General features: G+C 43.0%; 1 protein-coding gene across 2 annotated transcripts; it reads right to left on the reverse strand.

The window, feature by feature from the left end:
- Window positions 1–70,788: 70,788 nt before the first annotated feature.
- sel1l (SEL1L adaptor subunit of SYVN1 ubiquitin ligase) lies at window positions 70,789–106,446 on the reverse strand. 2 transcript variants are annotated; one of them, XM_078562171.1, is made up of 21 exons: window positions 106,215–106,446; window positions 100,298–100,335; window positions 99,070–99,226; window positions 97,163–97,330; window positions 95,811–95,916; window positions 94,946–95,108; window positions 93,415–93,468; window positions 92,935–92,994; window positions 92,582–92,663; window positions 89,926–90,080; window positions 89,575–89,631; window positions 88,742–88,810; window positions 88,581–88,658; window positions 87,622–87,684; window positions 84,731–84,818; window positions 79,802–79,950; window positions 78,566–78,731; window positions 77,843–77,917; window positions 75,090–75,262; window positions 73,669–73,797; window positions 70,789–72,711 (listed from the first exon to the last, which is right to left on the reverse strand). In XM_078562171.1, the coding sequence occupies exons 1-21, from the start codon at window positions 106,297–106,299 to the stop codon at window positions 72,529–72,531; spliced, it is 2,298 nt and encodes a 765-aa protein (XP_078418297.1). In that variant the 5' UTR covers window positions 106,300–106,446; the 3' UTR covers window positions 70,789–72,528. The 2 variants fall into 2 exon arrangements, with proteins under 2 accessions (XP_078418297.1, XP_078418298.1); XM_078562172.1 differs by lacking the exon at window positions 106,215–106,446 and adding an exon at window positions 102,170–102,259.
- Window positions 106,447–144,179: the final 37,733 nt, after the last annotated feature.

Raw genomic sequence — 144,179 nt, forward strand, 5'->3', positions numbered from 1 at the left:
TATCAACATCCCAGGGGTTACCATTGACCAGAAACTGAACTGCACCAGCCATATAAATAATGTGTCTATAAGAGTAAGCCAGAGGCTAAGAATTCTCCAGAGTAGCTCCCCTCCTGACTCCCTGAAACGTGTCCAGCATCTACAAGGCACAAGTCAGGAGCATGATGGAATGCTCTTCACTTGCCTGGATGAGTGCAGCTCCAAGAACATTCAAGAAGCTCAACATCAACCAGGACAAAACAGGCCACTTGATTGGCATCCCATACAACACCTTCAACATTCAGTCCCTCCACCACCTACGCACAGTGGCAGCAGCATATACTATCTACAAGATGCACTCCAGTAAATCACCAAGGCTCCTTCGACAGTACCTTCCAAACTCGCAACCTCTACCACCTAGAAGGGCAAGGGCAGCAGATGCATGACAACACCACCACCTGCAAGCTCCCCTCCAAGCCACAAAACGTCCTGATGTGGAACTTAATCACTGTTGCTGTGTCAAATCCTGGAACTCCCTTCCTAACAGCACTGTGGGTGCTGTTCAAGAAGGCAGCTCACCACCACCTTCTCAAGGGCAATTAGGGATGGGCAATAAATGCTGGCCTGGCCAGTGACACCCACATCCCGTGAAAGAATAAAAAAAACTTATCAGGAAAGGCTGAAGAGGCTGGTGCTGATCTAAATGGCACCAATACACATTGAACAACTTCTCTTTTAACTCCACTTGCTTTCTCCAAATAAAAACTGTTGTTATGGGAAACTGCATGAGTCTTAGTTTTGCATGCCTCTTCTTGGGACATGTGGAACATTCTTTGTTCCAGGTCTACTCAGGCCCCGTCCCTCATCACTGTTCTAGTATAAAGATGACTGCATTGGCACTGTTTCCTGCTCTCAATCTAAACTGGAAAGTTTAATCAACTTTGCTTCCAATTTCCGACCTTCTCTTAATTTCACATGGTCCATCTCTGACTCTTCCCTCTTCTTCCTTGACTTCTCTGTCTCCATTTCTGGGGATAGGCTATCAACTAATAACCACTATAAGTCCTATAAGCCCACTGACTCCCACATCTATGCTGACTACACTTCCTCACACCCTGCTTTCGGAAAGAGCTCTATTCCATTCTCTCAGTTTCTCTGATGATGCAACCTTCCATATCGGCAAAAGAGGAAAATACAATGTTAACTTGTGTTTTGTTAAAACAGAAAATAGTTTCTGTGACTAATTGTGTAATAATGTAAACAATAGGTTTTCAAAAGTCTACTGAAAACTGTTGAACGGAATGATTCATTGTGTAATTACTAACAAGCAAGCATGCAATAAACTGAGACTGAATTCACTATAAATCAACTATAGCTGTATCTGATTAAAATCTAGACTGATTTATGATTAACAATGATCACAAGGTAAAGTGGACGAGTGCCTTCTCGATGGTTAGGCACATGATCTTTGAGATTAAGGGAAACAAGTGCCTTGGATCCTGGAAACCACTTGGAAAATGGGTGTCTCAGACGCATGACCCCTTAACTGATCAACAAAGTGGTTATCTTGAAGATATAGATTTGCGTCCTCCTCCTATCCACCTGGGGAATAGATAACAAACCCCACTGATAGGAATAAAAGTCAGGTGGGTAAGAATAATTGACTGTACAAGAATTCATGACTAACCTTAGAGATCCATAGAGAAACACAAGGTAGTTAGGCCTACTCCTTGTTCTCTGGGCAGGATTTTCCCTTCGTCGGGCGGGCATGGCAGGCGGGCCCAGGAACAGCCATGAAACAGACCGCTGTCCGCGATCGGTCTCTGACCGCGATTTCACGCTGGCTGGCCAATTAACGGCCAGCCAGCTTGAAACACGTGCTGAGAGCCTCAGCGCTGCTGGGGTGGGGGTGGGAGGAGCGCGAGTGCTTAAGTCGGCGTATGTGCAAGGGGAGTGCGTACTGAAAGCTCCCTGAAGGCACAGAGCTGCCTCAAGGAGCGGAAGGATTTTAAAATGAAAAATAAAGACTTTAAAAATAAGGGAAACATGTGACTCAGTCACATGAACAGGGACATATTAAAAATTATGTTTCAAAATGTTTATTTTTTAAAATTACTTTTGGAAACCTCATCCCGCTCATGGGTGAGGTCCCCTCAAAATGCAAAGGCCGCCTGACCTATTCGCTCACTCGCTAACAATAAGGATGGACGAGCAGCAAAAAAAAAAGGATTTAATTAATTAATTAATGGCGTTAATAGGCCTCTTAATTGTCAGCTGGCATGATGCCGACTCTCCCGTGCACCCCCCCGGCCAAAATATCGCGCACGATTTTATTCCCAATCTGGTCGGGCGTGCACCCGCCTGCGGGATGTAAAATTCTGCCCTATGTGTTTTTCTTTTTTTTTTGTTTTGCTGGGTTGGTCTTGTCTTGCTTCTTTCATTATTCCTTCATGTTGCATTTAGATGATTTTTAAGTAGCCATTAACGCCTCATTTGGACACAACCTCTGTTTCTTTCCTATTGCCGTTACCGCTCTTTTTGGCTGTTGCATCATGAAATCCTTTCTCCCCTGCCCTCCACCCTATCACGGAGCTTCCCTTTTTGTTCTTCCTGCCCCCTTCCCGCTTCCACTGGCTTAAGAACTCTTACATTTCTATTTTTCTTCAGTTCTGATGAAAGGTCACTCAACGTGAAACATTAACTCTGTTTGTCTCCACAGAAGCTGCCTGACTTGCTGAGTGTTTTCCAGCATTTTTTGGTTTTATACAAGGTAGGATTTGCTTTGGTAGCTTATAGGCTTGCATGCACAGAATGATGCACAGCTAAACATGATAATACTAGCATGTATGAAAGAGACAGGCTTCAATCCAAACTAGATTTTACCTTTCTAACGTGGACTGATTTGGATTTGAAATCCTAATTATAGTTCAATCTCAGATAATTGAGCTCATGTAATCCTGAGTTCAATAACGTTTTACTAATCATCAGCATGGAGAGGTGATAGTTTCCCCTTTTGTCAGCTTCTCCACCATTTATTAGATTTGTAGCCCACTGCTGTCCGAATAGAATTAGAGAACATTTGGATCAACCAATTAGATCATTTGGAAGATGGGACGAATCAAATTGGTTGGACCTAAAGCTGTCAGTACCACTCATGCATTAGCTTCTCCTACTGTTGGTTGTATATGAAATAAAAGAAAGTCTTAACGTGAGGCATTGTTGCCTAACAGTCACAATTACTAATGTGCTTATTTAGTACTGATCCTCTGAGAAATTAATATTCAACATATAGAGAGAGGACAGGGCAGTGTGATTCATTTTAGATTGCATCAGCAGAGTTGGCATCAACCCCTGGGGTTGCATTGCCTCCTTTGTTGTAAACTTCTAAATAAACTGTTAAAGTGCAGCTTTTAAAAACAAACTCTTTCTTTTCCTTAAAGCCTTTATTGGCTCATGCCCAGTTATTGTCTTATGTGAAGGTTTATTTTCTTCAAGAATACTCACAGCTGCATTCTTTGAGATAAGGATGATATCCTTTGGTGTGACTGTATTCACTCTTTATTGAAGAGTTCTTTAGACAGCATTATTGGAATTAGCAAGGTTTGGAAATAAGATTGAGAATTGATTTGTAGTGGTGATGAGACTCCAAATTTTATGCTTATAAATACAAATTCTTATATGCTCCAAAATGTGGAAAATGCACCAAATAAGGTGTTAGTAAGTGACATTTTCCAGGGAGGGTATTGTGCCCCCACTCCCTTAGAGAATAAATATGCCTTCAGCACTCATATCTGCCTTTCGATCACTTTAAACATCATCACAATATGTTCCATTGTGTTTCTTTGCAATATGGGTTTCTGGCCAACAAATTCAGTTGGAAAAGTATCACTACTTTAATAGAGTGCGTCTTACCTCATCAGCAAGTATGTCCAAGGCTACAGTGACATTGTATACAAAGCTGTAAGGTGAAAAGAGATCCTGTGTAAAAAATGGTATTACAGTATTAGTAAAATCATAAGGTGGATACCAGAAGCACTCAGTGGAATATGTTTCTATAAACTATATTCACAAATGGTAAATTTAATTTTACAGACTCAAATTCAAAATTAAAACTTAGTACATATGAGGAAGGTGAGAGAATGGGGACCTTCCATCACATCAAGGCATGCCAAAATGGTTCACAGGCAAGTGTTTTACTTTTTGAAGTGTAATTATTGTTATTTTGTAAGCAGGTTCAGCAGCAGTCACTTTGGACTAGACAGGCTCAACAAATAGAAATGAAAGAAATGATCAACTTATTGGTTTTAGCAGTGTTGATTACAAGATAAATGTTGAAGAATAGACTGGGAAGATTCTCTGCCTTTTTTTGAAAAGTGCCGTGGGGTATTTCACATCTAACTGAACTGGGGTAGGGCCTCAGATTGATGTCGCATCTGAAAGAGAGCAGCACTTGACAATGTAACACCTCTTCAACGTTATATTGGTTTCCATCGGGGTTCTCCCAATCCCTCACCATAATATTGGCGGAAAATCGGTGGAATGCCCGGAGAAACAACATAAATAGCCTAAGTTATGGTAGGGCATGGGTAAACTCTGCAGATATTCTCCCGTGAATTATTAGTCTAGATACAAACGTACATACAGACATACGAATTAGCAACAGGTGTAGGCCATTCAGCCCCTCAAGCCTGCTCCATCATTTGATAAGATCGTAGCTGATCTGATTGTGGCCTCAACCCTACTTTCCGGTCTAACCCCATAACCTTTGACTCCCTTGTCAATCAACAATCTATGGAACTCAGCCTTAGAAATATTCATTGACCCTGCCTCCACTGGTCTGTGGGAAGACAATTCCACAAACTAACGACCCTCTGAGAGAAAAGAAATTCTCATCTCTGTCTTAAATGGGAGACCCATTATTTTTAAACTGTATCCCCTAGTTCCCATAAGGGAAAACATTCTCTCAGTATCCACGCTGTCAAATGCCCTCAGGATCTTATATGTTTCAATAAGATCACTTCTCATTCTATTAGATTCCAAAGGATACAGACCCAACCTGTCCAACCAGGTAAGATAACCCCTTCATCCCAGTAATCAGTAAGTAAATATTCACTGCACTGCTTCTAATGCAATTATATCCTTTCTTAATTAGGAGACCAAACTGTACACAGTACTCCAGATGTGGTCTTACCAGAGCCCTGTACAACTGTAGCAAAACATCCCTACTTTTATATTCCATTCCCCTTGCAATAAACAACAACATTCCATTTGCCTTCCTAATCACTTTCTGTACCTACATGCTAACTTTTTGTAATTCATGTGCCAGGACACCCAGATCCCTCTGTACCACAGAGTTCTGCAATCTCTCTCCATTTAAACAATACACTGCTTTTCTATTCTTCATGCCAAAGCAGGCAAGCTCACATTTTTCCACATTATACTCCATCTGCCAAATTTTTTTGCTCAGTCACTTAACCTATCTCTATCCCCTTACAGACTGCTCATGTTCTCTTTCCAACCTACTCTCCTACCTATCTTTGTGTCATCAGCAAATTTAGCAACCATACATTCAGTCCCTTCATCCAAGTCATTCATATGGTTTGTAGACAGCTGAGGAAGCCCCAGCACTTATCCTACGGCACTCCACTAGTTGCCAACCTGAAAATTACTCACTTATCCATATTCTCTGCTTCCCGTTAGCTAACCAATCCTCCATCCATGCAATATGTTACCCCCTGCACCATGAGCTCTTATTTTGTGTAGTAACCTTTGATGTGACACTTCATCAAATGCCTTTGGGAAATCCAAGTACACCACATTTACAGGTCGCCCTTTATCCACGTTGCTTGTTACTTCATCAAAGATTATTTGCTCCAGTCCTGGAGTGGGACTTAAAACAACTACAATTCAAAAGCTAGAGTGTTACCGCCAAACCATGTAACATTGAAATTCTAACCAATTGGATCATTTTCAGAGTACTGGAAGTGACATTTTAAATACTTTATTACTAATGTGTATAGCATTATAATAGTGACTACACTTCAAAAGTATTTAATCAGTTGTTAAGCTTTTTGAGAGATCCTGTGGTTCTGAAAGGCACTATATAAGTGCAAGTTCTTTCTTACAGTTTGACCACTGAAGGAAGAGGCCAGAATCTTTTCATGCAGACCATAGGCTGAATTGCTCAAGTTGGGTTCAAGCTAGTAATCAGGTTTTCCTTTAGCTGATCGATATTGCCTTCAGCAACTATTGTCTGTCAGCCAGTGATAAGAATGTGGTTCATGACTTTCGATCAACAGTGCTTGTGCAAACTTGGGTCTGCTTCTCCGGTGCTATGGAATCCCATCCTCAGTATAAAAAAGACAGATTCCACAGCAACAGTGACCTAAGGCTTCACTGTGGAACCACTTCTTGAACTGGCTGTCACAATTGTAACTGCAGAGCACATTTTGAAATGGTGCAATAACATGATCAATGGCAATTATGATGTTATAGCATGAACGGGAAGCGGAGATCATCATTGCTATCTTAACACTCTCATGCTATTCACTCAAAGTTGCCCTTTGTCTAAATGAAGTAAAAAATGTAATATGCTCTTTGTTTCAGACTCAATATTAAAGAAAAACAATTCGATATCATAGCTCATTTCATACAGTATATATGAATACCACCATTAACAGAATTTCACCTATATATGGTTAAATTCTGATTTTAGCATTTTGCCTCTAGTCTCTTTAATATTTACTTACAAAGCTTGTCTTTTTACTAAGAAACTTCTGTGTATACACTACATAAACAATTCTTACCTTATCTTTGCAGTAGTCACATAAATCGTTAACTCCAATGAAGACAGTGACTAATTTCCAGTCCTGGGTGAAGTTTATGCCCTAAGGTTTAGCAAAATAAGGCTTAATATTCTTTACAGTGTTTTTCAACAGTGATCAATTACAATTGAACTCTTTAGACAATAATGCCCTTCACTTTTACCGCAGTGGATACCAATAGGGTGAGGTAATGCCATCCTGGCATATTTCCAAAGCTACCAACATTCATGAATGTCCCTAGGTTGACCTCTTTGGAAGCCACGATCAAAATCACTTTACCCTTCACCTGCACTTTATCTGTCATGTGTATACTGCTAGTGCATTGCAATATTAAAGCATTTTAATTTAAATTGCTACACACTTTGCTCTTGTAAAATTCAGTCTCTATTTGTAATTATGTAAAAACTCAGCTACCTGCTCATTCTTTCTAGAGAGGAGTGCAACTAAAACTCAGTGGATTAATTTCAGGCTTGAATGTCCAGAACTCAGCTCCATAAAAGCTGAATGCAAAGAGTAAATAGTAAACCAATCACTTCAAGAACAAGGAATAGCTTTTCTTAAGCTGCTCCTCATCGCATACATCTAGAAGGTTGTAGAAGGATTTTATTAGTACTCTGGAGCATGAGAGAATTGCCATCAGTTGGACTTCCAGGGCGCATGGGACTGTGGTTTCCTCCATTAAGGAATTTGAATAATGTAAAGATACAGATTTGATTTAAAATTGACCAAATCTTACCAGCAGGCTTTTCAATGCTAGGAAACCTTTCAAAGTAAAGGCTGCTTTTTCACAGATAAACAAGAACTGCTGGATTGTCTTGGGGAAAAAAAACACTTTTGAGGCCATTGAATGTCTAACTGTGAGGCCCACTGTCATAAAAAGAGAGCTAAACGGAACAGCCAACCACTTTTCAAAGCTGTGTTAAGCCTTTCTGTTAAACCATGCCTAATCAAGCAATGCTTGCTGAAATGCAAAAGTTAATTAGTGTGTGGGCCTTAGTGCAACATTTATGTTCCAATAATTTTATAAAAATTGAAAATGCTTGTGCTATGAACAGTGTTGAACATAAATAACTGATAATGTGACAATATGAACAACAAAACCCCTGAATGCTGGTTTGCAAGCCAGGGATGGGATGTTATTAGACAGTCATAAAACCTGATCATGAGAGACAGTTCAGGATGAGATAAGAGAAACCTAATTGATCATGGTTCCAGAAATTTGTGAAATGTGAATAATGACAGGGCGGGCTTTCACCCCATGGTTTAAACAAAGAACCCAACACTCTATTGCATATGTATTAAAGAGAACTCCGATAGGACAATATGGTCCTGTCAATGTGAGAACTCAGATCCATCCCAAAAAGAGGTATAAAGATGTTGCAAAAAAAGCATGCTTTGCTGCAGTTAGAAGGAGATGACTTGGCCAGTCATCTCACTCATGAGGACTATTAATCAATAAGGATTGATCATCCTTTGGCTATTGTATGTATGGTTATCTCTTGTAACACTATTGGTATACCGCTCACATTGTAGCATTTATATAACCAACTTTAGATTGTGTGGTGTTGGTTTTGAGTCTTTCTTGAAGATGCAATAAAACTCTGTGTCTCATGTGTAATTTCTCATGAATCTCAAATTCAAACCATAAACCTATAGATCTAGACCTGAGGTCTTACAATGAGGAATGGACAGACCCACTATGAGGCTGTATATCCTCCTGATCTACTAGACTACCAGGAAGCTGACAAATGCATAACTATTGCAAGCTTGTTTGCTCCTCTACCTGATAAAGAACCACAGATGAATGCAATGCAAAACCACCACAAGGTTGTGTATTCCCTCCCTCAAGACTATCAGAAATTTGGCATATGTGTGTTCCCTGAAGTCCAAAACTCCACTGATCGCAAACAATAAAATGGCATTTCAAACAAAATATTTTATTAAAACGCAAATTATCATGGCTTCAATTAGGAGCTATTAATTGGGAGCTGCCATTCTAGTGGCAAAACTCAATTTTGCTGATTAGGGTTGTGATGCTCTTGGAGAAAATTTGAGATTTTTGAAGGGAATTGTACAGTCAAACAAAAAAGAATTTCATTATGACTCAGAATTCAGTTCAGTATTCATTCTTATGAGCTTCTCAGAAGTTACAATTGACAGAAAAGACAAAAAGTCTCCAGCAACATGGGCTGGAACACGACACCAACAAGCACTGTGTTTTCCTACCCAAATACATGAAACTGACCATGGAAAAGTCATCCTCTAACTAAACTCCAAACTTCTTCTCTTATCACTGCATATCTGCCACATAGGTACAAGCTGTTTTATTATTTTTCATACAGAGCTGGATTTCACATCCAGCAGTAAAGCAAAGATAAAGCTGACCACGAAGAAATCTGCCATCAAAGTTCTAGCCATCTATTTGGCATGGATTTCTCCTTTCTCGATGCCAGTTTGAAGTTGGAGCCAAGGCAAGGGGATCTCCAGGGGTTGGGTTTCCCTGGTCCCAATAGAGACCACAGCAAGGAAGGGCAGGAAAAAAACATTGGCTGATGAGTGGCGTGCGCCTGGAAGTCCTGCCTCCGTTTCTGTCCTTGGCCACTTTCACAAGGGCCTGGGAGAGAGCAGGAACCAGAGCAGGCCCGCTCCTATTAAGGAGGCAATTAGCAACATTGTGGAATAGAACAAAGAACAAAGAAAAGTACAGCACAGGAACAGGCCCTTCGGCCCTCCAAGCCTGCGCCGATCATATTGCCCGTCAATTAAAACATTTTGCACTTCCAGGGTCCGTATGCCTCTATTCCCATCCTATTCATGTATTGGTCAAGCTGCCTCTTAAACACCACTATCGTACCTGCTTCCACCACCTCCTCTGGCAGCAAATTCCAGACACTCACTACCCTCTGCGTAAAAAACTTGCCCTGCACATCTCCTCTATAGTTTTCTCCTCTCACCTTAAATCTATGTCCCCTAGTAATTGACTCTTCCACCCTGGCAAAAAGCTTCTGACTATCTACTCTGTCCATGCCACTCATAGTTTTGTAAACTTCTATCAAGTCACCCCTCAATCTCCATCGCTCTAGTGAGAACAATCTGAGTTTCTCCAACCTCTCCTCATAGCTAATAACCTCCAGACCAGGCAGCATCCCGGTAAACCTCCTCTGCACCCTCTCCAACGCCTCCATATCCTTCTGGTAATGTGGCGACCAGAATTGCACGCAATATTCCAAGTGTGGCCTAAGCAAGGTTCTATACAGCTGCAGCATGACTTCCCAGCTTTTATACTCAATACCCCTGCCAATGAAGGCAAGCATGCCATACGCCTTCCTGACTACCTTATCCACCTGCGTTGCCACTGTCAGTGACCTGTGGACCTGTACACCCAGATCCCTCTGCCCGTCAATGCACTTAAGGGTTCTGCCATTTACTGTATAATTCCTGCCTGTATTAGACCTTCCAAAATGCATTACCTCGCATTTGTCCGGATTAAACGCCATCTGCCATTTCTCCGCCCAAGTCTCCAACCGATCTATATCCCATTGTATCCTTTGACAATCCTCTACACTATCTGCAACTCCTCCAACTTTAGTGTCGTCTGCAAACTTACTAATTAGCCCAGATACATTTTCCTCCAAATCATTTATGTATACTACAAACAGCAAAGGTCCCAGCACTAATCCCTGTGGAACTCCACTAGTCACAGCGAATAAAAACAGAAAATGCTGGAAAAACTCAGCAGGCCAGGCAGCATGTGTGGAGACAGAAGCGGAGTTAACTTTTCGAGTCCAATTTGACTTTACTTCAGAACATTGTGGGTTCATTGGGAGCCCATCTCCAGTAAGTTTTTTTTTTAATTTTCAAGGAGGTGGCCAGATTTTAGCAGCTGTTAGGTCCATCACTAGCTGCAAGGAGGTGTGAACAATGGATTGGAGATGGGAAGAGTTAAAAGGTATGTGAAATGGTTTTGCCTCCTTTCCTGTTCATCAAGAAATGCTGTAGCATGAGTTATACTTCTGTTCATGAAAATCAGTCATGACAGTTTAAGGGTCGATGTCTTTGTCAGATTGTTACTTATACCAACTGCCTATCTGTCAAATAAAACACCAGCATTGTAACTGTGGATAAGTCTTCAGATTAATTAATAAAGTTCATGAAATGGATAAAATGGCAGAATACCTTTTACATTTTTGAAAGTGTAGCCTAGATTGATAAAAATGTCGAATTGTTTAAGTCTTTTCCATTGATATTATGTATTCAGCCTAGACATTTGTTGAGATAGCATTTTTGAAGTCCGTTTATTTATATGGGGAGAGTTATGGACTCTTGGCTGCAATCCAACTGTGTGATTATTTACAAACGTTTGACTCTGTATACACAGCTATTCGAAGAGTCAGTTTGTTTACTGGGGAAAAGCAATGGGCTACTCAATGACTTACAACTGTTAAAATAGGGCCTGAGAGTTCTGTTTATATAGTTGATAATGGGTGGGGGGGGAGGGGTGGGGGGGGGGGGGGGTGGCAGGGAGGGGGGCGGGGGGTTAGGGGCTGAGGGGGTGAGGATGAGTTTTGGTTCAAATTAGTCAGAAGGTTCAAATATATTTAGATAACCTACTGATTGCATTAGAAAAACCAGGCCTCGTAATCTGCCCACTCTGGACTCGGCCCATCTCGATTTTGTCCTCGGGCCTGCCCCTCCAGATGGCTTAGCGCTGGACCCCTGGAAAATCCCACCTCCTCATCACAAGGTGGGGGCAAGAACGGGACGCAGGGTTAGGCCAGTTTCCAGATTCTCACCTTTGACATGAAAATCCAGCCCCAGTTGTCTAGCGGCAGGGTAAGCAGCCAGTCACATTAAAGTATTCTCAGAGACAACAAACCCAGAAATAAAAATGACTTTTAACTTTGAACCATCTTTTGCTTTAAATGTAATTGTTACAGATAGCAAAATAAACTATTTGCACATATCCATGCGATTAAGTTAGAAGCTAAAATATTATTAACAATCCTTTTTAAAGATATATTATTTTAAAAATGAGGATTTTTAAAATCATAATTTGAGAAATTTTATATTCAACAAATATAAAATTATTCTTTCTGGGCCAGTGAGGCTGTTTATCAGTAATTATGAACTTAGTATACCATTAAAAACTCAGTTACACCTCATTCATCAAGGCATAAATTTTTCAAGCAAATGAACATTTATTTTCAGCAAGACTAATAGTGTGCTGAAGTTCACTTCAGTGATCTCTAATTGTTTGTTTTATGGGGGACTTCAACAGTGCACCTTCAGGAGAATTACTGACAGAGACTTCTGGATTTCTTGATTTAACTGAGAATGCATAGATTTCAGAAATTGCTGTCAGTTTTCAGAGGAATGATGAAGGCTAACACTAACATTGTTCTTATTACTAGCTCAAAGTCTGAGCCATTGAACATTTTGCAGTGTTCAGAGACTTGAGCGCACAAATAGAGGCTGACACTTCCAGTGCTGTACTGATTCAACTGTTCTCTCAGATGGAAGTAAAAGATTCCACTGAACTATTTTGAAGAAGAACAGGAGAGTTAGCCCCTATATCCTGACCAATATTTACCCAGCAATCACATCACAAAACAGATTACCTGGTTGTTTTATCATTGCTGGGAGCTTGCTATGCACAAATTGGATACTGTGTTTCCTACATTTTTTCAGTGGCTGCACTTAAAAAATAGTTCATTGACTGCAAAACACTTTGGCACACCCTGAGTTCATCAAAGGCGCTGTATAAATGCAAGTCATTAGTTCATTTTTTTCCCCATTTAAACCTGAGTTGATTGATACACTGTAACTTCTCCAGTCCAGAAATCTATTGTTCAGAAACATCATTTGCCTGGATTTCTTTTCAGCAGACCCAAGCAACTTAGTGACTGTTCCACATTGGAAGTGGAACCATGGAAGTTACAGTATATGGGTAAGTAAAACAATTTTTATTACTGCTTTATAATGTTGTATCACTGTTTTATATTTTAGGTAAATATTTATATAAAAAGTGTTTTCTATATCACACACTTGTGGTTGGGCGTTCTAATGCCATTTTATAATCCAGAAAATTCCACTATCCACAAGTAACTTGGTCCCAAGCATCCTGGGCTGGGGAGCTTACAGTGTAATGGGATTGAAAATTACTCTTGTTTAGAAAAACATTCATTCAGGAACTCACCAAAGTTCCTTAGGCAGCACCTTTCAAACCCATGACCGCTACCATCTAGAAGGACAAGGGCAGCAGACACATGGGAACACCACCATCTGGAAGATCTCCTCCAAGCCACTCACCATCCTGACTTGGAAATATATCGCCATTCCTTCACTGTTGCTGGGTCAAAATCCTAGAACCCCCTCGCTAACAGCACTGTGGCTGTACCTACACCACATGGACTGCAGCGGTTCAAGAAAGCAGCTCACCACTACCTTCTCAAGGGCAATTAGAGATGAGCAATAAATGCTGGCCCAGCCAGTGACACCCACATCCCATGAATGAATAAAAAAAATTCATACTTAAATTTGGCAAACCTGTTCATATTATTCAATATTACCATTCAATCCCATTTTTATGCGGTTAGATCTATTTTTGCAGTTGAACTACATTCTATTAACAAAATAATGGATTATTTAAATACATTTTGCATCGTCTGCAGCTGAAACATGCGAGATATTCTGATTCAAGCTAAAATATGACACAGCACTGTGGGCTCAGGCCAAGGAGTCAATGAAGAACAGGGTTTGTGTTCCAGAGCTTTAAAAGTAAAATAGCTGTTCTACCATTGCTTGTTGAAAGAAAGCGAGACCGCTGACACCCTTTGCACCCAATGATACTTCAGAAGATGAAAGGATTCCTGACAAAGCATAATAATGGGGGTAGTTTAAACCTAACTCATTGGAGTGGAACCCCACAGAATCAGGTGGGATGCTGGTTTTGCACCACAACAAATATTGCTCTCCATTGACAATATGTGAGAATAAAGAGCATCCACAGATAATCCACAGGTTGAGATTTTAAGCAGTAGTTTGTTGAGTATGTGTGCATCAACAAGAAAACCCAATGGAGGAAGAGAAAGCTGCTACAAGGCCTTCACCTTCCATGGAGGCACCTCAGGGTGATTACCACTGCTTCCTGGGGCACAGCACCACTTTCCACTTGGCAACCTCAGGGACACGGGTGGAAAGAAGGAAAATCTGCCAAGAGCTACACCTCAAACCTCAGGCGCAATGGTGGAGAGAATTCCTCCCTCTCCTTTGAAGTCCAGGGCAAATCCTTGAATGCAAAAACAAAATACTGCTGGAAACCTGAAAATACTCAGCAGGTTAGGCAACATCTGTGGAGAGAGAAACAGAGTTAATATGCCAGGCTGATGACCTTTCATCAGAATGACCAGCATTTTCAGCTCATGGGGTGTGGATGTCACTGGCTAGGGCAGCATTTACTGCCCATCCCCATTTTTAAGCGTCTACCACATTATAAATTTCCTTCCCTTAGTGAACCAGATGGCTTGTTACAACAATCATTTCATGGCTACCATCATCATCATCCAGCTTTTTATTAAATTCAAATTTTAACCATTTGCCATGGTGGGATTTGAACCCTGGCCCCAAGAGCATTCCCCCAGGGTCTCAGGAATACCAGTCCAGTGACAATATTACTACACCACTGCCTCCCCTTGAATCTTTTGCTTCTAATTTCAAAGGTAGTTTAATTTTTTTATGACAAATAGCTGCTTCATTGAGGTTCAGTTAAAATGAATTATTTCCCATTAACACAACTTACATCTTGCCAAAGATATGAAAATCTGACAAAAATGGCCATTTTTATTTTGTGATCATTTTAGTGTCAGAGAAATTCAACTTGTTTACATTAGTACTTACAGGAAATGTTCTCATTGTATCCACCAGGCGTCTTGCTTGTTTAGGTAACTGGCTAGAGAAAAAACAATTTTAAAAATGAGATGATGTATAAAACAAAAACAATTTAAACTTATACAAGTGGCTGTTTGACTGAAGTGGTAAGTGGAGAGGGATGGAGGAGCAAATCTGCAGGGAAGTTACAAAGATGTACAAGAACTATAGAGTGGTGATAATGGGGGACATTAAAATGTCAATTAGGATGATGCTAGAGCAAAGGGAAAGGAAGGGGAAGAATACCTGAAGAGAACGTCCTTGACCACTATTTTCTTGGGGGCATTGCTGGATCTGGTGCTAGGGATTGAGCTGGACCAATTGTCTGTGGGAGAACACTTGGTTTAGACTGATCATTGGATCATAACATAATGGAAAAGAACAGGGAACCGCCTAAAATGGAACTTCCAATTTGGAAGAAAGCTAACTCCAATGGGATGAGAAGGGATCTAGCCAGGATAAGAAGGGCCACGGTTTGACATGAAAAACTGTAATGGAACAATGGATGATCTTTAAGGAAGAGATGTTTCAGTACAGGCTAAGTACATTCCAACAAGGGGGAAATGCAGGAGAATCAAACCCAGGGCTCCTTGGATGACGAGGGCGATAGAGAATATGATGAAACAAAAAAGAGGATGTATGGTGCACGTCAGGTGAATTTTTCAAGGCAGAACCAGTAGAGAGGGCAAGTGGAAGGGAACACAAAAATATTCCACTGACATGTAAATAATAATCAGTTAATAAGAAATGGGATGGGGCCTTTTGGGACAAAGGAGATAAACACTTAGAGGTGCAGGGTAAGGCTAGAGTACTTAATGAGTACTTTGTATGGTTTACAAAGGGAGAAAATGCTGACAAAATATCGGTGGGAGTAGGGATGATAGAGTGATGAATGGGATGAAAATTGATAGGCATTAATACACTGGAAGGGCCGGTTACATTTAGAGTGCCTAAGTGCCTGGCTTGTATCCCAGCTTACTAAGGGAAATGGGGGTGGCGCTAACAGAAAGGCCATAATCTTTCAATCTTCCTTAGATATGGGGGAGCGACCAGAGGATTTTGGAACCCTTGTTCAAGAACTACTAACTACAGGGTGGCCAGTTTAAGATCAGTGATGGGTACGATATGAGAAACAATAACCAAAGAAAATATATTAAACAGGCACTTGGAGAGGTTTGAGTCAATTAAAGAGAGCCAGCATGGCTTGTAAAATGCAAATCGTGTCTGACTAATCTAATTGAACATTTTGATGAAGTAACAGAGAAGGTTGATGAAAGGAATGCGGTGGATGGTGTCTCTATAGATTTTAAGAAAGCATTTGACAATGTGCCACATAAAAGGCTTACGGAATAGGAATGTCAGTGTCAAATTGGATAAAAGATTGGCTTAAGAACATAAAACAGCGAGTTGTGGTAAATGCTTGTTTTCTAAGCTGGAAGATGGTAGGTTCCGAAGAGTCAGTATTGGACTGCTGATTTGATATACCAATTGACTACAACAGGACAAAGATAGGCTCGCAGAATGGGCAGGCAAGAGAGAAGTTTGAGGTGATGTATTTTGGCAGAAGGGATAGGGAAAAGCAGTACAGATTAAATGGCACAGTTCTAAAGACTGTGCAGGGACAGAGGGATTCATGGTATAGATCTTTGGGGTTGCAGGACATGTTGAGGAAGTTAATAGCAAAGCATATGGGATCTTGGGCTTCATAAATATTGGAACTGACTATAAAATCAGTGGAGTTATGCTGAACTTTTATAAAGCTCTGGTTAGGCCACAGCTACAGTATTATGTCCAGTTCTAGACACCACACTTTAGGAAGGATGTAAGAGTCCTTGAGAGGGTGCAGAGGAGATTTACCAGAATGATTCGAAGCATGAGGGAACTTGGTTACACAGTTAGGTTGGGAAGGCTGGGTTTATTCTCCTTGAGCAAAGGAGGTTGAGGAGAGATTTGATAGAGGTGCACACAATTATGTCAGGTTTCAATAAGGTAGACAAAGAAAAGTTGTTACCATTAACTGAATGTCCTAGGGAATACAGATTTAAGGTTTTGGGCAAGAGATACAGGAGAGAAGAACTTTTTATGCAGTGAGTAGTAATGACTTGGAACTCACTGCCTACAAGGATGGTGGAGATGGCGATGATCATTAATTTCAAAAGGCAATTGGATAGGCACTTGAGGGAAATAAAGGTACAGGGATAGAATGGGGAATAGGACTGACTGGATTTCTCTACAGAGAGATAACATGGACTCAATGGGCTGAATGTCATTTTTCTGTGCCATAATGCCTCCAAGACTCTATGACTTTTGAGTCAGAAAGTTTTGGGATCAAAACCCACTCTAGGGGGTAGATCTTGACTTTTTGTAGAGGGTGATTGTGAGTTGACAGCTAGTTTTATATCACGTCCAATTTATATTTCTAATGAAGTCAATAAAAATACAAATCAGAACAGTTGTAAAAGGGGCCACTGATTCACTGTCACCTGTTTTATACTAATGCACAAGGTCAAGATCTAACCCCAAAACTTCAGTTAAAATCTAGCTGCCCAGGCCTATCGAAAACAATTTCACCAGTCACTTGACACACTACGGACTTTGCTGTGGGTGAATTGGCCATTGGGTTTAATGAAAGAACAACATGGCCACACTACATTAGTGATTGAAAACACTTTGGAATGTGCAAGGATGTGAAAGGTGCGAAAAAGGAGAGATTAGGAAGGGTGGACAAAAGCTTTGTAAAGAAATGGCTCTTTTAAGATGACTCCTTAAGACCACTTGACTAAACATTTGGCCACCCCAATAATTCCTTCTCTGTCATAAAGTTCATTCTTTCCCTTATGCCTCTGTAAAATTCTTTGAAACATTTTTCTATATTAGAAGTGGTATAGAAATGTAAGTTGGAAAAATCAAATTTTTGAATAGTTACAGTAGTTGCTCTTTAGTAAAACAAATAACATTCTTCTCTTCATAAACATTAATTCTCGCATCCCATCACACGTCAAGTCCTGCTCACCCATTAGCCCTAAAAATTAAATTGCAAAATTCTCATTTTTATTTGACGGTCCCTCCAATCTACATCTCCAAATGCCCCGGCTCACATTTACCATTCTCCTGGACAGCTGCTCTCATCCACTATTGGCAACAGAACCTTCAGCTGTCACAGCTTCACTCTTTGGAATTCTCTCCTTAAACCCTGCCACCTTTTTTTCCCATCTTCAAAAGCATCCTCAAAACTTTATCTCATCAACACATTTTTAGTCACCTCCCTTCTCCCTTCCCCTGAGTGTCAGATCAATTCTTCTGCGAAGTGCCTTGAGATGTTTTTCTATGCTACAGAAGCTAACAAAACGCCTTGACTCTACACACCACCTTTCACATCCTCAGTATATCCTAAAGAATTAGACATTACTATTGATACATAGCCACGCTGTTACTTAGGCAAACACAAAGGCTTGGATGGCAGTTTCAACAGTAGGTGGCTGAGGCAAGTACACCCAGATGGAACTATTCACAGATGAGCTATTCACTTCGCTCTTGGATGGTTATGGCGACACTACTCATTATTTCTCCAAGATACCATGTTACTTACTGTGTGTTAGCTCCAGTCACCGCAAAGTTAAATCCTGTCTGCTCTAATGTTGGTGGTATTTGGTGGAAGGTTTTCTTTTTAGAATAACCAGTGATGTTGGGATTGAAAAGTTTTAAGATATCTGTAAATGTGAAAAATTCTATGCTTACTTTCTGTCAAATGAAGATACAAAATCTCTGTACATTGTCGGCAGAATCAAGTCTATTCGCAGCAATGCATTATAAGAATATAAGGACAATAAATATTATACATATTTTAAAAAGTACACAGTTTGCTATTGACAAATGTATTAATTAGTTCTTTCAGTCCCAAGCTTGTTCCAATTCCTTGTTCTCATTCTCGCTACAAAAGACCCCTTTCATAGGCAAACCCATGTTTCCTATAATCAGAAGCTTATCAAATACAGTACATGTAGTATATGGAATATAGCTTACTGCAGGATAAGCAAACTTCCCTTTCCTTGTGGCCTTGTTACTGAATTGTTTTCAAGATTCCACTATATACGACACAGTTCCAGAATATGTATAATATTAATAATGTATAGACTCTTTCTATTACAGGCTAATCTATTAAATAGCTTTAGTTATGAGTTATGTACAGAATCGAGCAGTATGCAAGATGTTAAACAGCTCAATACTGTAGGAGAAGCCTTTGTATAGCTTTCAGTGACTTATCAAAGCTAATCAGCAAGGCACGCTTCTTTGTATTCTGCCTTCAGAACTTGATATGAACTGCTTCTCAGAAGGAAATGACAATTTTGTTCCTCAGATACCTAAAACCTTACAGATCCCAGTTAATAACTATGTGCGACTCCAAGACTAACCAAATTCCAACATGCAAAATGTGCTATTTGTGACACCTGCTAATCCAGGGAAAGATAAGCACTTTCTTTGAAGGTCTGTTAGATAAAAATAATCAGCTGAGCAATTTTGATGACTCCCTCCAGACACAGAGGCACAAAGGCTTTGGGTGATAATGAGGAGCATTTCAAGATTTGGTAGTTCAGCACAATTCTAACCCACAATGGACATTAGAAAATTACATTCTCTCTGGTTCAAGGCACTTTAATATAATTTAGTAATTTTCTGTGGCCAGAAACAAGCAGCCTTCCCCCTGAAGTGCAATTAGAACATCAACAGACCAAAACACTTTGTCCTTTTCAAACAGCTATTGCGCCAGTGCTGGAGGCACCATGGGCTAAATTTTCAACTGCAGGAGGGAATGAGCAGGATATGGGAGCACGATGAAAATTGCATTCCTGGAGGGCGCCACTGGATCCCTCTGGCAATTGAGGTATGGTTCAGCTAGCAATCCAGACATTATTAGTTTTGATGTTCTGCTATTTAATTTGGACCCTAACTCCTCAAACTCTCTTAGCAGGACATCATTCGTAGTTCTACCTGTTCCTGTGTAGACCATGACTACTGGATCCTCCCCCTCCAATTTATTCTCTAGCGATGAGGAGATATCTTTAACTCTGGCATCGGGCAGGCAATATAATCTTTGGAGCTCCTGATTGCAACTGCAGGAAACAGTATCTATCTCTCGGACTATACTGTGCCTTATCATTACGACATTCCTTTTCACATCAGTAATTGAATGGGCTCCTGCACCATGGTGCCATGGTCAGTTTGTCCATCCATCATGCAGTCCTTGTTCTTGTCTACACCGATAGCAAATATCTTGTATTTATTGGTCAAAGTCGAAGATCGAGGCTCCTCCATCACCATACCCTGGAAACCCATTCCTGCCTGACTCGCACTCACATCCTTGTGTCCCTGACCATTGCCCAACTCTAAAGTTTTACTTAACCTAATGAGTGCCTCCTGAAACAAAGGCCTGGATTTTCACCGAGTCAGGATGACTCAGGAGCCCATTAAAACCGATAGGCGAGTCCCGATTCTGGGATTCCCAAGACTCCATAGGCAGCACTTTCCAAACCCACAACCATTACCATCTAGAAGGGCAAGGGCAGCAGGCACTTGGGAGCACCACCACCTTCCAAGCCACTTACCACTCTGAATTAGAAATATATTGCCGTTCTTTTACTGCCGCTGTGTCAAAATTCTGGAACTCACTCCCTAACAGCACTGTGGGTGTACCTATACCACATGGGCTGCAGCGGTTCAAGAAGGCAGCTGACCACCACCCTCTCAAGGGGAAATTAGGAATGGGCAATAAATGCTGGCCTGGCCAGCGACACCCACATCCCGTAAATGAATAAAAAAACAATTCCCGGGCTTTGTGATTTTTGGGAGTGCCTTTAAAGGGTGTGGGCTGGTTCCTGTCAAAAGCCCACATCTGACACTCCTGAACTAGCTGGGTCCATGGCGGAGATAGGCATCTCCTACTCCTCTGTAATTTTCATGGAGTCGGGCCAGGTTTTTAAAGAGTTGTGGTTCATGGTCTCTCAGTGGAGTTGTGAACCATAGTCTGCATGAGGGGACCTTTTAAAAGGTAAGTTCAAACGGTCCTCCTCATGCATCATATGATAAATTATGCCTCTCCCTCTACCCTCTGTGTCCTCTCATGCTGCCCTATGCCAAGCTCTGCCCTTCCACCCGCCCCCTCAGACCCATCCTAGGCTGTGAGATTTTGAGGAGTGCCTTTAAAAGGTGCAAGCTGGTTCATGTCAAAAAGACTGTGTGGCTTGGCTGAGAGCCCCAGTTTGATTGACAGTTCAAGCTCTCTGACGTCTGCAGTCAATTTCACAATGTTTGTTTACACAAGTTCAGTGGTTTCAAGAGCTTATGGTTTGTGGTTTTTCAAATTTCAAAGGGCCTGAATCATTGACACTTTTATTGTTTTGTAGTGCAGACTCTTCTTTCAAGCATAGGAGAAAGCTATCAATGATTTTTTTTTTCAAAGCTTTTTTTTCACATGCCAGTATATACTATGGGGTTCATGGTACTAGAAAGCGTACGATGGGTCAATGGCATGGAAGTGCCATAGCTTAGCATAGGTGGCATGAAGGGGTATTGTGGGTGGATAGAGGGGCATAGGGGACATGAAGGGCCTGAAGGGGTAGGTGGAAGGGCAGAGTTTGGCATAGGCAGTATGAGGGACCTGTGGAGGTGGGTGGAAGGGCAGAACTTGGCATAGAGGACATGAGAGGATAGAGGGGATGGATAGGGGGCATGTGGTGGCATCGATGGGGCATGGGGAATGTTTGAAGGGTGAAGGGGGTGTGATGGGTGAGAGCTAGAGGGCCTTTGTTTTTTTTAACACTGGTAGACAAAGTCCCACGACACTAGGCGAGCCTTTTAAACAGCTCGCCTCCAAACCCAGCATCCTGTGGCTGCCTCCACACTTGTACCTGGGTCAGCCAGCCCAACTCCAGCCTGCACCTGGCCCCCAGCAATAAAAACCCCGGCTTTTCAGGCACCATCTCCTGAGGCAGACAAGCTGAGCAGTGAATTTTCCCAATTCTCCTTACACCCGCCTCAAGGATGAAAATCCAGGCCAAAGTGTCCAGGTAACTCTCCCCCTCCCTGTTGTGTTGTAATGTCTGAAACTCGGACCCCGGCTCAACAAATCTGTGACAAAGTTCCTTGAGCTGCCGACACTGACTATACATATGGTTGTCTGGGTTCTCAAACCTCAAAATAATTTAGTGAAGTTAATAGCAAGTTAAAGTTTCCTTACTTAAAGGCAAAAGAAAAAAAACTCCCACCAGCGACAGGAAATAAAATAAAAAAGAATTAAAAGAAGCTTTACAACTGCACTGAGTTTGCACTTATACAAAATTCTTAACTTTAGCACTCTGTTTACCATGCACTCTGTTTTGGAGCCATTCGTTGCTTCGCACTCTGTGTGGCAGCAAATGCAGAGAAATCCCACTTGCACCAAATTCCTGATTTTAGCACCCTGCTTATCATTAAATGACCATTCTGTGTTTAGTGATTATTTTCCCGTCGGCAAGCGGGGGCGGGGCCCGCTCGCCAACGCGTAAAATGACGCGGGATGACATCGGGTGGAACTCCCAACGTCACCCTGTGTCATTTCCATTTTCAGATTGGCGGGGGTGCAGCCAAGTCAGCTGCAAGCCCGCCGACCTGTCAACGGCCAATTGAGGCCATTGAGAAACTAATTAAAATCATTAATGGGCCTACCCACAGACAGGGTGAGGTTTCATGAGGGTATTTAAATTTTTAATAAAGGTTTCAAAAGAAGTTATGGACCTGTCCAAACTCATGAGGGGACATGTTAGGCAAATTTTTCTATCATTCATATTACATTTTTAAATTTGGAGCTGATCTCCCTGAGGCAACACAGCCTAGGGAGATCAGTGCACTCTTTTGTGCGTATGTGCGAAAGAGCGCACTCCCGGCTGAGGGGATACCCCCCGCTCGCGCAGGGAGCAGCGCTTCCTGGCGGACGTCACGCTGGGTGGGCCTTAATTGGTCTAGCCACATAAAATTGCTGCGTGCCCCCAATTTGGGGCGCCGATCAGAGGCGCACCCACCCACTCCCGCATTTCCCCCCCAACAGGGGGAAAGTTTTTCCCATGATCTCTGCGAGAGTAAGTGTGCCCATGTGTCCCTGTTAAGGCAGCTTCAAGTCCACAAATGCAGTTTAACATCCACTCTAAAAGCTATTCTAGGAGAATTCTAACAACTATCACTCCTAGTCTTCCCACTTGTTTTCTTCCTCTATCTTTTTCATTCTGCCTCTCTGAATCGCTCGTTCTTCACCTACACTCCTCTTTCTGCTGCTTTATTTTATTCTATCCTCTCTTTATGCTTCTCTTTCTTTGTCACTTCATTTCTTTTTTTCCCCGTTCATTCTTTTGCCTAATTGAGTTTGATAAGATAGATAATTCATGCCTGAACATGAACTTGGGTCAACATTAGCAGAGGCACACTAGAGCTGCAAATCTTTGCATTCATACTTACTTGGAAGAGTAATAACTGCACTCAACGTTCCATAGCCACCAATACTATAAAAAATTGAAAGGTTTAACCATTATTGTCACATTCTCAATAGATGGCGAAGAAAATTCTCATTTGAGTTGCTTATCACTATTTCATATTGTTTTGTTGACCTCAGTTTAACTTACCTCCAAGAAACATGCCTATATTCAATTGGTAACTGCAACACATTTGTAGCATTTGCACCAACTGCAGTCTGAAAAAAAGAAATACCCTTTTATTCATCCCATGTATTATTTTTTTATATATATGACATGATAAATATGAGAGATTCCACTTGTAGCACTGTGCCTTCACAAAAGAGGCAAAGACTTGAAATCAGACTTCCAAACTAAGAACATTTCTAATAACAGCAAAAGGTGGCTCTGAAGTAGAATACATCGCTTTAAGTTAACTAATAGCTCTTTATGCTATATTTACATTTCTAACATTCAATATAGATTTTTGATACTGGAAATTAATTTTAATAAGCTTTTTGTAGCCCACACTAGTTGAAGATGAATAATCAGGTACAGTTTTTATTTCCACTTCCCTAAAAAACACACAAACGATGTTGACTGGAGATTCTACAACCAGGACCTCCGTATTATATCTTTTGTTTATTTTTTCATGGGATGCGGACATCACTGACAAGGCCAGCATTTTTTGCCCATCCCTAATTGCCCTTGAACTGAGCGGCTTGCTAGGCCATTTCAGAGGGCAGTTAAGAGTCAACCACATTGCTATGGGTCTAGAGTTGCATGTAAGCCAGACCAGGTAAGGATGGCAAATTTTCTTCTCTAAAGGACATTAGTGAACCAGATGGATTTTTAAGAATGAAAAATGATGGCTTCATGGTCACCATTACTGAGACTAGTTTTCAATTCCAGATTTTTTTAAAATTTATGAATTCAAACTCCACCACCTGCCATGGTGGGATTTGAACCCTTGTCCCCAAAGAATTATGCCTAGGCCTCTAGGATTACTAGTCCAGTGACATAACCACGATACTACCTCCTCCCCCAGCATGACACTGGGGTAAGTCAAATTGCATTTAGGTTCCAGGAATTTTAAATAATCACTTTAGAAATTGAATATTAAATTTTGTCGCATCCTATGTCAAAATGCAAACATAGTTGGCCTTGGCCTGAATTTTCCCGTCGGCGATTTGGGGGCGGGTCCCGCTCACCGACGGGAAAATGACGCGGGGTGATGTCGGGAGGAACCCGCGATGTCATCCCGGTCCATTTAAAATTTTAGGAAGGCGGGCGGACTGCAAAATCAGCTGTCCGCCCGCCGACCTGTCAATGGCCAATTGAGGCAATTGACAGGCTAATTAAGATAATTAAAGGCCTGCCCATCCAACCTTAAGGTTGGGGGGCAGGCCAAGAGCCCCAGCGGGCTCCTGATAATACATGAAACCTCATCCACTGGCCGGATGAGGATTCATGTTCGTTTTTTAAAAATCTAATAAAGTTTATGTCCTTTTTATTAACATGTCCCATCTCGTGTGACATTGTCACATGAGGGGGACATGTTAATAATTTTTTAATTTTTCTATTCTTTGACTTTTCTTACCTGTCACTAATCTCCGAGACAGGACTTTGCCTCAGGGAGAAGTGCGCTCATGCGCGAAAGAGCGCTCTTTGACAGTTGAGAATCCCTCCCCCCCCCTGCACAGGAAGCGCATAGCTTCCTGTTGGGCAGGCTGCTGGGCGGGCCTTACTTCTGCCCAGTTGTCTCTTTTATTTCCAACTAGGGATGAGGATGTTGCTGGCAAGACTGGTATTTATTTTCCATCCCTATTTGCTCTGAGAAGATGGTGGTGGGCTGTCCTTCTGAACCAATTATCCTTTGCAACTGTTTGATATAACTGAATGGCTTGCAAGGTCAGTTGAGAGGCAGTTAAGAGTCAACCATGTTGGTGTTGGGCCTATAATTGACATATAGCTAAGGAAAGAGGGGTTTCCTTCATAAAGTAAACCAGTTCCATTTGTTGCAAAAATCTGGTGTCTTCATTATTATTTTTTTCAAATCACCAGCTTTTTATTTCCAGAAATCAAATAGTTAAACTGCCATGACAGAATTTGGACTCATATCCTCTGGATTATTAGTCGAGGCAACTGGTTTACTCATCCAGTAACATCACCACTATTCCAATTTACCCTAAATTTTTAAAATTAAAAAAACACTCCCAGTATAGATAGTCTTAAATGATTCAAAATGTTGACTTTCCTCATATGCTAATTTTGTTTTGATTGGCATTGATTCAGATTTAGTACTAAAAATGCACCTTTGTTGCTTATCCATAGTCACTGCATAATAAAACCTAATGCATACTTTAATTTAAAGCCCTTTGAATGCCTTTATAATGCTGCTTTCCAGATAGAGTATATACTTTTTCCTTTAATGAGTGTCACTGGTTTATGGTAACCGAATAAGACAAATGATATTTTTGTTAAAAGGGATTCGTGATTTTTACAAAGGTTTTTGGGAGCCCATTTTGCGCTTGTTTTTGTCTGTTCTTCCAAGAAGAAGCAAATCCAGTGGCCATGGCTATAGTAATGTCATTCACAATGGAGTGTTATCACGAGATCCATGGAATTTAGAATGGGAAAATTATATTTCAGTTTAAAAGTGGAATTATGAAGAAATCAGGAACCTTTTTTTTTAAATTATGCATTAGGATTCAGAATAAAGCAATGGTTATGGATGAGTAGCCTAAATGAAGTCCAAGTACCAAACTTGAATCAAGCAAATCAGAAAAAAAATTGCATGTATAGAAAAATGTTTGAATCATTTAAGCCTATAAGATAGAAATTGATAGACTTGTGCCGATTTCTCAAGCACAAAATGTGGGCAAAACAAACCAATTTAGCAGTCAAATGGCCTGCATACAGTCTGCACAGGTGTTTGTCCCACTACTAACTTGATGGGGCTTTGTGTCCCTCATTCTGTCTCTTTCTCACTCTCTGTCTGTCTCACTCTGTTTAGGTATCCTGGGCGTCCATCTAATATAGGCACTTGGTGCCTTGAATATGTTAATTAGAGGCCTGTATGTTTGTGCCAGGAATCCCATATAAAATGTGTTTGCCAACTAGAAATAGGTTTCAATTTATTTTATTTTAAGAAGTGCCTTTCAGTGGAGCTAGGAGGACCAGTAATGCTCATTCTGACTTCAACTTCTGGCAATAGCCCTGCCCTGTTTTTCCCTCCAAATCCCTCCTGAAACATACCCAAGGGCCTCTGCCAGCAGCCTGAAATAGTTTCCTCTAACAGGCTAGTGGCCTGTGGAAATATAACCAGTACAGTCAGCTCACCCCTCCAATCATTCAGGTGAGGCCCAAAAACCAGTTCCTGTTGCTCCTCGAGCCTGTGTGTTCAGATGCTCACTGCCTCCACAGCATATTTCTATTAAAAATGCTTATTCTCATTTAAAATTGAGCAGTCTGCTTGCTAAAGAGGCCTAACAGCTTGAGTATCAATCTGCAAATCCTTCCAACATATGCCAATAGCAGGCGGTAAAAGCAGGAGTGATTCCTGTTTAGCCATGTGATGGAAAGGAAATTGGAGCCTTTGCCATCACTATCCATAGCTCTCGACTACAACACGCATGTAAAAGTGCATGTTGCCACAGCAACCCGGACTCCTTGGGTTGGCTCAGTTGGGTGGATGGCCAACGTGGATCCGATTGGTGCCAACTGCACAGGATTTGATCCCTGTTCTGGCTGGGGTGGATTCCTGCTTCCATGCCTCACCTGTACCGTCGGACGGAAAACTGAAGAAGATGCATGAATGCCATGGTCCATGTCTACTGTGTTAATATGCACTTGGTCATCACTTTTTTAAAAAATTATTCAGAGGATGTCAGAGTTGCTGGCAAGACCTTCTTGAATGAGTGGTTTCCTAGGCTGTTTCAGAGGGCAGTTGGCAGTCAATCACATTACTATGGATCTGGATCACATATGGACCAGACCAGGTAAGGCCAACAGATTTGCTTCCCTAGGGGTATATTAGTGAACCAAATGGGTTTTTATGGCAATCCAGTAGTTTCATGGTCACCATTTTTAACTCCAACTTTATTTCATTGAATTTTAATTCCCCTAGCTGTTATGTTGGGATTTGAATGAACTCATGTCTCTAGATCATTTGTTAGGTTTTTGGGTTACTAAGCCCAGGAATTTATCCACTATGCTACCACATCCCCTACCAATGCAATGTGATTAGGGCGCAATGCTATGCAGATAGCACAGTTTAAAGCCTATAAGGTAGCATTTAATGCAGCTGTTTTATCGCAGACTTCCAGTGGCCAATGTGGTACTTCAGCAGAGCTTTTTTAGAACAAACTTTGCAAGCATTATTTCACCTTGAAAACTCCTCTATATGGTTATATATCCAGCCTTCCAAACCTGCGACCTCTACCTCCTAGAAGGACCAGGGCAGCGGACATATGGAAACACAGCCTCCTCCAAGTTACTTCCAAACTATACACCACCCTAACTTGTAACTATATTGCCATTCCTTCACTGTCATGGGATAAAAACCCCGGAACTCCCTTCCCAGCAGCACTGTGGGTATACCTGCACCAGATGGACTGCAGCAGTTCAAGAAGCTGACTCACCACCACCTTCTCAAGGGCAATTAATGATGGGCAATAAATGCTGGCTTTGTCAGTGATGCCCACATTCCATGAATGAATAAACAAAAAAGTCCCTTCAAAGCGACATATCGTCAAGGTCCTCAAAGTTAATTTGTGATGATTATATTCCTCCCACACACAATTATATATTCGCAACAGTGCAACTTCCAAGGTTTGTGACTTACTGTTAGGGAGTCTCCCAGAGCAGCAACTATATTAATATCGGCTGGCTTCAAAGTGTGAACTAAAATCACAAAGAGAAAAACATAAAAAAAGCTTCATTTGAAATAACGAATATAAAACAGCAATCCATTCCAATCACAACTTTCCTCTCTCGGCTTCTGTTTAGAGCTTCACTCTCCATCAGATGTGCTATACCTGACCTGGAAGTGCTCAGTGCTGACATTGGTGCCAATATTCAAAATGTTCTCATGTCCAATATTGACATGTTTCCCCTTAAGTGAAAAAAAATACAATTGGATAATAACTCCCCAGTGAGTCAAACATGCAACCAATTGTAGAAAATACACATTAGACATTAGTGTGAGAAACTTTATTCCACGCTCCAATGCAGATGGAGATCTTACTTCAAATGGAAAAATTCTACAACCCTGCTCCACATGTAATTTGCATTGTAGAAACCAAAAAATAACCTTAAATAAAAGCAAAATACTGCAGATGCTGGAAATTTGAAATAAAAACAGTAAGTGCTAGAAATACTCAGCAGTTCTGGCAGCATCTGTGGTGAGAGAAACAGTTAACCTTTCGAGAAAAATATGACTCTTCTCCAGTCGATAACCATTACCACTCCCTTTTCTTTTTTGATCAATTACATCTTCATCATTTAATCTCTCTCAACCACTACCTGTCTTGTTTTTTTTAATTCAGGCCAGCATTTATTGTTCATCCCTAATTGCCTTTGTTCAACCACATTGCTGTGGGTCTGGAGTCACATGTAGGCCAAACCAAGATAAGGGTGGCAGACTTCCTTCCCTAAAGGACATGAGTGAACTCAATGACAACAGCAATGGTTTTGTGGTCATCATCACACTTTTAATTCCATATTTTTATTGGATTCAAATTTCACCATCTGCTATAGTGGGATTTGAACCTAGCTCCCCAAAGTATTACCCTGGATCGCTGGAATACTAGTCCAGTGACAATGCCACTATACCACCACCTCTTGTTTCATTTTTTAATGATGCACACAGGCTGTTGACATTGTAGCTGAGCTAACTTTATTGATAACACATTTTCCTAACATGAACACATATCTGCAGTATCTGAACTCTATCAAGACAGGCTCCAACATGTGCTCTCTGACCTTCAACACCCAGGCTAGATGACCCCTATATAGTACAAAGTACTGTACAGTATCTAATACTGGAGTCCACAACCACAGTCAGCCATTAACATGACACTACCTTATCCCAGAAATTCCCTCTTGTTCTTCCTTCCCCTCCCCTCTTTTGATGGCATTTCTACCTTCTTTCAGTTCTGAAAAAGAGTCACATTTGACTCAAAACATTAACTCTGTTTCTCTCTCCACAGATGCTGCCAGACCTGCTGAGTATTTCTAGTACTTTATGTTTTTATACCAAAAAAAAAACAAATTTAAAGGGTGAGCGTTGCTCTTCGTACTTCCAAATTAAACTGTTACAATATTAAACTTGATGGTGACTTGTGCTCATCAAAGGGATAGTGTCAGTAAATCAATACCAAGGCAGAGATTCATATTAGCAGATGTCCATTATTATCACACACCTGGAGTATGAAGCACTTAATAGTTAAGCATTTTGCTTCTGCCCAAAGTATTCTGCAGTCCTTGTCCTCTCCAATGCCCCTATGTTTAAATGAGCACTTCTCCCTCCTGCACTCATAACCTGTCAGAATTAGGCAACACCACAGGGAAGTGACATTATTTCAAATTCTTTCATATTCTGAAACCAATCCATTCTCACAATAGTGGAGGCCTGGCATACAGTGAGGTAATCCTTGCCAATGATCTAGTCAAAGCCGATGTATAGCGATGGGAGAATTGTCATGCCACTCTATGACAAAGCACATGGGTCCCACAAGCCCTGCCACATTATCACTCTCTAGCTTAGCATGTTAGTACACAAGCAGCTGTATTCTACAAATCTGTGGTACACATGTTGATATACAAACATCCAGGTTTTCTCACTTTGACGTAACACACTGGCACTCAAACTGTGCTGCATTGTCAACCCAAAGAACAGTGTGCTGGTGCATAAACATTATGCGCTACCAAGCCGATCTGCAACTCTTAGAACAAAAATTGCTTCTGCCTGACTTTTCAGTGTTCTGATTTTAACTCGCATCATGACAAACTGTGTTTTTATCTGAACATGTTAGATAAAAGCTATACTTCAGTTTACCTGAGACAGGCACCATTTCTGAAGGCTCCATATCAGGACAAATAAATGGAGGTTCTTGTGGATCCTTAATTTGCATGATATTCCCATGAAAGCCCTTAGAAATACACAAAGTAACATTATTTACTTCTGGTTCTCTATAATAACTGTCAGGATCAGTACAAAGCAGTACTACTGTGGATAAACTGAATTGAAATACCTCCTTAAGCTGAATTTCACGTGTTCAATTAAGGGCATTGTGTTGCAGCGGCCTTTTTCAACCAGGAAGTTGTAAATTGCATTTGACTTTTTTGAACAGTTAGGATAATTGTGTATATATCTATCTGTTGCACCTGGGTTTATTTATGCCTCACTTGAGATTTATTTTTGTAAGATCTCGAGTCTTTGCATTTGTAGTTATATTAATATTCATCGAGGAAAGTCAACAAAACATTTCAAACTACGGACAATACATATGAATGAACTGAAAGTAATGGGGCTCCTCTCCGTGGAATTGTGTCCAGCCTATCTGCATACGACAATGCCACTGTTGACTAACGGCTGATGGCGTTTGATTGTCACATGAGTCTTGCCTTTGTGGCTACCTAACCTTCCATTGTAGAAAGAGCTACTCAGGGTAAAAACATCCCAATATCTGTAAATACAGATTCCATTCTAAGTGCCTGTAAAATTAACATGCTGATGAATAAAAGTAAGAGAAATCATCTTGTTGGAACAAATGTGAGGCGAAGCTGGCTATAAATGCATGTTTTTAAGTCTTGAGCTATTTTGCACCATGGGAAGCACATTTTCAGTGAGTCAATGCCATTACTTACTGGGATGCATGGTGCGATATTCAGGTTAAGCGTTTTTAGAACATTGTGTGTGGGCCAGCTGGAGGCGTGTTTCCCTCAGTCCAACAAGCTAACCTATAAACCCTGCAACATGGGGAAGTCCGCCATCCTGGCAAATCCACATGCCCGTTACTCCTGTTTTGCTCTGCTTGGAGAGAAGGTAATGACTGCATGTACTTAACCTCAATTGATACAATTAGCATCTGGCAGGCTAGCCAATGCCCTAAACATTTCCTTGGGCTTGTCCTTCAACCTTTTCCCATATGCTGCCCTGTCAAAGTCCTCATCTGACTTCTCTGCAGAACTTATCTGCCACTTCGCCCTCTGGTAAGCTGGCACAACCATCACTTTTCCCCTTGGCTTGGCTGCACCCATTCGTGCCCGGTGACTCACCATGTGCACATCTCACCTTTACATTACTCTCTAAGGCACCCATCAGTGGCTGCGAGTGTCAGACCAAGTCACTTTACTTCTTCCCGAGGCCTACTCTTCCTCTGGGCTTTCAGCCTTAGCCACCACTGGCTGGCGCTGTGACTGTTCCTGGGTATCCAAAAGCACAAATGTACAAAGGTTGGGTTGGAATGATGTAGCGAGAGGTGGAGGGGGGAATATGCAAGGGGCATATGATTACACTATCTGCAGCTTGTACATCATACCAGATTGTGGGTTGTAGTGGAAGTAGAGTTTGAAAAGGTGCTTAAGGCAGGAACATACTGTCATCCTAGATGGCTTCAGTAGCACTGGTTGCTACGACATCAGTGGTGGCCAAGCAAATAGTGTCAACTACTGTTCCCTCCAAGGGGGTGAGGGCATGCCTGTCATCTGCCAGGACATTGCTGCTGCCTTATGTGCCACCTTGCCTGAAAGAGAGAGGGAAATGTGCCAATGAATGTGTTGCAACATGTCTATCATATCTCAATAGCTGGAAGTATGTGGAATCTGCAATATGTGGGTGTAAGGTTTGCAGCAGCCTTAAGTGTATGAATGTGATGTGGAGTGTTTGAATGTTATGCAAGAGTCTTGATTGTTAAAGATTACTGATGGATGAGTGATGGGGATGTGGTGTATTGAACAGTGGATGAGGTTGGCGGTGTAGTTAATATTTTATAGAATTTGAAGATGCATGCACTGACCTTGACCACTTGTGTGAGCGAGGTCATTCAACTTCTTCTAGCACTGTATCTAGATCCTTGGGGCCAGCCTTCTAGCATTAACCTCTGCAGCTATCTGCTCACACTGCTTTCACAGTGCCTGTCTAGAGGACCTCTTGGCCCCTGTGGGATGCTGGCCTCTCTCCTCCTTTTGACCTCCAGCACTAAGGCCTCCAGTTCTGCATTTGAGAATCTAGGAGCTGTCTCTCTGGTTTGCTGCTCCATTACTCTGTTTGCTTCCAACCAGTTGAAGAAGTTGCTGCAGCCAGAGTGCATCTCACCTTTAAGAGGTGAAGGCTAACTTTTACTTGATGCTAGCCTTGCACAAACTTGGGCCCGCTGCTAAGCGAGCAGCCATTTAGCAGTGTATTTAGCCCTGGTCAGCACATCACAGTCTTGGGGATGAGCAGGCAACAGAAAATTTGCAACATTTCCATCAGGCATAGGGTAATCATGACGCTTGAACTCGTTAGTAGGCTTTATTGAATTTTTAGGTCAATCGTTCTCTTTCAGATACAACTTTCTGGTTGGAAAACAAATGCAAACTCAAAAATCTCAAATTTTTTCTAATTCACCATAACTCCAACACTAGGATTGGTGGCAATTTTAATGTTGAAATTCTCTGTTCTTCTCTCTATTGACGTTCCTCCATAGTGTTCCACTTCCTTTGCCCTGCCTTCCTCTTCCTCCCTTTGACTCCTCCCCTTTAGCCTCACTGTTTTCTGCTTATTGACCCCTCTGTTCTCTATTGCAAAGTCTGCAGTTCAGAACTGACTACATCAAATTGAAATTCAAGATCCCAGACTTTTGACAAGCAGAGCCATACGTGGTTAGCTAATCATTTATAGACTCTGTAGATTACTTACAAATTCTAAACACTTCTATAATTCCTCTTTTGGTGATTTTATCTGCCATTTCTCTCCTCTCCTAGAAGATACTAACTCCTGCATTTCCTTGGTTTGCACATATCCTGCAGTACCTGGCCCAATGATTTATTCTTCAGTGTGAAACTAGACAGCACGTATTCAACCATGAAGATGTGTTTTAAGTATCTTCCATGATTGCACAAATTGCTGTCTAAATTCTGTCCTTACTTAACATCAGAATCAGGAAGGAGCACGCAAGGACACAGGCGACTTTGCTGGAGTGACACGGAGACTGAGTGAGTAGCGAATTAGGTTCACGTGGGAATTCAGTGCATGGGGGAAAGAGGTGTGGTGTGCATAGGAATTATTCTAAGTTAATTAAGTGAGTAAGTAAATTAAGTTAACTAAATAACATAAGTAACAATGGCAGGACAGGTGTTATGTTGTAGTTGTGGAATTTGGGAGCTCTTGGACTCCAAGGTGATCCAGGACAAACACATCTGCAGAAAGTGTAAGCAGCTAGAAGAATTCTGGCTCAGGATTATTGATCTGGAAGCCGAACTGCAGACACTGCACAATATAAGAAATACCTGGACAGTTTGTTACAGAAGACAGTCACGCCTCTTAGAATAGGGTTGTCTGTTTCGGTCAGCAGTGAGTGACAGGAGGATATGACCATATGTGAGGCAGGTACTGGGACCAAGCAGACAGTAGTGGAGGAGCCTCAGACTTTGCAATTGTCAAACAGGTTTGAGGTGCTCACAACCTGTGTGGACAAAAGCGAGGTCTGTAAAGTGGATGAGCAGGCTGGCCATGGCGCTATGGTACAGGAAGCCGTTCAAGCGGGAAAAGCAAACAAGAATGTAGTGATACAAAAACAAAAATTGCTGGAAAAACTCAGCAGGTCTGACAGCATCTGTAGAAAGGAAGACAGAGTTAACATTTCATTAGAACTAAAGAGGAATAAGGAATGTGGTGAAATATAAGCTGTTTAAGGGGGGTGCAACAGGTGGAGCTGGATAGAGGGCCAGTGATAGGTGGAGGCAAAGGAGAAATTTCCAAAGATGTCATAAACAAAAGGACAAAGGGGTGTTGATGGTGGTGATATTAGCTAAAGGATGTGCTATCACAGGGATATCAGGAATGTAATGATAGTAGGGGACAGTATAGAGAGGAGGAATGACACTGTTCTCTGCAGCAAAGAGTGAGAGTCCAAAAGGCTGTGTTGCCTGTCCGGTGCCAGGGTTCGGGACAACCGCCCAGGCTGGAGAGGAACTTGCAGTGGGAGGGGGAGGATCCAGTTGTTGTGGTCCATGTAGATACCAATGACATAGGCAGGACATGGAAGGAGGTTCTGCATAGTTAGTATGAGAAGCTAGGCACCAAATTAAGAAGCAGAACCTTAAAAGTAATAATCTCTGGGTTATTACCTGAGCCACGAGCAAATTGGCATAGGGCAAATAAGACTAGAAAGATAAATGCATGGCTCAAAGATTGGCGTTGGAGAAATAGGTTCTGGTTTGTGGGGCACAGGGACCAGTATTGACGAAAGTGGGGGCTGTACTGTTGGGGCGGTCCACACCTGAACCGTACTGGGATGAGTGTTCTTGCAAATCGCATAATTAGGGAAGTAGCGAGGGCTTTAATCTAAACAAGGGAGGTAAGGGATCAAGCTTAGGTAGATGTGGGAAATCAAGGGGTAGATTCAAGGCAGGAGATCACAATAGTAATATGGGAAATGAGGGTCATAGAATAGTACGAAGTGGCAGAGAAATAAAACCTAAGAATATACCAATAGTCAAGACTAGATGTTACAAAGATAGCAAAAAGACAAGCCTAAAGGCTCTGTATCCGAATGCGTGCAGCATTCATAACAAAGTAAATGAATTGACAGCGCACACTGAAGTAATAAATATGATCTGGAAAGCCATTACGGAGACAAGGATTGGGTCCTGAATATTTAAGGGTATATGACATTCAAGAGGAATAGAAAGCTGGCTAAAGGTGAGGGGTAGCACTGTTGATCAAGGATGGCATTTGTGCAACAGTTAGAGATGACCTTAGTTCAGGAGATCCGGATGTAGCATCGGTTTGGGTGGAAATGAGGAATAATAGAGGAAAGAAGTCACTAGTGGGAGTGGTCTATAGGCCCCTAACAGTAACTACAACGTAGGACAAAGTATACAAGAAGAAACATTGGGTGCTTGTGATAAAGGGACGGTGATAATCATGGGTGATTTTAATCTACATATAAATTGGAAAAATCAGATTGGCAGCAGTTGCCTTTATTAAGAGTTCATAGAATGTTTTTAAGATAGTTTCTTACAGCAGCACATTCTGGAACCAACCAGAGAGCAGGTTTTATTAAATTTGGTATTATGTAATATGACAGAATTAGCTAATGGCCTCAGAGTGAAGGCACCTCTACGTAGCAGCAACCACAACATGATGGAATTTTACGTCTTGGTTGAAAGGGAGAAGCGAGGGTCCAAGGCTAATATTTTAAACTTTAATAAAGGCAACTAAATGGGCTTGAAAGCTGAGCTAGCTGAAGTGAACTGCGTTACTAGACTTGGGGATAGATCAATAGAGAAAGCAGTGGCGAATATTTAAGGGGATATTCAGAATACTCAAAATAAGTATATTCCTACGATAAAGAAAAATTCTAAAGTGAGGAACCACCGTCCATGGTTAACTAAAGAAGTTAGGGAAAGCATCAAGCTTAAGGAGATAGCATATAATTGCGCAAAGATGAGTGGCAGGACAGATGATTGGACAGAATATAAAGAATGGTAGAGAATGACTAAAAGGTTAATCAGGAGAAATAAATTAGAGTATGAGAGGAAGCTAGTTAGAAAGGTAAAAATGGATAGCAAGAGTTTCTCCAGGTATTTAAAAAGGAAAAGAGTAAGTAAAGTGAGTGTTGGGCCTCGAGAGAGTGAGAATGCAGAGTTAATAGTAGACAAGAAGGAAATGGCGGATGAAACAAACAAATATTTCATTTCTGCCTTCACGACAATGGGTACAAAAAACATTCCAGTAATAGCTGTAAATTGGGCAGTGGAGGGGAGAGGGGCACTTGGTGAAATTACAATCTCTAGGAAGGCGGTACTGAGCAAACATTTTTATTATTCATTTAGGGGATGTGGGCATTGCTGGCTGGGCCAGCATTCATTGCCCATCCCTAGTTGCCCTTGAGAAGGTAGTGGTGTGCTGCCTTCTTGAACTGCTGCAGTCCCTATGGTATAGGTGCAACCACAGTGCTGTTAGGGAGTGAGTTCCAGGATTTTGACCCAGAGACAATGAAGGAGCAGCGATATATTTTCAAGTCAGGGTGGTAAGTGGCTTGGAGGGGAACTTCCAGGTGGTGTTCCCATGTATCTTCTTATCCCTTTAAATGGTAGTGATCATAGGTTTGGAAGGTGCTGTATAAGGTGCCTTGATGAGTTTCCGCACTGCATCTTGTAGATGGTACACACTGCTGCCACTGTTCTTCAGTGGTGGAGGGAGTGAATGTTTGTGGATGGGGTGCCAATCAAGTGGGCTGCTTTGTCCTGAATGGTGTCAATCTTCTTGAGTGTTGTTGGAGCTGCACTCATCCAGGCAAGTGGAGAGTATTCCATCACACTCCTGACTTGTGCCTTGTAGATGGTGGACTGGCTTTGGGGAGTCAAGAGGTGAGTTACTCACCACATGATTCCTAGCCTCTGACCTGCTCTTGTAGCCACGATATTTATATGGCTAGTCCAGTTCAGTTTCTGGTCAATGGTAGCCCCCAAGATGTTGATAGTGGGGGATTCAGCATTGGTAATGCCATTGAATGTCAAGGGGCAATGGTTAGATTCTCTCTTGTTGGAGATGGTCATTGCCTGGCATTTTTGTAGCACAAGTGCTACTTGCCAGTTGTGAGCCCAAGCCTGGATATTGTCCAGATCTTGCTGCATTTGAACTGTTGCAACTGAGGGCTGACAAGTTTTCAGGTCCTCCTGGGCTTTGTTGTAGGGTCTTAAAAGAGGTGGCTAATAAGGTAGCAGATTCATTGGTGTTAATTTTCCGAAATTCCCTTGATTCTGGAAAGATTCCATCAGACTGGAAAGTAGCAAATATAACTCCTCTATTTAAGAAGGGAAGGAGGCAGAAAACAGGAAACTCTAGGCCAGTTAGCTTGACATTTGTCTTGGGGAAGGTGTTAGAATTGATCATTAAGGGGGTTATAACTGGGCACTTAGAGAAACTCAAGGTTTGGGAAGAGTCAACATGAAAGGGAAATCATGTTCAATCATTTTCTTGGAGTTCTTCGAAGGAGTAACATATACTTTGGATAAAGGGGAGCCTGTAGATGTGCTGTACTTGAATTTCCAGAAGGCATTTGATCAGATGCCACTTCAAAGGTTATTGAGGAAAATAAAAGCTCATGGTAAAGGGGGTAAAGTATTAGCATGGATAGAAGATTGGCTGGCTGTTAGAAAACAGAGAGTATGCATAAATGGGTCTTTTTCTGATTGGCAGGATGTGATGAGTGGAGTCCTGCAGGGATCTGTGCTGGGGCCTTGACTTTTTACAACTTAATTCAATGACTTAGATGAGGGGAGTGAAGTAATGATAGCTGAATTTGCAGATGACACAAAGAAACGTGGGAAAGAATGTTTTGAAGGGGACATAAGAAGGTTGCAGATGGATTTAGATAGGTTGAATGAGTGGGCAAAAATATGGCAGATGGAGTATAATGTGCGAAAATGTGAAGTTGTTCACTTTGGCAGGAAGAATAAAAAAGCAGAGCATTACTTAAATGGAGAATGGCTGCAGAATTCCGAGCTGCAGAGGGGTCTAGGTATTCTAGTATATAAGTCACAAAAGGTTAGTATGCAGGTACAGCATGTAATCAAGAAGGCTAATGGAATGCTATCCTTTATTACGAGTGGAATTAAACACAAAAGTAAGGATGCTATGCTTCAGTTATACAGGGCATTGGTGAAGCCATATCTCTAATATTGTGTGCAGTTTTGGTCTCCTTATTTAAGGCAGGGTATATTGGAGGCAGTTCAGAGGAGGTTTAGTAGATTGATACCTTGAGCCTTATGAGGAAAGGTTAGACAGTCTGGGCTTGTTTCCACTGGAGTTTAGAAGAGTGAGGGGTGACTTGATTGAAGTATGTAAGACCCTGAACAGTATTGACAAGGTGGACGTGGAAAGAATGTTTCCTCTTGTGGGTGGATTCAGAACTAGGGATCACTGTTTTAAAATTAGGGGTTGCCCTTTTAGGACAGAGATGAGGAGAATTTTTCTCTCAGAGAGTTGTGCAACTTTGGAACTCTCTGCCTCACTGAATATTTTTAAGGCCGAAGTAGATTCTTGTTAGGCAAGGGGATCAAAAGTTATCGGGGATAGATGGAAATGTGGAATTCAGCACATAAATAGATCAGCTATGATCTTAATGAATAGCGGAGCAGGCTCAAGGTGCCGAATGGTCAACTTCTACTTCTATTTTGTATGTTCGTATATAACATCTACACATTTGTGCTTTATGTTAAGTGTCAGTAGATAGTGACAGAATCCTGTCTAATTCTTCCTCAGTAGCACTTATAACATATTGCAAGGGCTATGCATTTTGTTATACTGCTCTCTCTGTCGGGGAGGTATAAATAAAGTTAGTTCAATAATGGCATTTTACTGAGAATCCACATGGTGAGTCATCTCTCAGTGCAATACACAACAGAGGAATGATATCAAAGCTAGCATGGAATTCCCTTTTACATTTCATTTTAGAAATTAAGGACCAAAGAATACTTTTGGAACTACTAAAGTTGATTTTGAGGAAGTTTGAGTGATTTGAAAGATTGCTCCATATGATGCACATCATCTTCAGGTACAGGTCCGTGAGTCAGCACGGTACATAATTTTTAAAAAAACGGTACTGAAAGCATATTTGGGGATAATGGGAAAATTCAGTCCTAATAATTGACTGGTGTAATTAGGAATGAAGATTACACATTTGGCTGAAAGCGAATAAGGTAAATGTTTTCCTCTCCATGATAGGGCCAGATGCTTTTGATATATTAACCAGTGTTGCCAGCAAGACCCAGGTACAATGGAATAAGCTGAAGTTATTGAAATTATGGACTCATATTATGGCACAACCAAGAATGAAATTGCACTGAGAGTTGCATTTCATGCAATCAAGCAGTTGTCTAGTGAGACTATTGTAGGTTACATTCTTGAGTTAAAGAAACTCTCTCGTCACTGAGGGTCTGGTACAAATTTTAAAATCACCCTTAATCACACATTCCTAGGAGGCATAAAGAACAACAAAATCCAGGCCAAGCATTTGAGTAGAGGCAATGACCTCATGTGAAAGGAGGCCTGTAATGAGGTCACGGCCATAAAAATGGCAGAAACAGATAGGTGCAAATTGCAAGGGAGTTCCTTTCCAGAGCCAGCAGAGGAGTTTCACCAGATTTCAGTGGGATCCAGGGCGCAACAGCCAAGTTCACAGTCTCAGTCAGAAGTTGGAATGCTATTGTTGACATGGTGGCTACCAATTATATAAATGCCCCCATTTCCAGTCAAAGTGCTATGATTTTGGGGAAGTTGGTCATATCCAGGTGGCGTACGGAAGTAAAGGTAACAGTAATGCTTCATGTCACAGGGGAGCACCAGGTTGCAGCAGTGGTAGCTGTAAAGCTAGTTCAGGAGCCTGGAAATCCTTGAATGTGCATATGATAGAAATGGGAACAGAAGTTGATGTTATTGAGCAGAATCACAGAATTTTAACAGCACAGAAGGAGGCCATTCAGCCCATTGTGTCTGCACCAGCTCTCCAAATGAGCATTATGACCTAGTGCCATTGCCCAGCCTTTTCCCCTTACGCCTGCACATTGTTTCTATTAGAATAATCATCTAATGCCCTCTTGAATGCTTCAATTGAACCTGCCTCCACCACACTTCCAAGTAGTGCATTCCTGACCCGAACCAATCGTTGTGTGAAAAGGTTTTTGCTCACGTCACATTTGCTTCTTTTTCAAATCACTTTAAATCTGTGCCCTCTCGTTCTTGATCCTTTTATGAGTGGGAACAGCTTCTCACTATTTACTCTGTTCAGCCCCCTCATGATTTTGACCATCTCTATCAAATCTCCTCTTAGCCTTCTTCTCTCCAAGGAGAACAGTCCCAACCTCACCAATTTATCTTCGTAACTGAAGTTTCTCATCCCTGGAACTATTCTTGTAAACCTCTTCTGCACTATCTCCAATGTGTTCACAGCCTTCCTATAATGTGGCACCCAGAACTGTACCCAATACTCCAGCTGAGGTCTCACGAGTGTCTTATATAAATTCAGCATAACCTCTTTGCTCTTGTACTCTATGCCCCTATTAATAAAGCCTAGGGTACATTATGTTTTATTAACTGCTCTCTCCACCTGTCCTGCCACCTTCAATGACCTATGCACATATGCACCCAAGTCTTTCTGCTCCTGCACCCCCTTCAAAATCTCACCCCTTACGTTATATTGTTTGTCCATGTTCTTCCTACCAAAATGCATCATCACACACTTCTCCACATTGAACTTCATCTGCCACCTGTCTGCCCACTCCACTAACTCATCTATGTCTTTTGAAGTTCTACACCATCCTCCTCACAGTTTACTCCATTGCCAAGCTTCGTATAATCCACAAACTTTGAAATTGTCCCCTGCACACCAAGATCGAGATCATTACTATGTATCAGTAAAAGCAAGGGTCCAAATTCCAACCCCTGGGGAACTCTACTACAAACCTTCCTCCAGCCCGAAAAATATCCATTGACCATTACTCTCTGCTTCCTATTTTTCAGCCAATTTTGTATCCACGTTGCTACTGTCCCTTTTATTCCATGAGCAATAATTTTTCTCACAAGTCTGATGCGTAGCATTGTATCAAATGCCTTTTGAACTAGCAGGAAGATCAAGATTTGTACTCAATCAGAGAGCAAGAAAAACAGCATATGGAAGATGAGAGTGATACGGCTGAAGTTACAATTCCAACACCCGCAGTGGAATGAAAGTCAGAGATTCACAACTTACTTTTTTCATTGATACAACTGCAGCAGTGCCTGTTATCTCAGAAGGAAAGTACAAGAAAACCATAAGTCACATTCTCGTACGCAAAACTGGTGTAAAACTGACTAGTTATCCCAGTCAAGTTAATGTTTTGGTGAAATATGATGATACATCCTATTACTTGACACTGGTAGTAATAAAAGGGAACAAAGTCTCCCTGATGGGAAGCAATTGGCTTAAGAAGATATGGCTAAACGGGTACGAGTTATTTATAGTAGGGCTCAGTAAGAGTACGTCTGACATTGAGGAAGTGCTAAGAGAGCACAAAGTGGTTTTTGAGCAAGGAGTACCAAAAGGTAAATTCGGCATCGCAAGGCCGAAATCAAGATAAAGGAAAATGTACAGTTGACATTTTGCAAGGATAGGCCAGTGTCTTGTGCGCAGTTAGAAGCAATAAGTAAATAGTTGGTAAAAAGTGACGAAGTGCACCTCAGAATGGGAAATGATCCAACCAAGGTTCCTTTCATTCTATGGTCAAACATAAGAAAACTATGAGAATGAGTACATGTCAGTTTCTTTGAACTGGAAGGGAAAGAGTATCTTGTTTTGGTCAATAACTATAGCAAGTGGATAAATGTTGAGTCTATGCCCAATACTGCAAGTGGCAAAACTATTAAGGTTTAGAGAAGTTGGTTTGGAATGTATTGGTTGCCAGAGGTGTTGGTGTCAGATAATGGTCTGTAGTTTTCATTAGAAGAGTTTGAAGTATTTCTCAGTAAGAATGGAGTCAAAAGACTCTAATACCACCACATCACCCAGCATCAAACGGTGCTGCAGAAAGAAGTATGCTGATTGCGAAGAGGTCTTTGCAGATATATTTAATGAGTGACAGGTTAGGCAGTAATTTTCACATTTCTCTTCGACACAGGCTAGACAATTTTCTGTTCTCTTACAGAGCAACACCACAGGCCACAACATGTTGCTCACCTTACAAGTTAGTGTTTGAACACGCTTCTAGGACAGGGTTTAGTTTGCTTAAGTCTGATACCAATAGCGAAGTAAGAGAAAAGCAAGACAAAGTGATGATGAGTCATGATATATCAGGCATGAAACTTAGAGGGCAGAATTTTATGGATGATGTGCGGGTGTCACGCATCAGTGGTTAAAATGTCGCGCGCTGATGTCAGGCGAGCTTCGCGCACGCCATCGTGATATTTAAGTGGGCGGGCGCGCTATGAAGCACGACGCACACCTGCTATTAATTAAAGGCCTTGTTAAGGCCCTTAACTCGGCAATCGATGCCGATTTTGAGGAGCCCGTGCGATCTTCGCCTCGGCGCACGGGCGCAACGGGCAGGCGGGTAACTGATTTTTTAACAAACCTCATCCATGGGCGGGATATGTGGGCTCAGAGGAGTTGTTAATGTTTTATCTGAAGTATTTGTTGCAGAAAGTGTTCTAAACTTGCCTGCGTGATTGTTAGCGTCAAAGGTTAAGGCTACCTGCTGGGTCAAATGGCCAAGGCCGACATGGTACTCACCCTTCCAGAGCTCAAAAAATCATTGAAGCGTTTGCGGCACTGGGTTCCTGTGCGCTGCAGAGCATCTTGAGAACTAACAGCCTCCGCCACCTCCTGCCATGCTTGCCTGGTCACGAGTGGGGCCCTCCTCCTCCCATCCTCGAAAACAACACCGCCCGACGATTTGACACCTCTTCAAGGAGGGCAGTAAGGCAAGCATCGGAGAACCGACGGGCACATTGGCCGCCCGCTGGCCCACCCTGCAGCCTGCCCCCGCCTGCCTCCTCTGCCCTGACCTCCTCTGGAGCCTGGTCGCTGGCCATGGTGAACAGCCTAAAGGAGGCTGCCTGGCCTTTCTTTATACAGACTGCCGGTTCCCCATTGGAACCGGCGGGTCTGTACCCACCCGCCACACATTTGAATTTCCCGCTGTACACGGGATTCTTAACCACGCTGGGTGGGCATTATTTGGCCCGCCCGTGCAAAATGGCAGCGCGGCCTGTTTCCTCAGCGGCGATCGGCTCCACACCCGCCATCGATTGGGTCGGGCCCGCCCGCCCGAAAAACATAAAATTCTGCCCAGAGAGTTTAGTGCTGGTCAAAGGTTATGCTGAAAAAGCACCGAGCTGATAAAGAGAAGTATGTGTTTGGAGTTGTTGTAAAGAGGCTAGGTGCATTCGCATATCTAGTGAAAATTAGAGAGAGAGATTCTGTCATATAGATCATTTGCTTGAAAGAGGAAATCCAATGCAAGGGGAACATGATAACCCTCATATAGTCCAAATTCTTCCTACAGTCTAAAGTGAAAGTGTGAAAGAAAGTGGAATTCACAAAGTAACTGAACGTTTCCCGGTATCACAGAATCCATCTGTGAGTCAGGGTCTTCGATTAAGACAAATCAATCAATGTCACATTCCTAACCATTAAGTGGAGTTGGTAGCCAAAGCCTAAGTTCAGGGTTGACACAGTCAAAAATGTTGAGAAAGTCAGGCTAATAGAAATGGAATTGGAACAAGATATTCAGACAGGAAAAGAAAAAAGCCAGATCAGTTAATTGAAATTTAAGAGGAAGGAAGAAGAAAAAATGTAATCATTTCTTGTCAAATGATCATATTTCTGTTAAATACATATTGGTGTTCAGGAAACACTTTTTTATTTGCATGTAAATTATATATATAATATATATGTGTGTGTTTTAGCTATGATTACAGTAAAATAAAATATGTAACCCAACCTGTTAAATTCCGGGTACTGTTGATGTTGGCTTAGTCATACTGCATTTTGGGAAATTATGTTCATGTACCATATTACATTTTAATGTGTAAGTTGTTTTTTTTTAAATGGGCAGGGAATGTTGTATATTGCAAGAGCTGAGCATTTTGTTTTACTGCCCTCTTTGCTGCTCTCTCTGTTGAGGAGGTGTAAATAAAGCTAGTTCAATAATGGCTGCTTGCTGTGAGTCCCAAATGGCGAGTCTTCCTCTCAGTGCAATACCCAACAGCACTAAGTCCAATTGTCTCACCCTGTGGCTTTTCTGGTTGAGATCAGCCAAGCCAACATACATCCATCATAGGATCTTTGGTTCTTTATGTCTTAAGACTACATTGGACATCTGAACAAGTACTGATTAGTTTAAAACTCAGGTAAAAAAAAAGTTATTTTTACTAATTCTGTATAAATCAGCCAATTTATAGCCAATATGCCATACATTCATGCACAAATTCCCCATCATAACTGCTTCATTAAGATATTTTGATATGTACAGCTGGGCTATTTTATTCATTGTATTCACAAAAAATACTGACCTTTGGGAGAGTTAAAAGATTAGTTTTGACACCTACAGTAAATTTCAAATGAAAGTGGGCTTGACAATTCTACAAAGGTCAAAGACATGACCTGACAGTCCATTCCAATCTCTGTTTCTGATCAATTCAAAAGAGACAGCTTGGTCTGTGACTCTGAATGTATTTATAAGTAACCACTGAACTAAACACATTTTGGTGAACAAATACAATCCCTTTACAACATCCCAATTTTTGCAAAAAGTACACGTCAAAAGGACCAGTTATCAAAAAAAGCTGATTTATAACTCATCAAATGTAATTAAATAATCTGCTGAGACCAACGATGTCAGGAAAGTTGGCAATTTGAATCTTCTCAGCTGTTGCAACAGCATAAATCAGCTCTAAACACATTTACACTGGCACCGCAATGTTGTTCAGATTTGATAGTTTGTTTCTAACTGAGTAACACTCCACTGAATGTTAGATTAGATTTTTGTGCTATTACCAGTCTGCATTAGGCAGAGTGAAAGACAGAGCAGACATTGTAAAAATGAGAGCTTCACAATTGAAAACACAATGCTGAGCATTATACAACTCACCACACAACATACACAAAGTTCTTAATGGGATAATTCAACATAAAAATTAATCGCTGCGTCAGTTATGTTTAAGCTAAAGCTATGACCTTCAAAGTCTGAATACCGGACAGCAAAACATACTCACCATGGGTCCAAACTGTGAAAGATAATCTCTGATCCCATTCTCATAATTGTCCCACCACCGGGAACCTGTAATAAAAACTGACATTGAGTAAATTGGTAATGTGTACGCACTTGGCACAATCCCGGATGCTGAAGGAAGCAGCGGGTGATGAATACCTTGTACATACGAGCTGAGCAACGTACAGATGGAGAGAAGCAGCCATCTCTTTTCCATAGTTCACATAGCAGTGAAAGGCAGCAGCAGTCAGCAATTGTCTAAAGCTTATGGAAGAGAGAAACGATAGGACTGATTACTCACTCCTCTTTCATGCAAGTTCTCAGCACAAGCCTGGTGGTAAAGGAGAATGCCATTGATCGTGAACTAGATTAACATCAGGATCAGATGGGACCATGCACTGCTCTAGCATTTTTAAAAGGGAATAAAGATAACAATCTGCTGACTGTTAAGTAGAGATGCAACAGTTTGAATAAATGCGTATCGTTTAACTCTTGGAGTACCAAGTTTCCTCTGCAGTTAACAAATATGAAATAAGCCCCACACTTGTACACAAATTGAACTCATCTTTTAATTCTGAAATTAAGAATCTGAAGGGTAGAATTACTCTTAACAAGTTTTCTCCACCACAAGGTGCCTCTTAAACCCCTCTTCTCTGTTCCCTTCAACACTGCCTTTCGCAAAAAATGTGAGGAGCTCTTAGTTGTCAAGATAGAGAACGTATGCTCAGCTTCCTTACTTTGGGATGCTGGCATCAGCTTCCTTGGATGTCAGAGTGTTCATTCAATCAGGGAGGCCCCAGTTCCCTCTTGGATCATATATTTCCTGGATAGATCCAGCCTCCTCCACATCAATAAATATAGAAACGTAAAAACTAGGAGCAGGAGTAGGCCATTCGGCCCTTTGAGCCTACTCCGCTATTCAATATGGTCATGGCTAATCCTCTATTTCAATGCCATATTCCCGCTTTCTCTCCATACCCTTGCTACCCCTAATATCCAAAAATGTATCAATTTATTTCTTGAATATACTCACCGACCTGGCCTGCACAGCCTTCTGTGGTAGAGAATTCCACAGGTTGACCAAACTCTGAGTGAAGAGATTATTCCTCATCTCAGTCCTAAATGGCCTGCCCTGTATTCAGATTATGGCCCCTGGTTCTAGACTCCCCAACCAGGGAAACATCCTCCCTGCACCTAGTTTGTCTAACCCTGTTAGCATTTTATATGTTTCAATCAGATCCCCCCTCATTCTACTAAACTCTAGTGAATACGGGCCCAGTCAGACCAATCTCTCCTCATATGACAGTCCTGCCATCCCCGGCATCAACCTCGTGAACCTTTGCTGCACTCCCTCTATGGCAAGTATATCCTTTCTTAGGCAGGGAGACCAAAACCGCACACAATACTTCAGGTGTGGTGTCACCAAGGCCTTGTACAACTGCAGTAAGACATCCCTACATCTGAACTCAATTCCTCTTGCAATGAAGGCCAACATATCATTTGACTTCCTAATTGCTTGCTGCATCTGCCTGTTTACTTTCATTGACTGGTGTACAAGGACACCCAGATCCATTTGCACATCCACATTTCCCAATATATCACCATTTAAATAATACTCTGCCTTTCTATTTTTCACAGCAAAGCATATAACTTCACATTTATCCATGTTATACTGCATCTGCCATGTGTTTGCCCACACACACAACTTGACAACTTGTCTAAATTGCTCTGAAGCCTCCTTGCATCCTCTTCACAACTCACAACCCTGCCCAGTTTTGTGTCTTCAGCAAACTTGGAAATATTGCATTTGGTTTTCTCATCCAAGTCATTTATATATATCGTGAATAGTTGGGTCCCAAACAGTGATCCTTGCGGTGCATCACTAGTCACCGCTTGCCACCCGGAAAAAGACCCATTTATTCCCGCTTTCTGTTTCCAGTCTGTCAACCAATTCTTAATCCATGCCAGTATATTACCCCTAATCCCATGTGCTTCTCGGCCTTTTGGCTAAGATCAAGTGTTGCAGGGGCGACACCATGGTCCTGCCAAGGCAAGGTCGGGATGGAAGGGCGATAACCAATCGCAATCTGAATCCATACCGTGGGTTACCTATCACTGTCCGAGTCACGGTGAACCACAGCGATGAAGGAGGATCACCTATGGATCGGGGCTTCTTCACCAGGAGGATCCTGTTGAAGGCGTGCGGCTTCCAAGCTACGGAGATCTTCACCCTGCACGACTCCCGCAAAGGTGGTTATTTTGACGTGACGTTCAAGCAAGTGGCAGACTGCGTCCGGCTCCTGAGGGTGTTCGAGGAGAAGAGAGACCTGCCGGAGATGAAGATCCTGACGGCGGAGCCGCACTTTTCTCTGCCGTTGCAACGGGAACGTGAGGTGATGGTGCATGTGTACAACCCCTTCGTCCCTGTCGCCGACGTGGTCACCTTCCTCACCAGGTACTTCGATAAGGTGGGGAGCGGCACTGAGATTCGAGACGACTTGGGGATCTGGACAGGCAAACGCCTGTTTAAGGTCACGCTAAAGACCGATGGTAAGGGAGCCATTTTCCACCCTCCTTCCAGTTTCGCTATCGGGGGAAACCGTGGCTACCTGGTCTACGCTGGGCAACCCAAGCATTGTCGCTCATGCGGCAAGGCTGGTCATGTGGCGGCCAACTGCAGCGCCTCCCTCTGCAAGATCTGCAAACAGGAAGGGCACCAGACAAAAGACTGCAAACAGGCCAAGTGCTGCAACCTGTGTGGCGAGGCAAGTCACCTCTACAGGACCTGCCCCAAACGCTGCCGTACTTACGCACAGGCAGCCAAAGCCGACCACGGGGAAGCAGAAGAAATGTTCCGTGTCACTCCAACCACCAAGGCCCCCAGGGAGCTCAACGGGACAAAGGAGGACACAGAGAGAGACAAGGTGGAGAAAGAGATTGAGGCAACAGAGAGCCAATCAACAGCACTACCCCCTGAACCTTCCAGTCCTCAGGACAGCGAATCAATGGAGGAGGAGGCAGCAGTGGAAAAGCAGCAGGGGGAGTGGCGGACGGTGAAGAACAAGAAAAGTAAGAGGGAGCGAAGAAGAAGCAAAGGCGTTTCCCAGAGAAGCGGCAAGAGGCGTCTCCCATCCGACACGGATGACAAGGGCAGCAGCTCTTCGGATGAGGAAGTGCCAGAGCGGCACCGACAGAAGAGGCGGCAAAGCTCCAGGGCGTTGGAGGACGAGACACCCGAGCTCCAGAAAATTGGAGACAACAAGGAGACCAACGCACCCCAACTTTGCCTGCAACCTGAGGAGGCCAGTGCACCACAGCCCCTGGAATCTGGGAGCAGTGAGGCAATCATCGCACCCCAGCTCCAGGAAGCCGGGAACAGCAACCCCCCAGAGGGGGTGAGTTTTGGAGAAGCTTCTCCAGCAAAGGTCATCTCAAAATCCGCTCACTACGTGAACCTCCAGATGCCACTGGAGCAGAACACGGCCAAGGAGATCTACCTCAGCCCATCCAAAGTGAAGGAATTTGAGCTCACTACGGGTATGAAGGAGCAGACTAAAGGTCTGGGACTCTCAGAGACAGTGGGTTTGGTAGGAGAATAAATGCTTTAATATGGGTTTAAAGATTGTATCCATAAATGTGCGTAGCATTAAATCTACTACGCGATGTGTTGCGACCTTGGACTACCTAGCCAAGGTCAAAGCTGACCTGTTGTTTCTGCAGGAGTGTGCGATACCGCACCTCAGCTCCTACAGGCAATGGTCACGATGGTGGTCCCACGGGCCATCGATCTGGTCGGGCGGAAACGACTCTCGTTCCTCCGGCCTGGGTATTCTGCTGCGGGGAGGCAACTTCACCGTCTCCGAGGTCAAGGAGGTGGTGGGCGGGCGACTCCTGGTAGCAGACGTAATGTACAAGAACGCTCCACTCCGGTTAATTAACGTGTACGGCCCGGCACAAGGGGCTGAGCGGCTGGAGGTTTTTCAGCAGCTCCCACTGCTGCTGGCGACCTCCAGGCCGGTCATTCTGGGCGGGGACTTCAACTGCATCATCGATGCGGCTGGACGATCCGGCAGGGCCGGAAGCAGATTGGACGCTACGTCCAGATCCCTGATGGAAACAGTTAAGGATGCCAAGCTGCACGACGTCTTCAGCAACCCTGCAGACGGAGCGCAGCGTAGATACACCTGGTCGCGGCCAGACGGGTCCATTCGTTCCAGGATAGACTTCCTGTTTGTGTCCCGTGCATTCACAGTCAGATCCACCGACGTCAAGCCGGTGTTCTTCTCTGACCACTGCCTCCTACTGGCGGACTGCCACTTGGAGGAAGACCTGAGGGTGGGCAGGGGGGCATGGAAGCTAAATGTGCAACTGCTGACCCCAGAGAACATTGAGGAGCTCAAGAGGGATTACAAAGGTTGGAGAACCGTGAAACCCCTCTTTGAGTCCCTGACACACTGGTGGGAAGTGATCAAGGGAAGCATCAAGAGGTTTTTCATCCTCAAAGGCACCCAGAAAGCTAGAAAGGAACAGAGGGAAATGTCCCGACTCCAGGAAAAGATGCAGAATCTGCTCCGGCTGCAGTCGATGGGGGTCGATGTCAAGGAGGAGCTCCAAGAGGTGAAGGGCCAGCAAGCCTCGCACTTTGCCTCGGAGGCCTCCAAGATCATCTTCCGTTCCAGAGTCCGCTCCGTGGAGCAGGATGAGACGTGCTCACGTTTCTTCTTCCAAAAGGTACACAGAGAGCGCTCTGTGATCAGCAGCCTGAAGGAAGAAGACGGCTCAGTAAAGTCATCACGGTCCGACATTCTGAGGATCAGCAAATCCTTTTATGCCGGACTGTATGACGTGAAGCCCACGGACAGCACGGCCTCCCAGTCCTTCCTGTCCTCTATCACGGAGGTCCTAGACCACAGTACGCGGGAGAGCCTAGACAAACCGCTAACTCCTGACGAACTGACTAAGGCCCTCGAGTCCTTCGAGAAGAGTAAAACCCCCGGAAGCGACGGCCTGCCGGCGGAGTTGTATTCGGCTCTGTGGGACTTGATCGGCCCAGACCTGCTAGAAGTGTACGAGAGTATGCTCCTGGCCGGCAGCATGTCAGAATCCATGAGGAAAGGCATCATCACCCTCATCTACAAGCACAAGGGGGAAAGGGAGGAAATTAGAAATTGGCGACCCATTTCACTGTTGAATATGGACTATAAGATTCTGTCCAAGGTCATCGCCAACCGGGTCAAATCCGCTCTGGAATTGGTGATTCACCCTGACCAGACCTGCTCTGTGCCAGGCAGGAAGATCTCTGACAGCCTGGCGCTGCTCAGGGATACGATTGCCTATGTACAGGACAGGGGTGTGGATACCTGCCTCATCAGCTTGGATCAGGAGAAGGCCTTTGACAGAATATCGCACACCTACATGGGGGATGTGCTCTCCAAAATGGGCTTTGGGGAGGGAATTCGAAATTGGATCCAACTGCTCTACACTAACATCAGTAGCGCAGTCTCAATCAATGGGTGGGAAACAGATAGCTTTCCGATTAAATCTGGAGTCAGGCAGGGCTGCCCTCTCTCGCCTGTCCTTTTTGTGTGCTGCATAGAACCCTTTGCCGAGTCCATCAGGAAGGATCCGGGCATAAGAGGAGTGACGATCCCAGGCAGTGGAGGCACTCAGGTAAAAGCCTCCCTGTACATGGACGACGTCGCCGTCTTCTGCTCGGATCCGCTGTCGGTGCGCAGACTGATGCACGTCTGCGACCAGTTCGAACTGGCCTCGGGAGCCAAGGTAAATCGTGGGAAGAGCGAGGCCATGTTCTTTGGGAACTGGGCTGACCGATCCTTTGTCCCCTTCACTGTCAGGGCTGACGGCCTGAAGGTGCTGGGGATATGGTTCGGAGGGACCGGGGCATGTGTTAGAAACTGGAAGGAGCGAGTGGCTATGGTGAAAAGGAAACTGGGCATGTGGGAGCGACGCTCCCTCTCCATTGCGGGTAAGAACCTGGTCATCAGGTGTGAGGTACTCTCGCTGTTGCTGTACGTGGCGCAGGTCTGGCCCATTCCACACTCCTGCGCGATGGCGATCACTCGAGCCATCTTCCGCTTTATCTGGAGGTCGAAAATGGATCGTGTCTGCAGGGACGCGATGTACAAGCCTCTAGATAAAGGGGGAAAAAACGTGCCCAACATCGCCCTCATACTGATGGCCACCTTTGTGTGCGGCTGCATCAAGCGGTGCGTAGACCCTCAGTACGCAAACACCAAGTGTCACTACGTGCTGAGGTTCTACCTGTCCCCGGTGTTGCGAAGGATGGGTCTGGCCACGCTGCCGCGGAACGCTCCAAGTAGTTGGACCGTGCCGTACCACCTGTCCCTGGTGGAAAAATTTATGCAGAAAAACACCTTTGACCACAAGTCCATCAGGCAGTGGTCAGCACGTAACGTCCTAGAGGCCCTGAGGGATAAGGAGAGGGTGGACCCTGTGGGATGGTTCCCCGAGCAGACTGTCAAAGTCATTTGGCAGAATGCCTCATCGCCAGAACTTTCCAACAAGCACCAAGACGTAGCTTGGCTGGTGGTGAGAAAGGCCCTCCCCGTCAGATCCTTCCTACACGCCAGGAGTCTCACCCCCTCTGCACGATGCCCTCGAGGTGGCTGTGGTGGGGAAGAGACCGTTGTTCACCTCCTTGTGGATTGTGCCTTTGCAAAGAAAGTCTGGAGAGAGATGCAGTGGTTGCTGTCGAGGTTCATCCCGAGCAGTTCTGTGACACAGGACTCTGTGCTCTACGGGCTGTTCCCAGGGACACACACCGAGACAAACATCAACTGCAGCTGGAGGATCATCAACTCGGTGAAAGACGCGCTTTGGTCTGCCCGAAACTTGTTGGTCTTCCAGCACAAAGATTTGTCCCCGACCGATTGTTGCGGACTGGCACAATCCAAAGTCCAGGACTACGTGCTGAGGGACGCACTAAAGCTTGGGGCAGCTGCCGCAAAGGCGCAATGGGGAAGGGTCGCTGTCTAAGACCTTTCTACCACAGCGCACCGAGAGACTGGGAACTGTTTAGAGCCCCTCGGGCTGTACAGATCAAAATGAAAGGCTGTAAATGACTGTAATATTGTTTGTACTGATGCACCTGGTGATACATTTTGTAAAAGTTTAACCTGGATTGTACCCTTGTAATGTTGTTTTTGAAATGGTTTTGAATGTGATTGAAGATTTTTATGAATAAAGTATATTTTTACAAAAAAAAAAAGTGTACATCGGAGGGGCGGTGTCAGCTGTGGCTCAGTTCATAGCACCCTTGCCTTTGAATCAGAGGGTTGTGGGTTCATGTCCCACTCCTGGAAACCAAGAACTGTGATTGTACTCGAAAGAGTTGCAAAAAAGGTGTACATCGGAGGGGAGGTGTCAGCTGTGGCTCAGTCCATAGCACCCTCGCCTTTGAATCAGAAGGTTGTGGGTTCATGTCCCACTCCTAGAAACCAAGAACTGTGTTTGTACTCAAAAGAGTTGCAATCTGTGACTGTTGATAACTGGTGTACATCGGAGGGACCGGGGCATGCGTTAGAAACTGGAAGGAGCGAGTGGCTATGGTGAAGAGGAAACTGGGCATGTGGGTGTACATCGGAGGGGAGGTGTCAGCTGTGGCTCAGTCCATAGCACCCTCGCCTTTGAATCAGAAGGTTGTGGGTTGATGTCCCACTCCTAGAAACCAAGAACTGTGTTTGTACTCAAAAGAGTTGCAATCTGTGACTGTTGATAACTGTTGTACATCGGAGGGACCGGGGCATGCGTTAGAAACTGGAAGGAGCGAGTGGCTATGGTGAAGAGGAAACTGGGCATGTGGGATCGACGCTCCCTCTCCATTGCGGGTAAGAACCTGGTCATCAGGTGTGAGGTACTCTCGCTGTTGCTGTACGTGGCGCAGGTCTGGCCCATTCCAGACTCCTGCGCGATGGCGATCACTCGAGCCATCTTCCGCTTTATCTGGAGGTCGAAAATGGATCGGGTCCGCAGGGACGCGATGTACAAGCCTCTAGATAAAGGGGGAAAAAACGTGCCCAACATCGCCCTCATACTGATGGCCACCTTTGTGTGCGGCTGCATCAAGCGGTGCGTAGACCCTCAGTACGCAAACACCAAGTGTCACTACGTGCTGAGGTTCTACCTGTCCCCGGTGTTGCGAAGGATGGGTCTGGCCACGCTGCCGCGGAACGCTCCAAGTAGTTGGACCGTGCCGTACCACCTGTCCCTGGTGGAAAAATTTATGCAGAAAAACACCTTTGACCACAAGTCCATCAGGCAGTGGTCAGCACGTAACGTCCTAGAGGCCCTGAGGGATAAGGAGAGGGTGGACCCTGTGGGATGGTTCCCCGAGCAGACTGTCAAAGTCATTTGGCAGAATGCCTCATCGCCAGAACTTTCCAACAAGCACCAAGACGTAGCTTGGCTGGTGGTGAGAAAGGCCCTCCCCGTCAGATCCTTCCTACACGCCAGGAGTCTCACCCCCTCTGCACGATGCCCTCGAGGTGGCTGTGGTGGGGAAGAGACCGTTGTTCACCTCCTTGTGGATTGTGCCTTTGCAAAGAAAGTCTGGAGAGAGATGCAGTGGTTGCTGTCGAGGTTCATCCCGAGCAGTTCTGTGACACAGGACTCTGTGCTCTACGGGCTGTTCCCAGGGACACACACCGAGACAAACATCGACTGCAGCTGGAGGATCATCAACTCGGTGAAAGACGCGCTTTGGTCTGCCCGAAACTTGTTGGTCTTCCAGCACAAAGAGTTGTCCCCGACCGATTGTTGTGGACTGGCACAATCCAAAGTCCAGGACTACGTGCTGAGGGACGCACTAAAGCTTGGGGCAGCTGCCGCAAAGGCGCAATGGGGAAGGGTCGCTGTCTAAGACCTTTCTACCACAGCGCACCGAGAGACTGGGAACTGTTTAGAGCCCCTCGGGCTGTACAGATCAAAATGAAAGGCTGTAAATGATTGTAATATTGTTTGTACTGATGCACCTGGTGATACATTTTGTAAAAGTTTAACCTGGATTGTACCCTTGTAATGTTGTTTTTGAAATGGTTTTGAATGTGATTGAAGATTTTTTATGAATAAAGTATATTTTTACAATAAAAAAAAAAGGTGTACAAAGACTTGTGGGAGGTGTCAGCTGTGGCTCAGTTCATAGCACCCTCGCCTTTGAATCAGAAGGTTGTGGGTTCATGTCCCACTCCTGGAAACCAAGAACTGTGAATGTACTTGAAAGAGTTACAATCTGTGACTGTTGATAACTTGAAAGAGTTTCAATCTGTAGGGAGATTACAGATTTACTTTGAAAGGTGTACAAAGACTTGTAAATGTTGATGTTCAGAGTGACTTGGGTACTTGTACAAGGAACACAGGGAGTTACCATACAGGTACAGCAAGCGCTTAGGAAGGCAAATGGCATATTGGCCTTTATTGCAAAGGGATTGGTGTACTTACATGGGTGCACTCCAGCACCAGGAAGCCGGGAACAGCAACACCCCAGAGGGGGTGAGTTTTGGAGAAGCTTCTCCAGCGAAGGTCATCTCAAAAACCCGCTCTCTACGTGAACCTCCAGATGCCACCTGAGCAGAACACTGCCAAGGAGAACTACCTCAGCCCATCCAAAGTGAAGGAATTTGAGCTCACTACGGGTATGAAGGAGCAGACTAAAGGTCTGGGACTCTCAGAGACAGTGGGTTTGGTAGGAGAATAAATGCTTTAAAATGGGTTTAAAGATTGTATCCATAAATGTGCGTAGCATTAAATCTACTACGCGATGTGTTGCGACCTTGGACTACCTAGCCAAGGTCAAAGCTGACCTGTTGTTTCTGCAGGAGTGTGCGATACCGCACCTCAGCTCCTACAGGCAATGGTCACGATGGTGGTCCCATGGGCCATCGATCTGGTCGGGCGGAAACGACTCTCGTTCCTCCGGCCTCGGTATTCTGCTGCGGGGAGGCAACTTCACCGTCTCCGAGGTTAAGGAGGTGGTGGGCGGGCGACTCCTCGTAGCAGACGTAATGTACAAGAACGCTCCACTCCGGTTAATTAACGTGTATGGCCCGGCACAAGGGGCTGAGCGGCTGGAGGTTTTTCAGCAGCTCCCACTGCTGCTGGCGACCTCCAGGCCGGTCATTCTGGGCGGTGACTTCAACTGCATCATCGATGCGGCTGGACGATCCAGCAGGGCCGACAGCAGATTGGACGCTACGTCCAGATCCCTGATGGAAACAGTTAAGGATGCCAAGCTGCACGACGTCTTCAGCAACCCTGCAGACGGAGCGCAGCGTAGATACACCTGGTCGCGGCCAGACGGGTCCATTCGTTCCAGGATAGACTTCCTGTTTGTGTCCCGTGCATTCACAGTCAGATCCACCGATGTCAAGCCGGTGTTCTTCTCTGACCACTGCCTCCTACTGGCGGACTGCAACTTGGAGAAGGACCTGAGGGTGGGCAGGGGGGCATGGAAGCTAAATGTGCAACTGCTGACCCCAGAGAACATTGAGGAGCTCAAGAGGGATTACAAAGGTTGGAGAACCGTGAAACCCCTCTTTGAGTCCCTGACACACTGGTGGGAAGCTATCAAGGGAAACATCAAGAGGTTTTTCATCCTCAAAGGCACCCAGAAAGCTAGAAAGGAACAGAGGGAAATGTCCCGACTCCAGAAAAACATGCAGAATCTGCTCCGGCTGCAGTCGATGGGGGTCGATGTCAAGGAGGAACTCCAAGAGGTGAAGAGCCAGCAAGCCTCGCACTTTGCCTCGGAGGCCTCCAAGATCATCTTCCGTTCCAGAGTCCGCTCCGTGGAGCAGGATGAGACGTGCTCACGTTTCTTCTTCCAAAAGGTACACAGAGAGAGCTCTGTGATCAGCAGCCTGAAGGAAGAAGACGGCTCAGTAAAGTCATCACGGTCCGACATTTTGAGGATCAGCAAATCCTTTTATGCCGGATTGTATGACGTGAAGCCCACGGACAGCACAGCCTCCCAGTCCTTCCTGTCCTCTATCACGGAGGCCTTAGACGACAGTACGCGGGAGAGCCTGGACAAACCGCTAACTCCTGATGAACTGACTAAGGCCCTTGAGTCCTTCGAGAAGAGTAAAACTCCCGGAAGCGACGGCTTGCCGGCGGAGTTGTATTCGGCTCTGTGGGACTTGATCGGCCCAGACCTGCTAGGAGTGTACGAGAGTATGCTCCTGGCTGGTAGTATGTCAGAATCCATGAGGAAAGGCATCATCACCCTCATCTACAAGCACAAGGGGGAAAGGGAGGAAATTAGAAATTGGCGACCCATTTCACTGTTGAATGTGGACTATAAGATTCTGTCCAAGGTCATCGCCAGTCGGGTCAAATCCGCTCTGGAATTGGTGATTCACCCTGACCAGACCTGCACTGTGCCAGGCAGGAAGATCTCTGACAGCCTCGCGCTGCTCAGGGATACGATTGCCTATGTACAGGACAGGGGTGTGGATACCTGCCTCATCAGCTTGGATCAGGAGAAGGCCTTTGACAGAATATCGCACACCTACATGGTGGATGTGCTCTCCAAAATGGGGTTTGGGGAGGGAATTCGAAATTGGATCCAACTGCTCTACACTAACATCAGTAGCGCAGTCTCAATCAATGGGTGGGAAACAGATAGCTTTCCGATTAAATCTGGAGTCAGGCAGGGCTGTCCTCTCTCGCCTGTTCTTTTCGTGTGTTGCATAGAACCTTTTGCCGAGTCCATCAGGAAGGATCCGGGCATAAGAGGAGTGACGATCCCAGGCAGTGGAGGCACTCAGGTAAAAGCCTCCCTGTACATGCACGACGTCGCCGTCTTCTGCTCGGATCCGCTGTCGGTGCGCAGACTGATCCACATCTGCGACCAGTTCGAACTGGCCTCGGGAGCCAAGGTAAATCGTGGAAAGAGCGAGGCCATGTTCTTTGGGAACTGGGCTGACCGATCCTTTGTCCCCTTCACTGTCAGGGCTGACGGCCTGAAGGTGCTGGGGATATGGTTCGGAGGGACCAGGGCATGCGTTAGAAACTGGAAGGAGCGAGTGGCTATGGTGAAAAGGAAACTGGGCATGTGGGAGCGACGCTCCCTCTCCATTGCGGGTAAGAACCTGGTCATCAGGTGTGAGGCACTCTCGCTGTTGCTGTACGTGGTGCAGGTCTGGCCCATTCCAGACTCCTGCGCAATGGCGATCACTCGAGCCATCTTCCGCTTTATCTGGAGGTCGAAAATGGATCGTGTCCGCAGGGACGCGATGTACAAGCCTCTAGATAAAGGGGGAAAAAATGTACCCAACATCGCCCTCATACTGATGGCCACCTTTGTGTGTGGCTGCATCAAGCGGTGCGTAGACCCTCAGTACGCAAACACCAAGTGTCACTACGTGCTGAGGTTCTACCTGTCCCCGGTGTTGCGAAGGATGGGTCTGGCCACGCTGCCGCGGAACGCTCCAAGTAGTTGGACCGTGCCGTGCCACCTGTCCCTCGTGGAAAAATTTATGCAGAAAAACACCTTTGACCACAAGTCCATCAGGCAGTGGTCAGCACGTAACGTCCTAGAGGCCCTGAGGGAAAAGGAGAGGGTGGACCCTGTGGGATGGTTCCCCGAGCAGACTGTCAAAGTCATTTGGCAGAATGCCTCATCGCCAGAACTTTCCAACAAGCACCAAGACGTGGCTTGGCTGGTGGTGAGAAAGGCCCTCCCCGTCAGATCCTTCCTACACGCCAGGAGTCTCACCCCCTCTGCACGTTGCCCTCGAGGTGGCTGTGGTGGGGAAGAGACCGTTGTTCACCTCCTTGTGGATTGTGCCTTTGCAAAGAAAGTCTGGAGAGAGATGCAGTGGTTGCTGTCGAGGTTCATCCCGAGCAGTTCTGTGACACAGGACTCTGTGCTCTACGGGCTGTTCCCAGGGACACACACCGAGACAAACATCGACTGCAGCTGGAGGATCATCAACTCGGTGAAAGACGCGCTTTGGTCTGCCCGAAACTTGTTGGTCTTCCAGCACAAAGAGTTGTCCCCGACCAATTGTTGCGGACTGGCACAATCCAAAGTCCAGGACTACGTGCTGAGGGACGCACTAAAGCTTGGGGCAGCTGCCGCAAAGGCGCAATGGGGAAGGGTCGCTGTCTAAGATCTTTCTGCCACAGCGCACCGAGAGACTGGGAACTGTTTAGAGCCCCTCGGGCTGTACAGCTCAAAATGAAAGGCTGTAAATGATTGTAATATTGTTTGTACTGATGCACCTGGTGATACATTTTGTAAAAGTTTAACCGGATTGTACCCTTGTAATGGTGTTTTTGAAATGGTTTGGAATGTGATTGAAGATATTTTATGAATAAAGTATATTTTTGCAAAAAAAAAGGTGTACTTACATGGGTGCCCCGAGCAGACTGTCAAAGTCATTTGGCAGAATGCCTCATCGCCAGAACTTTCCAACAAGCACCAAGATGTAGCTTGGCTGGTGGTGAGAAAGGCCCTCCCCGTCAGATACTTCCTACACGCCAGGAGTCTCACCCCCTCGGCACGTTGCCCTCGAGGTGGCTGTGGTGGGGAAGAGACCGTTGTTCACCTCCTTTTAGATTGTGCCTTTGCAAAGAAGGTCTGGAGAGAGATGCAGTGGTTTCTGTCGAGGTTCATCCCGAGCAGTTCTGTGACACAGGACTCTGTGCTCCACGGGCTGTTCCCAGGGACACACACTGAGACAAACATCAACTGCAGCTGGAGGATCATCAACTCGGTGAAAGACGCGCTTTGGTCTGCCCGAAACTTGTTGGTCTTCCAGCGCAAAGAGCTGTCTCCGACCGAGTGTTGCAGACTGGCACATTCCAAAGTCCAGGACTACGTGCTGAGGGACGCACTAAAGCTTGGGGCAGCCGCCGCAAAGGCACAATGGGGAAGGGTCGCTGCCTAAGACCTTTCTGCCACAGTGCACCGAGGGACTGGGAACTGTTTAAATCCCCTCGGGCTGTACAGCTCAAAATGAATGTCTGCAAATGATTGTAATATTCATTGTTTGTACTGATGCACCTTGTGATACACGTTGTAAAAGTTGAACCTGATTGTACCTTTGTAATGGTGTTTTTGAAATGGTTTGGAATGTGGTTGAAGATATTTTATGAATAAAGTGTATTTTTGCAAAAAATAAGAACTTACATGGGTGATATGAACTAAGTTTGCCACAGAAAATCAAGCACTTCTCTTTGCCCCACCAATGGTTGCCTGGACATAAAAAAAAATCCCATAGCACTATTTAAAAGAAGAGTGGGGGAATTATCCTTTGTGTTCTGGGAAATAGTAATTGGGCAATAGGCCCCAATCTCTGGATTCCCTACTAAAACCTCTCTATCTCTCTCTTTCTCTTGTAAGATGCTCCTTACAACCTTCTTCCACTTATCCTGATACCTCCTTAAACTGCTTGGTGTCAAATTTTCTCTGGTCTTGTGAAGTTCCTTGGGATGTTTTACTACTTTAAAGACATTATATAAATGCAATTTGTTATTGTTGTCTTGTCCATTGTAGTCTAAATACCTCTTTAGCAGCATAGTTAGTGTTAATTACTAATAACAACCTTGCTGGCACAGAAAATGAACAATTAAAAATGTGGCGTTTCATTCATTTTAATTGCTGTTGGAATTGTTAAAAATATAAAATGCAAAAATAATTCATTTTCCATTTTCCCATCCTATCTTTTTTCTCTCTCTCTTAATCCAATTTTTCTTTCCATCTCTTTGCGTCCCTGAGTTGGCATTGAATTCACCCACTCTAATTTACAATATATTCTCAGTCCTTTTGGTTGTTAATTTGGTTAAGAAGATGCAACTTACATTTATTTGGCACCTTTAATATAGTTAAATGTTACAGGGCACTTCACAGAAGCTATTTTCAAATAAAATTTGACACCGGCCCATATAAGGAGATATTAAACAACTTGGTTGAAGAGGTAAGTTTTAGGAGATGTTAAAGGAGAGAGAGAGAGAATTTGAGAGCGTGAGTACTGGCACAAGGCTGCATCTGAAATGTCTTATTCCAAAATGCTTGTTTGTACATTGATCAACACTGGAGGGAGCTAACGCACAAACATCATTGAAATGTGCCAGTGAGCGTGGCAAACAATTCAAAGGTTTTCGAAATGGAATGCACCTGTCTTAATTTAGAAGAAACTCTATGTAAAATTATGTTGAATGATAGAATTAGAAATATGTAAATGCAAAAATGTCATAGTTTGCTACATTCTCATAATAAGGTAATTTGAAATGCAGAGAATGCCACCAAAATACAAAAATGTTGAAAAATGAAAAACTTGGATTCGTATTCTTTTAAGCTAATCAAACACAAAGGGGACAAATTAACAAGATAACACATTGACAAATTGACAAAGGGAATAGCGCCTTTAAAGGGGCACTGTAACTAAAGATAAAAATCACAAAGGAAACTTACAAAACATTAAATTAAAATGTGGTTCTGGGGGGGCAATGATGCACCCCAGCCCCCACAGTGCCCACCGGTCATAGAAGGCTTGGATTTATATAGCACCTCAGGACATTCCAAAGCTCTATACAGCCAATGAAGTACTTTTGAAGTGTAATACTTGTTGCAGTGTAGAAAATGCAGCAGCCAATTTGCACACAGCAAGCTTTCACAGGTGATGATAATGATCAGATTTGTTTTTGCGATGTTGATTGAGGGATAGCTATTGCCCAGAATACCAAGGATAATTCCCCTATTCTTCTTTGAAATAGTGCTATGGGATATTTTTTTATGTCCACCTGAGAGGACAGGGCCTCAGTTTAACGTCTCAGCTGAAAGACAGTGCCTCCAATAGAATAGCACTCCCTCAGTACTGCACTGGAGTACCAGCCTTCATTTTTGTGTTTAAATCTCTGGAGTGCAGGGGTTTTGAACTCTCAACCATCTGACACAGAAGTGACAATGCTACCAATTGAGGCACAGCTAACACAGATGAAAAATAGCAAAGAAAATAATGGAAAATAATTCAAATAATTGTTGAAAAAAGAGACATGTCGAAGCTTTTCGTCTTGCACTCATCAGAAGACTTCTCAAGAATACCAATATAAGGGGAAAACAACAATTTATATTGCATGCGAAGAGAGTGCTGATTGGTTGGGAAGTGGGCTCTGATTGATAGAGGTGTTGCCATGGAGAATGCACTAGTGATGGTGATTGACAGTTAACTGCCAAGCATTGTTTGAAATGTAAACCAGGCAGCTTGACCCTGATTGGTCAAGGCATTGCCCTGAGGAATGAGTCAGCAAATGGCTATCACTTATTTTGTTTAGCTGAAATAGGCACAATGTGTGTACATGTTCTTTCTGTCTGCAAAGAATAGGGGCCTGTGTATTGATGTATGTAGCTTCCAGTACATGCAAATGCGTCACACTACAAGCCCGACTGACAATCTTAAATTAGTTGTCAGCGTAATTCTTAGCACACTGAGGGTTATTTAGCAAATGTCCAATCATGGAATCACATCTAATGTTGGACACTGTGTTTTGGGTTTTGCAAGTACTACCAAGCACCACCAAATGACTATTTGTAATATAATAGCACTAATCTAATTGAAGCAATCACATAACATGAAGGAAGACTGAACATATTGTGAATGTCACCTGCATCTGAAGATTTGAATTGCTAACTAAATTCTGTTTGTAATGCACTAGTGCACTGGCGGATCTAAATGAAACAGAGAAAGTGTTCCAGAAAGGCTTCTAAGAGTTCAATCAAGCCAAATACCAAATTCAGAACTATATCAGATACAGTTGTAAGTACTGTATTTTAAGTGTATTCTTGCGTACTACTGGACATGCTGCATGCTTAAATCTATGAACCTTTGGAGCCATATTTTTAACTTAAGTGTGTGGTCTGGATCAGAGGTGGGCAGGTGTGCAATTTCACACTGCCAGCCTCTGTACCCATCAGCCATCAACTCCTGACCCATTTTCAATTAGGGTAGCTTGGGGTCAGATCGGCTGCCCACTGCTTCCCGACAAACAGCCAATTTAGGGCAATTGTTTTCAAGGAATGTGTCTGTTAAGGCCCTGCTCCTGTCTGGGCTTTTCAGTTGGCAGTGTGGGCAGCCCACGTTGACCTGGGCCACGTCCTGCTGACACACTGCTACTGTTCATTGGTGGAGGTGGGAGCAATTGTTTAGGTTGGTGGAAGGACTGCTTTGTCCAGGATGGTGTCACGCTTCTTGAGTGCTGTTGGAGCGACACTCATTCAGGCAAGTGAAGAATATTCCATCACATTCCTGACTTGTCCTTGTAGATGATGTATTGACTGTGGGATGTGATTTATTCACCCCAGAATCCCCAGTCTCTGACCTGCTCTTGTAGCCACAGTATTTATATGGCTGCTCCAGTTCAGTTTCTGGTTAATGGTCAACCCCAAAATGTTAATAGTGGGGGATTCAGTGATGTAATGCCACTGAATGTCAAGGGGAGATGATTAGATTCTCTCTTGTTAGAGATGGTTATTATCAATGCTCAGTTTGGGTTTCACTCGGACCATTTGGCTCTAGACCTCATTACAGCCTTGGATCAAACATGGACAAAATAATTGAATTCCAGAGGTGAAGTGAGTGTGACAGTCAAATGCTGCCTTGATGTCAAGTGCTGAGTATGGCATCAAGGAACATAAGTAAAATTGTTACAATGGGATTCAGTTGGTAAACTCTCCTCTGTTTGAAGTCATGCCTAGCACAAAATAGAATATTTGTAGTTGTTGAGGACCAATCAACTCAGCCCCAGGACACCAATGAGGAGTTCATTATGGCAGTGTCCTAGGCCCAGCTATCATCAGCAGTTTCATCAATTATTTTCCCTCAGAAGTGGGCATGTTTGTACATGATTGCGCAATGTTCAATTTAATTTGCAATTCCTCAAATAAGGCAATTCCTGGACAACATTCAGGCTTGGGCTGGTAAGTGGCAAGTAACATTCATGCCACACAAATGCCAAGCAATGATCATCTCCAACAAGAGAGTCTAACCTCCCAATCTTGATATTCAATGACTTTAGCTTCACCAAATGCCCCACCATCAACATCCTGAACTGGAACAGCCACAAATACTGTGACTACAAGAACAGGTCAGAGGTTGGAAATTCTGTGGCAATGCACTTCTTGACTCCTCAGAGCCCGTCCACCATCCACAAGGCACAGGTCAGGCACGTGATGGAATGCTCTCCACTTGGTTAGATGGGTGCTACTCCAACAACACCCAAGAAGCTTAACACCATCCAGGACAAAGCAGCTCCCGATTGGCATCCCATCCACCACCTTCAATATTCGCATCTTGCACACCTTGGCTGTTATGTATTATTTACAAAATACATAGCAATAACACACCAAACCTGTAACCTCTTCTGCCTAGAACAAGGCTGACAAGTACCTAGGAACACCAGCACTTGTAAAGTTTTCCAACTCTCACCATCGTCACTCTATATCATCAGATCGAGATCCTGGAACTCCTGAACAACATTGTGATGTACCTAAACCACAAGGACTGCAGCAGTTCAAGGCAGCTCACCGTTATCTTGCTCCAGGATAATAGAGGATGGGTAATAAATGCTGATCTTGCCAGCAATGCCTACATCCCTTGAATTAATAAAAAAAACAATTACTGAGGCACTCTATTCAAAATCAAGTTAAACTGTCTTAATCTTTGGCAAAATTAGCAAGTATTCAAATAAATGTGGATTGATTGTTTCTCAAATTTTTCCCACCACTGATTACAAACTAGTTTAGTTGCTGAGTTTAACTTTCCTATTTTTAATAATAATTCTCTTCCTCTGGCACCATCCCATAGCTATAGAAAATTGGAAGATTCTGGCCAGTGCCTCTGGATGTATCCTATCTGGTCCTGGCTATTTAACTTGTGTACAGCCATCCTTTCTAATACCACCTCAATTAATTTTTAGCTTCTACAGCATCTAACAACCAAGTATCTACCTTAAAAAATTTCAGTACCTAATTCTTTACAATGGAGACATTTTTTCTATCTTCTCTCACCCACCCACCACAAAAACTAATTCTGCTGGAGAAAGTTAGGATAAATTAATAACTAGATAATGGTCAGCTTGCTTATTTATTGAATCAAAGGATGGTTACAGCACAAAATAAGTCCATTCAGCCCATCATGTCAGTGCCAGCTCTAAGGGCAAATCATCTAGTCCAACTCCCCCACCTTTTCCCCATAGCCCTGCAAATGTTTTGCTTCAAAACAGAATTGGGATAATTATCTGAAGACCTTGATTGAATCTGCCTCCACCCCACACTCCAGCAGTGTACTCCAGATCCTAACCACTTGCTTGCTGCATTAAAAAATAAGTTTTACCTCATGTCGCCATTGCTTCTTTTGCTAATCACCTTAAATGTGATCTCTGATTCTTGACCTTCCGCCAACAGGAACAACTTTTCCCTATCTACTCTGTCTAGACCCCACATGATTTTGAGCACCTCTATCAAATCTCCTCTTCTCTAATGAGGACAGTCTCTTGAAGCAAAACTCCACGTATAAGGAGTCAAAAAAAAAAAATCAAGTGATGAGGAGTCAGCAGGGGCATTTTAAACGGATCCCATGAGAACATGCTTATTGTTCAAGGTAAAACACTATTTCCAGCACTTTATTTGAATTCCAGTGATATGAAATATACTCAGTAGTCCAGGCAGCACCTATGTATAGGGCTGCCAACTGCGACTGGACATATTCTAGGAGACATTGACAGAAGTGAAGTCATGGAAAGCCAGGGGCATGGTATGAGCAAGTGAAACTAGTTCCTGTAAGGAGGAGAAAAAATAGAGGAGATAATGATCTTCAAGTTAGAATTATGCTTGTCAAACAGGCACTTCACAGCAATCTGCTAGTTTCAGATTGTTAGCTTTTAAACCAAGTTGGCCACCAGAAAGGACTCCTTAGCATCGATGTTCCCATTAAATTGATCTCATGTGGCTGTGCGGTAACCTGGAAGGTACTGCACAGGCCTGTTCTGCGTTAAATGCAAGAGGTGAGCAGTCGTGCAAGAACACATTAAATGATACCACGCATTGAAGAAAGTGGGCTCGCACAAGATTTTAAAGAGAACATTGAATGTTTGGGGACTGCATTTTGTGGAGGGGATGCAAACAGGCTGGTATTGACTCTCCATCTAGCCTCATCAAAAAATTGTAAAACAAAACATCTGAATGCCTTTTCCCGAACACCCTCCAATTCCTTTAAAGAACAGCTGCAATTATTGACACCAAGCAAAGCACTGAGGGCACAGGCCCCACATTTGCAGTGTCAGCTACCTGTAGTTTAAGATGATGCAGGCCAACACACGCCAAGAGCTTGCCCCACTTCTCGTGCTCCCAGTCAGCAGCACATGATGCTATCACACATGCAGGGCAGGTACTGGCAAAAGGAGGAAGCATAAGAACATAACGAGGAGCAGGAGTAGGCAATTCAGCCCCTCGAGCCTGCCCCGCCATTCAATACGATCATGGCTGATCTCATTTCAGCCTCAACTCCAATTTCCCACTCTCTCCCCATAACCTTGTAATCCGTTACTAATTAAAAATCTGTCTATCTCCTCAAATTTATTCAGCATCCTGGCATCAACTACACTGAGGTAGTGAATTCCACAGATTCACGACCCTTTGAGAAAAGTAATTCCTTCTCATCTTTGACTTAAATCTACCACCCCTTAGCCTAAAACTATGGCCTCTCGTTCTAGAATGCCCCAGAAGGGGAAACATCAGCTCCACGTCTAGTTTGTCTATCCTTTTTAGCAGCTTTTATACCTCAATTAGAAGATCTCTCATCCTTCTAAAATCTAGAAAGTATAGGCCTAAACTGCTTAATCTCTCCTCATAAGACAACCTCCTCTGAACCACCTCCAATGCAACTACATCCTTCAAGGGGGCCAAAACAGTGCACAGTACTCCAGGTGCAGCCTCACGAATGCCTTGTACAATTGCAACACTTCCCTATTTTTATACTCCCTATTCCTTTAGCTATAAATGCCAAAATTCCATTTGCCTTCCTTATTACCTGCTGTACCTGCATACTAGCTTTCAGCAATTCATGCACGAGGACACCCAGATCCCTCTGCACTGAAGCATTCTGAAGTTTCTCTCCATTTAAATGATAAGTTGCCTTTTTATTCTTCCGACCAAAATTGATAACCTTACGCTTAACCACGTTAAACTCCATCTGCCAAATTTTGGCCCATTTACCTAACCTGTCCATATCCATTTGTAAATTTCTTAATTCTTCATTGCAACTTACTTTCCCACCTATTTTGGTGTCATCTGCAAATTTAACTATAGTACCTTCTATCCCTGAATCCAAGTCGTTAATATAGATGGTAAACAGTTGGGACCCCAAGGACGGAACCCTATGGCACCCCGCTAGTCACAGCTTGCCATCCAGAAAAAGACCCATTTATCCCGACTCTGCTTTGTTGGTTAACCAATCCTCTATCCAAGCTAATATATTACCCCCAACTCCGTGTGATCTTATCTTGTGTATTAATCTTGTGTAGCACCTTATCAAAGGCCTTCTGGAAGTCCAGGTATACTACATCTACAGGGTCCCCATTATCTACTTTGCTTGTCACATCTTCAAAGAACTCTAGCAAATTAGTCAAACATGATTTACTTTTCATAAAACCATGCTGACTCTGATGGATTGCATTCTGACTTTCCAAATGCCCCATTACTACTTCCTTAATAATGGATTCCAACAATTTCCCAATGACAGACATTAATCTAACTGGTCTATAGTTTCCTACTTTCTGCCTCCCCCCTTTTTGAATAAGGGCATTATATTAGCATTTTTCCAATCCACTGGAACCTTTCCAGAATTTGAGTATTATAGCCAATGTATCCGCTATCTCCACTGCCACTTCCTTTAAGACCCTGGGATGTAGGCCATCAGGTCCTGGGTACTTGTCACCCTTTAATCCCAATAGTTTGCTCAGTACTTTTTCTCTATCACTGGTTATTGTTCTAAGTTCCACCTCCTCTATACCCTCTGCACTACCTGTTACTACTGGTGGTACTAGTGTCCTCCATGGTGAAAACAGAGGCAAGATATTGATTAAGCACCTCTGCCATTTCTGCATTCCCCACTATTATCTCCCCAGTCTCATCCTCCAAGGGACCAACATTCAATTTAGCTACTCTCCTTTTATATACTTGTAGAAGCTTTTGCTAACAGTTTTTACATTTTGCGCTAGTGTTCTTTCACAATTTACCTTTGCTCTTTTATTTTTAAGTAACCCTTTGATGATCTTTAAAAATGTTTCCCAATCTTCCAGCCTGTCAACCTTTGCAATTTGGTATGCCTTAGTTTTTGCCTTTATGTTGTCTTTAACTTCCTTGCTTAGCCATGGATGCTTTTTCCCCTCTTACCATCTTTCTCCCTCTTTGGAATTGTTGCCGGAGATCACCAGTAACGGTTATCGGCTTAGTACACAGAGAAGAGTCAATTCTCTCAACTCTAAACTCGCTTTATTCACGTTGTTAGGTCATCTACATATAGCTTATATGTCTGGTTAAATATAGACATGCAGTTTACAGCAGATTATACAGTTTTATACCCAAAACTAGGATCTAAACACACCCACTAGTTTTCTCTGACACTCCAAGTGGTCACAGAATATAAAAGCTAATACCTGAAAAGGAGCTGACGCTGGCTAGGCATTCTGTTCTCTCTCTTGCGTCTCTACATTGCTGACGTAGGTTCTTCTGCTTCACACCTGAAATCCTCTCAGTATTATACTGAATCGTATCTCTTAAAGCTGTGCTGTCTCTCTTCCCGTTGGTTTAGGCCTGCTTGCCTGATCTGTGGCATCTTCTCCATTGGCTCTGTTCCAAGACTTGCAGGATCACCTCGTTTCTCTGTTTCTAAATAAGGACCCATCACATTTCCTTTGTCTTCAAGACAGTCAGCTACTTCAGAACTTGTTCCAGCCAGTTCGGACCGAGTGACTGGAGTCAGGTTTCAAAAGTTACTCAAGCCAGCAACTGGACTCAGGTCATTTCAGGTCAAAAGTTGCTTTTGCCTGTGTCAACAATTCAGCTGCAGCCCCTGGCCAACAGAATATACTTTACTTGGGAGGAATTGAATACCTCCTTAAATATCTGCCACAGTTCATCAACTGTCCTATCCGGTCCACTCAGGCCAAATCTGCCCTCATGCCTATGTAGTTACACCTTTAACTCTAGAACACTAGTGTGGGACTCCAGTTTCTCACTCTCAAACTGAACTTGAAATTCTAGCATGCTATGATCACTCTTCCCTAGAGGATCCTTTACTATGAGATTAATTAATTCCATCTCATTACACAAAACCAAATCCAGAATACCCTGCTCCCTGGTTGATTCCACAACATATTGTTCCAAAAAACGATCTCTAATACACTATGAACTCTCGAGGCTACCCTTAATTTGATTAGTCCAGTCTATATGCATATTAATCACCCATGATTATTGCCATGCCTTTCTTACTTGCTCCTAGTATTTCCTGTTTTACATTGTACCCTACTGCTGAAGTACTGTTTGGGGACCATAGATTATTCCCACCAGGGACTCCTTTCCCTTGCTATTTCTTATTTCTACCCAGACTGACTACATTTTGCTCTCCAGTGTCTATCATTCCTCACTATAGCACTGATCTCTTCCTTTACTAACAAAGCTACAGGTGCACTCCAATCTCCTGGAATGCTTTCTTTGGCCTCCCAGTGATGTTGCAGATTCCATTAGACTCCTGGCCACTTCTGGAGAGTTAACAGTCCTATCTAGGGAGCCGCATGAAAGTTTACTGACCTTTCACCAGAGCTGGAAAACATTTATAGATGTAACAAGTTTTAGGCAAGTGCAGCTGTAAAACAGTTGGTGCAGGTGACGCAGAGAGGTAGGGAAGAACAAAAAGGGAAGGTCTGCAATAAAAGGTGGCAGGGCAGGGTGCTTAAAACAGAATCATTACCAGCATCTACTTACTTACCCTCCCCCACCAACAATATGGGAGCAATAGTTATGATTGGAAATGGAAAATCTGAAAAACACCATTTTGAATTTGGAAAGCAGTTAAGTACCTAATTGAAAGAAGGTACTGTTCGAGTTTTACTGAAACAGTACAGGAGGCAGAGGGCAGTGGCCAAAATGGGAATGGGCTAGTGAATTAAAGACAGCAAGTAAACAGAAACAGTTACACTTGAACTGTTCAGCAAAGCAATCGCCCAATTACATTTGGGGAGGCCAAATGTTGAAGGGGATCACATTGTGGTCGGCAATCAATGATTTACTTAACTGAAAGTAGTATGCCGTTTCATCTGGAAGGTATTTGTAGTTCTGTACTACAGGTGAAGTGCTAAAAAGGGCAAATATTGTATCTTCTGCACAATTTGTTTTCAATGACAATAGGAATTAATTTATGTCTCAAAGACATGATTGTATCTGCACCACCAAGTCTGTTCTGAATGCACACTAAAGAAAATAAAACCTCATGCATACTATTTTGTCCCAAGTACATTCTCTTTATAAATATAACAAAAAAATCTCAAGATCTAATTCAAGATTTGATACTAATTGAATCTGCATATACAAATTGCAACACATGAATATTCTCATCCAAAGTGCAAATCCCATTGCATTTTTCTTCACAAGGCTGTACTAATATGGAAGAGACTTGTACAAAGGAGGCCTTAAATGCTAAACTGGTATACTTATTACATCATAGTTGGGGCAATGTCTGCAACTTAGTTTTAACTATTCTTGTTGCCTCTTACTGAAGTGGAAAAGTACTGTGGAAATGCCTAGGACAACTGCAGTAAATCAAAGATAAGTGATATTTAAGCTCTTTCACTAAAATTCCATACATAAAAATATTTGCCCCAATCTAGTTATATGATCCTCCATAACAGCTGATACATGATTTTATAAAACTAGATTTTCCACTTTCAAGTGGGTAACTTTGAGATGGTCATTCAGAGCATAAACAAGGTAAGTCATATTAAAATGAGTATGAGACAGGACAAATTGTAAAACCCACTGTATTAAAGTTGTTTACACATTGATTTATTCCACTTGAAAACCTGGTAACTCTGAAATAAATTCTTTTGGGAACTGGCCTAAATAGAAAGTACAAGTTACAAAGCAACCACAGGTATGGAAATAGAGGTCATGCTGCAACTTCTGTTCTTAGATTTAAGCTTGATAAACTGCCAAGTGAAGATCTGTAGATAGATATAAGAATGATAAAAGTTCAGAAGTATTTTGTGAGCTGCTAGCATCGAGGTCACGTAACAAAGACACCTCTCTTTCTTCATTTCCTCAAGTTTATTTGGAAACAACAGCGTTGGCGCTCATTGACCAAGGATTAAATTAATCTGGTACAGTTTATCAATGCTCTGACAGATTGTACACTTCTCATTCAATACTATAAACCTCTTGTTCGTAAAACAATAAAATGGACTCTTGTAGAATATTACCTTTGATTGTGGTCTACATACTCATCGTTATTAGTTTGAATGACAATGCTATCAACATTCAAGTCTGGAGTACACCCACAGCCTTATTAAAATGAAAATAGAAAGTCTACAGCAGCTGGACACTTTATTAAAATTTAAGCATAAATATACAGTTTGCTGGCTAATTGGGCTGGAATTTAATTCACAAAAGGTTACCATACATTAAAAAAGTCTGTACACCTTATTAACATTTTTAAACAATTTTACACAGCTTTCCTTATTGCATTTACAGTATAGTACATTTACAATACAGCTAAGAATCCCACTGCCATTTTAAAGGGGGACTTGTACTTTCAAAATTTAGCTTTAATCTCAAAACAAAGTGCAGCCATTATAAGGTATTGATCTCCCAAAAAAGGCAGGGGGGAAAAGAGTCTTTTACTAGGGCTATTAGTCTGGCTTTTGACGAGATGATCATGTTCAAGTAGGCTGCCTAAACTATAAAGGAGAGCGTACCCCTTCCCCCCCACTCCCCAACCTCCCCTGTCTCCCCCACATTTGTCTTAATAGTATCACACCATCGTTATAGTGTCTCACCATTGTAAAAGGCATCATGAGTCAAGCTGCAATTCGACCTTCCGCTTTGCTTTTACCAATTATTCAGATCCATCATTAAACATCAATGCTAGCCCACGAAGTTAAACAGGCTTCAAGAAAGCCATTGTGCTTCTGCTTGCATTTCTACTTCCAGCTATTAATGTGATTGAAATAAAAACAAATGCTGGAAATATACAGGTCAGACAGCATCTGTGGAGAGAAAATTTGAGATGCTGTCAGTATTTCCAGCTTTTTTTTTTACCCTTTCAAATTTCCAGCATCCACAATATTTTGCTTTTTGTGATTCACTTTGTTCAAGGCTAAAGGCCAAGCTGACTGCAGGCTCAGATTTGGCTACATACATTTAATCTTTCTAAAAAAAAATTCTGATTAAATAAAACACAAGTTATCAGATTGAAAATTAAACAGTTCACTCAAATGTTCATGCTAGTTTCAGGATTTTTGATCCTTGCTTTGTAAAATCAAATCTGTGGAAGTAAGATTGACAATAACTAAAAATTAATCATCAAGGATCTCTTTTCTAATGAGAAACTGAAACATCTTTGGAGTTAGTCAAATTTTAAAATATTCCTTTAAATTAGATAACTGCTCCCAGGTTTGTAAAATTAAGCCCAAAATAGACAAATGCATTATTGCATTTATCAACTCTCCACAAAGTCTTTCTGTAGCCAAAAAAACACCTTCCTACAAACACATCCAATAATGCTCCACAAGGACATATATATGGCTGTGGAAAGCAATGGTCTTCAAAACTGGGTCAGTTAGTTGACAAATTCAACTAAAAGGAGGAAGTTCTCGATAGAAGAGCTGAAGTACTGGCAAAGTTCTATTGGCAATTAACTGCAACACTTCATTCTGTGGCTGTGCATTATTATACGTCGTAGTGGCACTTCTAGAAGACTCTCATGTAGGATGTGTTACTTATGTATATCTTCTAATGAAAAACAATTCAGCTTTATGCTCAAAACAGACAAATTTAATACATAACTGCTGGAAAATGCCAAGTAAATCAACAGTGTTTTTTTTTAAAAGTTCAAGAGACCAGAAGTTTTTTTTAAAACTTCATATAAAACTATTCTTCTGATGATCAAAATAGCTTAGAAACTCACTAAGCCTGAAAATAGGCCTTGTTTTATTAAGAAAATGTGCACTTCATACAAGTCAAGAGTCCAACTTTTTCTTGCTGCATAAACAAACAGTTTGGAGGGGACAAGGGTTGGCAGATGTGGGAGGAAAGACTGTACTGACTGCTATTGTTGCTCACGTTGAGGCTCTGGCTGCTGGGGGCCTGGTGCCCGGAGCTCAGGCTGCTGCTGTCTTTGCCTGTAAGCAATCACAGTACCCAATAGCAGAGCAAGTATAGTCATGAGGTAAAGATCCCACTCGGGGCCCAGCAACATGTCCAAGTCAATCTGCATCCACATCTCTTGGAACTGCAACAAGAAAATCAGGATATTCACAAAATGGAAAACTGTATTGGCATCCAACTAATCTCAAATTCATTTAAAGCTGCACAAATATCAAGTCCCAACAAAACTCCTCCCCCTCCACCCCAATGCACAGTTGACAGATATTAAAAAAATTACCCAAACTCTAGAGATTGTTGAAATAAAACTTCCTGACAAGTACAGAAATCCTGCAGTAGGATCTCCTCTCCTTCCATAGGTCTGTGATGGCAATAGTGAAGCATACAACTTCAGCAGCAGCCAGAAACTTATGAGAACCCACTCAATTGCAGTAAAATCATATTCTAGCAGGAAAAACTTGAGCTTAATGCAAAACATAGGGGGTGAAGAGCACATAGTCTTAGTGACCAAAAATTCATGAATCTCAGTCTTGAATACACTCAATGACTGAACATCCATAGGCCTGTGGACTAGAGAGTTCCAAAGATTTACAATCCTCAGCAAAGTTCTGAAGCAACTTACAGGCTCCATCAAAAGAGGGGGCTGAGGGCAGGAAAGGCAGCCCTAAAAATCCATCCAGAGGAGTTTGCTCCTCAGTTTTTCTTATTTTAAATGTACCCTTCAGAGGGCACCTTCATGTTGAGGCACCCCCTCTACTACGTGGCTCAGCAGGGCCCAAATCTGACTGCTGCCAATAGCATAGGGCTGCTTGTCATTGTTATCTGGACAATGAACTTTGAGACAGGCAATTAGGAGGCCAGCCCCCAGAATATCCTTTTGCTGGTCTTGCTGCCAGCAAGTGTGGGCTCAGGACCTCCATTTGCTCCCAAAGCCAGGATCTGGAGGCCTGTGGGTAAATTCAGCCCTAAATATTACTCTTGGTTGCATTAGAGATGGCAGTGTAAGATTCTATTTGGATAGGGCAGACACCCAATGAAAAAAATGTATTAATAAATTCTAACTTTCATTTTTGTGTTTACTTACTTTGGTTTCACTCAGGTAGTCTAGTGAATACATCATGCCTAGTTTACAAAGTGCAAGGAAGACAGGGACTTGAGCATCAGGACTGGTCTCTGCAGCCATGTCGTAAAACCGCTTTGCAAGGTAGATATCCTTTGGAAAGAAAAGAGGTAAGAATTTCTATAGTATAAAGTGGTCAACTATATTAATTTAATAATCAAGAATACTATTGCACATTGCTGTGCAGAAATTAAAGTTATCAGTCAAGACTGGTGATATCTAGGCAATATCACCTTTTCACCAATTCAAAAGCAAAATACTGTAGATGCTAAGTTCTGATGAAGGGGCAACCTGAGACATCAGCTTTCTTGCCACAGGTGCTGCCTGACCCAAGTATTTCCAGTATTTTCTGCTTTAACTCTTTACACTACTTGGTTAAAAACAATTCCTCTACCCAAACGAAATACAATTATATGCATGGTTACTATATGCAAAACAACTCTCCTGGGGTTAAAATGTGTTCGAGAATTGCTGTCTGTAGTTTGAAACTTGCTGTAGGAAGCTGACTCACTTTAGTTTGACTTTGCACAAAACATAACTATAGTGCAGTGTCAAACCCTGGCTAATAAATATTGCTCTTGTCACATTTGAGTCTTCCTGTATTTTATCTGAATGCTGAGGGCGAGTGCACTTCCTAACATGTTAACATTTTAACCACACGCAAGAAAGTACAGAGTCAAAATAATTGAGACAGAAGCAGAAAGCTAAGGAGAGAACAAATTCAAAGACTGAAAAGACAAAAGCAGCAAATGCTGCCTTTCATGTTCACCATTACCTGTGCTTGCCATGTTACATTGGCTATTGGTTCTTGGTTAACACCAAAATTCTCATCCTCATTTTCCTGCGTGGTCTCACGTCTCCCCATCTAATCTCCTCCAGCCTCAACCCTTATATCTGTGCTCCTCTAATTCTAGCCTCTTGAGCATCACCGATTTTAAACTATGCAACCATTGGCGTTAGCTGCCTAATCCTCAAGCTCTGGAATTCCCTCTTTAAACATCTGCAGCTCTCCAGTCTTACATTAGTCCTTTAAAACACTTTGACCAAGCTTTTGGTAATCTGCCCCAATCGGTGTGCCGTGATGTCATATGGTTTTAGAATGGCACTATGGAGTACACTGGGATGTTGTTACATTAAATACTCTATGTAGTTTGAAATTGTTGTGGGTCACATAAATTAGTGCAGTATTAGTTATATGGAGTGGAAACTACACTACAAAACCAACAGAAGTGATTAAAATGGCACTCGATACAAAAGTTGGCACATTCAAAGCAGCTGTCAGGCCTTGCCAAAAGGCAGGGACTCAAAAGAGCCTTTTTTTTTTCTTTGATTTAAAAAGACAAATATTGGAAAATACAACTGACATGTCATTTCCAAACTCATACCTGTTTAATGCCCAAACCCTTTTCGTGCATGTAGCCCAGGTTAAACATGGCCTGGGCACTGTGCTGTTGCTCAGAGGCAAGTCTATAATGAATTACTGCAGTTTCATAGTCAATGTCTGTGCCGTAACCATAGAAATGATAATCTCCAAGTTTGATCCTTGCAACTGTATAACCTAAAACACAAATATTTAAATATATACAGAACTTAACATTCATTATGGATAACAACTCTATTTTCTTCACACGTGCCTTATTAATGAGAGTCACTTCACAATTAGCCATTTGAACATGAGGCTTCTGGTATGCTGAATTTGAAATGCAGGCTTTTCTATTGCAATTTCCTATTCAGTCACCTAGATGGCAGAATCTCCAATTCACTCTTCTGAATCATGTTCTGTCCCTATTCCGATTTAGTTGCTTTCCTTAATTTTTGAACACTTAAATGAGAATCAGCTCAGTCTTATATATCAAGGGGTTAATTTTTTTTAAAACTGGCTTAATTTTCAGTAGTTTATAAACATGCTATAACATTTAGATAAGATGGATAATAAAAAACTGAAAGGTCTGAAGGTGGATAAATCACCTGGACCAGATGGATTACACCCCAGAGTTCTGAAGGAGATAGCTGAAGAGATAATGGAGGTGTTAGTGGTGATCTTTCAGGAATCACTGGAGTCAGGGAGGGTCCCAGAGGACTGGAAAATCGCTAATGTAACCCCCCTGTTTAAGAAGGGAGTGAGGCAAAAGACTGGAAATTACAGGCCTGACCTCGGTCGTTGGTAAGATTTTAGAGTCCATTATTAAGAATGAGATTTCAGAATACTTGGACGTGCATGATAAAATCGGGCAAAGTCAGCATGGTTTCATCAAGGGGAGGTCATGCCTGACAAATCTGTTAGAATTCTTTGAGGTGGTAATGAGTAGGTTAGACTAAGAAGAGCCAATGGATGTTACCTACTTGGACTTCCAGAAGGCCTTTGACAAGGTGCCGCACAGGAGGCTGCTCAGTAGGATAAGAGCCCATGGTATTAGAGGCAAGGTATTAGCATAGATAGAGGATTGGCTGTCTGGCAGGAGGCAGAGAGTGGGGATAAGGGGGTCTTTCTCAGGATGGCAGCCGGTGACTAGTGGAGTTCCGCAGAGGTCAGTGTTAGGACCACAACTTTTCACTTTATACATTAATGATCTAGATGAAGGAACTGAGGGCATCCTGGCTAAGTTTGCAGATGATACAAAGATAGGTGGAGGGACAGGTAGTATTGAGGAGGTGGTAAGGCTGTAGAAGGATTTGGACAGGTTAGGAGAATGGGCAAAGAAGTGGCAGATGGAATACAACGTGGGGAAGTGTGAGATTATGCACTTTGGTAGGAAGTAGAGGCATGGACTATTTTCTAAATGGGGAGAGAATTCAGAAATCTGGAGTGCAAAGGGACTTGGGATTCCTAGTCCAAGATTCTCTTAAGATTAACTTGCAAGTTGAGTCGGTAGTTAGGAAGGAAAATGCAATGTTGGCATTTATTTCGAGAGGACTATAATATAAAAGCAGGAATGTGCTGCTGAGGCTTTATAAGGCTCTGGTCAGACCACATTTAGAATATTGTGAGCAATTTTGGGCCCCGTATCTCAGGAAGGATGTGCTGGCCCTGGAGAGGGTCCAGAGGAGGTTCACGAGAATGATCCCAGGAATGAAAGGCTTAACATATGAGGAACGTTTGCGGACTCTGGGTCTATACTTGATGGAGTTTAGATGGATAAGGGGGGATCTGATTGAAACTTACAGAATACTGAAAGGCCTGGATAGAGTGGATGTGGGGAAGATGTTTCCATTAGTAGGAGAGACTAGGACCCGAGGGCACAGCCTCAGAGTAAAGGGAAGGCCTTTTAGAACAAAGATGAGGAGAAACTTCTTTAGCCAGAGTGGTGAATCTATGGAATTCTTTGCCACAGAATGCTGTGGAGGCCAGGTCATTGAGTGTATTTAAGACCGAGATAGATAGGTTCTTGATTGGTAAGGGGATCAAAGGTTACGGGGAGAAGGTGGGAGAATGGGGTTGAGAAACTTATCAGCCATGATTGAATGGCGGAGCAGACTCGATGGGCCGATTGGCCTAATTTCTGCTCCTATGTCTTATGGTCTAAGTATTTTAAAAAGTTTGAATGTTTTGAACTGATGCCACTATCTGCATAAGTGGGAGAAAAAAAGTAACATTAGAAAAGGGCCATCAGAAAGACTGCACCTTTAGCAGTGCAACACCCTCATCACTACAAAGAAACTAAAGCCAGTTGTGCTTGTGTTAAATGTGTTCTGAAATAGAATTAATGATCTTTCAAAATAATTAGACTGGAAGCTTACTTTGAGAATTAGCATCATTTTATACAAGACCTACTTTATCAAACCAATAAGCTTTACAACTTGAAAATATACATATAGATTTTACACATTTCATGCAAGTCTCCTTTCACAGGATTTTTGCATTGCTACTTTACAACCACCTTGAAAAAAGTGCACAAGCATATTGTTAATCTGTGGGAGAACAGTCACCTTATGGTGGCTTGACTATGTTAACAATGCATGCAAGCAATACAGTTGATGGGGCATAACTACATGCTTTGAATGACTAGTAAATGCTTAAAAAATCTCAAGGATACCCAATGTCCCTTTTCCATCCTATTAGGATTTAAAAAACTATTCAAACTGCAATAAGCTGATCCCATGAATCTCAGCACACTTTGTATTAGTCTCGAAATCTCACCTTGTGCTGCCGCTCTATTCCAGTGCAATAGTGCTCGTGGATAAGTTTCATTCTCGCCAAAAATTTTAGCTTCTTCTGCAAAGAGATGGAAAACAAATGAGGAATTTGTTGGTTGTTACTGACCTTCGAGAAACTTTGTCCAAGTACAATCCGCAAGACATTTTCATAACTGACCAAAGAACAATTTAAACTCTTAATATGGGCTCATTTGGTCTTAATTTCCAAAATCCTCCTCCTGCCATACAGTAATTTTCATCATTACTCACTGAACTGCACTGAAAACATTTTTATTAAATGTAATTCTAATGTTAACAATGCCCCCTCAATACCTAGGATCGAGAAACATTTTTCTTCTCAAAAAATGTTATATTCTGATATACAACATTTCACAACTTCTAAACTGGTTTCTTTCTGAAGTAAGGTTTGAACTAATTCAACATGTGGTCATTACATTTTAACCAAACGTTTACTGGTGCCAATTATCAGCTTGATAGTGTCAGTTATCAGCTGCCCCACCAGCAGGCACTTCATGGCGTAGCAGTTAAAATTCCTTCAAATTAAATTTGTTTAGTTTGTTATGGGTCACCTGTTTTGTGACAGTGCAATTTAAGTAATGTAACTGATCACAGAATAGGGCCAATTAAAGTACTGTACATTTTAAAAAACATGAACTAAGGTTGAGTAAGGCAGTTGAAATGATGTTAGACCGGTCTTTGTGCTCACTTTGATCCAGAATGAATGCAGCATTGCTCTGGGCCACCTCGTAGCCTTGTTCAGCCAATAACAAGTACTGTACTAATGCCGAGTCAGTGTCTCCCTCCTTGTAGGAGTTGTAAGCAGACATTAGCCGCTCTGACCAGCGACCTCGCTCACAGACATTTTTAAATAACTGTCAAAAAAAGGAGAAATGTTTTAGAAAGTTAGCCAAAGCAAACTCAAAAAAAAGCTATAGCAAATTAACGCATAATTTAAAGAGAAATTTTCACTTATAATTGCCTCAGTTTTCTTATTGTTTAGAGCTGATGAAAGACAACCTGAAGAGATTTAAATTACTCTCCCATTGACATTATGAACAGCTAAAGCTACCTAGAGCCCTCTTCAAGTCAAGTAGTAACTGGAAATCAACAGAAAAGGAAATTCTAAATAAATGTCAACTCGCTGTTTGATCCTTTCAAACTGCTGGTAAAAGACAGAACAAATGTATGAGCATCATATTTGATATTTAGGATTAGGTACAAATTCAGTGGAATAATTTACCATTTGAGAGCTCAAAGTGCAATGTTATCTATACAAATAGATGGAATGACAACTGTTCATGTCTTTTTACTTTAAAAGATATTTCTTTAGCAGTTCAGTTATTATATGAGGCAAGAATCAAACCACAAGGTTTCAGCTGTAATTCTCAGCCTGTGCCAAGTTAGATCTTTTCAGTTATACCAGTGGCTGATGTGGTAGAATTAACTTCAGCATTGAAGCTGGGAGGGAAAGCAGAGTTCCTGCATTCAGTCAAAATCCATTGACCAGAAGTGGAAAATACAGATCCCAAAGGATAGGATTGGACTTGGTTGTGCCAATTAAAGTCTGGAAACACTCAAATATTAAGAACAAAGGTTCTATAAGACTGCTAAAACTTGTGGAAATGTCCAAAATGGGCAGAGAAAAAGCTGTAGTCATAGGAGTCTGGTTTTATTTTTTAAAAAGTCAACATACATGGAGTTAGATTCCTTGTAGGGACAGAATTGAAAGTGCAGTAATTTAGTAGCATACTATCAATTGCAGCAAAGTCCTATGAATCAAATTTGTGCTGCCCCATAACCACAGCATACTTGCAAACCAAAGATATGTAATCATTTGGACTGAACCTTCAATTTTCATAAGCAAACTACCTCACTACACTTTAAATGTTTACATGCAAAGACAAAGTCAAAATAAAGAATATTTCCAGTTGTAGATTCTTACCTCAACAGCTGTATGACAAGATCGAATCACACCACTGCCTATTGCATGCATTTGAGCCAGGTTATAAAAAGCCAGTATGTGTCCACCTTGTGAGGCGAGGTTAAAATACTTCAAGGCTTGTTTGTAATCTCTCTTCACACCTACACCATCTACAAAACAAATAGTCACTACATAAAAATATACTTCAAATATCAAATTTAGGCCTCAATGAGCCACAAAGTTATTGTGGGTGAAATTCATCTTGGATGGAAACAAAGCCAGAGATAAAATCAGCAACCTGGGGCAGAATTCTCAGGTCAGCGGGTGTGGAATCAGTCAGGAAACTGACCGCAGCCTGCAATCAGCCCATGACCACAATTTGATGCTGGTGGGCCAATTAAGGCCCACCCAGAATGAAACACGCCTCCCCAATGGTCTTGAACCTTGAAGGCTGCTATGGTAGAATGTCTCCTGAATTTTCAACTTTCAAATTATGTGGCTGGAGACACCAGGCAGGAGGGCAGATCAGGTGGGCACTCATCTGAAAAGCTGGGGGCCAAATGCCTTGCCGTGCTCCTGGAGGTAGCAGCTGCCAGGAGGGACACCCTTGTCCCCAGAGATGGGAGGAAGCTACCACACCTCAAAAGCATGGAAGTGGCAGAAGTGCAAGTCAGCAGCCATGATGTGGTGCAGCACACATGGGTGCAGTGCTGTAAGAGGTTCAATGGCCTGCTGCACTCAGGGCGAGTACCATGTTGACATGGATCAATGTGGTGAAGTGTTAAGGGCTGCCCCAACAAGCTCAGGGGTGTTCGAAGCTGAGTGCCAACTGTCAATGACACCAGAGCTGGCAAAGGGGGTGAGCCCTGGCAGCTTGGACTGAGCACCTTGTGGCTCGAGGGCCGAGACTCTGTGCCCTGAAAAGGTGTACCTCAGGTACAGTTGGCCAGGCTGCAATGGCACTGCAGGTAGAGGATGGACTAATCAATGTCCCTCTGTCCTTTCAGGTGAAGGAAAGCCATAACCAATTGGAGAGGTCACAGACAGGCAGAGGCCCACCCAGCCTGCTGCTGCTTACCAGGTTCGAGCAGGGCGCCCTGGAGCTGGAGAGCCATCATGCTCCCTGTGCAACCGGTCCTGGAGAGGCAGGGGTGTCAGACAACGGTAAGAGTGCAGTGCAGAGAGGTGAGGGGTTTGGATTGTGCAAACACTCTAGTGTAGTCTCAATTGATGGGAGCCTCAAAGACAGTCTCCATGGACCAATGAAAGATGATAGCACTGTGATGCAGATCTCCATCTCACCAGGGTGCCTGACATACAATGACAGTGATGCCTTAACTAATGACATGTCCTTGTTCTCCCTTAGATTTGCCAGGCACTTGTTTTCAGGACCCAGAAGAGCCACTCCTGACAAGGACTGCCAGGCTTCATCTGCACCTGTGTCACACCTGCACTCAACCAGGCACCAGTATAGATACCAGCACTTTGGTGGGCATTAGATCATCAGCACTCATTAGTGAGGACACTTGGCACTCACTTGAAATGCAGGCTGAGGCAGAGGGTGCCCAGGATGCCAGCAGTCAGGGGACTGCTGGAGACCAGGACAATGCTGGGTCGAAGGCAGATGAACCTCTGGAGTCATCCATTAGACATCAGATGCTGGATGTCCAGCAGGATGTGCGGGAGGATTCAGTGGAGATCCATGAGATTTGCGTGCCATGGTTTCTGCTGTGCAAGAGTCCATGTGGAGCATCAGCACTGTTGTGATCCTCATGGCCAAGAACACTGCCTCCTCCATAAAGAGTGGCAATTCATGTGGAGGAAGCTCCAGGGAGAGAATCAGGGGTTCCTGGAGTTGTGCTCAGACCTGCACGCCCTCACACTCGCAATTACCTCAGCTGGTCAGTGCCAGCATGGGGGATGGATGAGGCATCCAGTATCCCAGTTAGGTGCCTGTCCATCAACAGTGACCAGGGAGGTCCAGAGCAACCTCATGTTGGTGCATGACTTGTCATCTCTGCAGCTCCTCTCAGAACACTGGATGATGGCAGCAGCTCCTCTGCCCATGACCATGGCATCTGAGGCTGTGATGATGGAGATGTCAGCCATGGCATGTCTCCCAGACAAGCCTACCACAGGCTCCACTGGCCAGAGGACAACTGCTAAGGTCATCAAGGCCAACAAGACAGCAGAGTGAGCAGGCTGTCTCCAATGCTGCTGCCAGCAAGGGGACACCAAGACATAGCAGTCACAAACATAAGTTTAAGGCACCATGAGCACAAGAGGGACTGTTCAATGGTGATCTCCTGTTCAGTTATGTTTGGTTTATATGTCTACTGGTGTGGACATCAACACCAATAATGGTCATGTCCATATGATTTCAATGTGGCAATAACATTAAATTTGATTTTGGTGTGATGGCCAGATTATGATTCACCTTTTATTTTTGATGCAGGGTACACAAGTATGTAATGAATGGCTCTAAACTTTATTGCACAGGCACAGAGTGGACTTTGGGTTCACATGATAGGGACATTTCAGACATCCTGGATGGAGGTGGCAGCCCTGACATACAGTGGGAGCAGTTATTTGGCAGCTTGGCTGAAGGAACATTGGATCAAGGCATCCCTGCAGGTTAGGTCTCTATGCCCTAAGCATTCTCCTCACCATGCTCTTCTGACTCACTACTGGATTCATCCTCTGTAGCCTGTGGAGCTGCGTCAAGATCCTCTTCCTCCAGTGGGACCCCCTTGCCAGTGCCAAATTGTGGAGCACAGCATGCTACCACTATCAGTGACACCCACTCTGGGGGCTATTGTGGTGCTCCCCCTGAACAGTCCAGGTATCAGAAATGCATCTTCAGAAGACCTATGGTCCTCTCTATCACTGCCCTTGGAGGCATGACTCCTACTGTAACGCTCTGCCTCTGCTCTTGAGTAGAAGAGAGGCATCATAAGCCACCTTTTCAACAGATAGCCCTCATCACCCAGCAGCCATCCATCCAGTTGAGCTGGAGCACTGAAGAGCCCTGACACCTGGAAGTGTCCAAGGATGTAAGCGTCATGGGAGCTGCCAGGGTACCTTGCACAGACTTGCAGAACATGCATCCTGTGATCACACTACCTGCACATTCATGGAGTGGAAGCCCTTCCTGTTGACAAAGGCACTTGGCTGACCCACTGGCTCCCTTGATAGCATGTGTGCAGTCAATGGCACCCTGGATGCAGGGGAACCCAGCAATTGCTGCAAAGCCTCTGGCTCACTCAGCCTGGCTGGCCTCATCCATTTGTACCCAACCTGAACAGATCTTCTATCACCAGCTTGATGCAACTAAAGACAACTGATGGGAGACTCCACACACATCCTCCACTGACCCCTGGAAAGAGCCAGAGACATAGAAGTTGAAGGCTGCTGACTTTCAGAGCCACTGGTATGGGTTGTGCACCCACACAGTCATAGGTGATCTCAGGCTCAATCATCTGTCAAATGGAGGTCACCATCTCCCTTGAGGCAGAGCCTCCTTCGGCACTACGCCTCAGACAGAGGTAGCTGCATCGCCACCTGTAAACCCTGGCAGGATATAGTCATGTCTTCTGCAACCCCCAACACCTTGGACCACCTGCTGGCTCTGTGCCCCTCCCCTGGAAACCTGGCCTCATCTCCCTTCTGCCCTCTTCCTCCTCCTCAGGTGCCACCAGTGGAGACCACAATCCTCATTACCAGGGTAACAGAAGGCTGACTGATACTTGGAAAGGTCCACATTGTCTGAGTCCTCCAGGGGCCTTGGAGACAATGAGCCCTGAAATGAAGCCCCAAACAGATGAAGCTGCCAAGTACAAATAAGCAACCAGCAGAAAACTATCTCCAAAACTCCTCACTACTCACACTGGCTGCTGACCCTTTTTATCCCACCCTAGGATGAGGTTTTGCAAATTGTTGGCTCCCAGTCCGTCCGTGCGACGAGCGCAAAATCGCACGGGCAATGTGAAATTGTGGTCAATTGCCTTTTTAATTGCCTTTACTGGCCTCTTAATTGATGGCAGGAAGGGCTCAGACACCAGCACATGCCTGCTGACAAATATTGAGCACGCACAGAGTGACATCGAGGTGTTTGCCCAACATCTCACATGATTTCATGTCCAATCGGGTCAGGTGCGTGCCCCACCTGCCAACCTAAATTATTCTGCCCCTGGTTCTCCTTATCCCCCCCCCACCCCCAAATTTTACCCCCACTTATGGCCATTTAGGCAGTCAGATGTCTTAAGGTAGGTGGGGAGAACTGCAACTTCAAACTTAGATTGTTCACAAGATAATTTAAAAAACAAGGCTGTTAGAAATTGCACCAAGGACTTTAATGGTGCAGTTCAAAAGGTTTGCATAAAATCAACCAAGATACTTTAGTAACAGAAAAGCAATATATGTCACAGCTCTGATGCCTGACCTTTTGTTCAAAAAGAACTTGGAATAGGTAAAACAGCCACTTGCTCAGAGTTCCAACGGGTTAACAAAAGTACACCAAAGCAGAAATAATCTGACACTGCAACTGCTCGAGAAGATAGTGCAGCTTTTCAGATTGTAAATGGCAAAAACTCAAAACACAATACAATGATTTTTTCATCTCTTGATGCCAATGCACGCAAAGGACAGATGAACAGGACTAAATCAATTCCAATATCCTGCACCCCTGCATATTCATAGCACTAGTCAGGAAAAAGTTGTATTTCTTAAAATTTGATTCAATATCATTCAATGCATTAAATAATTTATAGAACAACAAAAGTTAAGTATGGCCTAAAATACTGGGCTGGCAAGTGGTGAGAAGAGGCGATGAGTGCATAGTGTATTGTCACACTTCAGAAAAATGCTAGCCAGGAGCTATATATCTAGTATAGAACAGATAAGGAAGCTTCTAAACAAGTACAGTGGTAAAGATATGCAACAATGGCTTACTGTAATACATGGAACCCAGCTGGAGCTGTCCATCCACCCAACCCTGTTCAGCAGCTTTCTGAAAGTACTTCAGGGCCAATTCATGATTCTGTTAGAGGGAAAAATGATTACCTGCACTTACATTCAATCACATGCACTATATCAGATTTTCACCATCAATACAAAAGTGACAAGAAAAGCTACTTGGCTCAGCAATCACCCAACATATACTCAACTGTACTTGAACTCATGCTTTTTGTCTCTATCACATTGCTTAAATACATTGCAGTGATTTACTGTGCAAGTGCAAACAAAAATTTCAAAAGGGTAGGAGTACAAAAGTTTTAAATGGATCAATCTCCCATTCCAAAAAACTAGATTAACTGATTTGCACTAGTTGTTTGTTTTTCCACAGGAAAGATGTCTCAGCTGAAAATAATCACTAGATCTGTGGTGATTAATTCTTTTGCTTATTTAAATTTACAATTCATTTTTCACTTAGATTTTCATTTACATTTTCTGTTCCCATTTTGAAGAATCAGGATGCATTTGATTTGGTAGTATAGTGACCACTGCCACCATAACTTGCATCTACATAGTGAATGAGGGAATTCTAGAGATTATGCCCCAAATGGTTGAAGGCATGCCTGCCAACAGTGGGGATGTGGCGGGGGGGGGGGGGGGGGGGGGGGGGATGAAGGGGGGCACAATTTGGTGGAATGCAGAGTTCTTGGAAGGTTGTAAGCCTGGATATTAGTTAAATAACAAGGCCATGGAGGGATTTGAACAGATGGATGACAATTAAACAAAAGGCATTGCTGTCCTGGGAGTCAATACAAATCAGTGAACACCAGGATGATGGGTGAGCCTGACATGATGCAGTGTAGGTTATGGGCAGAGTTTTGGATAAGCTCACTTCTCAGGGTGCAATTTGGGAGGCTGGCTTTGAAAGCATTAACATAAATAGAACTTAATTTTTCCATGGGGTGTGTGTAACAGCCCATTCCTAATTGCCTTAGAAGGTGGTGGCAAGTTGCCTTTTGAGAGAGGAAACAAATGTATGGAGTATTTCAACAGGATATAGGCTAAGCAAAGATGGAGACACAGGCAATGTTAGAGGTGAAAAAAGTCCAATGGAGAGGATTCAGGGCAGAAGTTCAACTAGGGATCAAATAGGAGAGGGGCTGTAAACAGCCTACTTCAGCCAGAAAGAATGACATGGAAAAGGATGGTATCAGTGCTGAGTAAACAACTTTTGGCTTCTGTTTTCCCAACATATAACTGGAGGGAACTGCAACCTCATCCAGGGCTGAATGTGAGACAAGCAGCCTGACAGTGGACGGGTTAAAAGACATGAAAGGCAGAGAAAGGCATCATTAAGCATTCATTTGGAATCAGACATTAAATGTGGCCTGACCAGTATATTCTATTACTTGTATAATGGGATTTGATTATGTCTTTGAAAAATCAGTTGACTTTGGTAGAGGACATTTTGTGTCAGAAAACAGGAATCCAAGCAGTCTTGTGGAACTTGTCATGAGCTAAACCTTAGCAAATAGTTGTTTTAAAATGTCCTCTTTAACCAAATGTGAAACACATTCTGAAAAGGGGATGAAGTAGTCATGGTGATCACCTCGGCTCAAAGGTATGTCCACAATATCTAGTTGCCATGGGGAGAGAAACTCAGAAACCCACTGAAGTGTCAGTGCCAGTTTTAACACCTTTTCACACTATCAGAGAAAGGACAGCTGCTGTTTGAGATGCAGAGACAAAGAAGTTACTACTGTGGGGAAGTGAACAGTTGTGATAACAATCAAGCAAGATGCTTGGATAAGTTCAGTCTCTGTTAAAAGGGAACAGAACAGATGGGACTCAGATTTAGGGAACAGGAAGTCACTGGGGTGTGCCTTGCTGGTGATAATCGGATATGGAAAGATCAAACCGAGTAGAATTGATTGTTGAAGGGCATGAGAAGTTGATCTGGTGTGGTTGAAGAATGAGAAGTTGACCTGATGTGGCAGGAAGAAGTGAACCTGGAGAGCTGAATTACTGTGGGACAGTTCCTCCAATGCTACATATCTGCCAGGTGCATGATGCACAGTGAAAAAGCTTCATAAGACATTTTGGTTGCATGAGTTAATACGAAAGTACCTTATTAGTTCGATGTGCTAAGTGGCCTGTTAAGTAATGTTTGATCTATGTTTGATCATTTGCTTGTTACAGTAAAGTCTTAAAACATGAAATCTTGTCCTTCAGTTTTTATCAGTTGCTGGAATTTTTTTTAAAAATTCAGCCTCTACAGGGATCATAAACTCCATTCAAAACCTTCCCCCTCCTGTATGGAACTCATCTGAATTCATTTTATCGTTTTAATTCTAAAACAAGCTCCTCATGCAGCATTAGAGTCTATTTTCTAGTAAATTTTGGTGAAGAACTTCTGAAAACTAGAAGTCAGAACATTCTTTGTAACATCCTCAATTTTGAGGATATCTTGATGGGCACAGAGGGTAAAAAAAGGCAAGTCCAAGAAGCTCAATAAAAACTTGTAAAACTATGGTATGGGTATTCAGGATCAAAGGTTTCCAGAACAGAATAGAATTTTGTTTTAATATATTGATCAAAAAAGTATATAAATTGCATACACCCAATGGACTGAACAGTTGTTTTAGTTGGGAAAAAAATAAGCAAATTTGAGTACATTGATTGCATGTTACAATACAGGAGGCCATAACCCATTGCTTCGCAGTTTGCTTGTCAGCTTGAAGAGCCATATGGTCTCTCCACAGGTCTCAAGACTTTGCAACCGAACAAATGCAAAGTTGATGCAAAAATTGGGCTCTCCTCCCTACTTCCACCCAGATTATTCAGTCCATAAGCAGCCATAGCAATAAGACATGAACAGTAATACGCACCACTGGGACGCCCTTTCCATACAAGTAAGCCATTCCAAGGCCACTTTGTCCAACTGGATTACCCTGGAAAATCAGCAAGAGTTACAGCCTGTCATAATGTTTTTTAATCTTCAAATAAGGTTGAAAGCAGAGTGAAACAAATTGAGCCCAATCTCTACTGCATGCACAGGAATTGGAACAATGAAAGAAATTGTGGACTTGCTGATATTCAGCAAGATCCCCAATTCATGGAAAGGTGTATCTAAATAAATATGCCAAATTGTAGTCTTACAAACAAACCACCATTCAGAATCTCCAAACCAAGCTACTGGTGTGGACTGTTTACTGGATAGAGGATCTACCTAGTGATCCACCACATCCTCTCCAACCCTCAACACTGCACTGTGTACTGGGCCCTTGCTGGAGTTGGATACTGCTTGTCCAGTTAAGAACATGCTTTAAAGCACTGACTTGTCAATTAACTAGCACCCCCTCCATTCCCTGTGATGAGTTGAACAGAGCAAGCCAACTGATCAGAGTAATGGAATCCCAATTAGTGACCCTGCCTGTGTGGCTCAGGCTTTGAAGTTGGTCATTGATAGTTGACCTGGTTTCAATCTTCCATCTAGGATACAACTGAACTGCTAAGCAAACCTAATTATCCTCCTGAGGCAAAAAGGGAGGGAAAAGCATCAACTGACAATTTCATTCAATCCAACTAGAGGTACAAAGATTGGGGCAGTAAAGAGCTATATCCTCCATCTATAACTCAAGTTCTCTCACCTAGAAGGTTATGGATCAAATTCTCAGAGAACACTCCCATTCAACACAAATATTCTTTATCTCAAGGGACAGAAAACAATCCAAGATATTAACACATATAAACACTTTCAGGCTTTGAAAAGCTTAATCAGTTTGGATGGGAAAAGTGAAAACCTTAAGCAAAATTAATTTGACAGCTATTTAAAAAACAAACTTACCATGTCTGCAGATTTCTTGAAGTAATGAAAAGCAGTGTCATTATTCTGGGGCACAACATTACTACCCTCTGAGTACATCTGTATGTAAAAAAAAAAATCAGTTTTAAAATTCAGTTATAACCAGTCTGCAGTTTACTAAGCATATTACCTTAAGCATTTACCTTGCCAAGGAATGCCATTGCTTGGGAGTTCCCAGTTGCTGCTGCTTGATTAAAGTAATCAAAGGCTCTCTGTAAAAGGTAAATAAATAAAGTAACCCAACGTGTTACAAATTCATTTATCTACTTAGATTCAGTATTGCAGGTTATTCGCTTGAATAGTCTGGTTGCCCAAAATACTCCACACATACACACCAAAGTTAGAAATTAACACTTAGAACAGGGAGCAAAGAATTCCTGCTGCTGAAAATAGGAAGTTGGATAGGTCAAATGTGGAGAATAGCAAGCTTTGAGCACTTGGCCAGCACAAGTTAACAGTTCATAATAATGGAATTTTATTCAAGAAACTCATTCTCAGCCCAAAGGCTGAATTGCAGTGTAGCTTAATCTGTATATGAATTTTGCAATGTAAGTAATCAGGTTAAAAACATGCAAGTATAAAAGCATTACATGTCATGGGATACCAGGCTGAAACAGAGTACACTACTTCTAGGAAATGTTGGTGAAGTGTGACTTCACTCCATGTATCCTTTGGAGTAAGCTTTAAACAGTTTGGGCCCATTATTTTTCAGTCGATGGCAGCATAATCTTTGGCTATTAACTACTTAACACAAGACAAGATGGTTTCATTCCTTTTTCTGAAAAGGATGATTTCAAACTATCACTAGAGTAATCTTTCTAGGAAAGAACTAGCGATCAACCATATAGGAAAAACACATTCTCCTAAAAAAAAAATGTTTAAAAAAGCTACCTCTATAAAATGCAGTAGAAATTACTCTCCCTGCAACACCAAGGATATGCATTCCAATTTCTCAGGTGCCTTTGTAAACAGTTACCTGAAAATTTTGTTCCACACCTCTTCCTCCATGCAAATGCAATTGACCAAGTCCAACCTAAAAAAGTAAAAAGACAACAATTTTGCAACTTTACAGGAGTCTTGGCTCTCTTCAAGATTCCATTTAAATGTTTTGTCATGTTTGCAAGTTTTAGTTTAACAGGAATTAAAATACAAAAATGTTGTGGGTACATTATATAAATATGCAACATACTGTTGTATGGCAATGCTGCGAAAGGGCAACAAGTACAAGGCTTTCACATTTTAGCTATGATGGGAAATTTAGATTTAGCACTAAAAATGTTTAGTTTTATGCAGATTATTTCATTGAGACAGAATTTCAATACAAAACCTGTGCTTGGACATCTCCCTTTTCAGCCAGGAACTGGTAATATTGGATTAAATCATCTTCCAGCATTCCACTGCCAACACCTGAGTTTTCAGCTTCATCAAGAAGACGAATTCTCTGAACAACATTACCACCAGTCAAAGATATATCATTGGCAACTAAGGAAGAAATTCAACCATTTAAAAATTAGTGAACTACTTCACTGGCACATGATGATACAATTGAAGGACAGCCTCCAGAAATAACATTGTTTTACTGTGAATCTGGAATTAGCAATTATATAAAAACTTCTAATTAATTCAAAAGCATTCAATTTCTGGCATGTGCAAGGCTATAAAGCAAGGTAAAAATAATCTGCTCTGCTATCCATCACATACCGGAAAACTTTCATCTAAAATAGATGCCCCAAGCCTTGCTCACAAAGCAATAGGGTTATTGCAGTAGGAACAAAAATATTTGCAGGCACAAATCTATAGGTAACCATAAATACAAGATTAAATGTAAAAAAGATTAGAGCAGAGGGCAGGATAGACATGACAGTTGTGTGGAATTCATTTCCAGGTTAGTGGTTGAGGCAGAAACTAGGTCAACATTCAAAATTAGAGTGGGTAAGTGGATAAAGGGAAAGAGTTGAAAGGATACATATTTTGAAATGCAAGATCCCGAGGGGGCTTGACAGGGTGGATGCTGATGCTGAAAGGATGTTTCCCCTTGGAGAGACTAGAACTAGGGACCAGTTTCAAATAAGGGGTCTCCCATTTAAGACAGATGAGAATTTTTTTTTTTCTTTGAGGTTCAAGTGTCTTTGGGACTCTTCCTCAGAGCAGTGACAGCAGGGTCACTGAATATTGTTAAGGCAGAGGTAGATTGGTTACTGAGGTGGGGGTGGGGTGTAGGCAGAAATACAGTTGAGGCCACAATCGGATCAGCTAAGATCTTATTATATGATGGAACAGGCTCAAGGGACTGAATGGCCTAATCCTCCTATTTTGTATGTATGTTCAATACAAGAATAGGGTGCGAATATAATGATTTGCTCCCATGTAGAGCAAATGCTGACATCGACTGGTTAAGCCAAACAGCCAATTTGTGTTGCAACTTCTATATACATGCATTATGTTTTTAACAATGTCAAGCAGATATGTATTCTGGGAAATTTAATGATTTCAGTATTCTGACCAAGAATTTGATCAGGACTTTATAAATAAGTTTATTTTACTGGTGTCATGGGAATGCAGGTAGAGTATCCTTTATCCACAACCCTTGGGGATTATTGCGTTTTGGTATCCATTTATTTTCAGGTTTTGGATCTACCATATATATGGTAGGCCTCAGCTCACATTACAATAGCCCAAGGCTAGGCCATCTTATAATCTATGAATAGATGGTTGTTTCTCCATTTTTCTTCTTACCTACTGCTAACACTTATTACACCTGTAATATTATATTGCCTTACTAACATACAAATTAACTGCATAGTCATTCAAAAAAGTTCAGTTTTCAGATGAACGGATAAAGGATATTCTACCTGTAGTATTTTATTGGCTGGTGGTAGCAAAGGATATTTAATCCAAGGACTGCAACCTCCGAGCACACACACCCAACATAATTTGCAACCAAAATACATGTCGGCTTCCATTGTTTTACTATTTGCTTTGTGTTTTACTATTGGAGAAATGGGCCAAGTAGTTACCAATTTTGGCAAGTTAGCAAACAAGTTAACTGCAGAAGGCTGAGAAAGTGTAAAGATTCTAGCTGCTAAATTCCTTGTTACAATTATGAAAATATTCCTTTTAATAATCTCTTACCTTTAGGACAGAACAATTTGAACCAGTCAATGAAGTGTGCAGGAGGGCATGCCATGAGCAGCACCAGGCATGCCTAAAAATGAGGCATCAACCTGGTGAAGCTACAACACAGAACTACTTACATGCCAAACAGCAGAAGCAGCATGCGATAGAAAGAATTAAGTGATCCCACAACCAACAGATCAGATCCAAGCTCTGCAGTCCTGCCACATCCAGTTGTGAATGGTGATGGACAATTAAGCAGGAGGTGGCTCCACAAATATCCCCATCCTCAAAGTTGGGCCAGCCCAGTACATCAGTGCAAAAGACAAGGCTGAAGTATTTGCAACAATCTTCAGCCAGAAGTGCCAAGCAGATTATCCATCTCAGCCTCCTCCAGAGGTCCCAGGCATTACAAATGCCAGTCTTCAGCCAATGTAATTCACACCACATGATAAAGAAACAGCTGAAGGCACTGGATACTGCAAAGGCTATGGGCCATGACAGCATTACAGCTACAACACTGGCATCTAACCAGCAATGTGGAAAATTGACCAGGTATATTCTGTCCACAAAAAGGAGAAATCCAATGCAGCTAATTACTGCCCCAGTGTGCTCTCTATCATGAACAAAGCAATGGAAGTTGTTGACAGTGCTATCAAGCAGCACTTACTCAGCAATAACCTGCTCACTGATGCTCAATTTGGGTTCTGCCAGGGCCACTCAGCTCCTGACCTCATTATAGCCTTAGTCGAAACATGGACAAAAGAGCTGAATTGAAGAGGCGAGGCAAGAGTACATGCTCTGGAAATTAAGGGAGCAAGAGCCCTAGCTAAACCACACAATAACCCAACATTACTTTGATTGCTTACCATAATTTGCCACTAATTTGTAATGAGTTAGTGCAGATTCACAGCTCTGAGGGACTCCAATGCCAGCCCAATATCTATAACCCTGAAGGATTACAAATAGATGTATTATTGAAAAACACATTGTAACTATGCCCAGAGTGGATTATTAAAATTCACATTCCATAGCACAATTTGTAAAATGAAGCACAAAGCTGAACAGAAGGCAATTATGCTACTGATCCTTTTGATCCAGCTATTAATTTTAATATTTTATTTTTCTCCCATTGTGCTGGTAAATCAAATGCATTTGCAGTGTGAATTTTTGCATATTATACAGCATGTACTGTTTACAACTTATGGGCAAAGTTACTTACCAAAATCATGTGTGACAACAAGTTTCCTCCAAGTGCTCCAAAGGTGTAAAATACCAATGCCTTTAAAAGTGAAAGCAGAAAGACTTATGAATTTTGCTGCACGTAAGCTTACAAGACCATATTCAGAAAGGGTGATTGACTGAGTGGGCGGATATAATAAAACAAGTTCAGTAAACAGTGTTATCTGGCACTAAACCAGAATTTCTGATGTTCCCCAATAGGAATCACTTAGCCAACCAGAAGCAATTATGAAGTTATCAGGAACCTGTGCACTTATTTTATACTTCAATTTATATTTTAATGTGTTAAGACTAGGAGTTTAAAAACACTTATTTACTTCCTGACTACTTGCATATTAGTTCATGCTACAAGTATTATTGTGCTGTATTCCACTGATAAATGGAACTCTCCAACCAGCATTTTTGATTAACCAGCACCACCCCTTCCCACACATGCCAGATAATAAAGAGTTTACAGTACCTTAGCTTGACTTGAGTGGACTCCCACTCCAGATGCATAAAGGAATCCAAGGGCCTAGGAAGAACACAAGCCAGTAGGTATGTTGAAAAGGTCTCAAAATTATAATAGCCTCTTATCTTTTTTCCCCTTCACAAAAAAGCAAGCTACATGAAAGAAAAATTGATTGAGCTTCCAATCGTTTAAAGCAGTTAATGCATGAGAAGACAACTAGTCTCCTACAAATGTTTTGAAATCAAGTGAAAACTATTTAGCCATTTGTTTTACAAAGTTTTACACAATATATTGTAAAAAGTGAGAATCTTGGGAGGTATGCCTGACACTTCATATCCAATATTGCATCATGCACTTCTACTGTACAAACAGAGCCCAAGGAGGAAAGACTAGGAATGACCAACAGCATGTTCAAAGGCAAGGGTTTTAATTGAGAGAATCAAGAGATGAAAGCGGAGAGGCAGAGGTGTTTAAGAATAGAGTTCCAGAGCCTAGGCAAAATGAAAGCACGCCCAATAGCAGAGCTTGTGGGGGAAAAAAGTGCACAAGAACCTGGAGTCAGTGGAACAAAGATCACAGAGGACATTAAGAGGGCTGGATATATTTAGAAAGATAGAAAATGAATCAGACCATGAGGGATTATAAACACAAATGAGAATTTTAAAGTTGAAGGCATTTAAGAAACCAGAAATTTAAATACAGGTAAATGAGGACTGATGAAATAGCATATGGGAAGAGTTTTGAATGAATTGGAGGAAGGGCAGAAACAGTTGGGTGTTACAAGTACAAGTAGATGCTTTTGAAACTCTGCTCAGTTTCAAATAGAATACGGAAGTCAAGTCTGAGACAGTGGTCACGGAAGAGCGGTTTGTGCAGGGGCCAAAGATAATGGCTGATAAGAGACAATGGAGGTGGTTGACCAAAATGGGAGAGAACACCAAGTTCCAACAAGCATATATGTAGAAACTGACCATCTGCAGACGTTGCTATGATAAGCCTAAATGCAAACCTATAAGAACTGAAAATTAAACTTTTTATTCTGTTCCTGATCAGAAAGGCAGTTACAGTTAAGGCTTCCTAGATGAGAGGAATGCTTGGGTGACTCAATCTACATGCTCATACCCCCTTCCTTAATTTAAGGAAACAATTTCAGATCTGGTTCAACAATAACCATTTCAAAAATAAAATGTTTTGTTTTTATATTTCAAGTTGTCAAGGACAAAACTATAATGCATTTTTTCCATACTAAACTAAAAACATTTAAGAACTCTGTGTATAGAACATTTCAGATGTACAGTATTATAAGTAAAACTTTAGTAAAATCTGATTTTTCAATCTCAACATTATATATTTAAAATTCAGGTTTCGTTCTATAAATTGTAGCACCAAGAGGGGTTTAATGTAATACCATAAATCTATATGACAACACATTACCATTCAGATTTTGAAGCTCAGATCATATTCTTCAAATTAGTCAGTGCCAACATCATTTGAAGCAAGGACCAATGAAGAATTTGTGATGTAGTTAAAGCACACCTACTGTTTGACCTTTTGGAGAGCCCTGCTCTGCAATTGTCTCAAAGAAATTCTTAGCTGCTCCAATGTTCAACTTCAGGTAATCACCCAACAGCATGGCATAGCCCACTTTCTCCATGGCCTTGGTATTTCCCATATCAGCTGCTTTCACAAGTATTTTATAGCCTCTAGATCAAAAAAAAAGATAAATGGAAGCAGCACACAATTAAATGGTTATGACTAAGGCAATGGTGAGACAGTTAAGTAGCTGAAATATTACATTAATCCAACAATTGTTAGTGCTGGAGTTTGCATGTTGCCAAGTTTAGGGGCAAGCAGACTCCATGCTGACAAATTTAGCATTGTATACTCCCACCCTCATATGTTTCCTTACTAGCAAAATGCCACATTTGGCTTTGAATAGTTGAGTCCCTGGAAGTTGCTTATGTTCCTAATGATCTCTGCCCTACTTCCAGCATTTAAAAATTAAAAAGCCATCAATTTAAAATACTTGCACCATGTTTTGGTACCTCTAAAGGGCCACAAGGGGCAAGACAACATTCAGGCCTCCTATGCTGCTAGAGCTATAACCCAGGACATTAAAGGTAATGTTTGAGGTTGTACCTATAAAATTAGTAAATCAAACTCTCTCAACTGGAACACTAATACAAAAACAGCATGCAGCACAATACTTAATTTCAGTGAGGTAGAGGAACAAAAAAAAAATAGGAAAGTCCACCTTCCAAGGATTATGTCATGTCTGAACCCCTACTAGTTGGTCAGAGATGTGTACTTTTGACCACTGTACCCTCACAAGCAAAGACAGTTGATTGGCACCAAGCAAACCATGGGTGGGGACAGGGAATTTATAATTCAATGAGGATGCTTACTCTTTTTTTTGATTTTTTTTACTTGTATTGTTTATCATTTTCATTGCAGTATGATAAAGTCTCTCTGCTTCCTGTGCAAGTTTTCTTTGACTGGCTTCTTCATCAGCTTGAAGGCAAAACAAAATCATTTAGTTCTTCAGAACAGCAACACGATTAATTAGAAATTAATCTAAGATTACAAAGCTTTTTTTAAAAAACTATATAAGATGGCTATAATCTAGATATTCAGTTAAGAACTATTTGAACAGATTCATCCAATGTAACAGTACATTAGAGGTTTCTAAAACACCATTGTTATAAGATAACTCAGGAACCAAAGCTTTCCTACAAGTCAATAATTCACTTCCTTTCAAGGAAAATATTTTGTAGAAGTGAAATCTTAAAGGGATTGATCGTTTAGATAGTTGTGCACTGGGCCTATATTAGACTAAATTGTAGATCTCAAACAAAAGCCAAAACAATTTGAATTCACAGAATTTAACATTCAGATAAAAAAACTAGGGAGGAAAAAAAATCACGAGATGTAACATAAATAATGTAAAAGCTAACCATTTCATGCATATTTTTAAATGTACTTCATGGTTGCTGCACATTTTCGCGGATAAGTATTTGTCAATACACAGAATGAAGCACGAGCCAAAAAACAATTACTGGTATTTGAAGGCAAGAAAGCCATGTTGCTTAGAAAAACAGGTCAACTGTTCACATGGAAGAACTAGTAGTCAGTATGCTATTATTTCAAATGAGTACAACATTCAGTATTTTGTAAACCACATACCCAGAGTGTAGCCACATACTTAGAATAATGTTATTTTGCACTGTGGCAAATTGTTCAGTTAGGAGAAAAGTAAAACAGTTTAGCTCCAAAGGAAGGCACAAACATGTTGGCCAACATTGTTTCCTAACGCTTAAGATAAAGGAAAGGGAGTTTTAAAAAAATCATTAAATAGACAGGCTTTACATATAGTTAACAATGTTTTTTCAAAATGTCTCCATGTTTCAGCCCTTTAATTCGGACAAACATCACAAGTGATTCTAACCTCATGATTGTGGTTGTCATGAGCTGTGCCAAGAATATTCCACCCCACCAACAAACAAATAAAATGTTTTGCCTTCACAATTCCATTACAGCCCAATATCAAAATTTATTAAAATCAGTGACTGATCTGCTCATTACACGGAGGAAGTTCGAATTCTACAGATCCCAGCAGCACACTTCAGAATTTAGAAAAACTTTTAAGTCTTGAATTTAACATTTATGCTTTTAGTATATTAGGGTTTTCCAACTGAAGTTCAAAATTCTTGTATACAAAGGCTCAGATGTATAAACTGCACTTGAGAAAAGTCCTCACTTTCACAAAATCCCCACTTGTGGTCCTGATTATAGTTGTAGGTTGTTGCACACCAGAATCGGTCATCATCGCGTCCATCAGTAGTGCAGCTAAAATATTCCTGGTCCATAAATAGGAAAGGAAATATGCAGGGCTCCCCATCAGCAGTGCCACCAATTGCTGTTTGATCTAAAAATGAATCAAAATCGTTTTTTCATTTAAATCAGAAAATAAAATCTCAGAAGCCAAGGAATGCAACTGAATACTTTCATTATACGTACCAGATCGCATACACTATTGAAACCAATAAGCTCTCAAATATTCTTAGATGTTATGTGAAAAGCTGAACTACTGATTACAGAATACAAGTTTCAAGTTCTGGTGTGTTGGTTATCAGAAGTATTAACAATATAATTGAGGGTGAAAAGCAAAGGAGGCAAGAAAGCAGAACAAGATTATGAACTATACAAAAAGATTTTTTTTTTTTTTAAATCAATTCCAGAAGTGAAAACAGATTTTTGAATAAAACATGTAGGGCAAGACAAAGAAGTAAAGCTATTGCCTTTAAAAAATCTCCAACTTGCAATAAAAATCCAATGCTTTTGTGCAATTAAAAATCAATCTTTTCAGATTACTATTTCAAAATTGGAACAAAATTTCACAAAATATAGATGGCACAGGAAGTTTATTCAAAAGGTTATTGGTCAAAATTAGGTTAATGCCAAATAAATCCCAGAGAAAAATGGAATCAAATAAAAGTTACATCTTGCTAGTTCAAATAGTACAGTATGAATATATGCATGCACTTATTTGTGCTTTATAACAAACCTCCAGCTTAAGATTCTTTAATCAATATAAAAGGCCACGTGACACCATAACTTTGAGCCTATATATGCCATTGCACAAATAAGCAAAGAAATAAAAGCATCTAAGTCAGATACATAGGTAAAGTTTCACTCCAAGTTCTCAACTGTTTGCACCTTATTTCAGCTTTTCCACAACTTTGGGCTACTTCCGCATTTTAAGCCAAGATTTCAGAGACTTTGCAGCTATACAAGGGCATGAAATATTTACCAGAAGCCAAAATGCTCCTTTCACAAAAAATATTGGCACTTGGCCAGCTGTTTACACTTTCCCAGACTGGAAAAACACCTAAAATTACCTAAACTGTACTTAAAATATTAAGTCTGATTAACTGATCAAGTGATTAGATTTAATGTTTTGGAAACATCCTGACAAGAGTAAACTAAATTTATTTTTTGCCTCTCTCTCCAACCTTTGTACGAGACAACAAAAACTCTTCGTATACGTGGCACAATAGTAATCATGGGGGAAGGAAAGGGAAAAACACCTGCATAAGCCATCACTAACTTAGGCCCATTACAGCTAATGACTGATATGATCAACTATTCTATTTTTAGATGCAAAAGTTTCAGATGGAGTCAAATTCAAGCTGCAACCAGCAGCAACAAGTTTTAACTTGGTAACTTGGGAGAGAAAAAAAATGTTTTACAAAGCCACTAGAAGTATATCCACAGAATTCTGCACTTATTGGTATAATCATGGATATGCTAAAGTATAGCCTATACATCACAACCCCAATTTGTAACTGACTAATGTTCAGCAAATTTAATACTTTACACTGTATTCCACTGAACTTGAAAATTGAATTCTAGTAGAAAGTGAATATATAAACAACCAGTCAAAAACATTTATAGATATCCACATTGGTATATTACTGTCAATAGAGATTCCCTCTGACATTCAAGTTAATCCTCCCCTTGGCTTTTTCACCCATATAGTTTAGCTTGACACCAAGTAACACATTTTGTCTCTGGGTCACTGAGCAGCCACCTGGAGCTAAGGCTCTTTCAAGGTTGTTTTCAGGAGGTCACTTAAGGTTGGTCAAATAGATGATATTCACTTACCTTTAACATTGTCCACACTGTCAGTGGCTGGACTCTCTTCATCAGAAGTATGCTGGTGTTCTTCATCTTTATCTTCCCAGAGATCTTCTTTGGAGTCTATGATCTGCCCAGCAACTACACGAGCTCCAGTTGGATGATCTTCCTTCTGCTCATCTGTCTAAGAGGTGACATACATACAAAAGGTAAAGTTCAAATCAAAACTCCTTCTCATATACAATTTTCCTTTTTTACATAAATACCAGGAGAAGGGCTCTCTCCAGAACAGAAAAACCACTTTAACATCTAAAGATTCTAACAGCTGCATGTCTCAAAGAATACCAGGACAGAATATGAAAAATCATATGAACTTTACTGCTTTTAAATGGTAGAACACTACTTTCAAAGAATAAGTGTTAAAAATTAAACTAATGCGAATATAGAGAGTTGAAAATTAGATTTGCCAGTGATGAAAGTAACCACACCAACTTGAAACATCACAACTTCAGAGCATCATTGATAAAAGTCTGGTTGACGATCAGGAATAGAACATACAAATTAGAAGCAGGAGTAGGCCATTCAGCCCTTCAAGCCTGCTCTGCCATTCAATGAGATCATGGCTGATCTGATTTTAACCTCAAGTATACATTCCTGCCTACCCCTGACAACCTCCCTCCTTGTTTACCAAGAATCTATCTAGTTCTCCTTAAACATTTTCAAAGACTCTGCCTCCATTGCTTTCTGAGGAAGAGAATTCCAAAGACTCTCAACCCTGAAATAATTTTTCCTCATTTGTCTTAAATGGATGACTTTTTAAAAAAAGTGACCCCTAATTCTAGATTCTCCCAAAACATTAGGGGACAGTACATCAAAACTACAGTTTGGAAACAAGCCATTCAGCTCAACCTATGCTAGCATTTATGCTCCACATGAGCCTTCTCTATCCACTATGTGACCCTATCAGCATATTTGTCTATTCCTTTCTCCATTATGTTCTTATTCAGGGTTTTTAAATGCATCTGTTGTTTGCCTCAACTACTCTTTGAGGTAGCACCTTCCACAATCTTGCCATTCTGGGTGAGGAAGTTTCTCCCCAGTTCCCCATTGAATTTATCATGGCTATAATAGAGCAAAAAGTTTGTAAACAGCACTTGCAAAGCTCAGTTCCAGCACTCCAAGGCCACAAAGTCCTACATCAATAGTGCCCATCTGCAACCATTTTTTTGCTGTGATTGGTCACATGAAAGATTACCTTTGAGTCCAGTGATTCGCTGTCAATTTCTTGTATATCTATGGAAGCAGAAGGAAAAGTGTCATTTGCCAGGGTAATGATACTTTTACAATTTCATAGGCTAAATGCAGACAATCTAAAACAAAGCAATCACACTAATAGTTCATTTAACCATGTATTGAAAAACCATCACATCTTGGACTGATCAAAAAACTCAATTTTTGCCAGAAGTATTTGCGATTCATTTAAAAAACAAACTCCTTCCAAAACATTCAAAAAAGAGGGCTCATGCACAAATATAGATGGTTCAATTATTTGTTTGTTTATCTGCAGCACAGAAATGTTGCTGCTGTTTATTCAGCCTATCCAGAAAATCAAATATCCATTTCTAGAATGGTTTGTCATGCTATAGAAAAACAAACATTACATAGGAATATGCAAGAGAATGCTGCATGACTGATTACATTCCTGTTCACTAACGGCAACTGGCCTGGTTAGGAACATTAGCATAAGGTTGAATAAGTCAGGTACAACATGTTTCTGTGATCAATTTAAAAGAATGACTTGGTCCATTATGAAGATTTGGAACCAATTAACAATCTGACCTCTACTACTGATGTGGGGCTGCAAATATTCAATCTTGTATTTATATCTTTCTTCAATTGGAAATGTATAGATTTGTCTGGGAACATTTAAAAATTAACAAGTGTTAAAAGTTAGAATTTGGATCAACCAAAGATCTTCAATATTCTGGGAGGTTTTGATGTTTCCACTTGAGGGGGAGACAAAGTAGGGGCTATAAATACAAAAGACTCAATAAATCGAATAGCAAATTCAGCAGAAACTTTATCCAGAGCGTGGAAGCTGCCTCACCCCATCAAAATAGTTCATGCAAAGAGAACAAATACTTTGAAGGGGAAATTAGGCAAACACAGGAAGGAATAGAAGGTTATACTAATAAAAGGGGCAAAGGAATCTCATGATGTATAGACATTGGCATGAACCAATTGAGAAATTGCTTTTTGCGCTGTACGTTCTAAGTAAGAGTCCACTTGAATATAAGATCTCCAGTTGGAAGTAGTAATCCCAATGGGTGGTGGGGGTCTGCTCATTCCAGATTAACTAATTTACCAAAGTAGGGCATTATTCTATCCGAATCTCTACGCACTGTACTGAGATGACTGGGAAAGCAGCACATTTAAATTCTATACAACTCTTGTCTAGGCCATAAAGTTCCACAATAATCTGTTAGCCAGCCCTCAACTTTTTTTATATAAACCTATAACAGGAAAATTTCCCTTCAAGGTGAGCTGTCCAATTAAAATGTAATATTTACCTCGCATTCCAAGTTTGCTAAAGCATAATCCTCAGCCACATTGCCTCTGTAGCAAGACCAATAGATTTCACAATTACCAAACAGAAGTAAACTGAAAGATTCCCATGAACAGAATAGCACCAAGTTAAAAATGTCACTAATTTATTAGCTGTCTGCACGTAGTTACTGTCAATCAATTTCCTATCTGAGCTTGTGCTCCATGCTCTCCCACTTTTAATATGCAGCTTCTCACACTTCCTTACAGTAATTTTACAATCACTTTGCAGTCTCAGCCCTACTTCCGATCTTGCCAGCTTCTCTGCCAGACCCCTTAATACACATTCACCCCATAGGTAGAGTGCAAAGTGTACAGGAGACAAGGAAAAAGACATGACAAAGAAAAATGTCAAAAGCAGTTCTTCAGAGGTGGAGGTAAGGGGAATAAATGGGGAAAGAAGCAGACAAAAAAAAGAGGCCAAGGTGAAGAGGGGGGCTTCTGTGCCATGGATTCTTGATATGTAGCAAAATTCATTACATTTAAGTAAATCCAATTCAAGGTATGAGAAATCTATATCCACCTGAGTTGCTAGTCCTTCAATGAAGTACACAATGCTCCTTTAGAGATTCATCTCATGTCCAACCAGCTAGGGCCTGTCTAATTAGTAGGGATAAAAACAAAAAACTGCGGATACTGGAAATCCAAAACAAAAACAGAATTACCTGGAAAAACTCAGCAGGTCTGGCAGCATCAGTGGAGAAGAACAAGGTTGACGTTTCGAGTCCTCATGACCCTTCAACAGAACTAAGTAAAAATAGGAGAGGGGTGAAATATAAGCTGGTTTAAGGTGGGGGGAGAGAAGTGGAGGGGGGGTGGTTGTAGGGACAAGCAAGCATGATAGGAGCAGATTATCAAAAGATGTCACAGAAAAAAGAACAAAGTGGTGTTGAAGGTGGTGATATTATCTAAAAGAATGTGCTAATTAAGGATGGACGGCAGGACACGCAAGATACAGCTCTTGTGGGGGTGGGGTGAAATAAGACTAAAAGGGCATAAAAGGTATAGATTTAAAAATAATGGAAATAGGTGGGAAAAGAAAAATCTATATAAATTATTGGAAAAAACAAAAGGGAGGGGGAAGAAACAGAAAGGGGGTAGGGATGGAGGAGGGAGTTCAAGATCTAAAGTTGTTGAACTCAATATTCAGTCTGGAAGGCTGTAAAGTGCCTAGTCGGAAGGTGAGGTGCTGTTCCTCCAGTTTGCGTTGAGCTTCACTGGAACAATGCAGCAAGCCAAGCACAGACATGTGGGCAAGAGAGCAGGGTGGAGTGTTAAAATGGCAAGCGACAGGGAGGTCTGGGTCATTCTTGCGGACAGACCGAAGGTGTTCTGCAAAGCGGTCGCCCAGTCTGTGTTTGGTCTCTCCAATGTAGAGGAGACCGCATTGGGAGCAACGAATGCAGTAGACTAAGTTGGGGGATATGCAAGTGAAATGCCGCTTCACTTGAAAGGAGTGTTTGGGCCTTTGGACGGTGAGGAGAGGGGAAGTGAAGGGGCAGGTGTTGCATATTTTGCGTATGCATGGGGAGGTGCCGTAGATGGGGTTTGAGGAGTAGGGGGTGATGGAGGAGTGGACCAGGGTGTCATGGAGGGAACGATCCCTACGGAATGCTGCCGGTGGGGGGGGGGGGGTGAAGGGAAGATGTGTTTGGTGGTGGCATCATGCTGGAGTTGGCGGAAATGGCGGAGGATGATCCTTTGAATGCGGAGGCTGGTGGGGTGATAAGTGAGGACAAGGGGGACCCTATCATGTTTCTGGGAGGGAGGAGAAGGCGTGAGGGCCGACGCGCGGGAGATGGGCCGGACACGGTTGAGGGTGCTGTCAACGACCGTGGGTGGAAAACCTCCGTTAAGGAAGGAGGCCACCCCCACTAGAGCTGTACCTTGCGTGTCCTGCCACCCATTCTTAATTAGCACATTCTTTTAGATATCACCACCTTCAACACCTCTTTGTTCTTTTGTCTGTGACATCTTATGATTATCTGCTCCTATCATGCTTGCTTGTCCCTACAACCCCCCCCCACTTCTCTCCCCCCCACCTTAAACCAGCTTATATTTCACCCCTCTCCTACTTTTACTTAGTTCTGTTGAAGGGTCATGAGGACTCGAAACGTCAACCTTGTTCTTCTTCGCCGATGCTGCCAGGCCTGCTGAGTTTTTCCGGGTAATTCTGTTTTTGTTTCTAAAAAGTAAGGCTTTGACTTGCAGGATTATCCAAATCAGACTCAAAATAACTCCTTTCCCATGAAGCAGGTTTCCTTCCCCAGTTCCATCAGTGAGCCACCCTTGATTAGTGCAAAAAGCAACCTGATTGGTTTGCTAGTCCATTACAAAGTGTTGCATTGGTTCCCATCTATTGCCAGGCAGGTCATGATGGATCCACTTCAACCCAAGGATAATCAAGCATGCCCCTCCAATAAAGAAGTTACCAACTTGTCATTAGACAATCAACGACCATGGATTGAAGTGTAATAGGCTCCTCGCATTTTATTGTGAATTGTGTTATTCTGAGTGCATTGTCACCGCCCTCCAGGCTAGTGTACAGCATACCCTCCCTCCCACCAGAAAGTCTGGAGCTTCAGCAGCAACTGCTGGATCTCTGCAACCCAACATGGCAGGTGCCAAACCCTAGACAAGAACAAATCACACCAGCTTTCAGGTAACAACTGTTAGCACTCATTGGCACAACATTTCCTAATTAACAGGAAGATAAACAGCTTCCTTTACAAGACAACTTACATTATGCCAGTCACCTCAAGATCTCCAAATGCAATGTCACATAGCTGCTGATCAACTAATTAGTCCAAATCATCATGGCTTTTGGAATAGGACTTGTCAACTGTTGGGTTGACTGTTCCCTCCAGGGAACTCAGTGACAACTAGGTATTTACAGGGCTCTCTTTGCCAGTATTTCCTTACAAATGGATAGGAGGCAGAAAGCCTGTACACTGCACCCCAGCAGCTCTGAAGGAAGAATTATTTAGCCACACAAGAAATAGGAACAGAAGTAGCCCTTCAAGCCTGCTCCACTATTTAGCAAGATCATGGCTGCACCTCAACTCCACTTTCCCATCATACTCAAAAAAAATTCATCCGTCTAAGCCTTGAATATATTCAACGACTGAGCATCCACAGCCCCCTGGGGTGCATAATTTCAAGTTTCACAACGATGGGAACTTTCACGTGTCCATCCTAAACAGCCAACCCCCTTATCCTGAGACCCTTAGCCTTAGTTCTTCACTCAGTAGCTAGCAGAAACTGCCTCAGCACATACCCTGTCAAATCCTATGGTACATCTTTGACAACATATGCTTAGCTTGCATTTGGAATTTACTGTTACAGATTTGCACCCTTTGCCTTTTCTCAATAAAGCCGTGTCCAGGCCAGTACCAATGTCTGCCATGACTCAAATCCAGATGTGTATCAACAATTTCAAAGGGCATCCCCCAGAAGCCAGAGGAAGTAAAAACTGTTCTCCCCTACTCCTTCCCACCACACGGTTGTTTCCCAGTACTGAAAATTCACTTTAAAATAAAGTTTAAAAAGCAATGCAAAACAAAATTATCTCCAGCTATGATAGTTTGACATCAAGACAGAACTGTTTGTAAAGCAACTTGTAAGGATGTGATATTTTCTCGAGATAAAACTCATTTTTGCCATATCAGTGAGGCATGACATTGTTTTATAAACAAAGCTAACATCTCCTTGAAAGCACAAAACAAATGGAATATGGGAGGCAATTTTACATTAAAACAGAATTCACTTTTGTAATCATCATGCTTCAGATGGAAGGGGAGGGAGAGCATGTCCATTCATATAATCTACTTTACCTCATTCTGCCTTCATCAGCAAGCTTGATATACAACTTGAACAAAATGCAACATGTGGTTTCTGCTGTATCTACACACAGCAATTCCTGATCAAGTGCTACTCGGTTTTCTCATGGACGAGTATTGATATACTGGACCCTTTCTGATATTCAAAGTCTCAAATAGGCCACGTTGAAATTACAGTGCCTTTTTAAAATTCATTACCAGGGCGCTGGCATCACTGAGAAGGTCTGTCTTAAATTACCACCACCAGTTGCCCACAGCAGGTTGATTGGGCAAAGCAGCTTGCTAGTCAAAAATATTAATGAACCAATTGCAGCTTATGACCACCTTTTACAATTAAAAGGCTGCCAAGGTGCCATGGGTGAGGTCAGAATAGGCACTCTACCAGTAGCCCAAGATTACTGGAATAATATAAGCATGAGACTAAGATAAGGACCAGACTACCCGAGGTTGTGGGATAATAATAATAAGAACCGGTGCAGTACAAAAAGCCACTACAACATAATTAGTGCTGGCAATATTTGTGATTTCATGGGGGTGACCGGCTGCATCTGTCAGAGCCCAACTCCCAGCCCCAGCCCCCATTACCCCGTCAGTGTCCAGTGACAGGTCAAATTGGGGGGGGTTGGTGGTGGTGGTGGCCTGGAGCTGGGCCTTGTGTCCCAGCCTCCTTTTCCAGATGGATGGAGGAAGAGGCGCCTCTCTCAGAGGAACAGGCCCCGGGTTACTCACCCCCTGAAACGGCCTTCAGCCCGGACACCAGGAGCAGCAGCAGCAACGGCCAAATGCGGACCTTCCTTATCTGATTTCCACTCATCTCTCCCTTTTCTGCGTTTCCTCCCCCTCCCTCCTTCCTGCACTCTCTGGCAGCGGAGCGGAGCTGTGGCCTTTGCCTTTTCCTCCTTCTTCTTCCCGCTAACACAACTTCCTCACTCAAACCACTTCAGCCATGGCCGCTCCTCCCTTTTATAGCTTCCACCGTGCCGTCACCCGCCGCGCTGACCAATCAGCCGCTCCCACACATACCGGCAGCGGCGGCTGCGTTGGGACGCCACGTCCCCCGCTACATGGCCCTTCGCTATTGGACGTTCCCTGCGGCGCGTCGGCGGCAGCCAGCCTATGATATCACGCGTCCCTGGCGCACGCCCTGAGCAGCCGCGAGGGGCCCTCCAGCTGTTGACCGAGGAGGGAGACGCGCGAGAGATCTCGGGGCGGGTCTGTTTCAAGCCCCGCCCTCTGGGGGGCGGGCGGGCTGGGTGGGAGGCGGGGCTCGAGAAGGTGCCGGGAGGGGAGGGGCATGACTGTGGGGGTACCTGCGGCACAGGGACTGCAGCGGTCTCGCCTGATGCAACCGAAGGCATCCTCACGTAGGCTGGGGTGCTGCGCATGCGTACAGGGGCAGGGATGCAAACAGTGACATATACGTGGTTGAAGTGACTCTCAGTCAACACTCGGAAATTGATACAGTTACATGTGTTCAAAGGGGGTCACTCCTCAGGGCAGCTCAGCCCAGGGCAATGGAGAATCAGATTTCACCCCCCTTCCACATTTTGGAATCACGGAATGGTTAAAACACAGAAGGAGGTCATTCGGCCCGTGATGCCTGTGCTGGCCCTCTGAAGAGCAATTCACCTAGTTTGTTTAAAATTAATTTATGGGATGTGGGCGTCGCTGGCTAGACCAGCGTTTATTGCCCACCCCTAATTGCCCTTGAGAAGGTGGTGGCGAGCTGACTTCTCGAACCGCTGCAGCCCCTGTGGTGTGGGTACACCCATAGCACTGTTAGGTAGGGAGTTCCAGGGCTTTGGACCCACTCCCATGCCTTTTCCCCTGAAAATGTTTCCTTTTCCAATAATGATCCAATTCCCATTTGAAAGCCTCAATTAATCCTGCTTCCAGCACACCCTCAGGCAGTGCATTCCAGATCCTAACCATTCAACTGTGCAAAAAAGTTTATCCCCATGTTGCCTTTACTTCTTTTGCCAATTACCTTACATCTGTGCCCTTTGGTTTTTCATCCTTTTACCAATGGGAGCAGTTTTCCCCTAGCTACTCTCTTCAGACCCCTCGTGATTTTGAACACTTCAATCAAATCTCCTCTGAACCTTCCAGGAAAATAGTCATAACTTCTCTAATCTTTCTACATAATTGACTCCCTCACCCCTGGAGCTATTCTTGTGAATCTTTTCGTCACTCGTTCCAATGCCTTCACATCCTTTCTAAAGTGTTGTGCCCAGAACTGGACACAATACTCCAGTTGAGGCTGAACCAGTGTTTATACAGAAACAAAAATAGCTGGAAAAACTCAGCAGGTCTGACAGCATCTGCGGAGAGGAATACAATTAACGTTTTGAGTCCGTATGACTCTTCATCAGAACTAAGAAATATAGAAATGAGGTGGAATATAAGCTGGTTGAAGGGGGGTGGGACAGATAGAGCTGGATGGAGGGCCAGTGATGGAGGCAAAGAAGAGATTGCCAAAGATGTCATAGACAAAGGGACAAAGGAGTGTTGACACTGGTGATATCAGCTGAGGAATGTGCTAATTAAGTCACTGGGGAAGGAACTATGGCTGTGAAAGCGAGTTTTAGTAAACACCTTGTCAAACACCAGGAGAGAAATGGAAAGCAATGAAGGTGAACAGGGCAAAAGAAGCAGGCGGAAATCCAGTCGGAGAGAAGAGCAATACGTCTTCAAGGTAGACATTCCTGGAAGAGAAGTAGCAGTCATTGTTTATACAGGTTTAACATAACTTCCTTGCTTTTGTACTCTATGCGCCTACTGATAAAGCCCAGGATACTCTCTGCTTTGTTAAACACTCAGCCTGCCCTGCCACCTTCAATGATTTATGCACATATACACCTGCTCCTGCGCCCCCTTTAGAATTGTATCCTTTCTTTTATATTCTCTCTCTATGTTCTTCTTACCAAAATGAATCATTTCCCAAGTTCTCTACATTAAATTCCATCTGCCACTTGTCTGCCGATTCCACAACCTGTCCATGTTCTTTTGAATTTCTACACTATCTTCCTCACAGTTCACAGTACTTCCAAGTTGCGTACAACCTGCAAATGTTGAAATTGTGCCATTAGTCATTAATATATATTAGAAAGAGCAGGGGTCCTAATACAGAACATTTGGGGAACTCCACTATACACCTTCCTCCAGTCCAAAAAACAGCTGTTCACCAGTACTCTGTTTCCTGTCACTCAGTCAATTTCTTATCCATGTTGCTACTATCCTGTTTAATCCTCTAACTCTGCTCACAAATCTGTTGTGCAGCACTTTATCAAATGCCTTTTGGAAGTCCATATACACCAGATCAACAGCATTACCCTCATCAACCCTTTCTGTAACCTCATCAAGTAAATTAGTTAAACGTGAATTGACCTCAACAAATCCATGCTGGCTTTCCTTAATTAACTCACATTTGCCCAAGTGACTATTACTTCTTTCCCAAATTATCATTTCTAAAAGCTTCCCAATCACCAAGGTTAAACTGACTGGCCTGTTGTTGCTGGGCTTACCTTTACATCTTTTTTGAACAAGGGTGTAATCTTTGCAATTCTCTAGTACACCCATGAGCCTCAAGAAGATTGGAAAATTATGGCCAGTGTCTCTGCAATTTCCACTTTCACTCCCTTCAGTATTCTTGAGTATAATTCATTTGGTCCTGGTACCTTAACAACTTGAAGTAAAGAAAGCCTACCCAATACCTCCTCCTTATTAATTTTAAATGCTTAACTGTCTGGACCACTTCCTCTTTCATCATAACCTGGGCAGCATGGTAAATTTGACCCTTTGTTCATGACTGACCAAGGACCACAAGGGTAAAGGTTTGCGATAGATAAGCAAAACAGATTCATTAATTTTACCATGGTAAGTATAAAAACATGATTTAAACAAGGGCGGTGGCAAAGTCACATCACTCAGGCATCAGTTCTTGCTACCCGACCGACTGTGGCACATTTCACTTCACAGTGTTCTTTTGACCGAAGATCTTGATAGTTGGTCTCATGTCCTCTTCTCCTTCCCAAAAGTGTGCGCTGAACATTCTTGGATGCCCCAATTTATGCTTTTCTTCCCTGCCTTCTTTTATCTTACTTGGTTATTGCCTATGTGTCTGTTCCCTTGCCCCTTGGCTCTGTGTTGTCCTATTAGGTCAAACTCATGTCCAAGCAACATGATTGGGTTAAAGTTTGGATGACCTCAAATTTACAGAGGGTAGAATATGGGACATAGCCAGGGGTACATTGGAATAGTCGAATCTAGAGGTAACAAAGGCATGAATGAGGGTTTCAGCAACAGATAGCAAAGACAGGGGCGAAGTCAGGCGATGCTATGGAGGTGGAAATACTGGGCTTAGTGATGGAAGGAATATAGTTGGGTATCTGTGAGAGATTGTAGGCCATGAACAGTGGCAGATTTGTGTAGCAGTACAATCTGTATCCTTGTAACCTGACATCTTCCTCACATCTACACCCTATCAAGTTAAGAGGTTAGCCATGGTTCAATGCATAGTGTATCCATCTTTCAGATTAGACATTAAATTGAGGCTCCATGTGCTGTCCCAGATAGACACAAAAGATCCTGTAGCACACTTCATAAAAGAGTAAGGGAGTTCTATCGGTGCACAGTGAATACTCACCATTTGCGTTGTGGATGGGTGTAGTTGCAACAAAATTCAAGAAGCTCAACAGCACCCTGGAAAGCAGTCCACCTGACTGGCCCTTCTATCCATCCTCTCTGCCACAGTGCACAATGGCTGTGGTGTATACTACCTACTGCACAATGGCTGTGGTATATACTACCTACTGGGTGGACTGTAACATTTCACCAAGCTTACTTTGATGCCATTTGTCTTGTACTGCCAATAATGGCACGAGTACCAATGTCAAGGGAACATTATTGCTTCCAAGTTCCCACCCTGACAAGCAACAACCTGATTTGGGACAGATATTGTGTTCCTTCATCATTGCCAGGTCAATACTTGGAAATTCTTTACCTGACACCATCGTGGCTGCATGTACACCACAGTGTTGGCAATAGTTCATGAGACTCCCAAATACCATAGAGTAAGTAGAGGTAGGCAATAACTGTGGCTTAGCTGGCATCAGTGATATCTCAAGAAAAAATATTTTAAAAATAAACTGGAGGTGGGATTCGTTCAGATCTTGGCTCACTGGTACTTTGTACTGTACATCTTGTTCCTTCAAATCTGGCTCTTTGGTCAGGCTTTTGACTACCTGTTCTAATAACTCCTTATGTGGCTCAGTGCCAATGTTTGCCTGATGATGCTCCTATATAGTGCCTTAAGACATTTTACTACATTAAAAGGCACTGTATTAATGGAAATGTTTTTGTTGTCACAATTTGAATAAAATCTATGTGTTTGTTACTTTAATATTAAAGAACAATGTTTTCAGAAAGGAAAGTAAAAGTAGCCAGCAAAGAAGTTGATGCCCAGGCGCCTTTTAAATATGGTGCCCAAATATGACGGTGGGGCGCGCATCATCCAGCCCGCCCCATTGTGCAATACGTCGGGAAACCCCTGACTGCTTTAATAATTAGACCATGCATCAAGCAATTTGGCGCGAATTCCCTTTGGCTTCCGCAGTGGGAAACCATCCCGGTTCCCACCCCCCGCCACAGGTCTTAGGCCCGGAATGGAAAATTCTGTCCATGGTGATTTTTATTCAGCACATCCCCAGTCTTCCTCTTTGCTGGCAATTTAATTTTTATCAGCATTTGTTTGTGTTATCGGGCTTTTTTCAACATTGCCAAGTGTGAAGGTGGCTTCCAACTGGTTTTTGTACCAATTGATTGTACAGTTGCCAAGAGCTCAGCTCACGTTGTTCAAAGTTTGTCTGAATTAAGGTGTTTAGAGTGCATATAAAATCAAGGAGAAGTTGCTTTCTTCAAGAAACTAACTGTAGATATACGATGGCTTCAACACAAATTGAAAACAAAAATCACCACCTAAATATTTTAACAATGCCAATCAATTTCTATGTAACATAATCTGGAAGATAATTCTGGGAGTAATTTATGTCATGGCTTTAAAAGTAAATGTTGGTCTTAAATACACAACCTGTTCTGATAACTTGCCAACGCTAATTAAAATTCTAATTTAACCCATACCAATATGCTGATTACTCATCCATTGCATAACCAGCTGAAATTTGCCTCAACCTTATGTTGGTCGTGAGAGAACATAAGAAAATTCAGAACAATAAATGGACATTTTGTCTCAATAAGCCTGCTTCATCCACATGCCTAACTTGCGAAATTGGAATTATTTCATCGGGGTATAGAAGGCTGTGAGGAGAGTTAATAGAAGTGTTGAATTATGAAGACATTCTTACAGTAAATAGGCAATGACTACTTTCTCTGGTTTTGGTGTTGGTGAGTTTAGGATTATCACTAAGACTATGGTGAGAGCTTAGTAGACATTTTCTACGCAGAGGATTGTTGGAGTTTTATTGGTGGAGTGGTTGAGGCCGCTGCTTTTAATGGAAAAGCAGAGGAAGGCGAAGGGCTTTAGATAGCAGGATTAATTTTGGATTGTTTTAGCAAAGAGCTGGCACGCCCAATGAGGGGCTGAATGGTCTCCTGTAGTGTAAAATTCAGGGGTAATTATTTTTTGAGAGATTTCTCTCCCATACAATTCACACATCTGTTTAGGAAACATTTCAGGTAATTTTCACCTTCAGTGCATAGACAGTAAACTGGAGGAATGGATTGGAGTACTCGTATATTATAGAACTCACCCAATTTTCATTTCCGGTCCTGTGGTAGCTGGGTGATCTGCTCCACCATTACACTGCCCAAGCAGTGAAGGTGTAAATGTCTCCAACTGATTTTCTTCCCTGATTAAAGGTCAAGCAATGCGATTGAATAAAAGCGTCTATGTAATGACGACATACCGGACAGATTTCAACTAGAAACAGATAAATCATTACAGAGAGTTTTTCAGATGCTACATGCTTGCCCCAGGTCCTCAACAAGAAGCCCCACCCCACTGGATTACCCGCGCTTAGGGTTCATTGGTTGGAGCTTCCAAGAACTATCATGTGACCCCTGATAAGCAGTAGGAAAGGCTATACCTTTGGTTACTATATTTCTCCCCCTTTAGTTTTTTCTACAGTTTCTATTTACAGAGAACATTTGAACATCCCACAACATATACATATATACAAGTCAGATGATTAAAGATTAAGTATCTGAGGTGGTTTCCTTATTTGGTTAGAGTGGTGTAACTATACCACTTGAGTTTCTTCTACTGGATCGACATGATCAGGAACTGCAGCACCGGATACATCATTAGAAAGTGTCAGTTCGGGATTGGGCTACTCTACATTGAGCATGTCTATTCTTAGTCGATCTGTCACCTCAGAGATTGATGGTTTGACGTTAATCACAGGCAGAATAGCTGGTTGTTGGAATGTCTCTCTATTCCTAAGTTGATCAACATGTTTTCAAACAATTCGGTCTTCCACTTCCACATGGAAGGACAAGGGACCAATTTCTGAGACAATTGTACCAGGAGCCCAACAAGGTCCACTTCCAAAATTCTGTACAAAAACTGCGTCTCCTACTGTAAATCTTTCAGCTTTGCTATGAATATCGTGATTCAATTTTTGATTACTCTGATCCTTCTCTTCCTTCCCCTCTAAGTTTGGAATCACCAGATTTAACCTTGTACATAGGTGGTGTTTCATCAGTAATTCAGACAGCGTTAAACCTGGAGCTGAATGAGGCATCGTAATTGAGAAGAAAGTGGGAAAGTTGAATTCCTAGAGCACCTTCTGATAACCTCTTCATTCCAGATTTGAAGGTTTGCACAGCCATTTAATGAGGGATGATATGGTGCAACTTTAATGTGTCTGTTTTCATTTAAACTCATGAATCTCTGAAACTGGTAAAGACTGTACCGTTATCCAAAACAATAACTTCTGGTAGACCATGTATGCTAAAACAATGACACAGCTTTTCGGTAGTTGCGCTCGATGTCAGTGATCTGACTTCATACATATCCATCCATTTAGAATGTGCATCTACGATCAATAAAAATATGGTACCTAAGAATGGTCTGACATAATCGTTATGTAGTCTAAACTAGAGTTGAGCAGGCCACTCCCACAGATGCAGTGCAGCTGAAACAGGCAACTTCTGGTGTTGTTACAATGGAGACAGTGCTTGACCATGCTTTCAATGTCACTGTCAATGCCTGTCCACCAGACATAGCTTCGCGCAAGCATTTTCATTTTCGATATGCCTGGAGGTGCACTGTGAATCTCGGTCCCTTCCTTGCGAAGGGACGACAACTCTTGATCCCCACAACAAGATTCCATCTTGACAACTTAACTCTGTTTTTCAGGCGTGAAATGGTCTCATCCCTTCAGACACTGGCAAATTTGACCACCCTTGCAATACAAGGTCTCTGACTTTTGACAAATTTGGATCTCTGTTCACCCAATTCCTAATTTGCTTCGCACACACAGGCGAAGAATCCAAGAAATTTAGTACAAACACAACTTCTTGTGGCACTGGAACATGTTCAATGCTATATGGTAACAGGAAACGACTGAGTGCGTCCACATATGCAATATGTAAGCCAGGACAGTGCATAACATACAAGGATAATATAACTCAAAGTATACTCATACACAGGTAATATCAAAGCCCAAAATTGTATTCTTGCTGATGCTATTGGCAGAATGGCCCTATAGTCACTGAATAAACCCATTAATGGTTTATGGTCCAACGCAATGGTGAAATGTCATCCATGCATGTACTGGCGCAATTTCTTCACTCCGAATATCATCGATTAACCTTCCTTTTCTAGCTGGGAATAACCCTTCTCGGCTGTGGAGCCAGTTCTGGAGACGTAGCCAATTGGCCTTTCTGATCCATCTCCCATCCTATATGATAACACAGCTCCCACACCATAAGGAGACGCATCACAATTTAATACCAATTCTTTCAATGGTTCGTAGTGTACCAATAAACATGATGAATGTTATAGCTTCTTAACTTTCACAAAGGCTTCTTCCTGTTGTGAATTCCACGACTAATGATTTTTTTTTAACAACAAGTGTAATGATGCTAACACTGTTGACAAGTTTGACAAGAAGTGGCTATAATAGTTGCTCATACTCAGGAAATACTTAAGTTCGGTTACACTGGACGGTGAGGGCGCACCTTTGATTGCCCTAACTTTCTCTTCTACTGCATGCAATCCCATGGCATCCACCCTGTGACCCAGATAAGTAACTTCTGGCACTTTGTATGTACATTTCTCTTCCATTAATCGCACGCCGACTTCCAAAAATATTCTTAGTACCTCTTCCAGGTTGGCCAAGTGTTCGGTTTCAGTTGACCCTGTGATCAGAACATCATCTAGGTATACTACCACTTGGGGAAGACCTTGCAAAAGACTCTCCATTGTCCTTTGAAAGATTGCACATGCAGACAATACTCCAAAGTGTAGGCGAGTATACTGTTACAGAAATAAAAACAGAAAATGCTGTAAAAACTCAGCAGGTCTGACAGCATCTGTGGAGAGAGAAACAGAGTTAACGTTTCAAGTCCGTATGACTCTTCATCAGAGCTTTTGCTTTTTATATTGATGCAGACCCTTGTTCGTGTTGATGGTTACATACCCTCTAGATGCGTTATCCAGCTCTAACTGTTGGTATACATGGCTCATGTCCAATTTTGTATAAGATATGCCTCCAGCTAGCTTTGCATATAAGTTTTCTATTCTCAGGATAGGATATTTATCTAGTTTGTCTGCCTTGTTCACGGTCAATTTATAGCCCCCACAAATGCGTATAGTTTGGTCAGGGTTTCACCACTGGGACTATGGGTGCTGCCCATTCCGAAAATTGGACTGGTTGGATGATGCCTAGCTTTTGTAATCAGCACGGTTCTGCACCCACCTTCTCCTTTAAGGCATAAGGCATAGGTCTGCCCGTAAGACAGAGATGAGGAGAATTTTTTTCTCTCAGAGGGTAGTGAGTCGTTGGAACTCTCTTCTTCAAAAGGCAGTGGAAGCAGAGCCTTTGAATATTTTTAAGGCAGAGCTATATAGATTCTTGATAACAAGGGGGTGAAAGGTTATGGAGGTAGGCAGGAATGTGGGGTTGAGATTATATTCAGATCTGCCATGATCTTATTGAATGGTGGAGCAGGCTCGAGGGGCCGAGTGACCTACTCCTGCTCCTAATTCGTACGTTTGTGTGTTAAAGAAATGGGGTGTCGCCTGAGAATCCAGATATATTTTGCTTGCAAGCTTTTTAAATTCCCTAATTCGTCACGAAATATACTGCAGCATTTCCTTAGCAGTTCAGGGACTCCTCCTGTTCTCAAGTGGAATATTTCAGACCAGTTGAGCTTGATTTTTTGTAACCAGTCTAGGCCCAGAAGACGAGGTCCTTCACCTGTCACTATGATCACTGGAAGCTAGGCTGTCTGTTGCCTATAGGACACAGCTCCTGTGGTGATGCCCTTTCATTGTATGGTTTCTCCTGCTGGGCACCTTCATTTTGGTATTTGAATGTGTGCTCCCCCACCACTGTGATTGAGGCTCCTGTATCTGCCTCCATTGTTAGTAGCTTCCCATTAACTTGGATTGTGACAGTAATAGGTTCAGTTTTTACTGCTGTGATGTTGTACAGGGAATAGATATCTGCATTGGTAGCTTCAGGCTCTGTTGTATTATTCAATTCAATCATATTGGTTTGCTGCCTTGTGGGCTGCTTCATTTCGCCCTGCTTTGTTTTATTACGTGACCTTACTTATGGCAGTAATGGCATTCTGCCTCCTTGAATATGCAGGCGTCTGGTACGTGGTCACCCCCACATCTATAACAGATTAACCTCAGAATCGCTGCTTAAGTGTTTTCACTACAAATTTTCGTGTTTCTAACAGCGGACTTTGCCGCTCGCTTTGCTGCTCTCCCTCTGGATTTTGCGCCACGCCCAGCGGTAGGTTCCTACCCCCACATGAAGAACAGCGCCATGTTGTATGTGTTGTAAATCCTGCGAGTCTCTCACAGCACTTTCCATGGCTAGTGCTATTTCCATGGGGTGCCTCAAATCGATGTTGACTTCTGTGAGTAAACGGTGCTGAATGGCGTCGTCATGAATTCCACAAGCTAATCGGTCCCGCAGCATATCTTTGAGTGTATCTCCAAAGTCTCAGTGTTCAGTCAACTGCTTCAACTTCGCTACATAGGTTGCAATGGACTCTCCCGGGGCCCTTACTCTGGAATTAAACTTAAACCTCTTCATTATTATGGATGGCTTCAGCTGGTAATGCATTTTCACCAGGTCCACTAATTCATTAAACGTCTTAGAACTGGGCGCGTTTGGGGCTGTCAGCCTGCAGATGAGATTGAAAGTCTTGCTACCACATACACTCAAAAGGGTTGCTTTCTGCTTCTTCTCCGTGGTAATTTTGTTTCTACGAAATAAAAACCAAGGCGTTCTACATACCGGCTCCAGTCTTCCATAGTCGCATCGTACGGATTGATTCTGCCGAAGAGTGGCATGACTGGTGAATATTCTTTTCTTTTTTCTTAAGATTTGATGTACTCACGTTAACAAGGTGAGGTCCAGCGTCGGAGATATTTTACCTTCATTGCCAAATGTAATGACTTGACATACCGGACAGGTTTCAACTAGAAACAGATAAGTTTATGACAGGGGGCTTTTCAGATGCTACATGCTTGAACCAGGTCCTTGAGAAGAAGCTCCCCCCTCACCGCCCCCCCTGTCCCCCGGATTACCCGCGTTCAGTGGTCATTGGTCGGAGCTTCCAAGAATCACAGAATTGTTACAATGTAGAAGGAGGCCATCCTGCCCATCGTGTCTGCACCAGCTCTCTGAGCATTTCAATTTAGTGCCAGTCTTGTGAAGAACAATCACATGGACCCCTGATAGGTAGTAGGTTTAGGCTTCAATTACTACACTCTATAAACCTTAATCTTGCTTTTCAACAGACAATGATCCAGCATCAACACCTTCTCTGGGAGATTGTTCCACATGGCAACATACTGTATTTGTACAGCAGGTTTAACATGAAAAAATGTCCCAGTGCAGTTTCTAAAAAGCTCAGCCCAGGAGTCCTTTGAGGAAGGTCTGCCTCCTTGCTTGAGTGATTTCAGTGATAAGCGGGGTCATGGATTGGGTCCATTGCAAATAGCAGAGTCATTCATTCAATTTGTCTGATGGTTGCAGTGGTGCAACCTGGTCTTGGGAAAGAACACTGCAAACTGGGAATGCATACTTCTCAAACTATCGCACAATTTCCTTAGTGGACAGATTAACATTAAGTTGATTCCGTGGTGTTTACAGGAGAGTCATTCCTTGGCTCAGCTCCCCATAACATGTGACAGTGGCTGGGCTCCCAAAGCTGGAGGGCCAATAGGAAGCTGCCCAGCACTGAAGAAGAAGCAAGCTGCCTTTTCAGGTACGTGAGACAAAGGGTCCCAAGTTGGTGGAGCCTCTCCCCAACTTTTTAAATTTTAAGATAGGAGATCCCCTCAACCCCTCCACAGGGCAGTTTGTGGGTTGCAGGCAGACGGGGAGGGCCACAAGGCTTGCCCGGAGGGCTGACACCCTGGTCAGTCACCGGGTGGCTCCCTCCAGGCTGCTTGCTCTGTTCCTCAACGTTACCAGCTTCCGAGAGGCCTATTGAAAAATTTCAGCCAGCCGCTGACAGTAGCCCATGAAAGGCCTTAATTGACTACGCTCCTCATGCAGGCAGACCTGCCACCCTCCAGCTCCCCATCCCGCCTCAGAGAAAATGGCCTGGGGTGCAAGATGATGCAAGGGAAGCAGCACACTGCCCCCAAACCCGCCCACCTCTGTGCTCACCCCCATTGAGCTCTAAAATTTCAGCCCATTATTTTTATTGTTTTATTTTGTTTTACTTTGCTGCTGGAAGTGATGTTTTTAGGTAAATAACATGTAGAGAATGTGCTTTGTTGCCTGTATGCTGAATTAATCAGATTGGTGACTGCGTGGCACTGACCTGAAAATATATCATTCACGCCCTAGTGGGTTTGTGTCCTGTTGCTTTTGGATGAAACTTGTGCATACTGGCTATTCTCCACTTCTAGCTCACTACATTCACTGAGGTTACAGTGATAGGAAGGTGCACACTCTGTAACTACTCTATGATTGTTTCTGCACCCCGGCTTCCAGGCTTATGAAATGTCATCCTAAATGCTTACACAACATAGACCACCCATCCTACCCAAACTTCCCAATCTCTGGACCAGGCTTCCCATTTCTTCCAGTCTGCATTGGTATATACAGGAGGTCCCGTGGCACAATGGGTAGCATCCCTGTGTCTGAGCCAGGAGCTCTGGATTTGAATCACACTCCAGGACTTGATGGCCAAGAAAGGTGTATTCATAATGTGGAAAGCAGAGTGAGTATCAACCTGCAAATCCTTCCAACACACAGCAATGGTAGGCGGTAAGAGCTGGCATGATTCCTGGTCAGCCATGTGATGGAAAGTATGTTTTGGAGCCTTTACTATCACTATCCATTATCTCCAGAAGACAGCATGCATGTAAAAGTGCATTCTGCCACAGCACTTGGACTCCCTGAGTGAATTGTAACACACCACCACCACATTAGTATATACCCACATGATGAATCAAACCCATTTTGGTCATTATGACTCAATTGCGTAGAAGGTGCTGCATTTTGTACTTTGTCAGTGGGCCACAATCCAGCAAATATTTGAAACATAACCCTTCATTTCCACAGATAGATCAAGTTTGAAGGCTTGATTTTATCAATGCACTGGCAGTTGTCCGATACACCACTTGATTGTAGGGTTATTTTGTATGCCATCTCTGGATTTACAATGGGCTGGATCTTGCTGGAAAAAGAATGACATGTCAACAATGCATGCCATTATTAATGTTTTATGGACAGGGGAGAGAGGTAGACTGAAACTCTAATTCCCTGCTCCCTTCTGTCCATAATCAGCGGGCGGAATCGGCCGTGCCCGCTGGCATCGGGCACGTTCAGTGGCGTGAGCGGACAATATGGTGAGAAGGCCAAAAATCGGTTTCACGGTCCTCCGCTCAGCCAGTCAATGGCGGGCCGCGTTCCCCGCCATCAGACGTCGGGAACTTCATTGCAACACATCAGCATATCACTATATCGCCAGCCTGGTGGACTCATCCTCCCATCACACTGGATAGTCCGCCCATGTCGACAGGAAAACACGCCAGTGGAAAACAAGTCTTGACACCTGTGATATGCAGAAGTCAGGATTTACTGCCAGGGTCTTGCTCACATCGCGGACATCCGAGGAGCAGAAGATGCTGGAACCCGACAGCAACGGGACCCTGGAGGAACGTCCATGCCATGCTAGGTGGATTCTCATGGGCATGGATCGACTTGGAGAGGAAATGGTTGTGTGGGTGGGGGGGGGGACGGTGAGGTTGGGAAGGAGGGAATGAAGGTGTCGGGCATTGAGGTAGTGGGGGGAGAGGGAGTATGGGGGAGGAGAGGATAAGGGGGGAGAAGATGGTAACTGGGGAGGTCAGTGTAAGGGGGGGTGGAAGGTGTAAGGGAAGGTGTTCAGAGGGGGAGAGGAGTGTGGAGTGGGGAAGGGGTTCAGGGGGAGGAAGGCATGCAGAGAGGGGAAGGAGTCCGGCGGGTTGGAAGGAGTGTGGAGAAGGGAGAGAGTCTGTGGGGAGGAAGGAGTGCTGAGAGGGGAGGGAGTAAGGGTAGAGGAAGAAGTAAAGGTGGAGGAAGGGTTTGGGAAGAGGGAAGGAGTAAAGCTGGAGGAAGAAGTGAGGGTGTCTGAGGGAGTCAGGAAACTGGGAGGGACAAAGTGGGGAGGGAGTCCGAGGGGGAAGGGGTTCCGGGGCGAGAAGGGCCCAGAGGTGGTAAGGGGTTCAGTGGGGAAGGAGTTCGGGCGGGGCGGGGGGGGGTGCAAAGGGATTCCGGGGGGAGGGGTCCAGAGTGGGAGGATGTCCAGGTGAATGTGTAAGGGAGGAGTCTGATGGGTCAATGACTGCCTCTTGGGAAACGAACTGAGGGCGGGTGTGGTATGAGGGAATGGTGAGAATGATAGAGGGCAGGGTGAGACAGTAGGGTAGGAGGGGTGAGGGTTCAACAGTAGCGGTGGAAGGTTCAGCGAGGGTGTTTGGTAGGGACTTGGAGGCAGACATGGATCCTGGGGGTGAGAAGGAAGAGGTCGCGGAGGTGAATGTGAATGGGGGCGGGGTTTTCGGGAAGGAAGGGAATGTACACGTTCACCTGGATGTCCCCAAAGGAAAAGTGGCTGGTAGGTCACAGAGGAGAGGTAAAAGGTGATGCCTGGGGGCGTCAATTGTGATGGAGGAAAGGAAATGGGTGACTGGGGAAGGAAAAAAGATGGGTGAGCTGACGAAAAAGCGAATCCAGACCATGCTGCCCTGGCCTGACTCCTTGAGGGGAAGGATAAGCTGGAGGGGCGTCAAAGGGCCCTGTTTCCCTCTCGCGTCACCACTGCAGGAACTCATCCATGACTCCCACGATGGAGTGCAGGTCTGCACACATCTCCACATTCTGCTGGGCCAGGGTCTCCATGGCGTCTGCCATCCTCCCCCATGCAGGCCTCCATACACGCACATGTGGGCACCACTTCATCAGAGAGCAGGCGGATGCACTCCTCCGACTCGTGTGCCACTCTGTTGAGGGCTTCCAACAGCTCTGTGTGATGTTCCCACGCCTTCCGCTGACTCTCCAGGATGAGTTGGAAGGCCAAATCCAGAGGCTCATCATCTGACGCGGACCTCACAGATGCCTGATCCCCAGCAGTCCTCTGAGCGCAGGGGAACGCGCATAAACCTGCCTCCTGCTGCTGCCGCCATGTTTCTATGCGGTGACCACCAGATTGTGAACCCAATCCTGCTCTATATCTATGTCATGGGCTGGAAGCTCTGAAAGGTGTGTGAGCGGCTGGACTTTAAATATAGTGCCCGGCGTGATGAAGCATCGAGGTGATTGTTGAATGAGAGCCCACCCACCATGGAATTAGTGTGTTTCCCGGGAATGCATAATTAATATGGTGGGTTTGGGATGATACGGCATGAAAAGCCGCCATTGCGGCCGGCAGGTAAAACGTAATTTTACCCCCACACTACTGCACTTAGTGCAAACCTGGGATGATTCCGCCCATTGTGGTCTAATTTTGATAAAGTTTGTGTATGTTGCCTAACCCCTGCTGGTGTGCGGTCAATTTAAAAGTCACCAACTTTCCTGGATTTAAACAAGAAGTATTATTATTTATTCACACACTCCTCCTGGAAAGACTGTGCTGTGCCAATCACACAACATACACCCAAGAAAGATACAATTAAAGAAGGTAGTGCACTTTTACAAGTATTAAAACCAAACTCAATAGTTATCAGTTCATGAGTCTTGGAGAGGCCATTGAAGGAGAAAGCTTTTCCCACTCTGAAATGGAAGTTCAGGTAAACTCAGATAGCTGGAGTCAAAACCGGATTAACTGCAGGGCTCCTTCGAAGTAAAGACTGTGCAGCAGGTCATGTAGACAGGCCCTGATGGCTGTAGAAACTGGAGGTCTAATTTCTTACAGGTGAACTCGGACCTGTTTGAAACAGGTTGGAGGAGGTTTTTAAAAGACTTTAAGTCTCACAGGTCTTGAAAAAACAAGATGACACAGTTCTGTTCTGTTGAAGGGTCATGAGGACTCGAAACGTCAACTCTTTTTTTCTCCGCTGATGCTGCCAGACCTGCTGAGTTTTTCCAGGTAATTCTGTTTTTGTTTAAGATGACACAGCCTCTCTTTTCAGCTATGATGTTGTTGCTGATGTTCTTCAGACTGCCTTGTCTCTCTTTCTCTTCCTCTCAGTTTTTGGTTAACCAAAGAAGTTAGGGAAAGCATCAAACTTAAGGAAAAAACATATAACTGCGCAAAGGTGAGTGGCAGGCCAGATGATTGATCAGAATATAAAGAATGGCAGAGAATGATTAAAAGGTTAATCAGGAGAAAGAAATTAGAGCATGAGAGGAAGCTAGCTGGAAATGTAAAAATGGATAGCTAGAGTTTCTACAGGTATTTAAACAGGAAAAGAGTAGGTAAAGTGAGTGTTGGTCCTCTAGAGAGTGAGAATGGGTGGTTAATAGTAGATAATAAGGAAATGGTGGATGAAATGAACAAATATTTTGCTTCTGTCTTCACTACAGAGATACAAAAAACATTCCAGTAAAAGCTGTAAATTGGGAGGTGGAGGGGAGAGAGGAACTTGGTGAAATTACAATCACTAGGAGAGAGGTCCTAGCAAACTGATGGAGCTGCGGGCTGACAAGTCTCCGGGTCCCGATGGACTTCATCCTAGGGTCTTAAAAGAGATGGCCTATGAGGTAGTATATGCATTGGTGTTAATTTTCCAAAATTCCCTAGATTCTGGAATGTTCCATCAGACCTGAAAGTAGCACATATAACCCCTCTATTCAAGAAGGGAGGGAGGCAGAAAACAGGAACCCAAAGGCCAGTTAGCTTGACATCTGTTGTGGGGAAGGTGTTAGAATTGATTATTAAAGAGATTATAGCTGGGGACTTAGAAAATCTCTGGGTAATCAGGAAGAGTCAGAACAGTTTTATGAAAGGGAAATCATGTTTAACCAATTTATTAGAGTTCTTTGAAGGCGCAACATGTGCTGTGGATAGAGGGGACCCTGTAGATGTACTGTACTTGGATTTTGAAAAAGGCATTTGATAAGGTGCCACATCAAAGGTTACTGTGGAAAATAAAAGCTCAGGGTGTAGGGGGTAACATATTAGCCTGGATAGAAGATTGGCTGGCTGGCAGAAAACAGGGAGTACATATAAATTGGTCTTTGTCTGATTGGCAGGATGTGATGAGTGGAGTCCTGCAGGGGTCTGTGCTGGGGCCTCAACTTTCTACAATTTACATCGATGACTTAGATGAGGAGAGTGAAGACACGGTAGCTAAATTTGCAGATGACACAAAGGTAGGTAGGAAAGTATTTGTGAAGAAGGCACAAGGAGTTTGCAGAAGGATATGGATAGGTTGAGTGAGTGGACAAAGATCTGGCAGATGGAGTATAATGTGGGAAATTGTGAAGTTCTTCAATTTGGCAGGAAGAATAAAAAAGCAGAAGGGAGGACGACTACAGAATTCTACGGAGCTACAGAGGGATCTAGGTGTTCTAGTGCATGAGTCACAAAAAGTTAGTATGCAGGTATAGCATGTAACTAAGAAGGCTAATGGAATGCTATCTTCTATTACAAGAGGAATTGAACATAAAAGTAAAGATAAAAGCAAAATACTGCAGATGCTGGAAATCTGAAATTAAAAAAAATGCTGGAAAAACTCAGCAGGCCTGGCAGCATCTATGGAGAGAGAAACAGAGTTAACAGTTTGAGTCTGTATGACTCTTCTTCAGAGCTCTGAAGAAATCATCCGGGCTTGAAACGTTAACTCTGTTTCTCTCTCCATAGATGCTACCAGATCTGCTGAGTTGTTCCAGCATTTTCCATTTTATATTATATTAAAGCAAGTATGTTATGCTTCAGTTATACAGGTCATTGGTGAGACTGCACCTTGAATACAGTGTGCAGTTTTGGTCTCCTTATTTAAGGAAGGATGTAAATGTGTTGGAGGCGGTTCAGAGGAGGCCTATTAGATTGATACCTGAACTGAGAGGGTGATCTTATGAGGATAGAATGGACAGGCTGAGCTTGTTTCCACTGGAGTGATTGAGGGGTGATTTGATTGAAATATATAAGATCCTGGTCTTGACAAAGTGGATGTGGAAAAGATGTTTCCTCTTGTAAATGAGTCCAAAACTGGGGATCACTGTTTTAAATTTAGGGGTTCCCTTTTAGAACAGAGATGAGGAGAATTTTTTTTTCTCAGAGGGTTTTGCAACTTTGGAACTCTGCCTCAGAAGGCAGTGGAAGCGGGGTCACTGAACATTGTTAAGGTAGAGGTAGATTGAGTCCCTTGCCTAACAAGAATCTAAGGTTCTGCTAAAGGGTCATGAGGACTCGAAACATCAACTCTTTTCTTCTCCGCCGATGCTGCCAGACCTGCTGAGTTTTTCCAGGTAATTCTGTTTTTGTTTTGGATTTCCAGCATCCACAGTAGTTTTTTGTTTTTAAGAATCTAAGGTTATTCATGGTAGATGGGAATGTGGAACTCAAAATATAACAGATCAGCCATGATCATATAGAATAGTGGAGCAGGCTTGAGGGGCCGAATGGCCTACTTCTGCTCGTATCTCGTATGTTCATATGTTTGTATTAAAGGATTCCAAAATCAGAGGGCTGTTTGAATCAAATAATGAATGTCCATTGGTGAACAATGGAAGGTAAATGATGGTTTTTTTTATAGTGAAGAAGTTTCAGTCACATGGTCAAAATCCATTGATATGCAATAGAAGGCAGATACTGACCTTCAGCACTTCATTGTAAATACTCGGTCTCACTCGTCCTCCTTTTGTTACGTGGCAGACCCAGAGAAAGAGAGTCTGGATATTTATTGTCCCTGTGTTTTGAAGTAAGCCTTGACAATAGCAGGTGTGAAATTCCACTGAAGGGTGATGTTTAGGCATGTCCATTCAAGGGAGACCCCTGCCCAATATTATCCAACTTCGAACTTTCCAGAAAGTTTACTAGGCTGCTGGAGTGGCAAAAATCTGGTGACCCCCTCGGCAGCCATCAATCAGGATCTATTTTCAAAGGAATACAAGTTATTTTTAAAATGTAATATTTTCATGCCTGCACTGGCATTGCCAGCAGGTTTAGGGGATTAAGAGATATATTGTGAGTTATGAATCTCCAGAACTTATTGGTTGATTGACTCCATTCCACTATTTGTTTAATACAAACAGCATCTCACACTTAGCCTCCCCGTTATTATTAAGAATTGCTGAATTTACATATTAATTGAGCATGAAACTCAGCACAGAATGTTTGACCTTTTAACAACATGATAATTGTGAATACTATGCCCATCAAATTCTCTGGCCCTGAAAGGGAACAATTTAAATTGTTAAACTTCATCCCTGCATGCAGTCAATTGTTAGAGATTTTAAAGATTTTTAATTTATAGCTTTTTTTCTATTACTTTCATTTGTTATTTTTCCTTTCCCTAAATCCAATCTCTCTTTCCATCCCTTTATTTCTCTTTGTGTGCTTGATTTGACTCTAATTCTGCCATTCTTCAGTTGCTTTCCCAATCTTTAAAGCTCATTGGTTAAAGGAGATACGCTATTGGTCCCATCGTTTGCTAAGGCCCCAGATGCTCCATTGCCTTTGCCACATCATTTCAAGGACACATTTCCAGTAAGTTATGGCACAAACATTTTTAGAGCTGAAGGCTGCAGGCAATAGCACAACAGTAAGCACTGTGAGATTCCCTACTCCAGCATCTAACTCAATGTGAATCCTATAGTGGTGTTAGGTTGCATTCATTTAATCATTACATAATGCAAATGTATTCTAACTGAAATGACCTTGCGCTTTGTTTTGTTTTTTCTTCATCATTTTCGTATTGCAATGATATTTTTTGCCAAATAATATCTCACTTTTATTAGTTTAGTATTTATTGGGCTATTTGTTATACTTTTTTCTAATGCTCCATTAGTGCATGCAGGACTCACATTGTTTACACATTTTGGCATATTTATTGATGCAAACAGTCACAAGGTTGATTTCTCCTGACTGAAAAAGTGCAATTACCTTTCCATTTGTACTTCTGCATTGTTTACAGTTGTGCTGGTGTAGAATTCAGGTCTGTAGAAATTGGTTTCATTGTTGCAGTTAAATCTCATTCTGCTATTATCTAAATGCAGTTTGAGCTAGTTTAGTGCTGTGACATTGGTAAATCAGAATACACTATATGCCTCACTGCACCTGATTGTTAATGTATTGTGATGGAGTTAAGGAAAATTTCCTACCAAGTGCTCGGTACACTGTTTTTTATGTTCTAGCGCACTCCTAACTCTTGTGGATTTTGCGATAAACGTGTCCATGCTTTGTTAGGTTGAATGAATTTGACAATGGTTCTGCCAGTTATTATGACCAAGTGAGAAGGAGTGAACTGGCTCCCCTCTGTTCAGCCTCCTTGGTTGGTCACAATAAAGGTTTAAGTTTCATTTTCCCGAGGATATGTCCTTTTCCAAATCAGAATGCATTTAACTATTCAAGCTGTGAGCAAAAAGGAGCCAATCAATAAAGGTTTCCTTGAGTCAAAGAAAGAGCAAATTTATTAATCACTAAATCCGAGAACAAAACTAAAAACACGACATCAAGCATTCAACCCACAGTCAGTCTTTAGGGATAAAAACAAAAAGCTAAAAGCTACTGCGGATGCTGGAAATCTAAAACAAAAACAGAATTACCTGGAAAAACTCAGCAGGTCTGGCAGCATCGGTGGAGACCCCACATTGACACACAGGTATCAGAAATAAGGGGAGTTAGAGTCCGATAAAAAAACAGTAAAAGGATATATGGTTAAATGTCCTTTGATTGTCCTTAAGGTGTAGATTTTAAATGTTGTGGCCGATTCAGATTAGCTGGTTTCTTGGATTTGGTCAGATGTAGAAGATGTTGCAATTATTACAAGATCTCTGTTCGCTGGTGGGTTTCTAGTAGTTGGTTTGTTGAACCGGGCTACACACTTATTCCAAAAGAGAGAGAGAGGGAGAAAGAGAGAGAGAGGGCAGCTCTCAGCTTGTTTCCTCTGCTAAAGACTTCTGGACACAGCCTTTGTCATTTGTAATCTCTCTCTAGTGGCTGGAAGCCTTGCCTTGAAATATTCCACCCATTGTGTATTTTCAAGAGGTTTTGTGTGGGTCTGCCTGTGACAGCCATTGTTTCAATATCCAGTACTTTGCATTTTTAATGTCTCTCTCTTAGATAGTCATGAGTTTTGATGGGTGTCTGGCTAATAGGAAATACCTCTCTATTCAACCTCCCTTGAGGGTGATTTGTTGGTTTCTTAGCTTTACCTTGGAATGTGGCCTTGATTTTTTTTAAGCAGTTTGCTCTGTCTCAGTTCAAATTGCAAAATTTCCAGTCAGTTGACAGTTGGAAAATCATATTTTCAAAAATAAAGGGGCAGAGCTTCATAACACAGTGGGCGGAATTTTCTCAGTGGCCTGGGCAGTAATATGGCGAGAAGGCCTGCTATGATCCCAGCTGAAGTTACCCCTGGACAAAACCTGATCCCAGAGTGGAACCCATCTTGATAGATCCTAAATTTTAATTGTTTAGATATGTGGAGGGTGGCTACTGAACAGAGGCACAGGGGTCAGCTGATGAATTTTTAACAAAAGAATAAAATATTTATTTAACAAGAAAACGTGAACTATATTACAATACTCCTTCACCCACAACTATACCTTTACATATGTATACAGGTTTGTAAGGATAACACAAGTTACAAAAGTTATCTGATACTCCAATGTACACAGTAAGTACCCAGTCCATGTAAACCTATGGCACCCTGTGGTCAGACACACTGTACTCTGAAACCAAGTGACAGATGCCACCTCAAAAGGATGCTGTGGATTTCTTCAACTCCGCCCAGACGCCCGTCACACCATGAACCAACCAGTCTCACTGAACTCCGTTCTTCACACGAGGGTTTCCAATCTCCACTCTCCAAGACCTCGCCTTGCAATCTTCTCCCAAACCAACACTTTCTCTCAGACACCTTCCACGAGGGTTCAACTCCAGGATTTCAAGATCTCCTTCTGATGTTCCTCTTCTCTGTGTCACCACATGCATTCAAGCTGTCTTCTACACACTCTGTCTCTCTGAATCAGCTGTCAACAGCACACCACTGCTTCACATGCCCATAGCAAAGAGTTATAGACCTTCAGTTATCTCTTTGGACCTCCTTGCCTCCTGCAAGCTGTTCTCGCTTTAAATCTGCTTTCTGCAGCCTTTGTCTCTTTAAATCTGAAGCTTGGAGCCTTTCTCTCTGACCCTCACTCTTAACTTTACTTAACAGGATCTTTTACCAGGTTTCTGTTCTTACTTTGACAAAAGGTCATCTTTGGACTTTCCCATCTTCCACCCCCCTGGATTTATGGAGTTTTCCTTCATTTGGGACTTGCTATCTGTCCCCTTTCAGACTGCTTCTGCTTCACAGCTGTCTTCAAACCAACTGAACTCAAACTGCTTCTAAAACAAACTGCTGTTTTCCTTCTTCTGTGTCTGTGGGAGGGACCTGCCCCTCTGGTGTCTCTGTTGCTAGGCAACATTCCAATCCTTCTACCATTGTATGTTTACCTTTACTTTATAAGAGTCACAAAACTCCTCATTAGAAATGCAAGCACCTTTTTAAAGTGAAACTAAAGCTCCATTTGACCTTTCTTAACAGACAGATACAGAAATACAAATCAAACTTAAACTTTAAAGCTAAAACTCATTCCTAATACTCACAAATACCAATATAACTTACTTAAACTATATCTACTTCCTAACAGCCGGAAATCAGTTTGCGATCATCCACTCAGCCCATCAATGGCAGGACACGTTTCCCACCACCGCATCTTTGGAAGCTAATTTCAATACTTTAGCATCTCATTATAAGCCCAACTCACCAGACTCATCCCCCCATGCTGGACCATCCGGGCACGTCATTGTGTTTGTACGCCGATGTGTTTCAGAACTATACATAAGCGACATGCACTTGGCAAGCTGCACTTCGTTCAGAACTTTGAGGTTCATTTGCCTACTTTGCTCGGGCAGCACTTATGGTCATCAGCACCAGGCTTCGCAGGCAGCACCACATCACTTTTAGGGGGTTTCACAGGCAGGTCTCTACCTACCAGACCAACCGTAAGGCAGGAGTGGCTTTTCAATGGCTGCAGGGCTAGGGCTTGCTTGGGGAAGGAGGAGAAGTGGCCTCAGGCAAGGGAAGAGGCTGCAGGACGAGGGCTGTACTGGGGAAGGGGGTTATCCAAGGGCGTGTGGGGGGGCATATGTTAATCTGTGCAATTGGCTTCAAGATGGGGAGGGCTGAGGAGGCAGTCTCCAGAGGAGATGAGTCCAGATGGAGATGTGAGTGTGTGTGTGAGAGACTGAGTGGTGATGTCCCTTGAGCTGGCAGTGAGTGAGATGCCAGTGAATGTGTGATGGCCTTGTGAGTGTGTGAGTTTAGGGTGATGAGATGGTTGCCTTACCCTGGCTGCGCAGGTGAGATCATTCATCCTCTTTCTGAACTGGATGGCCAACCACTTCTGGACAGCTTTGGCACTGACCACCACTCACCTCCAGTGAGTGGTGAGATTGCTGGACCTCCTGTGAACAGAGAGGGGGTGGAGGACATCAGCGCGGGCTTCCAAAAAGCATTCCAGTTGATGGGTCACTGAACTCCTCTTGGCTTTCAGGGCCATTTCTTCATTGGAGCAGTCCTGGTCTGCAAACATTGAGAATTGCGTGTATGGCTTCAGATTAGATATGGCACATGCCGTGAGGAAATAGTGAAGTAACGGCGTGGCATGAGATTCAGAGGCCGCCCACCAGTGAGACTTGTTTCTTGTGGCTGCATAATTAATGAGGCAGGAAGCAGGTAAAAAGTTGGGTGAATTTTCCCAGAATTGCAATAAGTGCAGTAGCAGGCAGGTAACCTGCTGGCATCGATGACGGGTTTTCATGCCATATCATCCCAAACCCATCACATTATTTATGAACTCCCGGGAAACACACTTTCTCCATGGTGGGCGGGCTATTATTCACCCGCCACGCCATCACCTCGCCGCTTCAACACGCCAGGCGCCACATTTAAAGTCCAGCCGCAAGGACACATCTCAGTACTTCCAGACCATCGCTCCTGTACAGAAGACATGGCCCTGAAACTGAAGAAGACATCAGTCCCAGGTTCAGTGCCACATCCCTCGAGCACATCTTGGATGCCATGGCGGCCCGCCGGGATGTCCTGTACCCTCGCTTTGACAGCAGGATGGGCAGCAACAGCACTAACCTGGCTTGGGAGGTGGTGGCAGCAGTGGTCAGTGCCAACGGCCTTCAAAAGAGGACAGCTACCCAGTGCCATAAGAGGATGAATGATCTCCTCCGTTCCCTCAGGGTAAGTCACTCTTCTCATCACTCTCAACTCTCACAAACACAAACCCATCACACATCCATAGGACCCTCACTCACTGCCAGTTCAAGGGACATCACCATTCACTCTCTCACACTCAACATCATTGTCCTCATCCCATCCATGGGACCCCTCACCACCCACACATGCCAGACATACTTATCACCTAGCCTGACAGGCATGCTGCTTACACTTCCTCCGTCTCTATCCGTGCAGGACAAGCTGGCACACAACAAGTGGGAGAGGTCACTGACCAGTGGTGGAATGGCCAAAATCAAGGGTGCTGTGTCTCTGTGTTGAAAAATATCGTTACTTGAAATTTCAATAGCTGTTTATTGAAATAAGCCTGAGGGCTATCATTATAGCATTCTTAATGCTTGACTGCTTCCACAACCTTTCATAATCATATTGGGGGGCCTGTAAGCTTACAGTTTGATTGACAGTTTAAGGAGGTTATAAAGGGATTAGCTCTCTTTGATTCGGGACTATGAAAACAAATGTTTTTATTTTTTATGAGGGATCAAGTACTAGAGGGGATTTAAATGTGTTAAATGGGCTTTTATCAATGGGAATTTTTTTTGTGAAATAGTGCAGTCTGTAATAGATAAGGATATCTTATAGCACAATGGCCCATGTCCCTGTTTCTGAGCCAAAGGCTCTGGGTCTAAGTCCCGCCTCAGGACTTGATCGCCAAGGAAGGTGCATTCATAACATGGGCCTTCTAGAGTATTAACCTGTAAATCCTTTCAATACACACCAATGGCAGGAGAAATTCTTGGTCAGGTCATGTATAGGAAAGAATGTTGGAGCCTCCACCATCATAATCTATAGCTCCAGACTACGACATCCATGTAAAGGTACATGTTGTCACAGCAACTCAGATTCCTTGAGTGAAAAAAGAAAAAGGAGTTCTGTGATGTAGTGGGTAGTATCCCTGAGCCGGAAGCTCTGGGTTCAAGCCCCACTCAAGGGCTTGATGGTCAAGGAAGGTTTCATAATGTGGCCAAATAGATATCAACTTGTAAATCCTTCCAACATACACCAATGGTGGGTGGTAAGAACAGTAGAGATTCCTGCTCAGCCATGTGACAGAAAGCCATTGGAGCATCCACCATCACTATCCATAGCTCCAGGCTGCAACATGCATGACAACGTGTATGTGGCCACAGAACACGGACTCCTTTGGGGGCCAGTTGACTGGACAGCCAGTGTGGATCAACTTGGTGCCAACAGCACAGGGCTTGATCCCCATTCTGGCTGTGTGGATTTGGGGCTTTAGAACTTTATGTTATTTTATCTCAACATGGCTCTTGAGGTCTGCCCATGGTGGATGTATGGGTGAGTTGGTATGGAGGGGGTAACAGCAAAGGGTAGAGGATGCAGGCATGGATTGGCATAAGTTGACATTAAGTTGGCATAGGGGCTAAAGGGGAGCATGGGGATGAGGGGAGGGTCATGGGTTGGCATGGAGGCTATGAGGGGCCATGAAGGTGGGTAGAGGAGCAAAGGTTGGCATGGCAGGTATGAGCGGCCATGAGGGGTGGGTAGTGGGGCATAGGCTGGCATGAAGGTTATGAAGTGCCATGGAGGGTGAGCAGAGAAGCATAGGTTGGCATGGATGGGGCATGGGGAGTGGGTGGGGGGGAAGGTGTGTGAGGGGTAAAAGCTGGGGGGCCTTATTATTTGTATTGCAACTGGGACAAAGTTCCAGAGCATCAAGGTCGGCCTTTTAAACAGCCTGCCTTCACATGGCAGCCTTTCTGGCTGCCTCTGAACTCTTTCTGGTGGCAGTGGGCCCAAAGGTTCCAGTGGGGAATTGGGGGGATCAGTACTATAGTTATCCAGGAGTTAGAAGCGGTTTTAATCTCTCCAGCTTTTCCTGGGTAACTATTTTGTGAGGGAGTGGGAACCATCCAAAGTCTGATTTAAATCGGAGTGTTGGATGGTTCCCAGTTCAGAGTAATTGTCCATTGGAAATTTGAACTTCCCAGGCAATTCCTGTGCAGCTTGGGGACTTCCGGTGGGAGGGGGCTAGGGGCCCTCCAGCACATCCTCTTGCGTACCTCCCAGATACGACACATCAGAGGTCGTAAGTTCTGGGCCATTGTGCGTATCTGAACTTGGTCTCACCTAGGTAAAATGTTGCTGTAAACCATGACTTGGTTTACCACTGACTGGTGTCAGTGATCAAATTTGTTACAAAGTATCCATAGGATAAGAATTATTTGTTTATGTAATGTTTATTAAAGAAACAGATGTTTATTCATTATTTGAAAGTCAAATCCTTTCTATTCTCAATAAATCTTTGCGTCTCTCCGGAATACTAATCTGCTTTGCTTTTTACTCAATGTGCAGGCCCATGTTAGAAAAGCTGTAATAATATTTTCCACAATTTTGTGATTGATAACAAAGCTGAATGTTCACAGAGCATGTCGGTACGTTAAACAATGCCAAATTTCACTGTGAAATGTTTATTTTTTAATGTGGACAGAAGTAGTTACATGAGTTGCCTGGTGGTTTGCTTATACTGACAATACTGTTCATGTGACCAGATTTATTTACATATCTGATATTTGCTTTTTGGGCTGCACTGTGCTGGAAATGCTTATTTATTTTCCAGAAACCAATCACTGGCTTCACTGTATCTGGAGTTCTCTTGCAAACATCTTTCCTTATCCTTTAACAGAAGATATTTGAGAGATTTAATAGAGGTGTTCAAAATTATGAGGTGTTTTGATGGAGCAGATGGGGAGGAATAGGGCTGAATTTTTCCACGATGGCAGAAGTCCCAGTGTTGCAACCAAAGCGGGAATTGACCCCACATCGCCGAACAGAGGGACCCTAAGGTGACATTTTGCCTGGGGGCAAAACAGACCACCCTAGGACTGCTGTCCAATAGAGGACAGCAACCCACCTTCCAATGCCGCAGGCCCAATCAGAGGGCTTGCTGCTCAGCAGCCTCGGTGGCGTCACCAATAGCGGTGGTTACTGCTGAAACTGCAGGATGAAAGTGTGGGTGCCTCAACGCCAGAGCGTCCCTGAAGACAAGGTAAGTGCCTTTGAGTAAGCTGGGGCCAGGCAGGCAGGCTCTGGCAATTGGTGAGGGGAAGGGCATATTCCAGCAGCAGCACCTTAGGCGAAGGGTGGCCATTGCCACCAGGATGCCCTTCTGTAGGCCATAAAGGAAGGGCCCCTCTTCCCCAGGAGCATGCTGGAGGCTGTTATGGTTTACCTGGCGGTCTTGCCACCTGGCAAAGGCCCCTGCCAATCCTGGTAAAATGCTGGCAGGGGTGGCAAGTAACCTTTAATAGAGTAATTAATTGCCTCAATTCACTGTCCACTGGCAGCCATGCCAGTGAGGCTCTTGTTGTCGGTTTCCCTTCATTATTGAAGATGGCCATTTCTTGCAGGCTTTTGCTAGACTCTTACCTGCCATCACAAACAGCAAGATTCATCCTTGGTTGTCACATGCAGATTTTTGTCCTTTTCCTGAATAATCGTGACATTCTTGTGTTGCAGGTGGATACCATTTGGTAGGTCTTAATGAAGCCTTCATAGCCTTAAGTAGGTTAACAATATGTATTTATTAACTACAAAAACTATGTACATAAATGCTGTAAAGGGTTCATGTTAGGAGCTATCTCCATGCTTCCTTGTAGACGGGGCTCTGTCCAACACTAGACTAATCCCTAAGTGCAAGTCATGTGTTCTCTTACATCACTGTGTGGGCGGTACTGTACTCAGTCCCATATTAACCCTATATGTGCCAGACCCTTATACTACACCTGCCCGAAAATCTTTATCCAATGTATTTCAAGCTATTCTAGTTTACCCTATGTATTTAAATCATTATCACTACCCCGTCTCCCCACTTCAAGTCTCTGAGTTCATAGGTTCAGGCAGTCTGGAGGCCTTATAACCCTTCCATATCTCATTCTCTGTCATTGCAGGTAAACTCTGCTGATTTGGAGGTTGTTCTGGAATCTGGGTATCTTTTTATGCTCTTTTTCCATTCCTTGGTATTGAACCATTCTTTGTTGATTCAGCAGTTGTGGTGATAGGTGGTTGTTGTTCTATCCTGTTTCTTGTGGGGTGAATGAAAGTTGTGCTCGTTTCCATTTTTTTCCTCTTCTTCCTTCGTCGTGTGGGCTGTCGCGATGTCCTCTGTGACAAAAGATCCCCATTCCTGTTATGAGAATGTGTATTTTTTTAGGAAGCTCACCTTTGTGTTTGGCTGTGCCTTGTGCTGTCGGCAATGGACGGCTGCTACTTGGTTCCAGTACCGCCTGTGGCACTGTCATGATGGCCGGGAGTTGCAGCGTTTGCTCTGTGGCCACATGCTGACTTCATCAACAGTCGTCAGAGCCAGAGATCGAGGCTTTTCTGGTTGTTGGTTGCTCTCTTGTCTATCCTCCGCCGGTGGCGTCATGGTAACCAGTTGAGTGGTTGGCTGGTCTGACCAATGAGGTCTTTCCGGCACCTGTTATGAAAATGAACAAACCTGCTTTGCAAAGAGAGTGGACAGTTCAGAGCTGAAGTCCCAGTGAGGGTATTCTTTCTTGTTTGAGCTCTCAGGAACGTGCAGTTCTGTATAATTTACAACAGTGGCTGTCTTAACATCTTCTGTAATTTTGAGGAGATTCAGGGCTACACAGGCATCTCTGCTCAAGAGAGAAAAAGGCTGGTTAGGGATGGCACACATCAGCTTGAAGATTTGTTTGCTGTCACACCTTAGGGGTTCCAGAATCATGCCTACGGCCAGATTCAGATTCCTCCCGGCCCATAGAGTAGTCTGTCTACTGTTCAAAGCCAGAGGTCTCCCAGCCATGGTTCTTTGTCTGATAGGGCCATAATACTGGCTCCCATGTTTGTGAGATGGCCACTAACCAAAATGCCCTCATTCTAATACGAAAACCCTGGTCCTCTCACCCTAGAAGCCTGGCTGTGTACAGTCTTGACTTTATGAATCATTTTTGTGTCTCTTGTATGTTTAGATGTTTTGACCTTGCACAGCTTGCTGAAGTGTCCAATCCTGTTCCATTGGAAGCATTGGGCTGAAATTGCAGGACATTGATCTCACCTGTGGGACGCTTAGCTCCACAGCTCTGGCATGGTCGCTCTAATGGTCGGTTAGGGTATTGTTTTCCTTGGCCTGGAGTGCCCTTGGCCGGGATTTCCCGGCCCCGGTGTGCTGGGTCCCGCCATGGCGGATGTGGGGAACCATTCAAAACTCCGGAAGATCCTGCTGGCAGGAGGGGCCGGATTATTCCGGCCCTTGTTTCTGTGCTGGGTAACTAACTGGACTATGGAGTTTCTTTTGTGCCATGGTTTACTTTCTCCTCTTGAAATGGACCTGTGCTGAACACAGAGTTCAGACTGCCTGACAATCTGGATAGTTTTCTCAAGGGTTAGCTATTCCTTCGCTTGCAGCATTTCTGAGAGTGTGTCCTCCACTACTCCTACACTATTCTATCCCTGATAAATTCAGATTTTAGGTATCCATATTCGCAGCCTTTAGTGATTTAGTGATTCAGAGATTAGTGATGAATGAGTCGACAGGTTCTCTTGGCTGCTGGACACGCTTAGTAAATTTAGCCCTTTCAAGGAATTTGTTGTCTCTTAGGTTAAAATAAACATCAAATGATTTTAATACTTCTTCAAAGTTAGCAGATGATTCGTTGATTTCTTGACCAGCAACAATGTTGTCCGGTATCGGGCCTACCGAATAAAGCAGTGTGCTAACTTGCTCAGCTTCTGTCTGAAGCAATCATATATCTGAGGAGTCTCTTTCTTCAAAGTCCCCCAATTATGTGATTTATCCAGGCCTTGGACAAGTCCAAATTGATCTGGAAGAGTGGATTTCTGATCTTTAGTGAAATTTTAAAGTGTAGGTTCAGCTTTAAGAAGTTGCCGAAATTCAAGATGGCGCCGCTGTTCGTTTGAAGACAAAGGGTTTACCCGTGATTGCCAGTTTCGGCGGGCTCCGGCTGCAATGACACTCGTGCACAGCCTTGAAAAATTTTTAAACAATGGCTGCTTGGACTGACTAGCTGCAAACTTCTCCGTTCCAGTGTTATGCTTTAGGGTCACAAAAGCATTGAATCCTGGCCTTTGCTGGTCTTTAGCTGAATCTTTAGTTGCGATTCTTCTGAATTAATTAATTAGGTATTTTTTCTTTTCGGAGCGAGCTCGGATGTCACGTGTTCAGGTGCCGACTTGGGAACCTGGCTTGCCATAATGCTTTCGGAAATGGGCTGCTCTGCATTTTAAAGGTCAGAAAACATTTTTAAACTAGTCCTGGCCAAGAATTTAATTTGTTAGCTCACTGCTGCTCGCTCCTTTGACTCTGTAATCCATGGGTATTCAAACTGGACCGCCACGCGATCTCTGGTGTCTTCAGCTGCACAGTGGAGTTTTTTTCTTCTGCGCTCTGCTTCCAGTTCTACAATGGAGCTTCTCTAAGGTGATCTCCCTCTGTGTCTTCACTTCAGGTACTTTTAGCCAGGTCCAAATGCTGCTCCTTAATTTTCCAGCTGTTAAATTTCTGCTCCAGCCTCTCTGTGGTTCTGGGTTTTTCCAAGTGCTGCCACCATGTTGTGTGATGGATACCATTCGGTAGGTCTTAATGAAGTCTCTGTAACCTTAAATAGGTTAACTCTGTGTATTTATTAACTACAGGAACTATGTACATATATACAGTAAAGGGTTCAATCTAGGTGCTGTCTCCATGCTTGCTTGTGCACACGTCTCTGTCCACCACTAGACTGACCCCTAGGTGCAGGTCATGTGTTTTTATACATCACTGTGATGGAGGTACTGTACTCAGGCCCACGTTAACCAGACCCTTATACTACACCTTAAACTCCTGAGGAATGGTTTGTTGATCCCACGTTCTGTGTAATAATTGTGTGAGTTTGAAGTCCACCCAGTTGCCCCCAGGGTTGTAATGATTATCCAGGATCCCATCTGAGCCTGGAGCTTTCCGTGAGGGTAGGGACCTGATGGCTTTGTCAACCTCCACAACAGAGGGTTCGATGTTCAGGTTTTCACGTTTGAGCCAATCTAGAAGCTTGTCTATAACTACCGCATTTACAGCAGACAGATGAGCAGTTAAGCACACCCCTAAAGTGCTCAGCCCTGTGCTCTTTGATAACAGTCCTGTCCATCAGGGGTAATTCCCCATTAGCACTGATAGCATGTGAGTTGCCATGGAAGGGAAGACAGCCTTCTGGGCTTTAATGAAATTCCTCTTGTTGCGCTGATCAGCACAGGCTTGAAGTTGTCTGGCTTGTTTGGCCCACCATGCATCTTGCATCCTACGCAGCCTCTGTTGTAGGTTCCCACCACTGGTAATATACCAGGACAGCCAGAAGACATCATGTCCCCCCACGTTATGCCTTTCTCCTGTCATATTACCAGCCCTCCTGCCTCCCTCCCTGTCTGGAATGAGCTGGTAAAATCCAGGCTAATGTTCACACGGTCAGAAGGGTCGGTAAGCAAGTGATCTGGAAAGCACTTCGTAAAAGGATACAGATTCAACAGTGACTTACAATAGAGAGTTAGATTAACATTGGGAGGGGAAAAATGTGCAGGGCTTTGGTGGGAAGACCAGAATAGTGGGATTACTTGAATAGCTCTTCAAAGAGCTGACACAGACACAATAGGCCAAATGGCCACCTTCTGTGATATAATATGCACCCTTAAAACAGTATAATGTCTGACTCACTGGGAGAAATGCTGTGGGAGTACTGCTATGTATATAAATAAATGTGTTGCATCTAGCATGTGGCTGTTACACAAAATGTTATTGACTCCATTATCCAGACTCAATCAAATAGCGCTTACTTCACTCCCTCTGCACTCATCTCCCAAAAATTCCTTTTCAAACTCTTTCTGCATTTACAAGTACCTACGTGTTATGTCCACATTGTGGTACTAATCCCTCGCAGCAGTTTAACCTAGAATTTTATTTTAAAAAGTGAGCTTGTTCTCTTAATTGACTTGAGGATCTGCTAACAACATTCTGTCTCCAATTGAACAGAACAAGGCATAGGAGTTGCACTTTGTTGTCATAAAGCAATAACACCAACAACTCATATCCATATAACGCCTTAAACGTAATGAAATGTCCCAAGGTGCTTCACAGGAGCATTATAAAATGAAGCAATGAAGCATGACACTGAGCCACCAATGGAGATTTTAGGTCAGATGACCAAAAGCTTGGGCAAAGAGATACATTTTAAGCATGTGGCTTAAAGGAAGAAAGCGAGGTAGAGAGGTGGAAGTAGGGTATTGCAGAGCTTGGAGCCAAGGCAATTGAAGGCACTGCCACCAATGGTGGAGCGATTAAAATTGGGGATGCATAAGAGGCCAGAGTAAAGGTAACACATTTATCTTGAAGGGTTGTGGGCTGGAACAGATTACAGAGAAAGGGAGGAACCAGGCCTTGGACAGAAATGAAAACAAGGATGAGAATTTTAAAATCAAGATATTGCTTGACCGGGAGCCGTTGTAGGTCAGCGAACACAGGGGTGATAGGGTAAAGGGCCTTGCTGTGAGTTAAGACACAGGCAGTAGTTTTGAATGAGCTCAAGTTAACGGAGGGTAGAATGTGTGAGACTAGTCAGAAATGCTTTGGAATAGCCTGACCTAGAGGTAATGAAGGCATGGACTGGATTTCAGTAGCAGATGAACTGAGACAGGGGTGAAGTCAGGCAATGTTGTGGAGGTGGAAAAAGACAGGGTTTAGATGATAGCATGAATATGAGGTCCAAAGCTCATCTCAGGATCAAATGTGATATCAACGTTCTGAACAGACTGACTTAAGCTCAGACGATGTAGGACGGGGGATGGGGTTGTTTGCTAGGGAATGGAGTTTGTAGCAGGAAGCGAAACAATGGATTACGCCTTCCCAATATTAAATTTGAGGGAATTTCTGCTTATGTCGTACTGGCTGCCAGATACATTGCGATAATTTAACAACTGGGGAGGGGTTGAGAGAAATTGTGGTGAGGAGGAGCTGGATGTTGTCAGCATACATGTGAAAACTAACACACTTGCTTTCGGATGATGTCGCCAAGGGGCATCATTAAGTTACATACAGCTACACTGTAGCAGCACATTTCATGACGTAGGCTTTCTATCTTTATAAGACCGAGTACCTTCTGATCTCCTGAGTAGCAATGTGAGAGATGCATTTGCGTAGGAAAATAACAACTTCCCGACGTGGGAAACAGGACATGTTTTTGAACATTGATTAATACTTGAATAGATTAAAATCAAAATAGTACTAGGAGGCTAATTTTGTTTGCAATCTTTACTCATTTAGATTATGAAAGGGATTCTCTAGAGTTGCTCATTTAGATTATCAGGATTTAATCATTTGAAAGTCATTTGGATTTTCAGGTTTTTAAATTATCCCTGACCATTTATCAATTTATTTTCCCTGCAAGTTGACATATTTGCTCATCTGCAAGTGCAAAAATTGTGCACTTGAAATTGTTTCGATTTATGTTGATAGGTACCTGCAGCACATAATACAATGCACGAACAACCTCCAGAGACACACTGAGTTACAACGTATGGGCATCCGCAGCAACTTATTTATATAAACTGAAATCTGCCTTCAGAATTCCGGGCGTTTTGAGACAATTAAATTAAATTAATGAATTCAAACCAGTTGATGGCGCTGCAGCACAAGATAAGGAAATTGCTCCCAGCAGACTTTTTCTGTGTGATTATATCATGTGGTGTGGCATACGTGAGATGATTTAAAATGAATTCTTGGTCTATAAAGGTGACCTTTAAAATTATGTCAAACATACATTCCTTACTTCTATCTTTGATCAACATATGCAGTTTGGTCTTTGAACTGTTTAGAGTGCATGGGCTATGCAAATAAGTAATGGGGAACTCATACACTCTGCACACAAATGCTTTATTTTCCAAAAGTTTTGAAACATGTTTGACCTTAGCATGGTTGTTGAAAGCTGCTTTTGCTCTTTTTTTTTTATTCTGCGGATAATCCATTTAGATCTAGGGCAAAAATAGAAAAACAGCCTTAACTGTTAGCGCACAATTGTCAACAACACTGCTATCACATCAGCTATGGGTGGAATAATATCAAAGTGGCTAATTTTACTGCGCTGGAGTATAAGTAATCGACTTTTATTCACTTGCAAAGCTGCTTTTAAGGATCTGTGTATGTTCATTTCTAGATCTCAAATTTCCTCAATTTTATTGAGAATTTTACCATTTAGGATATATTACATTCTCTGTTCTTTTATTGTCAAATGTGTTTTTTTCCTATATTGACATTGAACTGAATTTTCCATGTATCTATTCACTCCCCCAACAAGAACAACTTGCATTTATTTACCTAGTAAAACATCCCAAGGCACTTCACGGGATCTTTACCAAAGAGAATTTAACACCAAGCAATTTCAGTTTAAAAACAAGGATGAGAATTTTAAAATCCGGGGTATTGCTGGCTCAGGAGCCAATGTAGGCCAGCGGGCACAGGATGATGGGTGACTGTGTGCAGGTTAGAATATGTAAGGCAGGGTTTTAGATGAGCCCAAGTTTAAAGGGAATGCAGTTGGGAAGCTGGCCAGGAGTGCATTGGAATAGTCAAGTCTCGAGGTTAAAAAAAAGCATGGATGAGGGTTTCAGCAGCAGATGAGCTGAGGCAGGGGTGGAGACAAGCGATGCCATGGAGGTGAAATTAGGGGACCTTGGTTATGAGGCTGGAATCTCAACTCGGGGTCAAATAGGACACCAGTGTTGCGGCCTCCTCTCTGCCTCTTCATCAAAATTTTAAATCTATTTGTTGCCTGGCATTCGCCTGCCTGCATACTTAAAGCATGGAATCATAAAATGCCATTTGGCCACCCAGTCATTCCCTTGTCTTGTGTCTGACACCAAACACCATGTTAACCAAGCACACCACCCAATGCCCTCTACCCCTGAATGTCCTTCATCACATTTTAAAACAAATTCACTAATACGTCTAGCAAATATTGAAAACATGACGTCAGCACCCTTGACTCGTGGCACTAAACAAGAAACTGAAACAATAATAATGGGCAGGAATTTTAGTTCAGCAGGCGGGTGCGATTGGCGGCCTCAGGAGCAGCCGGGGAACGGACCCCCGACCGCATTCAGCCCCCAAACGCGATTTCACACTGGCTGGCCAATTAACGGGGGTGGGAGGAGGGCGAGAACCGAAGTCAGCGCGGGCGCAGGGGAGTGCGAAATGAAAGCTCCCTGAAGGCAGAGAGCTGCCTCAGGGGGGCTGAAGAATTTAAAAGCAATAAAAACAGGTTTTAAAATCTGGGAACAATGCCCGTGCATCAAAGTCAGTCAGCTGAACATATACAAGATGAAAATTCTGTCCATACATTTGAATTATTTTATCTAATTACCTCATCTCGCCTGTGGATGAGGTTTCCTGAAAAATGCAAAGGCTGCCTGGCCGATTCGCCCGCCCGCCAACCATAACATTGGGCACGCACTGAAAATCTCCGTTAGCTACAACTTTAATGGCCTTAATAATCCTCTTCATTGCCAGCGCGCTTCCAACTCTCGCGCGCACCCCTCCACCACCCCCACCCCCACCCCCACTGAAATACTGCACGAGCGTGCGATAACATCGGGACGCTTGCCCAACGCCATCACGCGCTATTTCATGCTCGAACGGGTCGGGCACGCGCCCGCACGCCAAGCGGAAAATTCTGCCCAACATGCTTTAATTTAGTCGTAAACCTGAGGAACATAACTGCTCATTTATTTTTATATCTTCAGATTACTTTGCACTTAATCTCAACTGATCTCTTTATTTCTCAAAATTTAACAAGTTTAAGCAACTTTTTATTTTAAATTCATATAACTCAGTGAAAATACAGATCATAGTAGCTTAAAGTTTATTGATCTGAGCTAATGTGACTTCATATTGAATATGCCACCCGCTAAACTAAAATAGAAATTAAGTCAAATACTTGGAATCGAAGGCCTGAATTTTCACCATGGGCTGTATCTTCCGGTTGGCGAGCAGGGGGCGGCGGGTCCCGCTCGCCGACACGTAAAATGTCGCGGGGGGATGTCGGGCATGCATCCCAATGTCACAACGTGTCATTCAGACTTTCAGTTCGGTGGGTGCGCACCCGAGTCGGCTGCGCACCCGCCGACCTGTCAATGGCCTATTAAGGTCATTAACAAAGTGGTTGAAGTCATTAATGGTCCTGCCCGTCCAACCTTAAGGTCGGTGGGCAGGCCGGGAGCCCTGACGGGCTTCTGAAGAAAACATGAAATCTCATCTACTGGCAGGATGAGGTTTCATAAGGATTTAAAAATCTCACAATATTTTAAAATAAAAGTTATGGACATGTCCCAACTCATGTGTCAGTGTCACATGAGGGGACATGGCAGGGAAATTTTTTTCTCAGCTTTATTTAAAGTTTAAAATGTGAGCCGATCTCTCTGAGACAGCACTTTGCCTCCGGGAGATCTGTGCGTTCTTCTGTGTGCATGTGCGAAAGAGTGCACCCCCAGCTGAGGGAATCCCCGCCCCACCCGCCCGCACAGGGAACGCATAGCGCTTCCTGGAGGATGTCATACTGGGCAGGTCTTAATTGACTCGCCCACCTAAAATGGCGGCGCGCCCCCAATTGGGGGCGCCGATCGGAAGCCCACCCGCGCCCGCTCCCGCACTCCCCGCCACCACCCCCCCCCTTCCCTCCCCCCCGAATGGGGGAAAATGTTGCCCCATGATGGAGAGCCTCTCCATCATGGTGAAAATGGTAGACCAGCATGGAAATCCTAATTCCTGCCCACAACTACTGCACTTCCTGTTTTCACAGGCGTGGGAATGGGGGCGGACTGAGTTCACACATGTATGGTTCACAGAGGCACCTGCTCATTTAACTCATAAGCTGCTTCCACTAAAGTGGGATTTTGTAGGTCAGGAGTGTAAAACCCAAAGTATGCAACTAGGTCTGGTAAGAATGGGTCTGAACTTTGTGGATTTATTTGGATTGGATAGCCAGGGTACCCCTTTGGAGAGGTAATGCACCCCTTTGGATCTGGTCCAGGTGTACCTCTGTGAGAGATAAGGTGCCCTTTGGTGGACGTAAGGTGCCATTTGGGCAGGTCAGGTGCCCTTTTGAATTGTTAAAATTAGGCATAAATGTGCGTAAAATGTGCACAAACTCATTATTACATTGCTGTCAAGCTCATTGGAACTGTCAACAGACCTGTCAAAATCAACTATTAAAACTGTCAGAAGCACCTGTCAAAGGGACTTGTCAAAGGGAGTGGTCAAAACTGTCAAGAGGACCTGTCAGAACCCGTCAAGAGGACATGTCAAGACTGTCAAGACGACCTATCAAAAGCAACTGTCAAACAGGGCAGTCAAGTTGGCAAGGCATTTAAAAATCTTGCCCTTTAAATTGCTTGCTATGGGTAGTGGGGTATAGGATGGCATGGTGGGTAGACGGGCCGTGGGGGGTGGGTACAAGGGCGTAGGTTGGCATGGAGGGTATGGGAGGTGGGTGGGGGGCATGAGATGGCAT

Source organism: Cetorhinus maximus, chromosome 18 (assembly GCF_964194155.1).
Source record: "Cetorhinus maximus chromosome 18, sCetMax3.hap1.1, whole genome shotgun sequence".
Lineage (NCBI taxonomy): Eukaryota > Metazoa > Chordata > Chondrichthyes > Lamniformes > Cetorhinidae > Cetorhinus > Cetorhinus maximus.

What these genes read in the sequence shown, in the direction of transcription:
- sel1l (XM_078562171.1), bottom strand. Translation starts at nt 106,299, where the DNA reads ATGAGTGGAAATCAGATAAGGAAGGTCCGCATTTGGCCGTTGCTGCTG. An exon ending in CAAATTAGTGGCAAATTATG is followed by an intron (nt 90,081 to 92,581) that starts GTAAGCAATCAA and finishes TTTCTTCCTTAG; the next exon opens with TTGCCAATGATATATCTTTG. An exon ending in AGGGTTTGGGCATTAAACAG is followed by an intron (nt 73,798 to 75,089) that starts GTATGAGTTTGG and finishes TTCTTTCCAAAG; the next exon opens with GATATCTACCTTGCAAAGCG.